At 45.4% G+C, this 125,152-nt stretch overlaps 1 protein-coding gene and 1 pseudogene across 1 annotated transcript; one reads left to right on the top strand and one right to left on the bottom strand.

The window, feature by feature from the left end:
• Positions 1 to 15,074: 15,074 nt before the first annotated feature.
• TRPM8 (transient receptor potential cation channel subfamily M member 8) lies at positions 15,075 to 110,236 on the bottom strand. Its single transcript, XM_049101286.1, is given in 29 exon segments — positions 15,075 to 18,291; positions 19,333 to 19,383; positions 21,106 to 21,198; positions 25,699 to 25,732; positions 26,775 to 26,874; positions 31,132 to 31,322; positions 41,084 to 41,261; positions 42,383 to 42,554; positions 43,594 to 43,735; positions 44,943 to 45,034; positions 51,295 to 51,511; positions 51,906 to 52,018; positions 55,019 to 55,164; positions 56,722 to 56,851; positions 57,697 to 57,792; positions 59,487 to 59,516; positions 59,518 to 59,778; positions 63,516 to 63,634; positions 64,756 to 64,858; positions 66,603 to 66,646; positions 72,127 to 72,325; positions 74,361 to 74,428; positions 75,925 to 76,099; positions 81,802 to 81,974; positions 84,145 to 84,322; positions 85,263 to 85,419; positions 93,006 to 93,079; positions 97,243 to 97,364; positions 110,124 to 110,236. Coding segments are annotated over 26 exon segments (3,360 nt in total). The 5' UTR covers positions 97,360 to 97,364; positions 110,124 to 110,236; the 3' UTR covers positions 15,075 to 18,291; positions 19,333 to 19,383; positions 21,106 to 21,147.
• On the top strand, positions 85,617 to 86,246 carry LOC112669934 (glutathione S-transferase P-like; annotated as a pseudogene).
• Positions 110,237 to 125,152: the final 14,916 nt, after the last annotated feature.

The following is a 125,152-nucleotide window of genomic DNA, read 5'->3' as shown; positions in this document are numbered from 1 at the left end:
GCTCAGGGAAGGTCAGTTTCTGTCTATTGATGCCTTCAACTTATTGTACAAGGCCCACCCACATTCTAGAGACTAATCTGCTTTACTCAAAGTCTGTTGACTTAAATGTTCATCTCATTTGAAAATACCTCCAGAGAAACAACCAGAAAAAATGTCCGACCTAGTATCTGGGCACCAAGTCCAAGCTGACTCATAAAATTAACCATCACATAAGGATTAAATCACTAACACTTGGAAGAGCCCTTGACCAATTAATTGCTCAATAAATGGCAACTGCTAGTAAGAATGCAAATCAATACATACGTTCTCGCATCTGTTTGTAGAAGGCAACAGGTCCAGTAAATATCTTAAATGAACGAATGATCTAGCTCACCCTACTTAAGGCAAGTATGAGTGCCAACAAGGGGGAGCTTATGTTGCTGCAAGAGTTCTTGGAGGTTCACTCATCCCTCCTGACCTCACTCCCAGGTGGGTGTGTGTCTGAACTGGGCCTGGATGGAAGCAGAAGGCCCCACAGGGGAGAAGGGAACTGGGGTCAGGAAGAAAGAGTAGAAAGGAGACCTCTGGGAAGGGGACTACTTCATGTATCAGGGACATAGTGTAGGGCAGGATGTTGGTCAGAGGCAGGCCAGCCGTTGTTACCCACAAGAAGGATGAGGAGGAGACACTGGGTAGATTTACCACCACCGCTGTGCTCTACCGGAAGTGCGGTATGCAAGTATTAAATTAATGCTACCACATGAGGCAACTCGATTAATCAAAATATTGCCTCTGTTTTGCCTGCCCTCTGCACAAAGGGTCAAAATCATGCTTCTGATGACTTCACATACTGGCTAGATCATGAATATTTATTTATTGCTCTGATCTCAGAGATAGTCTTTCTACAGGTCTTATTCATCAGCATGTTGCCCCAACGATGGATTATCCCTGGATAATCTCAGAGTCTGAATGTCCATTTGCCTCATGCAACATCTCTGGGTCCAGTGGCTTCTGGACTCATCTGAGGCCACCCTCCTTTCCTCTGCAGGTTCTAGTCATGGCGGTGTTCTTGCAGCCCCCTGGGGACACAAAACAACTTCCATTCCACAGCCGTTCCATGACTCCTTCTAACAAACAGTGATGACATGCCTCTTGCTTTCTCCAAGTCAGCCCCTTCCCATCATTCTGGTGTCAACTTCACTAGCACCTCCTCAGACAGCTTTCCTGAGCACCCCTCCACGTCATCTCCGCCTCCTGCCCTTCTCATCACTTATCCCAATGCCTGGTGGTCTTCCTTGCTTGCTTCTTATTGTCCTTCACCTCTAGGAGACTACAGGCTCCATGAGGCAGGGAACATGCCTGTCTTATTTCTGCTATAGCAGCACCCAAATAGGAGCACACGTAGTCTCTCTGAACCTTAATCCAAGTCTTCCCATTGGGAGCCTACACTAATTTCTGGGGTGCCAAAGGTACACAGAACAATAGGCTAGGAGATTTGTGATTCTCTTACCCTTAACCTGGTTTGAACTCAATTCCATTAGAGTCTTCCAGATTTAACTAACAACACCATCTGGCTCCGAACTCCAAGGTCTCATTAAATGAGCAATACTAATAAAAGTAATTGCAAAAGAACAGAGGAGATTAAGGAGACAACAGTAAAATAATGTTGCCAGCACAGGGCTATTGGTTTTGTTTGTAGCTTGCTGGCGCAAGACAGATCATTTCAGTGCTGGATTCACTTGGCTGTAATAAACAATGGCACAGGGCATGCAGAGGAGGTGCTGGTTGGTGCTCAAAAGTGATGATCTAAAAATGCATCATGTCTGGTAAACCTAGAAGATTATATATAAGCCATCTGTTGAAATTCACTCCATAATGATTTATTTCTTTTTTTTTTTTTTTTGGCCTATCTGCAGAAAAGTATACAGCATTAATTCCAGCAGTTTTTTGCTATTCCTACAAAAATTATTTAGGTAAAGTATTAAAAGTTATGTGGCAGTAAGCGAAGAAGGTTGCATAGCATTTTTACATAGTCTCTGGACATTTACATAAAATTTACCATAGGAAGTTTAACAAGAAATTGGAAGAAGTTTGACTAAAGATAGATAGTCATCCATATCACAGACTGATAAGAGTCATTGTTATCATCTTTATTATTTCTCTTGAGATTGTTTCTTTCATTTTGGTCATGTCTATAGTAATATTACTTAAGAAAAAGATCACTAAGTTTAGAGCAAATGTAAATCAAATCCTCATCTTGATCCATAAATCACAAATTTTGCCCTCTGTCTTGCAATATCTTATAAGAACATGGTTTCTCAACTCCTGAACTCCACCATCAAGATGTACCTTGAGGGCAGCCTGGGTGGCTCAGTGATTTAGCGCCACCTTCAGTCCAGGGCGTGATCCTGGAGACTCGGGATCGAGTCCCACGTCAGGCTCCCTGCAGTGGAGCCTGCTTCTCCCTCTGTCTGTGTCTCTGCCTCTCTCTCTCTCTCTCTGTGTGTTTCTCATGAATAAATAAATAAAATCTTCAAAAAAAAAAAAAGAGATGCACCTTGATTACCTATGATCACAACTTTTCCATGTTCTGAAAATGTCAATATTATTTTTACTTTCATATTTTAGGAGATGACATGTTTATTCGCAGGCATAAGATTACAGATCAGAAGTTCTCAAAGTGTGGTCCCCAGGCCAACATCCTATGATGTGCAGGACAGATCCTTACAACAAAGAATTATCCAGTCCAAAATGTCAATAAAGCCAGCATTGAGAAACTCTGGTCAAAGGAGAGAACCTTGATTAGCAGCCCTGAGTTTAATTATGGCTCCCTAAAATTTTCATTTATTTTGGTTTTCAGTACGATATGACCTATGAAAGAGTTTTTCTTTTTTTTTTTATTTTTTTCTTTTAAACCCTATTCAACTAGGTTTTGATTTCTACTAGTATCATCTTTAGAAAGCCTTCAGGTTAAAGTCGTAATTGCTTACCTATATTTATAATTTCCTGCTTTACATTTCAATTATTTAATCCATTTGGAATGAATTTTGATGAAAGCTGTGAAGTAAGGATTTAATAGTTTCTTTTTTTGTATAGGACCCCTTATACCTAGGATATATAGTCACATCTATTTCTTAACCAAACCACAAGAGATAAGAGGATGTGTTTCACCAAAACAAAGGAATTAGCTAAGCATAAGGAAGGTTCAGTTTGAAGCAGCTTCAACTTCATGTGATCAGAAATTTGAAACCAGAATAAATGATATATAAGTTTATTTTTCACATTAAAAAAAAAAGTGTGATGATAGGCAGCCCAGTGCTTGTTTGGAGGTGCCACAGTTATCAGGACCTGAACTCTTTCAGGATATCCTATCATTATGGTCCAAAATGGAAGCCAGAGCTCCAGCCATCACATTCTATTCCATGCAGTTTGAAGAAAGAGAGAGAAAGATGAGACTCCTCCAAAGGTCACACACAACTTTGCTGCTTACATCTCATTGGCCAAAAGTAAGTTACCAGGGGATTCATGTTCTGCAGCAGAGAGGTGAAGAGGCTCTCCAGGAAGACAGTTGGGCAGGAGGCTAGAAGGCAACCTGTGAAGAGAGAAAGGATAATATTAGTAGAGTCTCTGATAAAGAATACTAAGAAGAGATCCAGACCCTTAGTGTAAACTTTGGAGTTGAATTTCTGATTAACAGAGAAAATTAAGCCAACCTTCTTTAAATGACACACTGCTATTTCCAGGAAAAATAAACATTTGCTCAGGAAAGAATTCAGTTAGGAAAACTTTGGTTACAGGGTGGTGACCAACTTCATTCCCCCAAAACAAAGTAGCTCAAAACAATCAAATCTTATCTTTTGCTTCTGCTACATGCTCACTGCCTGTTGGAAAAAAAGAAAAAAAAAAAAGGACTCTCTTCATCATAGTCACAAAAAGGACCCGGACTGATGGAGCAATCATCTTCTGGAACGTGGGTAATTAGCAATGCCACATGCAAAGAGAGCCTTGGAGAATTTCATATCAGCAATTAAACGCTCTGGAGCTTGTTGGCCTGATCAGTCACACGACCCTGCCTAAATTCAGAAAAAAGTCCTGCTGAGTATATGCCCTGAAAGTAGACTCCCAGACACCTGACACAGAGCAACAGTGGCAAACCCAAAAGGACGGGAAGCATTGCTGTGGACAATACAGATAAAGTCGTGATCACCATGTGAGCCCTGAACAGTGATGCTTGGGAGGATGGCAGTTCTGGGAAGTGTAAGATGGGGGTAGGGACGGGGCATTAAAAAAAAGGAGTCCTCATCTTCCACAATAGGAAGTCGCAGGAATCAAAAAATCACCAAATAGCTGTATAAGCCTATTATTTAGAAATATGAACTTACAAAAAGCGGAAAAACAGGCAAAAGACTTTTAAGTGTGTGTCTTAGTTATTCGTTAGGCACAGGCTGTTATTTTTCACTATAAGCCTCGCGGTGATTTTTGGCTTTTTAAAATATGTCAACTATTATTTTGGAAAGGAAAAGAAATTAAATTTCAAGAGTGGGAGGAAATGCTTCAAGTATTTGATAGCAATCATCCCTTTATCTGTTGAATGCACAACACCACATGTCATCCTCCAATGGAAAAAAAAAAAAAAAAGCAAGGAGCACAATGAGATGCCTTATGGGTTGTCTTTGGCCCCTCGACTCCGGGTGCTCAGACCTGGGACAAATCCTGTGTCTGTTTCCATTTCCACAGGCAGCAAATAAGCACCATTTAGGAGCAAGGCAAACTACAGAAGTCAATAACCCCCAAAGGAAGGATAATTTGCAGACTTTTATACTTCCAGTAACCATGTCTAATCCTGTGCTAACCCCTTGGAAGCACAACAGCGTTTCTAAGAGACAGGAATCCAGAGAATTCTAAAACAACACACTTTCCTTTTAAAAATGTAAATCAGTCCGTGGATATGTTTGCAAGGCTCAACCACTGAATGCACTCCAAGGATTTATCGAAAAGCTTCTTTGATGCTTCCAAATTCTTGGGATTGCTTTGTGCCTTTCTGAAATTAATAAGAGATCGTGAATTTTTTTTTCTACCTGGTGAGATATGGATATTTTCAGACCGGTCATTTTCCAAGCATATGCTTGTTTGAAGAACACAGGGAGTGGGAGCTATTTGGGGGCCAGCATGGCTCTGTCCTCCTGCAGGCTTCTGGAAGGGCAGCCAGCCCCTGGGGACTGAGGGACTCAGCTCTTTTCATTGACTCACGTAGATGTAAATAACGACAAGAGTCTGGCATCTTCTCACCAGACACCCTGCACTGCTCTGATTCCCTCAGACAATTGTGATGAAGGTGATGAGGAGAAGACGACTCATGAGATAAGGAAATAAAGAATCTGTAAGTCTACCTCAAGGCAGTACCCTGCTTCTCAAGCCTAACCTCTTGCTGCCTAATCCTATTATGCCCCTTGGAAACCGAGAATTACCTCTACTTCCCTGCAGGATTCTCATTGCTGCTCCCTCCCCCCAGTCCAGGCAGATGGGGATCCTGGGCCAACTAGGGGGAAGGTCATGTTCTCAAAGAGACAAAAACAAAGTCATGAATCATTCCCAAAGTGTTCCCCTGGTTTTGATGCAGTTGCCTGGACGTTTGCCATGTGCCAGGGCCCTGCGGAGCGCTCACAATCCACAACCGCCCCCTGAGGGACACTGATGTGACCCCTTCAGCCAGAAAGGGCCCAGATTGTAGGGCTGGTGGTAGAGCCAACTGTGTTGTCTTGCTGCCCTCCACCAGGTACACTTTTCATGGCCCTAGGAGGTGATAAAGACTCTCCCCTAGGGACACCAGTGGAGGCTTGGTGCCATCTGTTGGAAGAGGTACAGCCTGGTAAGTAAAGGCTAAATGGGAATTGTTGGGACTTTCTCCTTGCTTTGACTCAAACCTCCTTCCTGGCCAAGCACTTACCCCACCGACTCAGCTCAGGCCCCAGCTGCCTTCGAGGTTCCCGGTGACTCCCTCTTGCTGCTCTGCACACCCGCATGGGCCCTGCATGGGTCCCCAGGACCTCTTCTGATATCATGCCTTTCACATCGTGTTAGGATCTTGAGTTCTCTCATCTGTCTCCTCATTAGAGTGTCAGTCCTTTGAAGGAAACAACGGCGTCATTTATTTCAAATAATTTAAAAAGGGATGCTTGAATGAATGCACACGGGAGTTCAGATGAGGAAGCCAGAATTTCATGACCTGCCCCATTTCACATAACTGGTTATGCAGGGACAGATCTAAAAGTTATGTCTTGGGGCGCCTGGGCGGCTCAGTGGTTGAGTGTCTGCCTTCGGCTCAGATCGTGATCCTGGGATTCTGAGATCGAGTCCCACGTCGGGCTCCCTGCATGGAGCCTGCTTTTCCCTCTGCCTGTGCCTCCGCCTCTCTCTGTGTTTTTCATGAATAAATAAATAAAATATTTAGAATAAATAAAAGTTATGTCTCCTAACTTCTGAGCCAGGGCTTTCCCAGCATCTTTTACCGAACCTGGGACGTTTGCCCTCTTCAAAGTCCCCTCTACAATTCAGCGAACACCGTGGAGGAAACTAGTTTAACCACTTGAAAAGGAACAGAGCAGAGATTAAATATGCTGGGTGGGGGGATGGGGGGCTACAAATCAGAAGAAGAAGAAAAAAGTGAATATACAAACACGAGAGGAAAGAAGAGAGACGGTCGCCAAAACCACCGCTTCCATCAGAGCATCCCGTAGCAGCGACCCCGGGATGCGGTCTGTCTCAAGGAAGCACTAACCCGGCCCGAGACTATTTTGTTCTCCACACCTCGACACCCAAGTCCAGGAACCATGCAGAATGAATAAAATAGAATTACTGTAATTCATGTCAAGATTTCAGGAAGGTCTGAGACTTCACCCAGCCGTGGATGGTCATGGAAGCTGGGAGAAGGCCCAACACTCCCGGGTCACAGGTGAAGGGCAGCTAATCCCTGAGAGTGGCAGTCAGAGGAGCCTCGTGGTTCGTGTCGGTTACTTGAGCCCCAGGTCCCCCAGATGACACGAGAAGAGCCAGATTCTACCCACAAATACAGTCAACTCTGCCTCATAAGATCCCTGCTCCTAGAGAACCCAGATCTTTCCTAGAGGGCAGTAGGGTGCCGACCCGTTCCTCCGGAGGGAAAAGTTACCTTCCTATCAGAAAGCTAGCACACTGCCCATGGTTTTGAAAAGAGACCCTCTCTCGATCTTCCAGGGCTGTTCATCATATGAAAACCCTTGAATAAAGAACCAAAAACCATGAGAAGCCAGGGATGATCGCCTCCCAGCAAGCATTGGTTCACCTACCGGACACTCACCACCTGTCATATGGCAGGCAACGTGCTGCTCACTGGATACACATTGGGAAGCAAACCTGACATAGTTCCTGACTTCGGGGAGCTTATACTTTAGGGGGTTGGAGGGGAGCTAAGTATTCATCCAAGATCCCATAAGTACTTGCAACATGACAGCAGTGACAGGGAACATCAGAGGAGGCTCAGGGGCACCATAGAGCCATACCGTGGGCTGCTATGGAACTATGTCACCGGAGAGTTGGAGGTAGGGAGTCCAAAAAGACACAGCTAGAAGGGTAAATAGGCCCGGACCATGTGACCTTTGCAATCTGTGCTAATAACCAAGATCATTATCCCCAGAGCATCAAGAGGTTACTTAAAGGTTTTATTTTATTATTTTTTAAGATTTTATTTATTTATTCATGAGAGACACACAGAGAGAGGCAGAGACATAGGCAGAGGGGGAAGCAGACTCCCTGCGGGGAGCCCCAGGTGGGACTCAATCCCGGGACTCCAGGATCATGACCTGAGCCAAACGCTCAACCGCTGAGCCCCCCAGGCACCCCTAATTAAGGGTTTTAGACAAGAGTGTCACATGATCAGGTTTTCACATTGAAGAGGGCACTTTGGCCCAAATGTGGAGTCTAGAGGAGGTGAATAGCAAACAGTGGGGAGCCGGGGGTCAGAGTCGAGGGCTGTTGTTGGGAAGAGGGGAGGAGCGGTGGGGAAGGAAAGAGCAGTTAGATTCCAGAGACACTTAGGGGTACAACTGCCAGGGTTCCAAGTGAGAGGAGAGAGGGCACCGAAAAGGACCCCAGGATGCCCACCTGGCACAGTTGGTGAAAACACTGGACAGTGTGAGCAGAGAGGCAGCTGAGCCCCTGGAGAAGCAGGCATGGAGCTCAGCTGGGACACTCGGGGTGGACATGATAAATCCAGAAGTGGACACTGTGCAGACAGTAACTGGAGGCCCCAGGGTAGCATGAGGAGAGCGCCCAGGACAGAGCCCTAAGAAAGCCATCATTAAGAGGCAAGTAGCATAGAAGGGGTTCTAGAGGCATTTGGGAAGGTCATCAAAGGCATGAAGACAACCCACAGGCCATGGCTTCCAGAAAGCCAAGAGAAGAGGAGAAGAAGGAAGATGGAAGCCATCACCAGGGTCGAATCTGCTGAGAAGTGAGGTGAGAGGACTAAGAAATGCCATTGAGTGTGAAGGTCCTGGACTCACTGGCGATTACAAGGAGGGGATGGAGGTGTGGAAGGAGGGTTGACGCATGAGGGGGAGGGAAAGAAATGGAGGCCATGAGCACGGGGACAACTGTGACAACCCAGGCCATGAAAGAAAGGGACAGAAAGGCCAATGGGAAGATGGGGAGTGGAGGCTTGGCATTTTGAGGCTAGGAAAGGAAATTCTTCCAAAGGGAACTAGTCACATGAGAAGGGAAGTGGTTAAATAAAAGTGAGGAGCAGCGGTCCACCCTCGGGTCCTGAGGTGCAGAGTGGAGCAGGTGGTGTCCGACGTGCAGGAGGAAGCACTGGCTGGAGAAGATGAAGGACAGGGCCTGAGGAGGAAGAGAAAACCCTGGGTCCGGGTGTAGGGAGGTCTCTAAATCCGGAGGAGAAAGGTTGAGTGAGCGCCCATGGGAGTAGGGAAGCAGGGTGCAAGGCTGTGAGGGGGAGCCAGAGCTTGGGAGGCTGGTGGAGGTCTGGTGTGGCCGCTGCAGAGAGAGGGGGGCAGAGGGAAACAAGGAGGGTCAGACAGAGTGTGTGTGCACGCACCTATGGACACACGTGTGTACACACCCGCAGGACACGACCTGGTCTCCACATGCCGTTGATTGTCTCTCAAATCCAGCCAGGCCTCCCTCCTGTCCACTTGCCAGCCTGGTGTCTGTTCCGGGAACTTCCCTCACCAGGATCGTCTCCACCACACAGTGGCCGGATGAACCGAGCAAGAATGTCTGCTTCTCCAAGGGCTGGGGGAGCCGGCAAGGGGGACGAAAACTGGCTGACACCCATCACTTCACATCTGTCCTTCATCCCTGCCATGTCTACGGACGTGAATTCAGGGACGCCTGGGTGGCTCAGCGGTTGAGCGCCTGCCTTTGGCTCAGAGCGTGATCCTGGGGACCTGGGATCGAGTCCCGCATAAGGCTCCCTGCATGGAGCCTGCTTCTCCCTCTGCCTGTGTCTCTGCCTCTCTCTGTTTGTCTCTCATGAATAAATAAATAAATAAAATTTTGTAAAAAAGAAAAAGAAATTAATTCAAAGCAACCCAAATGACCAAGAAGAGAGAAGGCCCATCAGTGTTCTGACCAAAGCAGTTTCTATTCTTGACTATCGTGAGAGTGGCAGGTCCTGAGTGTTTCAGAGAGTGGGGAGCCCAGGTTTGCCCATGGCAAACTGCCCATGGTTTGGCTCAGTCCCTCCATCTCTCCCATCTCAGCCATGGGCTGTCCATATTCTTCAAGAAAAGTGCGATACGAGAGAATCAATCCAGGCGCCTTGGATCCAGAGGCAGGCGGCATGTGCTCCATGAGAGTGAATTTATCTTCCCTTATCCGACCGCAAAAAAATAAAATAAAAAATAAATTTAAAAATGCTCCATCCAAGTCAGATGCACTTGGCGTCTGAAAATGAAAGTCTCCTCTCTTTTTAAACAGGGGGAGAAACTGTGTCACTCACTAGCAGAGGGATCTGAAGAGGAAAGCTCGCAAAGAAGGGACTTAAATCCAAGACCCTGGAGCTGGAACGCAGAGTGCTGTCAGCAGGGGGAGGAAATTGTTCTCCTGACCTGGAAACAACCCTCCCTTGGAATGAGTTTCCTACTTCCTGACATGCCAAGGACAGGAGGGCCTGGGGCTTCCAAGGGCTGGTGGGGCAGGTGGGTAGAGAGGTGGGGGTTCTGCAGGCCTTGGAGGATGCTGATGGGGTCAGCCCCGGGCAGTCCCTGGGGAGGGGGTGGGCAGGGAAACCTGCAGGGGTGGGGGGGTGCAGTGCTGAAGCCCCAGGGCAGGAACTCCGGGATGTCTTCAGTTCTGGGTCACTGAAGGCACACGGCTCAGAGCAAAGCATCCATAAGCCATCTAATCCGCCTAAAGAAAACTGACAGCTGGCCTTGAAAGGAAACCATTTCTGGAATAATCCAAGAGTGCTGCTGCTTCTGCTGAGCAGATTCAAGAAAAAGCAGAGACCCGCGGGCGGGGGTAGGCTGGGGGTGGAGGTGGGGACTTTATTTTGCAATGAGGTGCAGGGGAGGTTACCTAGAAGCCCTCTCCACCAACCTGGAAGAGCGGTTTCCCTTTAATCCGACCCTCATCTCAGATAAATTTAACCATCTGCCAGCACTGAAATGAGAGAAGAGAGAGGAAGCTTCAGTCCTGGAGAGTCAGGGCCCGGACACACCCTGGGGCTTCTGGACCTACTTAAAAGCAGTAAAAGGCAGGATGAGCACACGCAAGGTCATTTTTGTCCATGCGAAACTATCGCAAACACTATTCCCCTCACCGCATAACTCAAAAAAGAAAAAAAAAAAAAAGGCTACTAAAACTCTTAATTTGGGAGCTTTGTCTTTTTCTTTTCTTTTTTTTTTTGGCTTATTTTTTTTTTAAAAAGGAAGCCCTCCGCTGTGTGAAGAATGCACGTTGGGGTTGAGGTGAGAAGGAGCGGCTGAGGGTGTGTCTCAATGCCACCGCCCCCATGGGTCCCCCGCAACCCTGCAGGCAGCCCTGTCCTCTTTATTTATACAAATACGGTTCCCTGGAGGTGTTTGGTTTTTTTCATTTTCCCTGGCAAAATCTTTTATGAGCTGAATTTTCACAGGATAACCGAACGGTGAAACATTTGCCCAGAACCCAGAAGTTAGGCCGAGTTAATAAATGACCGACAGATGTCATTGCTAACACTGTGTGAGGACGCACCGCTTGCCTGCCAGGCACTGGGCTCAGCAACTTTCAGAGTCAGGATTTGGACCCAGGCAAGCCGGTTCAAGTTTATGCCCTACCCCACTCGCCTGCGTGTTTTTCCTCCACCTCAAACACTCCTCCCTGGATTCATCCTCTTTAGCCCTTCGCTGGTTCCAGGAGATGCCTTCCTGCTCCCGGGAGCTGGGTCTGGAGCCCTCTCCACCTGCTCCCGGGAGCCCTGTACTGACGATTCTTGCCACAGTCCAAGACTCCGGACCGAAATGTGATTGGACCTGCCCCTTCCTGCAGATGCTCCGGCCTCTGAGGACAGGGTTGGGATTGTGGCCGGCCTGCAAGGCACACAGTGTACGTGTCGCATGAATGCATGGGTTAACGAAATGATGGAAACGACCAGGTCTTTGTCCCACGAGAGCTGCGAATCCCGTGGGGAACAGATCGCCGCACCCTGCAGCCAGGCTGCGGCCAAGTTAAGGTTCCAAACCCACATGGGGACGGCCTGGTGACCTCTGCCTGGGGAAACAAGGAAAGAACTGGACAGTGTTTAATTAGGGATGAGTAATATTTTAACCAGCCAAGAAGGGAGAGGAAACAACATGAATGAAGAAACCGCAGGGCATGTTGGAGAACAGTGAAGAATAGACCGATTCAATCACATCCGTCCCTACCTGGGCTCCTGCAATAGACCAGATGCATCTACGTACAGGGAGTAAAACAAACCAGTAGGACAAAGTCCCTTCACCCCAGGACTTCACGGAGAGGGAGGAGGGAGACACGCAAACAGACTGCGATGAGAACCGGTCACTGCAACTTCCTGACCAGGACTCTGGACCAGGAAAGGAGTGACCAGTGCGCCCCGTGCTGATCCTCCAGCCTGAGTGGCTAGTGCGCGTTGGGCGCTGACGGTAGAGTAAGAGCTCGCTGGAAAGGCAGGTGGAAGAGACTTCGGACAAAGGAACAGCGGAGAGTGGTGACCATAGAGATGCTAAATTCACTGAGCAGTTACCCAGGGCCGGCCGGACCTGAGACCCTCCCAAGCTATGTCATTGAATCCTCTCAACTCTCTGAGGTCATTTTCCAGAGGAGCGAACCAGGGCACAGAGGGTTTGTGTGATCTTTGCAAAGTCACACAGCCAGCCGGCGGTGAAGTTGGGATTCACAGCCCCCGCACAGGTCCCGTGGCTCTGAGCTTCGGCTCCACCCGGCCGCCTGTTCGAGAATCTGCTGGGGCATGAAACCAAAGAGTGGGGGAAAGCCGCGGGGCAGGGAGGCCACCCCAAGCCACATGGTTTCCCGGGCCGAGGAGCGCTGCGCAGTCGGAAAGGAGCATCGCTGGGAGGAGGGCAGGGCTTCCAGGCCGGGCCAGGAATCTGGTGGCCGAGGATCTGGTGCGAGGCAGCTGTTGCTGCAGCTTGGGAACGAAGCGGGGAGGTCAAGTCAAGCGCCCGTGGAGGTGGGAAGGGGCCAGGCTGCTGAGGTCACAGGCTGCGCCCAGGGAGCTGAGCAGGACGTAAGAGTGAGCCCCGGAAGACTGGGGCGCAGGGGATCCAACGCGGCATCGTGATGTCAGGAAGACAACTCAGAGCGGCTTCGGGAGTCAAGAGCGGTGAGACTCCGGTGGCAACAGGCATTGGAAGGTTATTGCCGGAATCGGGGCGGCAGAGGTGTGGGGGTCACAGGCATGACGCGGCCCCTGTTGGGATGGCTTCATGCCTTCCATGTTCTTTTTTTGAAGATCTACACTGCGGCAGGGAGGGGGGGCCCAAACACTGCACCATGCACCACCCCCCCAGATCACAGCCCTTGGTCCTGTCTCCCCTACTTGGTGCGTCCTCCTCGGTTTCCCCCGGTGACTTCAATGCCTCCCTCCTGTCTGTGCACGGCAGTTTGTGGCCATCGTAAGCCACGTGGGGGGCACACCACCCCAGGGAGCTTCTCCGGGTGTTTGTGCAAATACAGGAGTGATCTCTGAGAGAAGAATTTGGGGGAAGCCAATTTCCTCCATCCTGAGCCCCAGCAGGTGCTTCTCAAATCCTTTGCACGATCCCTCCCTAGGCTGCCTCCCACGGCCCTTGCGTCTGTGCCTGCCCCAGGAGACCTGCTTTGCGGTGTTGCTTCTGCTTTCTTAAATCCATCCCCTCTCCCCCGGGAGACAGCAAGACAGGGGAGGGCAGGGGCGTCCAGTTGCTTCCATTCATTCTAAACCAGTTTTAGGACCCAGGAAATGCTCCCAGGGGACAGTGAATGACAGCACCTTGTACATATAAGGGAGCGGGGGGTGGGGGGGAGATTTCCCCTTGTCAAACAAGACTTCTGCAGGGGGAAGAAACTGATTAAAAAAAAAAAAACTGATGCTATAAATGTGTGGATCAGAGCAGAGGGCACATTTCCGAACCACAGATGTTTCAGATCAAGCTGGGACTTTGGGGGGGTGGGGGGGGCGCTCTGGTCTGATTGATAAACGGAGCAGGCCACCAAAGGTTGCTTTTCCCCTAAAGATTTCCATCTTCAGGAGAACAAAGGCCCAGGGCGGGGGAGCTGGTAGGCTGCTCATCTCTGCTATCAGCACCAGCTGGGCTGAGGGCCCAACTTCTGAGACTTTTATTTTTGAGACAGAGGCTGTGGGCAGAGGCCATCTCCATGGCGACCAGCAGCTCTGTCCCCACTAGACTCGAAGAAGCTGAGAGGGGTAGGGGGACACACACTCCTTCAATTCTCCCTGGCACCGATGTGACAGCTTTGGAGCAAGAGGGTCCCACCTTCAGCAAGGAAATCATGCCTCAGGCTGGGCCGGAGGCTCCATTATCCACGGGGTTGTGAACAACAGACATCCGTGTTGGCCCCAAGACAGATCCTGAGAACCTCTTGTGAGAGCACAAGGGGAATCTCTTTAACCTCAGAAAGAGTTAAATATGTCTGAGGGGAGGTGACATATGGGGGACTCCGGTTTAGAGAGGTCAGCCCATGTAACCTTGGGAACAAAATCCCTATGGAAACGAATCTGACTCAACTAAGGAATTTGAAGCCTTCTCCAGGGGAACTCATCATTGTCTGGGCCGCCAGAATGGCCAAAAACCCAGCAATCGTCAAGCCACCCAAGATGGGAAGACACAACCACCATAATCTCAAACCCTGTGACGTGAACACGCTTACACCCACTGACTTCCAGTGATCAGTGTACCCCAGGGGCTCTGGATAGAGGGCATCTGGTGCCTGGCTCCCCTTTTACCTCGGTTCTGACACGGGAAGTGTTGTTGTTTGTTTTTTGTAGACCTCGGAAACCAAGGCCAAAGCTGGACACATAATTGGTTTTTGAGAAATGTTAACACAAAGCTTGTCCTTGTGCGGAAGAAGCCATCTCTACTGGTTAGTTTACAGTGAAACTAAGTAATCCCTGCAGTGAAGTATGGGGACCTCATCACCCATCTTTGTGTTGTTTACCGTAGACAAGACCTTTGTCCATTGCTTACTGGGTAAATAGTGTTTGTGTTGTTCCAGAACTGGGGCCTCTTGGTTTCCTGACCACTACCAGTGGGAGCGTGGGCAAATCATGGAATAGAGTGTTCACAGGCTAGTTTCAACCCTGGCCCTCTTAATTGTGCTCTTCTGTGTCCTCAGGCCTTGTCAGTTGGGAGACCTGACATCTGTTTGAGACCTGGGTACAGTTAACAGCCAGACTTGGCAGGGACCCCCTCTTCCTGTGCTGAAACTGGAGCGTCCTCACGTTTTGGTCGGCCTAACAGACCACCCCATTCCTTAGCTATTTCTCACCAGGGCTGTTGTAGGAACGCTTCTCTTTTATGCGCCACAGAATGAACATGGTCTTGCATATCTTTTTTTGCACTTTTAAAAAACGATTTTATTTATTTGACACAAAGAGAGAACCAGAGAGCACACGTGGGCAGGAGAAGCAGACTCTGCACTGAGCAGGGAGCCTGATGTGGGGCTTGATCCCAGGACCCTGGGACCATAACTTGAGCTGAAGGTAGATGCTTATCCGACTGAGCCATCAGGCACCTCCTTTTTTGTGCTTTTTAAAGTGAGATTAATTTAACTTCGGTTTGGTTGAAAACTTCCTAAGGGAGAAAATTCAGTCTACTGTTTTGGTGCAGATAAATGGATGTTACTTTTTTTTTTTTTTTTTAAGTAAAGAAAGTGGTACCTACATTTAAATTATAGTCTTGAGTTTTGTGTGAAACTAGCATCACCCTATTTTGATTTTCTTGTTTGGGCCATGCTTGAAACTTTATTTTTTCTGGGAGGCGGAGAAATTTTAAATTTTTCTATCTGAAATCATTGCCTTCCACAAAGAGTCCCAAATATTTATAAATATATAACTTACTGAGAAATAGAACTAGGGAAGCCACCTTTTTATTTCTCCTCTCGCCATGTACATGTTGGTCATTGTCTTAAACACTGTCTCAAATTCTGTTTTCTTTTTGTTTTTTTGGTTGGTTTTGGTTTTGTTTTGATAGTATCATGTCTACATAAGGAGCTGAGCTGACCTTTCCATAGAAAGGCCCTGGAATCTAAAATGTTCATTAATCTATTTCTGCCTTCTGTTATGCTTACATCTCTTCTTTGTGTTGACAATAAAAATCCTTACTGCTTTCTCAAAAAAAAAAAGGTAATCTTATTTTATTTCCACTATCAATAAAATGACAAAAGCAACACCTGACAGTTCCTCTATGTCATTTAATTCATTAACACACTCAATCAAACCAAGTTGCAGGACCACCAGGGCTGGTGCTCAGGACACAGTGGGTACGCACAGGAAGGCATAGCGGCTTCGGTTAGAAGTATGATCGGTACCTGTGCTATTTCCGTGAGCTTCTCTTAAAGGAATGACTTTGCATCTGCAAACATCAGGTAGCATAGCCATGTGAAGACATCTACCAGACAAGCTGAGTTGAAAACACCGAGCTTTCTTGAAATCTCTAGGACCAGTGAATTCTGAATATTGCCCAGGCTCTCCATCATCAGCACCAATAGGAGAAATTTCCTGTGTTGCTGATACTAATGTGCGTGTAGGTCTCTTTCTTACACTAACAAAAACTCGGGCAGCAGAAATAGGAGTATATGGACAAACACATTGAAGGGGGGGTCAGCCCACAGTTATGCTAAATTTTGTCTTATGAGAGGTTTCCAGTTTGATTTTCTGATTTTATTCAGATTCACTGCTTGAACAAGGGTAAGAGGTTGAGACTGCTGTTTCTCCCTGAACAATCTCACAGACACAGTGCCACCTACTTTCTTTTTCCCAGGCAGCGCAGAGATGACCTAAGACTTTTCTTGGTGGCTTCAGAAAAGGCAGATATTCTAGTTGCCATAGTGAAACCACTAACAGAGAAGTTTTCAAAATTCCACTCATTGGCGATTTTTGCCATATAAATTTTATTCCATCTACTTTTAGCATCTGAAACCATGAACTCATCAACTCTACTGAAGAGGATTTCCCTTTTAAGCCATTAATAAGGTTTAAGTAAAAAACCATTCATTCCCATGTATTCATTCCCTGCCAACATTTTGAATATTGTGAGTAATCATTTTAACTAAAGCCCAGACAAAATGATAAAACACTTTTTTTTGGTCCGTACTTTTGTAGTTTTCTAATTAGATGATCTTTTAATAGCTTCCTTCTAAGATTTCCTTCTTCAGCTCCTGAGTTTATAGTCTATTCAAAGCTGGGAAAACTAATTATGGACACTTAAAATGCCTTATGTTCTTCTAGCACGTCTTTTGGGCAAAGATACCACCACCTCCAGAGGAAGCTGGCACTAGAAGTGTTCAACAAGATGATCTCCCCAATTCTACACAAATACCTTCACCATTTGCAATGTTTAAGTGTATTTCTGCCTAAACTAAGGATTAAATATAATACCTTATGTGAAGAGTTCTAAGTTCATGTATCTCATATCTTGGACTAAAATTAATCATTTCTATTTGCTACTTATGAAAAAGCCCTGTAAATGATTTGATGACCAATATACACTCCTAGGAGTCTAACTATGGGAAAATTTCCCAAATGCAGAAAAAAATTCATGCACCAAGATGCTCATCCCACCGACCAACTGGAAACAGCCTTCAATGACCAGCTGGAAATCACTGGAGGTTGAATCCTTAATATAACATTTAAGAAGACCATGAATATAACGAAAGAAGTCCTTGATAAAATGCTAAGTGAAAAAGCTTATAAAAAACTGTATATGTGGTATGATGACATCATGTAAAACTTTATAAGAGAAATAAAATATGCACAGAAAAAAATAGATTTGGTAACACACCCTAAAATGTTAGCAGTGATTATCTTTAACCACTAGTGGGACTATTTATATTCTTTTTACTTTTCTATGTAGTCTGAATTTTCTATAATATCCATGAATTATTTTTACTAGGAAAAAGAATGAATAAGAGAAGTGGGGAGCACCCATTGAAAACAAAATCAAGGGTGCCTCTCAAGGTCCCATTTTGGGGTGATTCTTCACATCTTTAAGAACGGGGACCTCCTGGTGAAGTGTGAGAGGGTAAGTTGTCACCTCCTGCGATAGTTAAAAAGCCTAATGAGAAAGAAGTGAGAATAGTCTTTCCTGAGAAGAGCAGGGTCCTCTTGCTCCACCATGTTTTAGAATCTGCCCTGACTGGGGAGACATTTAACAACATGCCCACTAATGAGTCACACACTCCAAAAAGGGAGGCAGCCAAGAATTGATGGAACAACAAAGGTTTGGGAGGGAAGGCATGACCCCCTCGCAGGAGAGATGTAATATGCACAGAGTTAGAAGTAGGAAAAGTGAAGAAAGAAGAAGAGTGCAGGAACACACTCTAAGATGACCCGCAGTGGGTATGAGTGGTGGAGACTCAGGAAGTAACAGGGTGGCCTTCAGGGGAAGCTCTTCCTGTGTGTCTATCTTCTCGTGTGAAACCAATCACACGTCTGTTTCCCAGATTTGAGCACACTGGGGTGATGAAAGCCATCTGCTAGATACCCACGGCCTGAACAGTTCTTACTGAGCAGTCAGTAACAAAACTGTTCATCAGCTTTTCTTGACTGGTTCCCACTTCGATTTCTGGTGTCACCTGTGAAACAGAGAAAGAACACGGTTTTAAGAACGAACTCCCCACATCCGCTCTCAGGAGATGATTTGCTTCTAAATATATTGGTAATATACTGGGCATGAGTCCAAATACACTTCCAAAAATTGATTTTCTTTTGCTATTGAAGTGGCTATGAGACAATTTTTTTCTCTTAAAGATGTGAGTTCTGACCAGTTAGCCATGAGAACACAATGATAACAGGTGAGAGACAGAGGCTCGGCTCAGCCCAGGTGAAGACCCAGAAAGTTTCCAAGTGCTTGATTTGCTGAGTAGTGTTCCATTAATAAAAGGGTGAGTTGAAAATAAAGTTAAGAATTGCAATGATTGGGATCCCTGGGTGGCGCAGCGGTTTGGCGCCTGCCTTCGGCCCAGGGCGCGATCCTGGAGACCTGGGATCGAATCCCACATCGGGCTCCAGGTGCATGGAGCCTGCTTCTCCCTCTGCCTGTGTCTCTGCCCCTCTCTCTCTCTGTGTGACTATCATAAATAAATAAAAATTAAAAAAAAAACAAAAAAAGAATTGCAATGATTTCTTGAAATCAGTTTTATTATGACACCCAAAAGAACTTCAAATTCTTTCACTAAGCCAGAATTTCAGTGTAGCAAAGGCAAGGTGCAATGGATTATTATGTAGAGATCAAACCATTTCCAGTGACTGTCTATCCCCTATGTTTCCTAGGTCCTTGGGTCCACTCTAAGTATAAAGGTATGAGAAAACAAATGGCTTTGTTCTATATTCAGTTCTTAATTCCTTTCAACCTTAGTGTGGGAGAAGGGAAAATATATATACAGCAATCTGTTTATTTTATCCCAAACTACTAGATTAAAGGCTGATTTAGGGATGGAGAGCCCCAATGAGCAAATTGGTGAAGACCTGCCCCTACCAACACCAGTTCACTCCCACCTACAGCTGGCATTCTCTTTCCTTGCCCCATCCCCAAAAAGATTACTTTCACCCTCTAGAGACAGAAGTATCAGAGAGACACTACAAGAATAATGTTTTAGCTGCATGTAGACGGTTACCTATAAAATTACATTGTGCATGAACTTCTCAAGGATATGCCAGGCAGACAACTGAAAAAAAAAAAAAGAAAAGAAAAAGAAAAAGAAAATGGTCTTATATTGAGAAGAAATAAATATACAAAAAAACTGGGCATGTCAAATTCATTGTTTCTAAAGATATCAGTGGTTATGAATTTATGGAGTATCCCTTTTCTCAGACATTCCTCTTCTCATCCTCTTTTTTTATGGGTGGCCCACAAAGAAATGGAGGAATGTTCTTTTCCCAATTCACTTTCATTCACCAATTCATTAATTCTCCATATATTAATAAAAAATAAAGTTTTAGCAAAAGGCAAGTCGATAAGAAGCCAGCGTGTTTGCTCATTTTACTTACAGTCAACACATCTGAAGAGAAGAATTGAGGACACTGGGGCTGTAAGAGGTGGATGCATATCTCATTTTGGATCTTTTCTGATCTTTTCTATCTTTCATGGTTCTTTTAAAATCATGTTTAATTTGTTCTTATCTCTTCCTGGTTTTTTTAAAACACATTTTAGCTCATAAATTAAACAAAATGACAAATGCTTCAAGCTCAAATTATAATTTATTTTAAGGTCTAATATTATTTTCACTAAACTGCATTATTAAAGAGTTGAAATACATTCCTCCTAATATGTAAGGCCTGTTGTTACCTGCCTTTCAGATTATATAAAACATGCATCAGTCTTGCTCTAACAAAGTCCCCCATATATGATCCATAATTGTCAGAACCCAAGGAAAAGTATGGAGTGACCAGAAATATCAAAAGGAACCTAATGCAACACAATTCCTCCCGTGACACAATCAATCTGAGAAGAGAAATTCTGCAGTGTGTTTAGTGCATGGCCTGTGATCAGGGTCTTAGCCCCAGCACAGGTCCTGACACAAGACTTGTCTGAGAAGTTAGTGAGCACTCAGCAAATATTAAGGGAAGGAAGGAAGGAAAAGGAAGGAAGGAGGGAAGGAAGGAAGGAAGGAAGGAAGGAAGGAAGGAAGGAAGGAAGGGAGGGAGGGAGGGAGGGAGGGAGGGAGGGAGGGAGGATGGGAGGGAGGGAGGGAGGGAAGATGGTAAAAGTCTTAATTGTGCTTCCATTCCTTGCAATTCACTTTCTTAAAAAAATTCTAGTCAAATGGAATCCCCAATGCTGTGTTCCCCTAAATCTACCTGTTAATATTTTAACGTTTAGGTTCAGAATTTGGACAGGTAATGAAAAAACATCATTAAGGCAAATGGTAAGACCATGGAGCAAAGTCTCGGGCTCAACTGCCGTTAATTGAATTACATTTCTACTGTGCAAATGAACTATTGCTGAAAGGCCTTGAATGTCTCACTAAAACATTTTTGGTAGGAAAAAGATGATCAATATACATTTAGATATCCCATAGCAGTAAATATACGTAGTGTATAGTGTATCATGAGAATGATGTACACATTTTACCTCAATTCAGTTAATGGTAAAATAACTATATAGTTTGTGAGTGCCTTTAAAATATTCAAAAGGATACTTGTTCCCTATTGCTGGCAGTGCTGACCTCTACTAGGGAGCGAAATTGGTGGGAAAGAAAGATGACGAGAGGCTTCTACTTGTTCCTTCCTATATCCCTATATTGTTCGAATTTTTTAAACAATGCATTATTTTCAAACCTGATAATACAGGAAAATAAAATAACCGAGACAAAAATACCATGCTTTTAAATTAGTCTTGAAATATGTAAATTTTCATAACAAAAATATAGCCCATTAAAATGACTTACCTTGCTATAATTAGGTTTTTCTCCAGTACAGTCCATGAAGTTCTATTTGATTTTATTAGCGATCTCTTTCAGAAGGCCCTTGAGATCATTAATCTTGGAAAGGGGGGGAAAAATAGAACTGGTCTTAAGATGAATTTTTCAACTTTCAGTGATTTGAATGATTACTCTATGGTTTTTCCATGAAACAGATGTAGATACAAAACAGCAAGTATGGCACATCCGGGAACAGGGCAGAATGAGTGGCAGGTGACATGGGTCCTGTCCAATGCTTACTTTCTGAAATCATGTCACTAGCAAATATCAACACCAAGGAGTGTGAGCTTTCCTCAAAGGCAAATCAATAATGGTTCTTAAATAGCAATGACAGGTTTTAACCACACAGAGAAATAATACATAGAAATAATGATATCATATGTAATTAACATTAATAAAATTATAAGATACCAAAAAAGTTTCACCTTGATAAAAGCATAATACTAATAAAAATAATATGAGACAGGGGTATCTGGGTAGCTTAGTCAATTAAGAATCTGCCTTCATCTCAGGTCATGATCCTGGGGTCCTGGGATCTAGCCCTGCTTTGGGCTCCCTGCTCAGTGGGGGAGTCTGCTTCTCCCTCCCCTCCGCCCTTCCTCCTGCTTGTGCTCTCTCTCTCTCTCTCTCAAATAAATAAATAAAATCTTTAATAATAATATGATACACTATAAATAAATCAAATGTTTGCAAAGTGTCTACTCCCACAAAAAAAGGATAGTCAAACAATTTAAGTAAAAAGCATAATAAAATTATTTTCAATACGTGGGTCTTTCACAAGCTCATGACACAAGATGAATGAAGCTCGTTTTAAATTACATGCCTTATCAGTATACTTGGTAAAAGCTCATGGACATAGTGTAACTTCTGTACAGTCAGCTTCTCACTTGCCATATCTCTTGCTCAAGGAAAAAAAAATCTGTGTTTATCTTGGACTTATGTCCAGTAATAATCTTTTCATTTAACTTCTTCTTTTTTTCCAGGAACAAAAAGAATCCATAAGGGCTAATAGCTGCCTAAAATAAAGAAGGTCTAGTAAGATCCCTACTTACAGACCTAAGGTCAATTGCAAATGACTTTGTTTTGGGGTATAATGAGATGGAGAAATTTTTATTCGCTAGAGGGGCTTGGGGAGAGCCCTGTATTTGTTGATGGTAGAATGACTTTAATAAACTGTTTAAAGCAGATGTAAGATTCTGAGAGCTTGCTCAAGAAACAGGTGATGATTCCTGAAGTTCTCTGTAGATGGAAAGGGGTGACTTTTTTGTTGCTCAGAAGAGAAGGGGTAACAGGATGGAGGAGGGAATAAAAAGGAGAGGGGGCAGGGGGGCAGGATGAGAAGCAGGGAAAGAGGTAGTGAAATCCTGCGCAGTTTGAGGCTTCCCTGAGACCCACCTAAACCTACAAAAGCACAGCGTCAGTGCATTTGCTGGTAGGAACCAGCAAAGGGGCTGAGCTCCACAGCCAAGCACATGCAAAGGGGAGGGAAACTGCAAGCTCTTTTCTGAGGCCCAGGGGATTCCTGGCCCACACATGTGTGTGGACAGCCTCCAATTGTGCTCTAAGTGACAAATGAATTGCTCAGCCCCCACCTCCCACAGCCCCCACAGCTCAGGCCCACTGTCACCACCAGACCCTCAGTGGTCAGGAGGTCTCAGCCCACATCAACCTGGTCCCTGGGAATCAAGTCAGCTTGTCCAGTGCCCTAGTTCACCCAGTGACCTCTGACCCAAGCCTGGTAGTGTCCAGGAGGACCGAGGCTCCTGCTCTCTCTCTCTCCCCGCAAAGCTGCCCCAAGTGAGACCATGAGTAAAAACAACACAACAACCAAAAATGGCCTGTTTTCTCCACAAACACAACACCCAGATGAGTCCAGATCCTTCTATTCCCAAACCACACTGTTTAACCTGCTCTTGTGTGGCCATCCTGATGGCTCGGGGTTGTCTTTGAAAGAAGAGTCCACCAGATGTGTCCCTCTTGGCCTAAAACTCTGCAGAGCCTTCCCCTGCATGGGGATAAAATCAACTCGACAGAGGCAAGTTTCCACACAGGATGGCCCAGCCGCCCCCACTTCCTCCCACCCGGAGCTCCACTGGTTCACGCTGCCCCTCGTTTGCTGCCCGGAACACTCCATGCTTCTCTGGACTCAGGCCCTTCACAGCTGCTGACCCTGCTCCCTGCTGACGCAGACACAGGCAATCTGTGGAATGTGTGCCAGATACTGCATTGAAAATCATTGTTGCCCTCGAATCCTACACAATTCAGCTCCTATAACCACAAGACTTCACAAAGGGTCCATTCATGACATTTGAAGGCCACCTCTGCTTTGATGGCACTTAGCCCCATGCCTGGCACATCGCAGGTGCTCAGGAAATATTATGCACTACGTGGTCTAGCCACAGAAACAGTGGACAATATATTTAAATATAAATATAAGAGGTAGAAAAGTGAATATATCATACAAGGATATATATTATTCGTTATAAGTTATATATATCTAACGTACTCAACCTTAAAATTCTAACCCCTATTGCTCCTTTCATACATTCTCTTCATATTCTCTAAATTTTCTATAATCTTTAAAAAATACCTAGCACTTTTCTTTTCCCTCTCCATTGATTATAATCATGATACGCATCCTAGCATGATCATTTACATACAGCACTCAACGCCAATAAAATGGGCACCTTCCCAGTCCCTTCATTAATGATCAAAACACAACATCAGAATGAGAGTAGCTGCAACAAGATACACCTATTGTGTGATAGCGTGTGGTCAAAGCTGCCTCCAGTTCTTTTTTTGCCTGTCCCCACGTGCCACTCTCACCTCAAGAGGTGGATTACTGAATCTGGGCTGGTCTGTGGCCGCTCTGATCAATAGACTCTGATGGAAGTGACATCACAGGAGGCCCAGGCCTAGCCTTCAAGAGAATGGCAGTCTCTGCTTCCTCACTCTTGGAAGCCAGCTGCTATGTGAGAAGGGGGCCTGCCTCAAGATGGCCATGTGGTGACAAGTCCAAGAGCCACAAGAATCAGATGTCACGGGTGAGAGACAAGCCACACAAGGAGCACTGGGATGCCAGATCCCGGCCTTGCCACCAGCTAAATCCAGCCCAATAAACCCAGTTGAGTCCACAAGATGCAGAACGGCCCAGCTGAGTTCTTCCCAAACTCCTGACCCACAGAAAAAAGCAAGAGCAAAATAAAACGATTGTTTGAAGCCACTGAGGTGTAGGGGTTGTTTTTTATATAGCAAAGCATTTGATTGTCAACACAAAATACACCAGTGTATTGGTTCACTCCAATGTGTAATTTCCAGAGAAAGGAAAGGAGAAGAAGGCGCAGAAGGAAGAGAAGAGCTACTCTGGGGGGACTTGGAAGAAACTAGGTAAGACATAGTGTCCTGTCAGGACCAGACTTCAGGAGGTGAGCACTGCTGAAAACACAGCCTTGGTTTCTAAGAATGCTAGTGGCAAATAACCCATAAATAACCAAGAATCTTTGAAGTGGGTAAATTCTCATGTAAGAGCTCCACGAGGGGCACTTTTTGGTCATTTATTCACTCAGCAAATGTTCATTGAGACCCTACTGGTCCAGACAAGGCACGGGGTGCTGGAGCTTCTGCTGTACCAGATGGGGGACTGCCCAGCCACCAAACAGCACAGCGCTGGGAGGGAAAGTGAATGTCATCATCCAGGAGGCTATTCTCAAAATACCATGATAAAATACCAGGTTATCATCTCCTCCACAGAGCCTAACAAGGATCCAGTATTTATGAATCGATTGTAATTTCTGCTACAGATAAGCATAATTGCCGGCCACCCAGCTCAGGATGGATGTGGGCACACTATTCCTACGCCTCACGTTCACATGTGTATTCGTGCATCTGCAGTGCCCTTCAAATTAAATAGTTAGCAAATTAGAGCAGCATCGAAGACAAGCACAGAGGCTCCTAGACTCCCAAATCGCTCTTCTGAGCCTTGCTGGTGCTTCTGTAACTACAAGCATCTTACACCTGCTTTCACAGCTGAGAAAAAGAGAAGAGGCCCTGGGCCAGACAGAGACATCAAAGGGTTCAGAGACCATGGACGTGGGACTCCAGCTCTGTTGTCCACAGGGGCCAGGAACATCCGAGAAACAGCTCCATTCCAGCATCCAGACCTCACACAGTGAATGAAGAAAGATGAATATGGAATAGGGTCACTACTATCTTTTGTTGTTGTTGTTGTTTTCATAATTAACTTCTTTTGTTTTCAGACCACAATCACTGGCCTTGAGCTGAAAGCTCCAAGATAATACAGATTATTTTTTTTTTTTAGAGAGAGATAGAGTGCCCAAGAGCATGGGTGGGGGGAGGAGCAGAGGGAGAGGGAGAGAGACTCTCAAGCAGAGTCCAGTCCACCTTGAACGCAGAGTCAGATGCAGGGCTCGATCTCAGGACCCTGAGATCATGACCTGAGCCAAACTAAGAGCTGGACACTTACCTGACTGAGCCACCCTGGTGCCCCGGATAACACAGACTTTAAAAAAAGTGTTTCCCAAACTATTATCAGAACTATACCTTTGTATCCAGCTGTCTAAACCGATGCCTCATTCTTCAAAGAAGTTAAAGAAGAGAGAGAGAACAAGAGAAGAGGGTTGGGGCGTGGGGAGAAAAAGGTATTAGAGTCCATTTTATAGTCTTTTAAAGAACAAAACACAGATCAGTTTTATTTTCCACTAAATTCATGTCAGCTGCGGTTTTCTCCTCAGCTCCCGCCAGAACCCCACCCTCACCCCAGTTAGAAGCAAATACATGCTACCTCTGCTGAGAGGGGGATAAGGTCCATCCTACCTTTCCAAAATCAAGATCTTGGAGTCCAGGAATGGAGAAGTGCTTAGGGGGTCCCCCTCTTACTCAAAGAGAAAGAGCGCGCCATCTATGCCGTGTGTCCCAGTGGCTGTGTTGAACTTAGCAAAGGAATTGGTTGTGTTTATATTTACTCTTTCTTTGTTAGAGCAAATTTTTGAGGTATGTTTGGAGCTCTCAGTAAGAGCAACATCAGATTGTTCGCCACATTAATCTGCTTAATAAGAAGGGCACACTCGAGAGGCTCAGCATGACGCATTACATGGGGACCATCTATGGATTTAGCTGTGGCTTATCTAGTTCTATGGGATGTTGATAATAACTCCACGTGATACATAAATGATGTCCAGGACTTCTCGAGGACAGTCTGTAACACATCTACCAAATCGTTTTTGAATCTATTTCTTCGTCACAGAGACATGCATGTGGCACCTGCAAGATCATGCCAACTGCCCATGATCTGTGGGTCTTCCCTGAATTCACCTCTGCGGCCATGGCAGAGAGATCCATGCTCTTGTTACCTGATCCCAAGGCCCCGCTCTGCAGTCCCCAACTACCTCTTTCTTCCCCAGGGCCTTAGAAAACAATCAGGACGGCAGGTGGGTGGTTCTGCCCTTCTCGAAGGGCCAAGGCCGGCACACACTTAGGCGTTTGTCATCTTCAATTGCCTAGGCCATATCTTTTGGGTGCTATTTCTTTCTGCTATAAGTTCTCTTTGACTTTACACAAATGAGCAACTTATGTATACAAGGGGAGCCTCACAAAGCAGAAGTGAACTACTGACATACTCCTGTGAGGTGTCATTGGCCTTCGTGTTGATCTTGACAAGGTAATTTTCTTTCATGACACCCTCCCATGCCAGAGTCTCGTTGTCTTCATTTCTGAAACCTTGAATAATGAGACAAAAAAAAAAAAAAAAACACATTCAAATTGTTTCATTTGCCCCTTACCTCTTAAATCAACACCTGCTAGTCATTTTGTGATACCCTGGAGTCAGAAGAATTAGATTCGTCCCACACAGGCTGATCTGAGTAATGTTACTTACTAGTGACAGCAGCAGAGCAATGGAATGCTAATGAATTTCTTGGTAACAATGAGGAATTGGAGCTGCCTGAATGAAATAGGAATGCAATCTTTATTCTAAATAGAGATCAATCTAAAGCCTGTCTGTGTGTTTTGTGACTTAGCAAAATCATTTCACTAATGAATTTTGTCCTCGCATTTTATATGTGCTCCTCTTTCATTTTGATGACATACAAATGCTAAATCAACCCCTCTGCTGGATAATTATGGATGGATTGCTACTCTAAACCTAAAACTGGCATAGAAACTCTGGAGGAGAGGAAAATAAGCCCTGGACATCATTCCTTCCCTTGTGAAATATGCAGTCTGGGTGTGGACCTCAAGGAAAATTCTTAGGTCTAGTCTTTTCCTTTCATCTAAGACAAAGCTTGCTATAGAATCGGCCCTGGGGGCATGTTCCAACAAGATTCTTAGTTCAGTTTCTTACAGTACTTGGGCCTTTCAGAAGGCAAGCAAAGTAACAGATCAACATGGCACCTGTGTTTTAGCTACTGGTGCAATGGACAGCAATCCTCCATGTGAATTCATGGAGAAAGAAAAGAACATATGGTCATGCAGGTGTCCAGTTGGAAAAAGATCTATCTAGTTCTGTTTTTCAATTGCCTTTAAATTATAAGATCTTCCTGGATTAAAAAAGAATTAGTTGGGGATCAAAGACAGCCAATCATGCAAGTGACAGGATTTAAGCAAATCCTATATAGTAAATAGAGATTTACAGAAAATGATTTCTAATTGAATTTATTTTCATTGTATTTTTCCCAGCAAAGTGATTTCCAGTGTCTTTTCCTCAAACTTAAATGTATGCAGAAGCCCAGCAGGAGTACTTAAAAATCAACATGGAAAGGATCAACATGCTCCTGAACACAGATGGCCAAAGAGCAACAATGACTAATGACCAAGAAAAAATGGCCAATTTTTCTAGCAGTCAAAACAATGCTGTTGAGATGATGACATGGCATTTTCACCAACCAAAGTGGAAATTAGCAGAGTCTACAGTAATAACTATAGCCTGTGTGGGCAAAGATGTGGATAAACAGGCTTCTCATATACTGGGAAAAATGTGCAAATTGTTACAGCCCTCAAGCATGATGGATGAGAAGGTGGAGGAGGAGTGTGGCAGACGATATCAAAAGACTTAAACCTGTATATATCTTTATCTAGAAGTTTCTCTCCTATAAATAACACCAAGGCAAAAAAATCATTGATGTGCTAAAAAATGAAGGCATGTAACTGTTTATCATAGTGTTGTATGATGTTGAAAGAATCAAAACAATTGACATATTTAACAGCAAGGGATTGGTTACATCAAATCTGGTGCATCCATAGGCCGGGATACTCTACCGTTCAAAACTGTCATATAGATTTATATTTAGGGATATGGAAAATGTTCATGATATATCATTAGCCAAATGAACAGATTAGATTATAAATGTGTCTTCGCAGAACAACCGCATTATTACACGCCCACACAAAAATAATAGAATCTACCAAAAATAATGGTATCTACCACTGTGTCGGCAATATTTATCTCTGGGTGGCGGGTTACATGTGTCCTTGCTCTTTCTTATTTGTGTTTTTCTGTACTTTTCAAGTGTTCTGTAATGAACATGGGTTACTTTTTAATCACAGAAAGCAATATATTTTATAAAAGTGTGATTACTGGGTAGCAAGCATACCTTTTCATGATTACTTGAGGAGGTCACCAGAACATACCCAATATGGAAGTCTGGATTCTCCTTTTTCCAAAAAGTTATTTGAAAAATCTTGCTCTTTTCTCCAAAGAGGGACAATTTTGAGCTTAAATCCCATGACGGCCCCCTCACGTGCAGGCAAATACAAAGTGAATTTGGGGGCATCCCCGGTGGCTCAGCGGTTTAGCGCCGCCTTCAGCCCAGGGCCTCCTGGAGTCCCGGGATCGAGTCCCACGTCAGGCTCCGTGCATGGAGTCTGCTTCTCCCTCTGCCTGTGTCTCTGCCTCTCTCTGTCTCCTTCTCTATGTCTCTCATGAATAAATAAATAAAATCTTTAAAAAAAAAAAACAAAAAAAAAACAAAGTGAATTTGGGAAATCAATGACCACGAGAGGCTCTGGCAACCACAGAGCGCTGCGGTTTCTGGAATTAGTTATCTCCAGGAAGAAACAAATGAATGCATGATGAGGAGGCACCTCCAGAAGTGTCCCCAGTGAGGAAATGGGGCTCTGGGCTCCCCCTCTCCTGTCATCACTGCACGCTGGAGCGAGAAGGATCTGCCCTCCTGTGCTCGCCCATTCCCTCTAGTTCTTTACTCCTTCCTGAGACTAAGAACTTTTCAAAGAGAGAGAATGTCAACAACTTACACTATCTTCTTCTCAAATGGGTGTAAGATCCTCATTCTCCTGGGGGCCCATCAGGGAAACAGATTCACATAGTTCATTTCTGACCTATTTGCCTCTCGAAGCTAAAGCTTCTGTCCGCTTGATGGCCAAGCTGGGAACTGATTCTCATTTTTATATTCTAATTCTGCTTATTCACTAAATAAGTTTGGGAGGGGAAGGTAATGCATTTTGTCCTGCCTTCGCAACCCCATCCCAAATTCAGAAGACTCATTTGTCCTTAATGACACGCTGACTGGTCTGGTTCCACTGATCCTACACTGAGCACAGTGTACCTTTGGAGAGTGGATCTTCATCCCTATAGCCTTTCCATCCACTCAGCCCCAGACAGAATCCAACCAGTGGTAGGGACTCATGACCTCACAGAGCCATTCATTGCGTTTTCTGACAGCACATGTTGTCGGACACTGCTTTCAACATACCAAGTCAAAATCTTTCTCCCTGCAACTTTTATCCATTGTTTGTCTTTTTCTCTGTGTCCAAACATCCAAATGAACAAAAAAAAGGACTCTCCCTCCATTCCTGCTTAATGTGGTTGAAACACGTCTGTGAGCTACGAAGATGTGTCTGGCTCAGTGGCTCCAGGATTGAGTGTTAGGAAAACCTAGCCTGGCGCAGGGAACACAGCTGTCCCCGAGGAGGGTGTACCCGAGTGTGACTGAGAATCCCACAGGGACAGATTCTGGATCCTACAGCGGGGGTCTGGAGAGGGAGCTGGGTGGGGCCCTCCTGCCCCTTCTTCCTTGCCAGAGCTAAGGAAGTGGATGGCCACAGGAGAGGGACAACCAACCGAGCTATGGGCATTCCTGACTTCCGGAAGGAAGTGGGTCTCCATCGGGGAGAGGAGCCCTGGCACTCAGAGGCTCAGGGGAAGCAGCCACCAGAGAAAGTCTTGCCAAGTCCTGGTTGTTGAGGGGCCAGCCAAGGAACAGCTGGAGGGCCCACCAAGTGTTCACACAATAAGGGATGGATTTTACACACATGCCAGGTCAAAGAGCATGGAGCCGGCCTGGAACAGTAGCCCTGTTTCTAGAAAAGACTTTCTGCTTCTTTCCACCCCTTCTTCCCCATGCTCCAACCCACGGAGGGTCAGTGTTGGCCGCTGGTGGGTGGGACAGAACGGAGGAGGAGAGGAAAGAGCTAACAGCCCACACTTCCTGACAACCCTGCCAGCTGAGAGGGGGTACAGCAAAAAGGGAAGTCCTCCCCACCCCAACTCCGAATGGCAGTTAAGGGGCTGGTTAATAGGTCGATTGTCTACGTAGTGAACTAATTGTAAGACTTTCTATTTCTCCAGCAGCGACCAGAAAGCCATGAGCTCTGCTGGAGTGGGGCTAACACCTCGCAGAGAATACATCTCCCAGAAGCAAACACAAAGTCATGTTTTGACACCGTCCCATGAATCATGCTTGGTCGATGTACTGTGTAGTTATTATGATGCTCGCCTGCAAGGCCTTCTCCCAGCAGGAGAGCATCCTGGCAGACCGGCCACACTCCCTTAATCTACTCTTTCCCTCAAGTCATCCAGGGGCTGGCCTGGCGCTGGATCTTTACACACATACAGATGTGAGCGGTGACGTCACCGTGAATAATTCCTCCCCGTTGCCCCGTGGAACCGGCACACGGGCATCGCTTCCCCTCGATTAATCACTGCTTTTGATCCCGACCACAGACGGCTAAGCCACTCACAGCAGGCAGAAGGCTCGGCGTGTTTCTCCCTGCAGCAGCATCCGAAGCACTTCTTGACCACCATGTAGAAGTAGGCGAAGACCACAAAGGGGAAGGGGATGTTCAGGCGGTTGCAGTACTCCTGCACCAAGAAGTACCTCTGGAACTTCCAGACCTGATCGTTGTTCTCCTGGACCGTTCCCACTGTGTAGCTGGAAGGAAGAAGAGAAGGGCAAGCCTCAGCCTTCCACAGGCCTCCTCATTTCATTGGCAAGCACAGTAATATCGATGGCAAGGTGTTACTGTGACAGCTTCCGTCCAGAACAGGATTGCCAAAGCCACAGTGAGACCAGAGCCAGGACAACCCAGCCCCGGACACTCCCACACTCATGCTGGGCCAGAATTGTGTCTGACTTTTGGGGTTTGGGGCTTTTGCTTTTATCACCCAGTGAACTGTTAAAAACATTGTATTTCAAGACCTTTCAAGGATTCCCTTTTGTCCTTAGTCTGTTACTAGGTTAGCCACAGAGAGGCCAAAGATGTTGACCCTCTTAGGAACAACTTGCCCCTCATGATTGCTAATGGAGGCTTAACTGTAAACAATCTGGGAAGTTTGTTAACATTTATCAAGGGCCTTAAAAATGTTCATCTCTTTGCTCCCATGACTTTACTTCTGGAAATCTAACCTAAGATCAAGGAGCCACTGAGAAAAAATATATAGAGAGATGGATATACATACAGTCCTGAAAATAACCCAACCTCCTGCTTCAATAGAATGGGACAACGGAAATGTTCAACACTAAGAAAATGTATCTCCCATTATGGTTAATCAATAGGATTGCATTACAAAGTCGTTAGAAATAATGATTATGAATAATTTTTATACTTTGGGGAAATGCTTTTAATACATGTCAAGTGAAATGATTAGGCTCAAACTCATACTTAAGACTTCATCTCAATACATAACTCGTAACTCACGGGGAGAAATATATCCATCATTAGCAGTGGTCATCCCTGGCACACGTCATGAATGCTCTTTATCCTCTGTTGTTTGCTTTCCAAGCATTGCGCAATGGGCATGAATTACTTACATAATAGGAAAAATGTCCACTGATCAGCGAAATGTATGATTGTGCCACTGATTTATCAGTTACAAATCAAACCAACTACAACATGGCTAACACTGTCCTAATCTGCCAACAACTCTCTATAGGATGTCAGTCCCATTATCATCTACAATGAACAGATGAGGACACTGAGGCACAGCAAGTAGCAGAGTATTGTCTGAGTCTCCCAACTCAGAAGTGATGAAGCCAGGACCTGGACCCTGCAATCCAGCCCAGCGTCTGTTGGCCTCACTGCCGCACAATGCCACCTTACGGAGTGGGCTATGAAATGTGTTGAGCTATGCTTTATTTCCAAGGGATGTGGTTGGACTACTCAATTAAAGAAAATGAAGCATTTCACCATATGTGAAGTTCAATCATCTGCAATACTTGTATTGCTGATATCAAATCACCCCTCCAGAGTCAAAGAAGGAGCAATCAGCATTTGAAATCTCTTATAAGCAAAGCCTGACTGGGGATGCATTCAATTCTCCCAGTTCTGGGTAAAAACCTTCACAAGCCAAACCTGAATGAGGTGAACAAGCAGAGAGCCCAGATCTGTTTGTTATGAGACCTCATTCTTGCTCCGTGGCACATTATGGTCTAAGACTTCAGTATTACTCAGCTTTCAGAAAGGACGAACACCCACCATTTGTTTTGATGTGGGTGGAACTGGAGGGCATTACGCTGAGTGAGGTAAGTCAATCGGAGGACAATCACCATATGGTTTCACTCATACGTAGAAGAATATAAGAAATAATGAAATGGATTATAAAAGAAAGGAGGGGAACTGAGTGGGAAAAATTAGAGAGGAAGACAAACCATGAGAGACTTCTAACTCTGGGAAACACAAAGGGTTGCAGAAGGGGAGGTGGATGGGGGGTTGGGGTAACTGGGTGATGGGCACTGAGGAGGGCACATGTTAAGATGAGTACTGAGGGTTATACTATATGTTGGCAAATTGAACTTCAATAAAAACAAATGAAAAAAAAAGACTTCAGTACCTTTAGCTAAGAAAAGATCTTACACACGAGCAAAACACTCACCTACACACATCAAAATTTTGGCTTTGCTTACAAGCTTGGGTTTGTTCTTGTTGGAGTTTACTGATGAGTGAGATACCTCAGGTCTTAAATTCTGTGCAGGACAGGTGTTAGCAGCCCATGGCCCTTCAACACCTAAAACTCAAGCCCAGGGTGCATGCATTCTTTGCAGGGAAAAAATGAATGTTTATTGAACATCTGTTGCACAGAAGCTTCTACATGAGGCAGGCAAAATGGTTACTTGACTGATTCTCATGTCAGTTCTATGTGGTAGATTTTTTTTTTTTAGGTGAAAAACAGGGCTGTGATATACGAGAGTGAAGCAGAGTGAATCCTGCAGTTAGCCTGCAGTGTCTTCCAAATGTAGGTCAGGTGGCTTTGAGGCTAATTCAAACATCTTTGTTCTCACTAGTCCCTGCTGGCTCCGTCTGCAAGGCCCCTCACTGCAATGGGGAGGACAGTGGACACACCTCAGATGAATGAAGTTCATTCATTCATCTAAGAACTTGCCAGAAATCAGCCTATTACTTCATGACAGAACAAGTGTCACCATTCAAATTATTGTCCCCAGGAGTATCTTAAACTACCATGGTACCTAGTCAGAAATGAAATCTACTGACTGCCCCTTCCACAACCAAGACTTAATAGGCCAACACAAAAAAGCAACAGCATCCACTTTAGTCCATCAATATTGCTTCTCTGAGGCTCTACCTGGAAGGAATTAACAGCTCCTACTGAAGGGGGGATTTTTAGCATGTCAAGAGTAGGGGAAGCTGGCCTCTCCCTCAGGTGGGCCTCCCTCCCTTCCTCAGGATGGCACCATGGCTGAGAAGAGTTCCAGTGGGAAGAGATTTGCATCTTGGCTTAACTGGTCACTCAGAGGCAGTGGAAACCTGTCTTCCAGGTCATCTAGCAAAGGGACTGGCAAACTGGCCCAACTCCAGCCCACCTCCACGGTTTTGCAGGGATCGCCAACTTAGAATGACCTTTACAAAGCAAAGAGGTGGGCGTGGATGCTTGGCATCTAGCCACAGCAAAGACTCTAGCTGGCCTTCCTAGAAAAAGTCACCAATCCCCAGTCTAGAATGGATTTGGGTCAATGCCCATAAACTAAGGCCTTCATTTGTATCATTCTCTAATAGGAAAAGCTCTGCCTCCTATCATTGCTTCATGTGTTCCTCAGGACAGCCCAGTGGCCTTCTGTTGAAACTCCACTGGCTCTGCTTCTTGGGGCACAGGTGGATCCAACGAGCTGCCTTCCTTTCCTAAACAAACAGTAAAAACTGTTATCCACATCCCAGGGGGTGAGCTAGCTGATTACTGGGCATTAATACCCCAAAGCCGCTTTGCATAAATAACACATTTCTAGGGCTGGCCATGCTGAGGTTTATTTATACCGAGGCCCACCTTCCCCATATGAAAGCAGCTTCCAAACTGCTTTATCCCCCGCAAAATTAGTTCTGGATTCAGCCAAAAAGACATGAAGATTCCCCAGAGAAGGCTGACAATGGAGCACTGCCTTAACTGCTTTGTTAAAATATAAAATTTTTATATTCTTTAGACACTGTCTTTCATTTCTGTAGAGGATAGGCCACATTCTGGTGCCAATACTAGTGCACCCCTCACCCCTCCTCGGCAAACCCAAATGTCCAGAGCAGCTCAGATATCATCTCTCCCAACCAGGCTCTGAGAATCTATCTCCCTGCCAGCCCCTGACCATCCAGAGTCTTCCCCGAGGGGAATTCCACAACGTTGCTTCTAACCCTACTACTCCAATGATATCCTGTGCCCTCTGCTACCCAGCTGGCAGGACATGTACTGTGATAACTGAGCTCATTCCCCTAAAGACCACCTGAGCACCCTCTGCTGAGCAGGACAGGAGGAAGCAGGAGCCCCCCACAGGGAGACAAAGTTTCAGAAATCTGCCGACACTGAAAATGTTACCAAGAGATAACAAATGTTCGGGACTCAGATAGCCTTGAACATAAATGAAATCCAGCAGTACGTTCAAAGAATAATATGCCATGACCAAAGAACAGAGAATGACTAACTATTAAGATCATTTATATAATTCATCATTTTCATAATACATCATAGATCAAAAGGAAAAATGTCATTTCGTTAGTTGCTAGAGGTCTTTTGGCAAATTCAACATCCATTTCTCATTAGAAAAAAAAAAAGAAGTAGGAGAAAAAGAAAAGAGCTTAATAAATAAGAAATATGAGAAACTTTCCATGACAGGATTTTGAAAAAAAAAAAGAGGAAAAAAATAATTAAGTAAAGAGACTTGTTCCAAAATAAATAAGCAAAACTTTAATACTACATATCAAAAATTACTTGTTAAAAAATAATAGAAAAATATCTCTCACACAATCACAAATGGCTAGGGAAAAAAGTGACCAAAAATATTCCAGATCTATAGGAAAAAAACCATTAAACATCACCACCAAACTGTATATTTGAATAAATGGAGAATTACACCATTTTTTTTCTGTATGGTAAGATATCAACTTTTAAAGATGCCAGCTTCCCCTGAATGAGTCTGCAAAGTTCACAACATCACAATAAAATTCAGAAGACTTTTTTTTTTTGAAGGGGAAAGAAGAAAGGATTTCAGGCGCCTCATGCCTTAGGCGCCTCCATATTATTAAATATACAAGAAAAGCCAAAAAAAAAAAGGGGGGGGTTTTGCATCAGAATAATGAGAGGAACTTGTACAACAGATGCGAAAATAATTTTTTTTAAAGTCAGTAATTAAAGCCATTTGGTAGTAAAAACCAAAACAGACTAATCAACAGAACAGAATGTCAAGTCTGCAAAAAAAATCACAAAGGAAAAGTAGTTGCTAAAACAATGGCAGAATTTTAGAATAAATTGAAAGACAAGAAACTTGCCAGCTAGATTTCAATCAGGAAACACCTCCTGTAAGCTTTTCACAGATTTCATACATTTTCCATCTGTTACTCCTTCCCCAACACGCCAGCAATATCCGGCCAGAACTGCCCTGTGACTCTGGGGACCCTGACTTCTGTGGCCTCCCAGTGTCCCATCCTGTGCATTCTGGTTCCCCTCTTGTTCCATAGCATTAAAAAAAAAAAAAAAAAAGGAAAAAAAGGCACAAAGTCAACAGTAAGAGACAGCCAAACAATTTCACCGCACTGAATTTTGAAGTGCTAACTTGGTTTAGTATTCTGCTATCAGAGTAACCCAGTCAAGACTGCCACGTCCCTGACTAAAGACCCACAAGATCTCCTTCCGCCTGCAAGAAAACGTCCAACTTCTTTAACATGGCGTAAAAGATACCCCACAACTGGCCTCTGCCGACCATTACACCTTCCTCAGTGGCTAATTCTCCCAGCTAGCTTTATCTCCCCCGCTTCGCCCTCCCAGGCCAGGCTCTGAGCTCTGGGCTCCCAGCTAGGGGTCCTCTGAGCAAATGTCCCCGCTGCTCAGCCCTGCTGATCCACCCCCAGTGTTCCATCACACTTCTTACCCTGCCCCCCGCGCCGTGCTCCTCAGTCCCTGAAACAGAGTTTTCAGAGCTGTTTATATGATATTGTCTTCTATTATATTGTTATACTACATTATATTATTTATTGTATTATATTGTATGTATCTTGTATGTGGACTTATTATACTGTATGCATATTGTATGTAGACTTCTCTCTGCTTCCAACTCCTCATTTGCGAAATGATAAGAAAGCCGCACCTACACAAAAATGATCAATAATTAAGTAAGGTAGCCCACGACGGGCACTTGGATGGCGGGGCTCAGAAGAGTATCAGTAAACATGAGCTCTTCTCATGACCACATTATCTTTTTTCTTTTCTTTTCTTTTCTTTTCTTTTCTTTTCTTTTCTTTTCTTTTCTTTTCTTTCTTTCTTTCTTTCTCTTTCTTTCTTTCTTTCTTCTTTCTTTCTTCTTTCTTTCTTCTTTCTTTCTTTCTTTCTTTCTTTCTTTCCTTCCTTCCTTCCTTCCTTCCTTCCTTCCTTCCTTCCTTCCTTCCTTCTTTTATCCATTTCAAGAGCCCTCCTTAGCCAGGTGAAGTGGCACCAAACCTTTAGTTGGTATCAGGTGATTGTTTCCTTTTTTCTATTTTCTGCATATTCATAACGAGCATATATTACTCCTAAGGTTAAAACGTATTTGGGCTATAGAAATTATCCTGGATCGAGATAGCCCTCTTGGGAAGGAACGCATAGGGTGGATTTATCTCCAGGACATGGTGCCCACCCGCAAGCATCACAGCTGCGTGTTGAGATGACCCAGAGTCATCTGCTGACTTTACGTTCACTTCATGCTCTGATAAGCCACATAGGGCCTGTGATCGATAATTTTAATGCAGAATAATCACATCCATTACATCTCCCCATTGAGTAGCATCTGGAGAGCACATCAATACTGCTTTAAAATTCCCAAGTGCACATTTAGGTTACAGTTCATAAGGTTGCCATTGTGTATGGCCAAGCATTTACATGAATATTTGGATATGGTGCCAGACAGGGGTCACAGCCCAGGGCTGTTGGCTCACAAAGCTCAGAAGAACAACCACAACCATCCAGAAAACAGTGTTCTGATTATTTAGCCCAAGGATGGTAAGGGGAAGGCTCTTGCTGCTCACAAGTTCCCAGACAGGTCTTAATGAAGAGAAGGCCTCTTGTTGAACCCAGGTCTATTCTAGAAAGCCCACCAAGAGAAGGGATGCTCCCAAACTGACACACCTCACCACTGAATGGGCAATGGGAAGGTTCTGTGCCATGGCTGAGGTCTCTTGAGGAGGAGAACTGCATTAAGTCTTGAATGGACACTGGTAAGCTGACAGAGGTGTGGCCAGAGCCGTGGTCATGGAGCTGCCGGGCATTCACTTCCTCAACCTGAAAATTTACAGGCTGGGTCCCAGTCCTTGCAGGCTCCAAGCTGTACCAGTTCATGGTTGTAATGCAGATAATGGATTACCAATGTGGCATGGTCCTCGAGAAGGGCTCCTGTGACTATCTCACTGCACACAGACTCAAGACAGCTCTAAGTAATACTCTACTCCGTGCCTCTCTGAGATTTACCAAGTTAGTGGAGCTTAATTGTCATGGCATTGGGAGCTGTCGGCCCTTTTTCTCTAATTTCTGCAGAAATTAGATTGGTGGTCAGATTCCACAGGGCCTAGCCAGTGTTCTGTGTAAAAGTCACAAAGTTATGTCCTCACTGTAAATTACGACCCCAAACCATCCCATTTCTTCTCTGCCCTAGCTTCACGTTTGGGAGTTGTCCTCGCTTCCTGCTCTCATGTGGCCACCTAATCACCCAGTATCTCCCACCTCTCTCTGCAGCTTTGACCCAGACACTGCCTAGCTTCCTGACTCCTGACCACCAGTTGGTGGTGGTGGCGGAGATGGCAGCCCATTCCCTCTTTAAGCCCACATGGAAACAACAGCCGCATGGTCTCTGGGGCCCAAGCACCTGCCACAGAATGGGCATTATACATCTATGTGATGAAGCCCTTGCTGGTCTGTTATTCACCGCTGATGCTTCTCAGGGAGTATGACCCCCAGAAGCCAGGCTCCTAAATGATAACTGAATAATGAACTAAACACAGGAGAAGCTCCATTCTTTTCATTCATCCAACCCACAAGGTACCAGGTGCTAAGCCAGGCCCAATCTCCATACTCTAGAACTTACCATCCAGAAGGAGAAAAGGTTGTCATTGCCCAAGGGGTGCAAGGAGTCTCTACACAAAGTGGGGAGGGCATCAGGGACCACTTGGACAAAGGATGATGCATAGCTCCTGAAAAGGCCAGCAGGATTGGGGCAAGAGACCGTCAAGATGGAGCAAGTAATCCCAGCAGAGGGACCAGCATTTGCGGGATGTGACAGATCACCCTGTTTTGGGATGGACTCCAGGGGGTCCCCCAGGGACAGTGAGGTAGGTGCCTGGGTGTGTTCAAAAGCCAGGTCATGGACAGCCTTGGGAAAAAGCTGAGGAGCCTGAAATTTATCCTAAAAGCTATGGGGAAACACTCAAATCCTTCCAGAATTTTAAGTAGAGCAGTGACATTTTAGAAACATGACTGTGGCCGCAGTATAGAGGCTGGACCAGGGGAGAACTTCTTTGTACACAGAAGACCAGATGGCCACTCACTGCTCAGCCCGATAGGTGAGTGACATCCCCAAAGGCACGTGCTCCCACCCAGCCCTGTGCAAAGAGAGTCCACTGACCCTCATCCGAAATCCTTGGTCTCCCAGAGGCCCAGGGCTCTATGTGACAACTGTCTTTTTCTTATTTTCTTCTAAATTCTGAAAGCAATACGTGATCAGTATAACAAGTGAAATACATGCTTGATTCTTTTTCATTCCTTATTTGTTACTGAAAGAAAATGAGGCTATAGCATAAAAATTAGTCTGCGATTTGCTTTTTATATTTAACAAAATTATCCTTTCAAGTCAGTAAATAGAGATCTACCTTTTGTAAGACCTGCACAAAACTTGGCCATCTGTAACAAGCTCTACTTGACCATCCTCCTATCAACAGGCATCAAACCATGATCCAACAAGCATCCTTGTATCTATGTCTTAGGATAGAGTCCCAGATACAAAAGATTTGAGCCAAAGATTTGTGTGTGTGTTTCCTCTTAATAATTTTTTCACATCACTGTCCATGGACTTAGAGGCATTTCACGTTGCCAGCAACAGTGCCCATTTCCCAGCCTCATCCCCAACACAAGTGGCTTTTTTGAAGTTTCTGTTCATCTGATGAGTCCAAAGCCAGCATCTCATTGGCTTCATCTGGCTCTTCCCATCCACAGGATGGAGCCCCCTGGCATGTGGTTTTCTGCCCTTTGAATTTTCCTTCTCTGGCCCACACTTCCTCCACCAATTTTCTACTGGGTCCTCATTCTGCTATCAATCTGCAGAAGCTCTTTCTACATTAGGAATCAAAAGTCTTTGGCCACACACATTTCCCCATTCTATCCCGTATCACAGGACTTCATTTGAGATTAAACCTTTACCTTCAACACCTGCTTTACAAGATCAAAAGTGTTTATCTTGTCTTTCAGAGTTTCTCGGTTTCTGACAGTGCTTCTCTTCCACCCCAAAGTTTAACAAGGAGATTTTGTTGCTACCTTGTCCATCTGTGCCGGGGTCACGGACTCAAAATGACTACCTACTTTAAAGTAATCGCATATTACGGTGCTCCCCCTAAAAGAGCCACTGGAACCCCTGGAAATCCTCCAAAGAAAGATGAAGGGAAGCAAAAATCATGATTTTCTCAAAGTAGTAAGGAGAACTGCCAAAGGCAACAAAGATTTCTTATAGTCACCATCATACTCTCCCTCAACCTCATGAGACATGAGCCCACCCAAAAGAAAGTCATTCTTCTGACTCTGCTCTCATGATCGTATTTAAACTAAAAAATGTTAAAGCAGCAAATAACTAGAGGCTGAGTCCTTTCAACTCTAGAATCCACGCCACAGAGCCCACAGAAAACATGGAGGTTGGAGAGGAGCTGCACTGCCCCAGCATCACACCCACATCGTGGCACTCGACATGGAGATGGCTGAAAGCATGCTAGACATACAGAGCGTGGACTTGCTGGACGGTGTCACAGGTACCTGGCTGTGGTGTCACATAAACTTACAGCATAGCTAATAGGGACATATTGTATTTTTAATATAGTCCCTTTAAGACCTCACCCCATCTGGACCACCAGTGTCCTAAGCTCTAACACAAGGGCGGACCTTCACACGCTTGCTCCTGGTGCCTCCAGCCCCACCTGGCACATGGCCTGCCACACCATGACCACCCGGGGCAACTCGTGACTGAGCACGTACCCAAACATGGCAACGAGCAGATTGACCAGCAGGATGTTGGTGGAGAGCATGTAGATGCACACCAGAGGGATGGTGATCCACTCGGGGAACCGGGGGAGGTTGTGCTCATCCAGCTCCACACACAGCGGCTTGGACTCATTCCCAGTGAAAGTGCAGTGGGTAAAGTCATATGTGGTACCTGAGGATGTAGAAAGTGAAAGGTAAAGTGAGGGCCCTCTGGAGGGAGCAGTACTATGGCACCTCAGGGTGGGGAGGGGGGAGCACAAGACGATGATCGCATAATGAGGATGGCTTAGGCTGGTGGGGATGGTAAGAGGCATTCAGGTTCCATAGACATTGAGGAGATTAAAATCAACACAATGAACTAATGGATTAGAGGTGAGGGATGAAATCACAGGAGATGTCAAAGATGTAGCAACAGACCCTAGAATAGGGGCCTTGGTGAAAGTCCAAGTCCTCACATAAGATAAAAGCCATTGGGGTGTATGGTTGTCCTGGGGACGAGATATGCTCCCTTAGGGAAAATGGTGAGCACAGTGTGCGGAAGGGAAATAATGCCAACAGGGTGCCTTTCCACCAGGGCATAGGAAAAGGGCTAAGGTCTCAGAAGAGGCTGCAGCAGAAGAAGCCAGGAGTCTCAAGGCCACAAGGACAATCAAGGAAACATCAGGGAGCTGAGAAATGCGACCAGTAGGGCAGGGGATACATTGGGATCGTCGTGTCGTGGCAGGACAGAGCATGACAAGTCCAGGCTACTGTCAGCATCATAAAGATGCTTTCGACAGCTCATTCAAAGCATGTGCTGGTCTGCACATGCCCCATACTTTCCTTAAGTAGACTGGGTGTGTGCGCGTTAACGCCATCTGTGCCACCGCTATCCTGCCCCTAAGAGAGAGTTGGCAGTGGCTAAGGCCGGAAGTTTACGTTTCAGGTTCCAGTGCAAAATTTTCAATATTGCTCTTTTTGAAATAAACGGGGCACCCAGTTATATATAAGAGAGTACAACTCACTCATTTCTACACCAGTGAGGTTTGTTGCTGTCAATTGCCACATCGCTATTGAAAACACAAGCAACGCTATTTTTAAGAAGTTTAAAAATTGCAGACTGACATGTTGTACCCATCTGCAGGGCGGACATAAAATCCCACTCAGACACCAAGACGAGGCTGGGAGGGTCAATGTCACTCCCTGGTATTGGCCCAACTCCAGCTGTGGGTCAGAGCAGGGAGCCCTGGAGGTAGGTCCTGGAAGCAACCACCTGTCCCCAGGAGGTCCCCTCCCAGGTCAAGTCAGGCTCACCATCCACGTCGCTGGGCACTTGGCCGAACATGGCCAGGTAGGGCTCGTAGATAACCGAGCGGAATATCCACCTCCAGCGATGCTCATTTTGCCTGAGGATCCCTTGCCTGGCCACGCCGAAGGCCACCATCCACACGGCAAACAGAAACAGGAAGAAAAACACGTCGATCAGCTGTCAAGGGACGACAAGAAAAGGGAGTCAGGTCTGTGCCCTGGGGCGGCTCGTCTACTCAGTTGACCACAGGGAGGGGTGAAGGTTCTAGATACCCAGGGTTCTCCATAATTTTTTAAAAATGGCCATTGCCACCTTAGGATCTTGGGACCTCTGTCTTCTAGAATTAAAAAACTGATGCATTTTTGCTTGTAGGTCTCCAAACCAGCTCAGCAACAGAAACTTTCTGGATGAGAGATCTAACTCTGGAATACCTGTCCTGCTCTCCTTCTCATCACACTCACATTCTTGAAATCCCTACATGGTGTCCTCGGGTTTTTTTGTTTTCTTTTCTTTAGGAAAATAAAAGCTATCTTTATTAGACAAGAATGTGCAGTTTCATTTTTTTTACTTTTTTGCACACACAGCATGACTTCATGGTGACTTGATGCCTCAGATATGCTTTGAGTTAAAACCACAAACTCAAAGAACCTCAGTGTTGGAAAGCAACCTCCAGATGAGCTAATCCAAATGCCCATCTGATTTAAAGACTGAAGTGCGGGAGGTTTGGGTCATCTGGAAAACAAGCTTAGGAAGCCAACATCATCAGTGTGCAATTAGCTTTCTCTTGGACATCCTTATGAAACAGGGCCGGGGGTGCTCATCCCACACCTATACAACGTGGCTATAGAATTGCAGCTCTGACCCACTGCACACCTCCAGACAAACATATTAACCTCCATGACCCACATCTATAAAGTGGGTATAAACATCCCTATCCTACCTATGCTCTTACTGAGCTGTGACTCAGTTTGACTCACGTGACTCAAATGAAAGCACCTGGTAAAGAGTCCAATGCGCTTAACTAGCTGGTTGCTCCTACTAGTCATCTCCTGTTAAATTTCAATCTCCACCAGGAGAGGTCCCTGATGAAAACACACCAAGGAAAGCAAACCTCACCGACTGTGACACATCTATGGACAAAACCCTTCTACCGACAATGGGAGGAAGTCTGGGTCTAGCGAGCAGAATGGCAACCACAAATATTCTCCGTTCTTACCATCCTCTGCAACATTATAATCTTCGGTCCCAAATTTCTGCTTACGGTGAAAATGTGGATCAACCTTAGGGTGAATATAATGTAATCCAGGCAAAAGATGACTCGTCCGGAATACAAAGAGGTTTTATTAGAAGGGTGGAGCCTATGGAAGGAAGGGGAGCAGAACATGTGAGTTATTGACAAAACAGTTCAAAATTTTGTTTTTAAAAATAATCAAACACGAAGAAACAGAGTCAGGGCCACCAAGCGTGAGTAGGAACAGGCCAAGGACACCACCGGTCCATCACTGGTCTTCTGTTCACTGGCCTCCAGGAAAGCAACGACGTTGCATAAGACAGAGCTTTCAGAGTTCTTGTCCCTTGAATCCTTCATCCCAAACCACAACTACTCCAAGGACCCATTCACATTGTTGCTAACTTCCAGGCTCCCTTGGTCCCTATAACGATCCCAATCCCCATCCCTGCCCAACCACTTGGGACTTGGCTTCACCAGGTTCCCCCTAATGAGACTTAGTTCATTCGCACCAGATCATTTGATTCGCTGACCACCTGCTAATGTGTTCATGGAAAGCCATATATGCTTTCTCCCTGGAATTCTCTAGAGATCATGTGGTTCAAAGGCTGAACCCACGCAGGGAAGGAAAATTACTGGAGGAAGATATTGAGTTTTTACTCACTTCAAATTGCAGAGTGGGCATGGGTAGGTGTAAATAGGAAGAGTCAGGCTTCTCTGCAGAGGGAACACCATGTGGAGAGCTCACATATGACCATGAGCTTTACTTTGAAGCTACCTGGGCAGGCCGACCCGGAGGGATGCAGGCGTGGGCAATATGAGCCATGGTCTGGGCGTGCCTCAATTTCTCTATCACATGGAGTACACATTGCTTTTCAACAGTGATTGCAGATTGGTTTTTCTCATCATATACTCTGGCTTGGGGAGGACGGGCTCCATGGCCAGCGTTCAAGCAGAAGCCAAGCGTATTTTCAAAGATTATCTGGTGCAAAATGAATATGCCACATGACACCGACCATCTTCATCACAGTCTGCACTCCTCAATTACTAATCATCTGCCTCAAATTCTGCACGCTCAGAGGGGAACATTGTGGACAACATTTCAAGGATAGATCACCACGAGGAAGAAGAGTGGAGATGCTACTTTATGCCCACCGAGCCGTGTCCCTAAGAGGCGGAGACCGTGGCGTTTGCAATCATCTCGAATTCGGGGGTGGGGTTGGGGGGGGGACAGGTTCATCTTGGGCTTGAAATATCGAAGATCCTTCCTTCACCTCTCCACCCAAGAAAATCCCAAAGGAACCTGAAACCAGGAAGAGTGGTGAGGCCCTACTTACCGAAACACAATGCCTGCTATGAAGTAAAAAAGCCCAAGTGTGTCCATGACATTCCACAGGTCGGTAAAATAATTCACCCCATTCATGTACCACTGCAGCACACAAAAGGACAGAGAGAGAACATCAACTGCATCCAAGTGTTTTTTTTTTTAAATGTTCACACATTTTTTTCCCCAGATCCCTTCAGAGCCAACAGTGTGTCCTACCACATGCCCTGTGATATTCCAGAGGGATTGGAAAGTAGGTTGCACGCTTGCTGTTCCATGATGCATGTGTTGCTGACGAAGTCAGAAAAAGAACTCATGCTCCTTATGGTTCTTTAAAGATGAACCCACAGACAATGGGCACAACCTGTGTAGGCAAATGTGGAAGCCAGGCCCCCAATACCGCAGTGTACGCTGTGCACTGCACAATTCTAGAGGGTATTATCCATACTGTCGTCATCACAGATTTGTGTATTCATTGTAAATACTTTTTTGCACAAGGCAATAAAACATCTTGATAAAGGGATTTTTTTTTTTAATTCGCCCACATGTATTCTATGTGGCACCTGGGAGGGCAGATGTGGTCGCCAAAATGACTGATGGGAAAAGTGTGTCTCAGGAGATCCTTTCCTCATTTGTGCATATTAGCATGATTTCTCCAAAGAAAGCATGTCAGGAGATAAAGAGGGATGATCCAGTAGAAGACTGCATCTGGACGGCCTCTTGGTCACCTGTCTGTGGGGTCTGGGGGCTTCCAGGGTGGTCACCCACCCTTTCGTCTGTCCCTCCATTTCAAACATGTGTTCTGAGAGCTCACAGGACTCTCCTGGCACAGGAGAAGGTCAGATTAGGTGCGACACTAATTCTCAAGGAATCTGCTGGCCCCGGGGCCAAGGCAGTCATTAGACATCCTTAAAATGACGCATGGTCAGGCCTGGAGGGAAGGTGAGGCAAAGCCCAAGTGAGCGCAGGTAAGGACACCAGCGCACCTCCTCGTGGGAGGCAGGAAAGCAGGGGCAAGGAGGCGTCATCAACTTGAACCTTTCGATTTCACTAAATGAACTCCCCGATATGGGTCCCTCTGACACTCAGGTATCACGTTCCCTATTTTGCACCCGAAAATAAAGCCTAAGGAAACGAAGTGAAGGGACTTGCCCGAGGCAGGTGGCCAGCAAGTGGGGGTTCTGAGGTTCAGAGATTTTCATCCTCAGCACCATCACGCTGCTTCACTACATCCCCCAGAGATCGTGCAACTGCAGACTTGGAAGGGATTCAAGAAACATCATCAGTTTCTCAAGAAGTATTTCCTTGTATTCATTTATAAATGTGAACGGCAGCTTTAGTGGACGAAGGTGGTGAAGGGCCTTACGAAATCAAGCACCAAGGAAATAAAATCCCCAGCCCCCGGGGTGACCACACTCCTCTGTGGGATGGCTGAGCTGGTGGGTCCAGAAACCAAGTCAGCATCCCTCACTATCCTCTCACTGATTACCTGCCAAGAAGCGTCTGCAAAATGAGAGCGGATGGGACGGGCCCTACCTGCCACCTGCTACCCCTGTGAAACCCTGGTCTGGGAGCCAGATAGATGCAGGGCAAGCAGCAGCCCCAGCCCCAGAATCGTGGCCTGAGTGATGGGAAAAACCCTAAATAGATTGATTCTGGGGCTTGGAGGCACCACATCATTGAGAAAGCCTTTTTTTTTTTTTTTTTTTTTTGTATGAACAGAGTCCTCTTTTCTGAATGGAAGGAATGACAGAGATGGGCTAAATTCATAAAGTATCAGAACCACACTTCACCATATGTTTCAGGATTTGGGGATTCAATGAGCCTTAAGGCTGAACAGTGCTTGCCACGAAGCGGGGTGTGGAACTCATCTCGTGTTACATAAACATCCACAATTTGACTCCGGGACATTTGTACTTACAGACTGCCCTGGTTGAAAATTTCAATTTAGCATATTACATCTGTCCCCGGGGAAGGAGACCGCAGGAGAGTGCACTTGGTGATGCACAGACACAACCTAAAACAGGTAACATCCTGTTTGGTTCTCTCTCTCTCTCGCTCTCTCTCTTTTTTTTTTTTTTTTCTAACAAGTGTGAATTAGGTTAATTAAGACGGAGCCAGGTGAGCCGAGCAGGTTCTGGGAGGAAAGCGAACTGAGGATTCCGGCAGGAGTGTGCAGCCGGAAGAGAAACAGCGACCTCGTGCGTCGGATTCCTTGACGAGGAGGCTGTTGGAGGCCCTGTCCTGCAGCCCGGCGCGCAGACTGCAGGAGCAGCAGCATCCGACCTGAATCCCTGCTCCCAGCCCTCAGCCCGAGGCGCCCCCCTACCATTGCCTTAACACACAGGATTGCTGGGCCAAACTGGTCCGTTCAAAAGTGACGCTTGAGAAACTTAGCCTTTAACATGGCATCGCTCTACTAGCTGAGACCAGAAAGAAACTACGGAAACTCAAAAAACAAAACCCAGTTGGCAGACCTATGTATCTAAGCCCCTTCATTAAACTCTTCAAGTAACAACAACAACAACAACAAAAAGTGATGCTTAAAAGGAAGGAGAAGAGGGATGCCAGGGTGGCTCAGTGGTTGAGCATCTGCCTTTGGCTCAGGGCATGATCTCAGGGTCCCAGGATCGAGTCCCACATGGGACTCCCCGCAGGGAGCCTGCTTTTCCCTCTGCCTCTGTCTCTGCCTCTGTGTCTGTGTCTCTCATGAATAAATACATACAATTTTTTAAAATAATAAAACAATAAATAAAAGCAAAGAGAAGAAACATTTGTCCAAAGCTATATGCCTGCATCATCCCCCACCTCCATCAAACATCATCCATTAGAAATGTAGACAGAACAGGGGTCAGCCAGAACCTGTGGGCATCACCTCCTCCCGGCAGGCCCGGGGAATGACTGGGAAGTGCATTACCTTACCCAGGCACCTCTGCAGCCCACTTCCCTCCCCAAGGTTCCTGCCCACCTGCCCGTCATTCCTTCTACTCAGTGTCCCTGATATATGCAACACCTCACACTCCTGGGCAACACCTCACACTGCTGGGCAATACTTCACACGGCACCTGCCCAGGGTCCTTCTCCAAACAAAATGCACGTGTCCTGAGACTCCTTCAAATAAATGACTTAATAGTTAAATGCACATACAACATTGTATGGAGATGTTTGTGACCCAAGGACTTCAAATTTCAATATTTCGAGTCCTCTAGGCCAACCCCCCAGTAAATATAAGATTCATCATGCAGCGCTGTTCTTTCCTTGGAAGCTCCTAGAAATGACCCTGCTGAGCCTCTGTAACTGGCTCCATAAGGACAAGCTCCATAAGGACAAAGATATCTGTGTGTTTTGTTCATTGCTGTATCCTCAATGTCTAGAACAGTGCCTGGCACCTAGTAGGTGCTCAGTAAATACTTATCAAAAGGAAGAATGTGTGAATGAAGTGTTTGGCTTATGCCAAGACATATCTTCCCACCCCATCCCTTCATGCCAAACCCTGTCCTCTACAGCAACTCAGAATAAGCCCTGTCTCTTGTCTTCCTAAAGAAGGCCCCATGCCTTCTTTAGATGCCTGGAGGAACCAAGCAATGTCTGGACTTTCACAGCAGCTTCTGTGCCTAAATGCTGTGAAGGAGGCAGGGTCAGGCCCGAGACTCGTGGAAAAGTAACTGGGAGCATGAATGAGGAGTGGGAAAAGCAAGAAAAGAACTTTTTACTTTTTAGCAACCATTCCAAGAAGCAGCTACCAACAGCACCCTCCGCTCCCAAAGACACCTCCAAGCCCCTTCAGGCCGGCTTCCAGCATCTCCCTCGCTCTGGCCTCACAAGCCACCATCGTGGCTCCCTGCCTGCTCCCGGTCACAGCACAGCTCTGGGCCTGAATGAGGAAGACCCTGGCTCATCAGCTCATTTCTTAAAACACATACACACCTGCCAGAAATGGGCCGACGCCATCCCTGTGCTAACCGCTAGAGGTCAAATACGAATAAGAAACAAACATCTGCATTGGGCCATTTCCACGCCACTCGCTTCTGGGCAACAGCAGCATATGCAGGAGGAGCTGGGGAAACGCAAAAGACCTCGCAGCAGAGCTGGTGCTGGTTGAGATCCACAGGCTACCACGGAGGGCACCGGGGCTTCCTGCCCCCAATAATCTTGTACAGTAGGGAAGATGCCCATTTAGGGATGAAGAATCAAATGATCAAAGAAATTAAGTAATTTATTACCATACCAAATTGTCTATTTCCAATTTCTGTTGACTTTTTGTGCTCACCCCTATTCTCTCTCTCTCTCTCTCCCTCTCTCTCTCTCTCTCTCTCTCTCCCTGCTTACTTTGGGCTCATGACCTCTTTCCTCACTGGGCTGTGAATTCACTATCATGCCATCTACTCAGTGACTGTATTTAAGGTGTTGGGATGGTCACCTGATGTGAAGAAACCAGAACCATGAAGTATGTTGCCCAAGTCTTCACACAACCCGTGCCTTTCCTGGCACCCTACACTGCTCCCCCAAATACATGCCAAAGCCCACAGAGCTCCAGTTCACACGTGGGACTCAAGCCACCAGGGGCCCCTTGGAGTCCTGCATGACCTCCTGGGTGGGCCCTCCAGCTCCACCTGCTTCCATAGGCCTCACTACAGGGTGGACACTGAAGGAGCCCCCACCTTCCCAGTCCATGGAGTCCAGTGCGACAAAGCCTTCCAGCCACACCTTTTGCCCTCTTCTGCAATAGCTACACTGGGGATGCCACCTTTTGCTCCTTGATGTGCCTTTGAAAGGCAGTCAACTACACCTGGCAGTGGAGAACAAGGAGGAAGGCAGGACCCCAGAACCCAGTCACACCAGATTAGGACAAGGGAACATGTGTGCCCTCGTGCAGAGCCAGCTCCAACAATGGTGTTCAAGAGATTCCCAGTGAAAAGGGTGCTGTCCCCTCATTTCCTTACATTGACATGTGCCCATTTCTGCTTTAAATGTTGAATCTCTTCCATCTCTGCTTCTCTCCAGCAGGATATTTTCACCCCCTCGCTACTGACACACAGTAAGTCAAAGGAGAACTAGCAAAAGATGACAGCCAGGAGAAAGAGCCCATATGGGAGGGTTATGGGGTGGACTGAATCCCCCAAATTCATACATTGAAGTCCCAGCCCCCATGTGCCTAGATGGAACTGCAACCTCTCAAGTCAGTACGTGGGGTCCATCTGAGGCTGACGTGAGGTCACAGCATCCTCCGCACATGCACAGGGCCGTCCTGGAGGATAGTGGCTGGTAGATGGAAAGCCTGTATCTGTCCTTGCTCAGCACTGACTTGGGTCATTTGTCCTGTTCTTCCTTCATCTCTACCCCATCTCTATCCCCCACATGCACCTACTCAGCAGGGAAAGGCAGGTGCAAGCACTGGTGCCAGGACTCCTCCCTACCCTCCCACTCACAGTACATGTTGATTATCGATCAAGACACCCTTCTGCTGAGAACAGAAAAATTCTCAGAATCATCCTCAACCCAGGGCCCCTGGAAGCCACAAAAAAAAGTCTATCAGACTTGACATGATAGTTGAAACCGATTTAGGATTCCTACACTAGTCAGCAACTCTGCGAGGTCAGGACCAGCATGCTGTGTCCCTCCAAATCTCTCATAGCACCTGTCATAGTGTCGTGAAAACATCAATATGTAAACCATTCTTATTGAAATGGGTAAAATGTTGGGTTTTGGCTCAAAAGGGACAAGAGAAGTGATAGGAACAGCGGTGTCCAAATAATCACTAAGTCTGAATAGATTTTCTGGGATGACTTTTCATAATGGTTTAGGGACAGCATCCCCCTTCACCACCAACATTTATCCATTGAACAATTACTAACTGAGCACCTGTTACGTGCCAGGCCTGGCCTAAAGTTTTGGGTTCAGTGGTGGGGAGAGGCTGCCAAAAAATGCAGATCCCATAGCAATTGCAGAAAAGCACCATGAATAATTCACATCATGCACTCCATGAAATCCACAGAGACTTTCCAACACTGTGACTCTGACACACTGGGCATTAAGATGCTCTTAGCTTAAAAGTACCCCCCCCCCAACTTCTCTGCCTCCCCTGGTGACAGTAATGGCAGGAATGGGTTTACAGTCCAAGGTCAATCTTCCCTTTGAACACATTCCCAATTCTGAGTAATTCATTTCCATCAATTAACATTAATCAGCAAGGAGCAAGCTTGGTGCTAAGAAACCTCACTGCAGTGCTATGATGTCGAAAACGCATCCTTCAGAAAAAAAAATATGATTTGGGAGCTTCAGAAGCAACTTCAGCTCCTCGTTGGCTCTAGGCAGATGCCACCTGCCAAGGAAAGAGGAAGTGCCTCACGTGGGGACCATCCTACCTGTCTCACTTCATCACAGAACAGGACAAAGACCAGTGCGTAGAGGACCAGCTCGGGGGAGTGTGGCACTGAGTGAAAATCCATGAGCAGCACGTAGGCAAAGAGCAGGAGGAAGGCGATGTAGAAGACCACGTTCCAGGCGAAGACCACAAAGGGGGAGGTGAAGAACGCCACGTAGTACCACAGGATCTTCTTGTGCTTGTCGATGGGCTTCTTCCTGGACCGAGAGGTGAGAGCACCGTCACTCCCTTCTGGAGCATCACTGCTTGTGGAGGCTGCGGCCTTCCTCCTGACCACAGATGAAGCCAGGCCCAAGGCGGCGGTGGGGAGCGGGGACAGGGGAACCAGAACCGCCTTCTAGGACCGACCCAATAAAAACTCAGCCCCTGGCCTTGCAGGATCAATACATCCGACCTCTGCCTTGGGTATTGAAGATACACTATTATCTATTTGAAATCAAACCCAAGAAGATCCCCAGCTGTGTAGGCACTACCTTGATCATCATAAATCCCGGGCTTTATAACCCTCTACACAGAGCACACGTGCATGCGCGCACACATACACACACACACACAGAGTCACTCACATGATCACGTGATTCGTGTTCATACCTAAAGGATACAAAGCCACAGCCCACCAAGGGTATAATAAACAAACACAGGATAATCTTCCAGTTCTTGGTGTCTCGGGAAATCTCTCCATACCATTGCTTGGAAAGAAAATTCTACAGGGAGAGAGAGACAAAGGACACGGGTCCTTATTAATGCAATGAAATGCAGGAAGGGATGCAACCTCTTTTCCCAGCCCTCCCACCCCCTCAAAATAAATAACCCCCCAAATTAAGGTCCTATCCTTTAATATTAGTTACCTGGACTCTGAGGGGCTCTGACAAAGCCATTCATAAGTCTGTTTGATTTTCAATCCTTTCCTAACTTGGGTTCTGTGAACTTTAAAATAGAGGTGGTGTGAGTCCAAATTCCCTAAAGCTATGAATTTTAACCACCTCTAATTCTTCTTATGTAAGTTTGAACAAGTGTCTCTCTAGCTCCTTCCTCCTGTTCAATTGCAAATTCACGCACCCGTCCAGCGCGACCCGCAGGACCCCCAGGATTCATTGCTGGAGGCAGACAGGTGACAGGAACGGGGTGACGGCTGGCGTCCAACATCAATTGGAGCTGAAATGCGTGAAAAAGCTCTTCCAAGCCCTGAGAGGGGGACTGAAGCCTCCCACGAAGGTGGGAATTAGAAAACCCAGGTTGCCTCTGAGAGCCGCACTTCATGTCAACACGAACGGGTGAGCATAGACTGGTCCACATCAAAGGAGGACACAGCTCCCAGTAACGGCCCTGTTAGTCGGAAGGGGACTGGCTGGCTGGAGAGCGAGGACTGGCGTGCCCACCAGACCTTCCACCTCGCAGAAGCCACTTCTCCCGGGAAGCCTGCCAGGCTCTGCGAAGGGCATATGCTTGGCCCACGAGAGGCAGCCCCCACAAAGGACAAACTGCACGTGGTGGGTAAATGCAGCTTGCTTGCCACACCAGGGTGGGTTCCATGCGGTCCCCAGAAGTCCCCACGGGGTGGAGCCCCATTGAGCACAGTGGTAACTTGCTTCTTAGCACAACCGTGTCTACTTCCTTCCCTGGCCCCTGGCCCCAGCACCTGCATGCCCTTCCCAGGCTCACCTCCGGAACACACCACCTGCATTTAAATCCTTGCTTTCTAATTTTTCCCACTCAGTTCGCCTCCTTTCCCTTATAATCCCTTTCACTATTTCTTATAGTCCACCTATGAGTGAGACCATATGATGGTTGTCCTCCAATTAACTTATTTTACAGAGGGAGACAAACCATGAGAGACTCCTAACTCTGGGAAACACACAAAGGGTTGCAGAAGGGGAGGTGGGTGGGGACATGGGGTAACTGGGTGACGGGCACTGAGAAGGGCACTGGATGGGGTGAGCACTGGGTGTCATACTATATGTTATGTTAGCAAATTGAATTTAAATTTTAAAAAATGTAAAAATGGGGATGCCTGGGTGGCTCAGTGGTTGAGCATCTGCCTTTGGCTCAGGTCGTGATCCCGGGGTCCTGAGATCGAGTCCCATATCAGGCTTCCCACAGGGAGCTTGCTTCTCCCTCTGCCCATCTCTCTCTCTCTCTCTCTCTCTCAGTCTCTCTGTCTCTGTCTCTGTCTCTCATGGACGAATAAATAAAATCTTTTTTAAAAATGTAAAAATAATAAATAAATAAATAAATAAATAAATAAATAAATAAATAAATAAAATCCTTGCTTTGAGGCCTGCTTCTCAGGGAGCCAACAAAGAAGGTAACATCCAGCCCTCCTCACGCTTACAATCCCGCCGAGGTGACGAGCACTTTGAGTGGCATCACTAGGCCCCCAATCATAGAAAGTTCTCCCCTAGCTCAGGTTCCACGGCCACCAGCAAGAGCTGACCCCAGGCAGCAGCCGGCACACAGGAAGCCAGCTCCCTGGTCCTGCGTGTCTGGCAGGGAGAGTTCTCATGCATATTAATGAATTGGCATCAGCCTGAAAACCCTTGGGACCCGTACATTTGGGCAAGAGCAAGAGTCAGCCTCCCCCAGGCCCTAAGCTCTGTGGCACCAGCAAGATGAGGCTCAGGGCCAGAGGAGGTATGAGCAGAGTGGGGTCTGTTTTGGCCTCCAGCTCAGCCTCTCAGGCACCCCTGACCCCAATGCCAGCCTCACTCCAGTGCATTATGGTGCAGAGGCTAAAACAGCAAAAGCAAGACTCTTTCTTTGTGTGTCCCTTCTCACTGATGACTGTTGCCGTGTAGCCTAATATAGCTGTGGTAGCGAATGGATATTTTTTTTTCCACAAACGCTTTGCTAATTTTGCTAAAATATTGGCTGCCTGGTGTAAGGGAAAGCCCACAAGATGGCCAATCGACGTGGAATCAAATCTTGGCTCTCAATTCCTAGCAGTGCAACCTGAAGATTGTTCCAGAACCTATCTGAGCAGCTAAGTCCTTATCAGTAAAACGGGATGACCTCCTCCTCCACATGCGCTGTGAGGATGAAACGTGATCGCCCACATCGTGGGTGTGACAGATAAGTGTCAGTCCCCCGACCTCTCCCTACCCCCCAACTCTGCACCCAGACCCCTCCAACTGGGATTACGAGTAGAAAAATCTCCCCTCTGCAAGCTAAGACACCGAATGCAAACTGCCATTAGTTTAACTCAGTGCAGAGAACCTCTGGGCTGGCTTTACCCATTTCATACCCATTTCCTCTACTGCTGTCAGTGCCCACAGTAATGACAACGACACGCTCTGGAGTCCAGGGCTGGCGTCTCTCACATGCCATCCCACGAACCCCTCCTTTACAGACAAGGGAACTAAGGCTGTCTTGCGTGCCTTGGCCCATCACCACACACAGTTAGGGCTACAGTGCACTGAGACCCACAGCTGGGATCCAGAGACCCAGCCCATAATTACGGTGCAGTACTGGGTGCTTTGTGGAAACTCCAAGAATCTTCTTTCTCCTGCACCTGCTCTTGACACAGGGGTCTCTAACAACGCCCATGTGCTGCCATCTCCTGGACTGTCCCTCAATTTTCCCTGCTAGGGCTTTTCTATCAGAGGAGAAGGCTTGCTTTGAATGCTCTCTCGTTCCGTGCCGCGAACAGCATCTGATGGGCAAGGCCCATTTCTGCACGTGACGTTGGGTGAGTCCACGCTGCGCACCTGGACCCCGGGCTGGGCGATGAAGTGCTGGTCCGTGGCCTCCACCGCCAGCTCCAAGCAGTTGCTCCCGCCCCAGGCTTCGCAGGAGTACACCAGCAGCTGCTCGGCCAGGTCCTCGTCGCTGCTGTAGCACTCCGTGAACAGCTCTGCGGTGACATTATCATCAGAGGGAGGGAAGCCAGGGGAGGCAGGGGGGGCAAATACACAAAACTGGCCTGCCCGGCCCCCCTCAACCAAGCCCTGACTTCGGGAAAAGCCTGGTTTCTAAGAGGCATAGAGACCGCCAGCACCCTGTAACCCTTCGCTGAACAAAGGGGCTCTGGAGGCACACCACGCCCAACACAGCTCCTGATGGTAGCAGGTGTCCATAAAGGCCCACTGAATTGAGCTGCATGGGACCCTGGGAGCCCCCCTCTTTGGTGGGGCTCAACCCTGGGGAGGCATGCAGACCCTCTGCTTCCTCTCTCAGAGCAGCTCCACCTCCATTCATTTATATTCTCTGTGTTCCTGGAGGGGGACTCTTTGCCAATAAGGCACCACGCAAAAAAAAAAAAAAAAAAAAGTATAAGAGACACCGACCTATGGCATTAAAGATGTGCTTACATCCTGAGACCTAATGATAGAAATTGGAGTATAAAGCCTCACAGGAAATTTTTTAAAAGTCAAAATACTGGGATCAATTTTTGAAGTCAATCAGAAATTAATAAAATATCTTTGAAACTTTAATATGGTAAAAGAAATCATTGGATGCCCGTTTTGCCAATGCAGAGAAGCCAACCGCATGAGCATTGTTTTTATTACGTAAGACGATAATGGACCAGCGTGCGTGCATTTTGCAACGTGCCCCGTTGCAAACCGAAAACTCTCCCAAGCAAAATAAAAAGGAAAAACTGGAGCAGGCCCAAACTCTCTGTTGTTGGGAGGCAATTGCTCTGGGTTTCTCATGCTCCTGCACGGTCCAGACCTTTTGAGCAAAAAGCACCGACAAGCTTTGTTCAAGGATGACTGAACAGCAAACAGAAGACAGACATTCCAGAAGGGTAATGCTTAGCAATGCCTCTCCCCCATTGCATTCCAGGTAACGAGCAACCGCACTCCGAAGGGGGCATGGGCAGGTCATCTGCAGCCCCTATAGATGCCCCTAATCTCCTAAACTTTGGGGGAGCTGCAGGGGCAGGAACAGCTGCTCTTAGTTATGTCACTCCAAGGGAATGAAGGCACGGGGAACCAACCCAAGATGCTGCTCTGGCTGCTGCTTCGGTCATCAGTAATAAGCCATCCATGTCCCTGACCCAGGGACTCGGGGCCTTCTCTATATGAAAAGGACAGGCTAACTTGATAACTTGCAAGTCAGGTAAAAATCTCAGATCCATTGCAGTTTCTCAATAGCATCCAAAAACCCTCTTCCCCTGCCCCCAGACCGTGGTACAGAGTTTCTTAGACTAGCCTGGGGATGGCCCTGGCAGTTGCAGGATGAGACAGCCTACATTTTCCTGCATCCATTCTGGAAAACATCAGTAAGGGCCAGGGCCAACGGGCCTGTGGCTTCTGCTACAGCATACACACGTCTGAACATGCAGTCTGCAGCCCCTAATTCAGGCCAGAAAGGGGAGCCTGGACATGCCACCGATCTCTGCCACCTGGCCTGTGATTGCCACAGGCTCGTGTGCACCCACCGTGCTGTCCCATTCCTGGAGACTCACCAACTGCACGGGTCTCATACTCATTTGCCAGCTCCTCGGACTCCCCTGCAGCATTGATGTCATTCTTCACCTTGGCCAGAGTCTTCAGAAGCTTGCTGGCTCCCAGGGCTGCCAACGTGCAGCCCCTGGTCTTTTAGAGGGGTGGATAATGTCCATTAATTCATAATCCTTTGGAGTGGTCAAGTGAACATTAATGTCAGACAAGGACAAATTCATGGCAAAGGCAGGAAGTGATAAAATCTGAATCGTTCTTAACGATACAGAGTGAAACTTTGCAATGTACACTGAACAGTCTTAACTCTGAAGATGCTCACAGTCTTTAATGTGAAATTAGCATATAAAAAGAAAATATCAAGACAAACTGCCACAAGAAACTGACTGCGTGAGGCCTGACTGCCCAGCACCATACTGCAGCAGCTCAAAGAGGAGAAGTGTGGATAGGACACGGGAGAGCTGAAAATGTAGGCAATAAGACTGTGTGGATGGACTCTACTCAATATCCAACTTTACGTTCTAAAAATGGAGAAGGTAGCTTCTCCACAACTGAACATAAACTGTTACGCGCTAAATCATGAGGAAAAATCTCAGTAAGTTCCCCAAAGCAGAATTTATATATAAATCCTGCTTCCTACCTCTAATGCAATAAAGCTAGACATTGTTTTTTTTAATTAAACTTAAAAACTGCATCCACTCGGAAAACAATCCCACACCTACACACACCTGAGAAGCAAGTGCCTTCAGGGTTGCCCACCAAGTGCAGCTACCTTCTAGGTAGCTTCTAGGGGCCTTCTAGGGGCCTCCCCTCCCAATCACACCTCTGCTGACATGGAAACAGAGGCACAACCATATTCACCTGACATGAGACATTCCATTTCATTGATGATGTCTTAGATCAGACATGTGAGTTTTGAGGTGACAAAAAAACACAAGAAAGCATGTATTTAGGGTAAATCTGGCACAGGCCTAGACACCGACCTGCTCCCAAATGACCTTGGACAGTTCCTTCTTGTTCTGAAGAATGGCCCAGATGAAGAGTGCTTGCAGCGGGTGCCGAGTGATAGGAGACACATCCTGGGAGGAGTTAGAGCGTGTGGTCAGCATGTGAATGGAACATTCCTTTAGTAGATGCACTGGCATAAGAGCAAAGTGGTATCAGGATGCCCCAGGGGAGCATCCCATGTGTAGAGGGCTCTGTTACCTACAGCAACAACTTGCTGATAACACACCATTTTCATTGGTTCCTTCTTTTCCAAAACCTCTGTTAGTACCTCTGTTAGTATATGAATCCATTCCAGCAGCACAGTGATGTGATTTTCATCACTGCAACTCACCAGGTAGGATTATTTGACACAAAATCACTCACCTGTCATAAAAGATGATATATGACTAGATAGGAAGGAGCAAAGGATAGCAACATGTGCCAACAGCAGTTTAAGAACTAAACAATTTCTAGCAGGTTAAAGAATTCCTCTCATCACATAAATCTGTTTCTCTTCTAGAAAAGTCACTCAAGCTCAATTCTAACTTTCCTATAGTTTAAGTTCAATTATTACAACCTGAAACCTTGCTTCTTTCTTGGGACCATTATTCAAACTTTCAATTCCTAATTCACTTGCCAACTCCTATTCAGAATTCCCTGTCTTCCAATGGAAGTTTTTCAGATAGGAAACAATGAAACACCTCTATTCCTTTTAAACTTCCATATGGGTTTTACCAGGATCCAAAATGCTTCGGGCAGAATTATGGATACTGCAAAGAGCTTTAACATAAATAGCATCAAATAGAAGCTCGTTAAACACTTCCAATTCCTTCAAATACCTAGCTCATTTAGATTTTTGCAATGCACACCCATACACCTTTAGATTTTTTTGCAATGCACACACATACACCTATTAAAATCCTAGAATTACAGGAGATAATGACCTCGTTTGAGTTTTCACAGGAGCAACCAAGAATTTGAGACAAGTAGTCAATTTGAGGGGTGACCCCAGTGAAACCCACAGGGAGAGTGAGGAAATAAGATCGGAAAAGAAAGAACCAATGAAAATGGTGTGTTATTAACAAGTTGTTGCTGTAGGTAACTGGAGATTTACTACCACTAGGGAATTCTGGGAACCAGTGTAGAATACATGCCTCAGCATTAGCTCCTCCAAGTGGGGAGGGAGCTGGGGTATTTATACACCAACTGCTGGCAGTCACAGGGCTATAACCAGAGCAAACCTTCAGCAAAGAGCTGCAGCTGTGGGCTCGCAAACTGGGCCTGCGTGTGGTTGAAACACGAAGGCCTGAGAGAATTCAGGTGGTACCTCTACAGCAGCCTCCTGCATGGGAACCTGGATTATCCATTTGGAAATAGTCACTGCCCCTTTTATCTACAAAGGGAAACTTGGCAGTCCTTTACCCAAGCTATTGATCACACCTGAAAGGCTGAGACATGAACAGGGAGCCATTCATTTGTCCCTCTTCCTTGTTAGATGCCTTCAGAAAGTGTGTGTGCCCCCACGGAGCTTTGCAATTAAGAAAAATTGTGACAATAATTTGAAGTATAGCACAGAGCTTAGAGCAAGATGTCAGACAACTCACCCAGCAGACTCATTATCTTACTGTATCTCATTACGCCACAGTAAAGGCAGTCGCAAAAATGAACAATGCCAACATGCTAGCTACTTTATCGCATTTAGAGAAGAAGTGGGAACGATGGAAGTCAAGATATTTTTTTTGCAGGAAGACTCAAAAGCAGACCACCGCACCGCCCCAGTACATACGTGAAGTTCTTCATCTATGTCATCCCTGCTTATTTCTGTCTTCCTTTCGGAAGCCTCTCCGGAAGTTGGCCACCAGTTTCCAGACGAATGTGAGGAGGGCATCGTTATAGGAATTCTTGGCAATCTGCAGGTTCCGGTAGACAAGGGTGCTGAAGTGGTTGGAGAAGAGTTCAGTGAGGACGTCATTGGTGAGAAACTTGCGCAGGTTCAACCCATTCTCCAGGAAGAGGCGGACAAACTTGGGTCTGTCCTTTATGAGAGCTGTAAACATGACCTCTTGCAGATCAGCAGACTATGGAGAAAGCAGAGAGGGGACTCAGACCCCACAGCCAACAAAAGAAACACAACATGTTTTCTTTCTCCTTTACGTCATATTCCCAGCCACAAAGTAAGAGTGACCTCAACATCTCTTTTAATCCTGTTTTGGGAATAAATTTAGTCTTTTCAGCTCTAATGCCACTTTAGATCATAGTTCAAACAGACAGGGAGGTGGCAAGGTGGAAACTTTGAAGGCAGCCAGGTGTGGGCTTGGAGGTGACCTGGCCTCTTGCTATCGCAGAAGAGAGATAATTACATGGGGACGACATCGGTCAGGAATTTATCCCGGCGCCCAGCATGCCAGAAGCACCCAGGGGCAGTGTGGCTCGCACCATCTCTCTGAAGTCTACAGTAGACGCTGTGAACCGACCACCGGCCTGTCTTCACTCCACACCCTGGAAGCTGCCCTTCGAGCCACACACCACCAGGCAAAGGGCCCGTCGTGTTACATCGCAGGAAGTCACTGGGACACTTGACAATGACACCTGGGTCTTATTATCTTTACCTCCACTTTCTGGGCTTCCTGATAAACCTGTCCCATAGGAGCTTACTGAGAATCTTATTAAAGATGATTAATGTTTACCTCAGACACAAACCAGTGGGCATCAGGCCACATCAGCTTTCAGCTGTGTTCCGCTTGTCCTCCAGAACATTGTTCACAGCTCCGTACAGTTGCCAACATTACCACTTAGAGGGTTCATAAACATCTACACATTTCCAGCATTAAAATCCAGATTTAGAAGGGGAAACCAGAAACTGACAACACAGAGAATCACCAGCTGGAGTCAAGGGACCGAGAATCTCTAGTCCCCAAAGCCCCCGCCCTGCCCCAACTCCTCATTCTGTCCACACGGCCCACTTCACTCACAATGTGTGCCTGACCCCCGCTTCTGGTGAATATCCTCTGCCAAGGGCAGCATTAACTGTTTCTGCTTCTGCCTCATGCCGGACTCCTGGGGATCACACATTGCCTAGAGAGGGACCTGGCAAGTGTCCCGTAGGTCTCCAAGCTGTGGCTCTACCCTCCTAAATCATCTGCCTTTCCTTGTTCACACACTTGATAGGGCGATGGTCCCCACACTTCGATCAGGGTCATCAGGGGGGCTTATTAAAATACAGGTTGCCAGAGACCATCTTAGAATTTCTGCTTTAGCAGGTTGAGGTAAGGTCTGACAATTTGTGCTGCTAACAAGCTCCCAGGTTACGCCCATGCTGCCACCGGTCTGAGGACCATACTTTGAGAACCGCTGGCATACAGAGAAAGAGAAAACTTTGCAGTCCGACACATCTTTGTTTCCAAATCCTCATTCTACCATTACCTACATGTGTGACCTAGAACAAGGCTGTGTCTCCCAGCCTCAGTTTGCTCTTCTGTAAAATAGGTGCTTGCCGGGTGAAATGAGCTAACGCAGGCCAAGTTCTTTTCAGAGATTTGAGGTCAGAGAAGGCCCTCAAAACAATATCAGTAACTCCCGATCCTGTGGTACCTTGGAACCCTGGATTATTAACTGGAAAAACGAGACCATCCCTGCTGTGGATTGGTGTGGATGCCAAATAAACTAACACCGTGGAACTGCTTTGTGCAGTATAAAAGGTGACACAGATATTGTCATCATTCCAAAAGCTTTTACTTATTTTGAAAGGCACACTTATACAGGGTTCGATACGTGCCAATGTTCTAAGTGCTTCAGAAACACCATCTGATTTAGCCATCATCACAATCCAATGAGGTAGGTACCGCTCTGATTCTATGATCATCACCTACATTGTCAGGTGAGCCTGGTGTGCAGGTAGATGTTTAACAACCACATCTCTGAAAGAAAATAATAAGCTCTGATTCATGGTACTTGCCAGTGCCTGTGGTGCAAAGGCTCCCACTGTGCCCAATTTTCAGCCACCAGTGTGACCTCACTGAAGGCTGAATTGGGAGCAAATGTGGAGAAGCACTCCCACTGCCTAGTATTTCCAGCATGAAGATGCAACAGGCCAAAACAACTTCCAGAGCACCGATAGTAGCAAATGTGGTAAAACAATTAGAAAGTGATGAGTTTTGATTATTTATTGCCTTTATTTTTAATAAAAAAATTTAATGGGTGGCTCAGCGGTTTAGCGCCTGCCTTTGGCCTAGGGCGTGATCCTGGAGTCCAGGGATCGAGTCCCACATCAGGCTCCCTGCATGAAGCCTGCTTCTATTTCTGCCATTCTCTCTCTCTCTCTCCCTCTCTCATAAATAAATAAAATATTTTTAAAAATTTAATTCTGAAGGTATATAATTTAATTCCTAATAACAACTGTATTAACGACAGACTTGCAAAATGTCTGAAATCTTAGCAGTCAACCTTTGCAAGCCAGCATGAGCTGACTCCAACACACCACCTATGGAGAAACTGAGGCACAGAGCAGTTAAGTGACTCGTGGAGGCTAAGTCATGCAGATGGGCTGGCTCTAGAGTCCATTCTCTTAACCGTTATGCCTTTCACCCTGAACTATCTTTAGCAGAGTTAATAAAATTAAATGTACCATTCAATATATGCCTAAGTTTATGTTTATTTCCACCATCTGACCTTACTTAAATAGAACATTTCGCACACAGGGATTAATTTATGAATCAATTAACTAGATCTCCTTATAATTCTACCTACTTTCAACTTCCTAAAGCCTTGCAGCGTGCAATAGGGTTCACCCTACTGCAAAGACCAAACACAAGATAATGTTTGCTAAGGGAATAAATAATTTAAAACCCATAAGCCGTTACTTTATTTGCATTACATTATTAAAATTGATAATGTATTAATATAAATCAAGTCTTCATCTGATTTTACAACAATGAGCCTAGAAGTGTTTTCTGAACCTGACAACACAGGATGAATGTCATGAGATACACGAGCCTTCTGATCTACAAGAACTCTCATAAAACTAAATAGATTCTCACTACCCACTTATGACTTAGATTGATCCAAGAGAGCAGAAAACAAAGCAGCACACAGCCTCGCAGATCCAAGAATGATGGGCTATAATTGTTCCTCTGAACAAAGCTCCTAGAACTATTTAACATGAGCTGTACACAAGTGGACACTGCTAAAGTAGGCAGTCCTACAGCTCTTCTGAGAAGAATCAGCCTACTGGAAAAAAATTACAGTTTTTATTGGACATACAACTTCCGTATTCAAGATGTTTGTTTGGCCAAGAATCCAGAGTCTCTAACTCTAAGACATTCATTGTGTGTCTTCAATCAAGTTTCTATTTTTCCCTTATGCATCTCACGGCTGACAACCCTCTTATCAGACCTTAGCTGGGCAGAGGGGGCAGGGTGCAAAAAATGAGCAGTGCTGTCTTGATTTTTAGTCAAGCTACTTCTGATAAACCCCTTTTAGCCATCTTGCACAGATTATCTCCATACATCGCCCCATCTGCTCCCAGGAGGGGGTCTGCACCTCTGCACCCAGATGGAGAAGCACCTCTCAGGTTGTGACTGCGGGCTGGAAACTTTGGCTGGCATTAGTGGATTGATACGTTCTTGCATGAGTGCTTCTGTTTTTATTATCTCTTAACAACAAACCTACTAAGTCCATGTGATCATCCTACACTATGGATAAGGAAAGTGACAGCTGACACCAGAGGGGACAGTCCTCTACAAGATCTGATATTGAAGATCTCTCAATACGTGGACCAGACCTGACACTGGACTAGCCCAGGAGAGCTTCTTTTTACCTCCCATCGGCGGTCGTTGGTGAATATCTCCTCATTGGCTAGGTCCAGCTGGTTCCATTCCAGCAGAAGCTTCAGCTGCCCATTCCAGTTATCCTTATCTTGTTCATTGGTGCTAAAGGCTGTAGGAGGACAGGGGGTGGAAAAATCAACTCACTAGAAAAAAGAGAGTCAGAACCATTCCACAGCCAATTATCAGAGCTTTTTATAAAGTAGATTCTAAGCACGTTCTCTTAGAATCTGACACTCAGAGCAGTCATTTCGCCTGTTCTTATGCCTAAATAATGAATTTATTCATATTGTCCATATTCTGTATGTCCTAGAAGTATATAATTAGGATCAATTCAAACCATAATAATATCTTTCCATTTCATATCCTAACAGATAATTATGCTATATTGATATTTTCCATAGGTTCAGATTCCATGAATATTATATTTCAAGGACCATATCTGACTTATACTATATATCTAAATCTACAAAATAATGAGCCATATTATAACAATGTCTAATGTCTTTTCCAGAGCTAATATATTCTGCATTCACAAATCTCTATAAATATAATCCCATTTTAATAAATACACTTACAACCAAATTTCTAGCAAACATAATACGAATAATTCTAATAAATAGTTAATGCTTAAATCACCCTTCCTAGGTACCTCACCCTACTCTCTCTGCATACCTTACATATATTAATCAGGTGGCTCAACTCTACATGGTCTTTGCCAAGGATCGATTTACTCCAGGTAACATCCACCTTGATGGAATTCTAAGACAGCAAAGACCACAGGTGAGAATTTTAAAATAGGTTCATTCATAAGCTTCAGGAGATTTGTAGATTCCTGAAACTGAATGCAAAATTATTTACATGTACAAAGTACATGTGCATGTGTGTACATATATAAGCAGAACCCTAGGACAGAGCCCAAAGCTTTCACCACCTCCTGAGACTCAGCTGAAAATTTAAACGATTGTTACAGACAGCTCTTTGGAGAGTGCTGGGATCGTATTTGGTCAGTACCTTAATGACATAAAAATTCTTGTTCTATTAAATACATCCAACCAAGAAGATTTAACTCAGCAGGTCAATAGTAGTTATTCTAGCTTCCAATCTATGATAGCGAAAATTAAGTACAAGATTATATTTCCATAAAGCTGTTTTAAGAAATACATGCAGGCCATTAGAAGCCACAGAAAGCAACACAAAGCCCAAACTTCTAGAGGAGCTATTTTTACTCACCTTTGTACAAAGCATAAGAAATAGCATTGCTCACAATTTCATCTCCAGCTTCTTCCATTTTAATAACTGTTAATAGGTGAGAACTTTCGAGAATTTCTTTGAGCTGGCAAGATTTAAAGGGCACAGTTGTCAGGCAACTGATTTCAGTCATAAGGAGCATAAACGTCTCTCTTTTGGTAAAGAATCTTTTATTCCATTCTTTCTTGAAGACAGTCTACAGGGTGTTCCAGAGCCCCTTCCCTCACCTACAGCACCTGTCCCCGTAGCACCTGACCTCTGAGTTGAAATAATGAGTCCTTAGCCACAATGAGAACAAAGTACTGCTTGTACGAGGGCGACACATGTGAAAAAGTTCCTATTGAAGAGCTGAGACTCAGGGACTGGGGGTGAATGCGAGTGTGTGTGTGCATGTGTGTGTGAGTGAGCATGCGTGAGTGTGTGCATGGGTCTTTATGAGTGTGTGGGCATATATAAGTGTGGACATGTGTGAGTGAGTGTGTGCAGGTGTGAGTGAGCATTGTGAGTGTGTGTATATGTATGTGAGTGTGTGAGTGGGCTGTGTGGGTGTGTGTGAGTGTGCATGGGTATGTGAGTGTGTGCAGGTGTGAGTATGCATGTGCATGACTGTGTGAGTATGCATGACTGTGTGAGTATGCATGACTGTGTGAGTATGCATGTGCATGCACCCATGTCATCAGGCTTGGCACATGGTAGGCCATTGTTGAATGAGCGAACAAAAGTGAAAAGAGGAAGAGAAAGTCATAGAAAACACCCAGTGTGGTCATCAGGGCTTAACCCATGGGAAGGAAAAGTGCAATATAAACAATAGCCAAGAGGACTTGACTGGATAAAGAGAAAAGGAATTTGCTATTATCCTTCATGATTTTTCTGTAATACTTAATTTTAAAACCTGATCTCAAGGCACCTGGGTGGCTCAGTCAGTTAAGTGACTGCCTTCAGCTCAGATTGTGATCTCGGGGTCCTGGGATCAAGCCACACGTTGGGCTCCCTACTCAGCAAGGAGTCTGCTTTTCCCTTTCCTGCTGCCCCTCCCCCACACTCATGCTTGCTCTCTCTCTCTCTTTCTATCTCAAATAACTAAATAAAATCTTTCAAAAATAAATAAATGAATAAAACCCAATCCCAAGGCTTCCAGGGTCATTGAGCTTGGCCAAAGCTCAACAAGGTAGAGCGCCTGTAGAAGAGGAAGCCAGCCTGGTTTTGGTTTACTGGGCTCCAGGTTGGAGACAGGGGCCCAGCAACATTTGGAAACAAGGATCTGGAACTGCAGAGTCTTGCCTGGCCAGGGGGAGGGAGATCTCAGGCCAGGGTGGAAGGGTGAAAGCCGTGCAGCAGGCAGGGCCTTGGATTTGGACATTAGGAGTGACAGTTTGGGCTGCAGTCTCCTGGGAAGGCAGTACTGGAGGCCTTAGTTCAGAGCATGCAGTGATTGGGGGTGACCAGGAAATATAGGAAAACCACAGGGACACACACACTGTAGGCAGTGGGAGGGTGAGCGTGAAGGATGGGGTCCTGTCTCCAAGTGGGCAGTCCTAGCCCAGGCAAGAGGAAGGGAGTACAACTAGAAATGACAGGGGGAAGGGGTCCAGGTCCCAAGATTCCAGGCACACGTGGGGGTGGGTAGCACTGAGGGGCTGAGACATCTTTCCCTTCCAAACAAAAAGGAAAAAGGAGAAGGTGAATATGGGTAGAGGGCACACTGATGGGGCCCAGGGACACCTTTGGGGAATCCTACATGGTCTCCCTCCTCAACACCTCCTTCTTGCGTCCTCTAGCCCTGCCCCCTCCCACTGCAGCCAGTGTGAGCTTCCCTGAACACAACTCACCACATGCTCACCCTGATTCAACCTTGCAGTGACTTCCTCTTCCACTTGAACATGATCCAGACCTCAAAACAGTGATCGAGAAGCTGCCTGGCCTGGCCCTTCATAAGCTCTCCAGCTTCCCCTGGGAACTCCGACCCTCACTGCCATATTCCAGGTCCTTGGGTGGGCCATGCTTGCTTTGTGCCTCAGGGCATTTGCACATGCTATCCTCATCATTACAATCCCAGTCTTCACCCCCACTGACTACCTGCCATTCAGATCACAGCTTTCACCTACTCTGAGAAGTCTCCTGAGAGACCTTTCTTACCAGGCCAGGCTCCCTTGGCTCATACCGTTCCAAATCCATGTTACCTTTCTTTAGCACACTCATTTCAGTTTGAAATTATACAACGCTATGTATCATAATCACTCAACACAAACTTTATTCCAATTTCTGTTTTCTCTATGGGGACATGGACTCTTCCCATTGTGTACACTGCTCTTTCTGAAATGCCTATTCCAGAACCTGACATATGGTATATGCTCAATAAATATCAACTGAATAAATGAGTAGATGAAAGAGTTTGAAATAAATGAATGCTATCTAGGCGGACTGATGGATTGGGATACTATGAAGGGTTAAGTTCTCCAGAAGGTGAGGAGCAGGCAGAGGAGAACAATTCTGGTTGAACTGGTAGAAAAAGAAAGCATGATCCCAGTGGAGATATATTGGGTTCCCTGGAAAGGTCAGGAAACCATGAGTTCAGATTTGAGGGTTGGTCATCCACAAGATCAGTGAGGTCACCTCTAATTAGCCTGGAGGGTTGTTCAATTAATATCTGACTGGATGTATACATTCATTAATTAACAATTCCACTCTTGAGCTTGGTCTTTTGGGAAATCTGTACTGATTGCAAAACTTCATATAAGTGCATAACTAAAATGCCAGACCAATTTTTATTATTGATGGATGTCTTCTGACCTGATTATAATTATGAAGGATCATTAGCATATTAGATATGAATATGAATGAGGTATGAATTCCAGGAAGGATAAGTGAGATGTGTCTGATTTTTAGCCTGTTTCAGATTTCCTGTAACAGTTTTCTGAAAGCAGAAATCAAATTCCCTCACTGAGGGTGGAGGACTCATTAGACGGCCTCCGTTCTTTGGACATGACCTGGCTCAGACTCTTCAAGCCAACTTGCATGAGGAGTAAAGGGAAAGCCACTGACAAGGATCCAGAGCCATCTTTGGTGGGTAAGCTAAGAGTTGCCTATTCCTTCCTCTGTGGGTATCCTTGAACCAACTACTGAATTTCTTCCATGCACCCAAGAAAGCACCTTGAGTTTAGTGCTCAACAGTCAGTGTCTCTGGGATTGCTCTGTTGCTGTGTTTGGAATTGACTCAGACCATTTAGGTCTCCACATGTGGAGAATGAAAACTGTATAACCACTTTGGGAAGGGAGGACTCCTTTTCCTCACCGACATATTTCCATGCAAAGTGAGCTCCATCCAAATCAAGCCCCTTGACATTCTCCACCCCTTCACTTACTCCCATTTAGGGTCAGGGAGTGACATGTCTGATTGATGACTCTCACTCTGCCCAGCCAGCCCTTTCCTGCTTTTCTGTTGGGATCTACTCCTTGCAGAGTGCTAGTGTTCTGCTCTGCCATGGGCCACACACTTGGCCGGGGTGGGGAGGCAGCTCCATCTAGATGGGCTCATCTATCTCATTCTGGGGCTCAGCACAAGGAAGCCCATTACGACTGCACCCCTAAGCCACCTCTGCCAATTTTGCTTTTATCATCAACGAAGCTGATAAAATTTGATCTCTGTTCACCTTGCACCTATTTCTCAACTGGGCTTGGCCAAGATACAAGGAAATCCCAGCATGAACTTTTGTATAAAACCATCAGCTTTATATTTTTAGTAAAACCTGAAAAACACTATAATTCATATAGGAATATCATACAAGTCTACGTGGGGCAGGACATCATTCAGCACCAATATTGACACTGGAAGAAGATACATCTGTGTTTTTAAATTCGAAATTTTAGGTAATAAGACTTAATTATCCAGAAAGGACTTGCTTCTTCACCACTTCAGCCATCGCATCTCACCAGGATTACAAGCTAATCATCCATGCATCTGAAATTAAATAAGACCAGTAGGGTCCCACTGTGTGTTAATTTACCAGAGAACCCAGCAGCCTAGAAGGCTGAGTTCATTTTTCTCATGATTAACAAGTATTTGGTTTATTTAGACTTGCCTTAAACAATGGCAGAGACTACCCATGAACAAGACTATCTTCATGATACCAGAGTTTCAGTTTGCTGCATTGGATATTTTGAAATGCTTTCACAACTAAATAGTGTTAAAATGCCAGTCTAGTTAAATAATATTTCTTATACTAAATCCAACCTTGAACTCTAATGACAAAATGGGTTCTATGATTAAAAATAACTCTCAGGACGCCTCGGTGGTTCAGTGGTTGAACATCTGCTTCTGGCTCAGGGCATGATTCCAGAGTTCCGGGATCAAGTCCCGCATGGGGCTCCCCATATGGAACCTGCTTATTCCTCTGACTATGTCTCTGTCTCTCTGTGTGTGTCTCTCATGAATAAATAAATAAAATATTTAAAAAATAACTCCCTCATTGTCCATAGCCTGTTATTTCCTTTATGATTCCCAAGTGGCAGCATATATTCCAAAAAATATCCAAGCATCAAAGTCCATTCTGGAATGAGCTGACTTGAATGTACCCACTGATATTAACGTGGGCTTTCTAAGAACTGAGAAGTCAAGGAAATGGAAGTTGGTTCAACTCAACAGCAATCATTATGTATGGTGCAAGAGAGTGGTCTAGTTTCATTCTTCTGCATGTGGATGTCCAATTTTCCCAGCACCATTTATTGAAGAGACTGTCTTTCTTCCAGTGGATAGTCTTTCCTCCTTTGTCCAATATTAGTTGACCATAAAGCAGAGGGTCCACTTCTGGATTCTCTATTCTGTTCCATTTATCTATGTGTCTGTTTTTGTACCAGTACCACACTGTCTTGATGACCACAGCTTTCTAGTACAACCTGAAATCTGGCATTGTGATGCCCCCAGCTATGGTTTTCTTTTTTAAAATTCCCCTGGCTATTTGGGGTCTTTTCTGATTCCACAAAATCTTAAAATAATTTGTTCTAACTCTCTGAAGAAAGTCCATGGTATTTTGATAGGGATTGCATTAAACGTGTAAATTGCCCTGGGTAACATTGACATTTTCACAATATTAATTCTGCCAATCCATGAGCATGGAATATTTTTCCATCTCTTTGTGTCTTCCTCAATTTCTTTCAGAAGTGTTCTATAGTTTTTAGGGTATAGATCCTTTACCTCTTTGGTTAGGTTTATTCCTAGGTATCTTATGCTTTGGGTGCAATTGTAAATGGGATTGACTCCTTAATTTCTCTTTCTTCAGTCTCATTATTAGTATATAGAAATGCCACTGACTTCTGGGCATTGATTTTGTATCCTGCCACACTGCCAAATTGCTGTATGAGTTCTAGCAATCTTGGGGTGGAGGCTTTTGGGTTTTCTATGTAGAGTATCATGTCATCGGCCAAGAGGGAGAGTTTGACTTCTTCTTTCCCAATTTGAATGCCTTTAATGTCTTTTTGTTGTCTGATTGCTGAGGCTAGGACTTCTAGTACTATGTTGAATAGCAGTGGTGAGAGTGGACATCCCTGTCTTTTTCCTGATCTTAGGGGAAAGGCTCCCAGTGCTTCCCCATTGAGAAAGATCTAAATGTGAGACAAGATTCCATCAAAATCCTAGAGGAGAACACAGGCAACACCCTTTTTGAACTCAGCCACAGTAACTTCTTGCAAGATACATACATGAAGGCAAAAGAAACAAAAGCAAAAATGGACTATTGGGACTTCATCAAGATAAGAAGATTTGCACAGCAAAGGATACAGTCAACAAAACTAAAAGACAACCTACAGAATGGGAGAAGATATTTGCAAATGACGTATCAGATAAAGGGCTAGTTTCCAAGATCTATAAAGAACTTATTAAACTCAACAGCAAAGAAACAAACAATCCAATCATGAAATGGGCAAAAGACATGAACAGAAATCTCACAGAGGAAGACATAGACATGGCCAACATGCACATGAGAAAATGCTCTGCATCACTTGCCATCAGGGAAATACAAATCAAAACCACAATGAGACGCCACCTCACACCAGTGAGAATGGGGAAAATTAACAAGGCAGGAAACAACAAATGTTGGAGAGGATGCGGAGAAAAGGGAACCCTCTTACACTGTTGATGGGAATGTGAACTGGTGCAGCCACTCTGGAAAACTGTGTGGAGGTTCCTCAAAGAGTTAAAAATAGATCTGCCCTACGACCCAGCAATTGTACTGCTGGGGATTTACCCCAAAGATACAGATGCAATGAAACGCTGGGACACCTGCACCCCGATGTTTCTAGCAGCAATGTCCACAATAGCCAAACTGTGGAAGGAGCCTCGGTGTCCATCGAAAGATGAATGGATAAAGAAGATGTGGTTTATGTATACAATGGAATATTACCCAGCCATTAGAAATGACAAATACCCACCATTTGCTTCGACGTGGATGGAACTGTGGGGTATTATGCTGAGTGAAATAAGTCAATCGGAGAAGGACAAACATTATATGGTCTCATTCATTTGGGGAATATAAATAATAGTGAAAGGGAATAGAGGGGAAGGGAGAAGAAATGGGTAGGAAATATCAGAAAGGAAGACAGAACATGGAAGACTCCTAACTCTGGGAAACGAACTAGGGGTAGTGGAAGGGGAGGAGGGCGGGGAGTGGGGGTGATTGGGTGGTGAGCACTGAGGGGGGCACTTGAAGGGATGAGCACTGGGTGTTATTCTGTATGTTGGCAAATTGAACACCAATAAAAAATAAGTTTATTATTAAAAAAAGACAAAACAAAAAAAAAGTCAACAGCAATCATAAAACAGAATGGCATGGCACTATGTTGAAATACTTCCATAGGCTAAGCTATAAGACATGTAATAGATATCCTGATAAGTACATGTTTAGAAAGGTGAGAGATTCTGAATTGTATCACAGGCCAGTTAATTTAGAAAGGCGATTATTCTGTTACAACAACTTCTCCGATGGATGTAGACTCTGTTTAGAATCTGGAATTCTAAAACTCATTACCAGGGATTTCTTTCCTCTGCTCCACTGATACACACAGAACTGGGAAGCTAAACATTTGTTGAAGTCATGGCGTTAAAGGATTACCAGTTTTGCAAGCAGGGTTGAGTCTGAACCCTGAATGCTATCCCCCAGGTCTGGAGACTTGATGAGTTATTTAATTTATGTGAGCTTCAATGACCAGCAAGAAACCTAGTTTGGGCCAGAGTATCGCTTCAGTGCCACCAAGAATGGATAAAATAGCCAGCTCTAGTGGAGTTGGACACTTCAGGCTTCCTCCCTCCCCATGAACTTGGCTGCCTTCTTCTCAGCTCCCAGAAGCTCCCCTACAGCTTACCCAGTTTGATCCAACTCTCGGTCTCCTCCTCAGGCAGCCGGGACACTGTGCGGGGTAAGAAGCGCACCAACTTCTCCTTGACCACAGATGACGTCAGGACGTCCTCCACCTCCACCAGGCTCGCGATCACGTCTGCAATCTGCCCTGAGCCTTCCACCACCACACAGGGGATTTTGCTTTTGATGGAGGTGTTGATGGCCTGGGAGAGGGGAGACAGAGTCAGCTAGATGGAAGACACACTGATGACCAACAGAACGTGCTCAGGACTGAGCTGGTCAACCAGACACCTTGATGCATCTCTGCACATTTTCCTTTGGGGTTTTGTGTCAGTCAGAAGCAAACCAAATGTCTGCAACTACTTATGAGTGAGCAACCTAAGCCACCTGTATTATATACTGTGCTACTACCAATTCCCATAAAAAGGACCTGTGTGATGGGCTTAAGTTCTCCATAAATAAGTGCTTGAAACATCTCTATATACAAAATTGATTATTTCAAATACTGACATCATAGATATGCATGACAACTGCCAAGACAGTATTCAATATTATCGGTGATAGCTTATCTGACAGAGGTTAACAATATTCATACTTGTAAGGTATGAAAATACCTTCAAAGCAGCAACCATGTGTTTTGTATTACATGGACACATATTTCCCTTATAATTCCCAAATAATTTTCCTTGCCCCCTTTTATGAAAAGAGAATAAAATTAAATTTGTTTCCCAGATAAATATGCAACACACTTTTATTATTTGCTTTATAAAAACTACAGAGGCTAAAATAGGTCTTAAGAATTTTAAATCACTTGACAGCAAGACAAAGTAATCTATAGGCACAGAAGAAACTGCCTTTAGCAGAAACTGAATGCCTTTCTGGAGAATACACTGTCCATAAAGTGTGTAGTGCCTCATCAGGGCAGAAAGAGGGGTGTTCCCAGCTCTGCACCCCACTGCCTGCCCTACGGACAAATGTCCACATGCTGGGGCCAAAGTGGGGTGATCAGATAGGGAGCTTCCCTCCTATGTCCTGTCCCCTGTCCTGGGCATAGTTACCAGCTGCACAGGCATTTGGGGAAAATGCCATAGAACTACAGTGCCTGGGCCCGCAGTGTTCTCTGGAAATCAGAATTCCAAATCTAAAATTTGAGAGAGAGCTTGTAAACATAACCATCTTTCAATTCCTTTCTCCCCTTCTCTCTTTCTCTCTTCTCTCCTGTTCTTCAACCATTCACATACTGACAATTTCCAAAAAATTCTTTAATTTTTTTCCTGAAAATCTTTCCCTGAAAAACTTTCATTTAATCATGGTCTCAGCAGATCTCACAGCAGGTGTGAATGAATGAATGAATGAATGAATGAGGCCATTGTTGTATAAAAGAATAAACAAAGTGCTAGATCATGATTCCAAATAACTTCACCAGGAATTACTTGTAATTCCAGGAGGAGAATCTGAGAGGAAGGGAGAGGATCAAGAACCATGGTATCTACAGAGGATAGAGGACACAAGGAGGTAGGCAAACCAACATGGAAATTAATTAAAAGGAGGACTTAAAAATCACTTTCTTGTGAAGTCCTATTGCTAAAATAGTGAGATCTTCAACGTGATGCACATGCCTTCAAATATTGACAAAAATGCAATTACACTGATACTTTCTAAAAAAGCCAGGCAGAAGCCTGGCTGCAGGTTAAGAGGAATTCAGAAACATCAGAGTAACACGGATGGGGTGAGAAGCAGAATTCTTGCTCCACTGTTCAATGCTGCAGGTATAGAATCATCCAGGAAACTTTCTGTGACCCTGGAATCACTTTGGGCTCAGGGTTCCTTCTTATAGGTAGAGTCCTTGCAGGCCCAGGAAGCATGTGGATGGGCCTTCAGTGGTTTAGGAACCCCACTAGCCTGTTTGCGTATGTTCACAGCTTATCTCCATGCAGATGGGGTGGCCATGGTTTTCCAATATATATGCTGATTATGATCTTTAAGTCTTATGAGTTAAGACTCACTCCTTGGTGGGGCTGATGGCCAAAGCCAACATTAGGTATACAAGCCACTCATGTTCTTCCAAAACCTCCTCTGGACTGTTAGAGAATGTTGTATGGTGAAGAAAATACTGCCTACTTGTTGTAGTAAAATAAATTAGTCAGGTTAGATTACATGAGCTCCAAAGCCCTGAAAACATAAATTTGCTGAGTTAGCTTGTTGATCAGTTTTCTAGAAAACCAAACCAAGACTCACTTTCAAAGTTTCTCTGCCACCTCCTTGGGCAAAACACACAATGGGGATCTTGCCACCATAGTTGGAATCTGTAAGGCATAAAATGTAAAACTTATACTGGGCTCATTAGAAATACTCACCTATGTCAAGAAGAGGCAGACCAGGAGCTTCTGCTCCATGAGCCCAGGGTGTGGGGTGATGACTGCAGATCTCAGACTTGACTATCTCCCCATTGATCGTGGCAGATGTTTCTCTGTACCCCAACCCAGTAATAGTATGACACGGGTCATGTTGCAATTTGTTAGTGATATTTATTTATTTTTTTAAAGATTTTATTTATTTATTCATGAAAGACACAGAGATGGAGAGGCAGAGACACAGGCAGAGGGGGAAGCAGGCTCCATGCAGGGAGCCCGATGTGGGACTCAATCCAGGGTCTCCCGGATCATGCCCTGGGCTGAAGGCGGCACTAAACCTCTGAGCCACCTGGGCTGCCCTGTTAGTGATATTTAAAACACTAAAGGCAGTGAATTATTTACTTTTGCTAATGTATATTAGGCCAGGTTCCAGTTTATCCTTATAATAGTTACACCCTCATTAATTTGCATAATCCTATGTTTTCCTGAGTGGGTGAAAAAATCCCATAACCACGTGTTCTCTAAAGAAAGAGTATTACAGGGATCCCTGGGTGGCGCAGCGGTTTGGCGCCTGCCTTTGGCCCAGGGCGCGATCCTGGAGACCCGGGATCGAATCCCACGTCGGGCTCCCGGTGCATGGAGCCTGCTTCTCCCTCTGCCTGTGTCTCTGCCTCTCTCTCTGTCTCTCTGTGACTATGACTATCATAAATAAATAAAAAAATATTTAAAAAAAAAAAAAAAAGAAAGAGTATTACATATATAAATGTCTTCCTTTATGTATGTCCCAGTGAAAAGGGAAAAAGGTTGAGAACATCTCCAATATGTCCCTGTTACGGAGTCTGTCACTACATCATGAGGTACTCTAGTTCCATAATAGGTCACATCTCAGCACCAATATCTCAGTAGCGGTGAGAGAGAGAGAATTTGTCACTTCCCATGACAAATAAAGGCTTTCACTCAACTGCTGCATTCTTCCCTTGAAGAATGGTTTAAGTGGTTAAGAATGGTTTTAAGTGGTTCTATTGTATAAAAATAGCCAAGATCCAAACCACTAACCCATCCAACTGTTAAGCTAACAGGTTGGTTTTTATGGTTTTTACCCTAGCTAACTACATTGCTTTATAATCTCAGACTTAGTAAGATGGATTTTATTTGTTCTTAAATGTTGTCTAGCAGAAGAGATAGCAGGTTTTCTATACTGCTATCAGTAGTGTGACAGAGTGTGATAAGGCAACATTTATGCTCCAGCACGTGGAAGGTACATGCACAGAAACCTTGGCAGAAACACTTCTAGGATGTCAAAGAAAGAGAAATAACAGCTCCTCTTTGGCAATAGGACATCTAATTGGGTGGGTTCACCATGCTTCACTCAATGATTGGCGGGTACTGTTGGTGCTGCAGCTACTGCTCTTGATACTATGTCTAAGGCCCATTTCCTAAACCCTGACCTTGAATAGTGCGCTCGGAGATGTACTTCTCCAGCTGATTCCGGAGTTTTGCTTCAACTGTAGGATGTCCATGGCAGCCGTTGTCCACAAGCAGCAGATGGGTGTGGTTGTTGTCCAAGATATACAGAGGGTCTCTCTTGAAGTCATCCATTATGTACTGAGCTGAAAAATATCCCTGAAAAGTACAGAGAATCTTGTCTTTGAGATTTATTTGTCGGTCAAGACACATGATAATATTTTTATATGTTAATGTTAAGGCTAACTGTTCAGGCTCACCTATATTGATACATCCTCCCAGGGTCCTAAGTTCAGAAGGATCTTTGAGATCTTACAGTACAGGACTTCATTTTAAATATGAAGAAATGAGGCTTCAAAATGGTTAGGTGACTTCCCCATTGTCACATAAATGGCCGGTGACAGAATAAGGATCAGATTCCCAGGCCAGTTCTTGTTTCATTGCCCTATGCTCGTTTATATCAATTCATTGAAATTGATAGCACTCAAGGAAGTGTGGGTGTTTATGTGTGTATGTGTGTATGTGTGTATCCAGACACACACACAGATATGTGAGTGTGCATGTAGTTATGTACACATACACACACACACATACACTTATATTTATGAGTGTGTGTGTCTGGATACATTGATAGAGACACATATATATATGTATCTGGAATCTATCATATGCCAAGACCTTGCCAGGATCTATAATATGAATTAAAAATGAACAAGATGGGGTCTTTACTCTTTAGAAGCCCATAGTTATAGGACCACAAAAAGAAGCAATTAAACAGATACTTTTTCCTAATACTTAATACCATAGAATAAACAAAAGCTGGAGGAGCATGAAGAAAGGAGTTCCTGACCCCTCCATCCCATTCAAAAGTGTTTAGTTCTTAAATCTCATTAAAAGATGGGTCACATTAAAAGGGTCACATTAAAAGATGTTCAATCTGAACTTCAAGAAAACAAACGAAGTTGAAATTTTAATGAGGAGAGGAATGTTACTGACTCTACTGATGGCATATATATTCAATCAGAACAAAGGAGGAATGAAAACAAAATTTCAAATGTTACAGTTCTCTTCTCAAAGTGCTCCTTGCCCAGCCAGGAGCGCCAATCAGAAGAGTCCTGGAAATGCCAAATGGAATAATATTAGCAAGACAGGCATTCAGGCAATTGATGCAGGAGACCTCCAAACTTTCCTGGAAGAAATCATTCCTATTCCATTCACACCCTTCCAGAACACAACACTAGTTCCAAAAACTTACAAGGAAAGAATCAGAAAAGGAAAAGCCAAAGACCATAGTCTCTAATGAATGTGGATATAAATCATTGACTAATTAAACCCAGTAGGATTATTAAAGGATAATTAGCATTGTTTCCAGAACTCCATTCATTAGATTATACTTTAAAGGGAAAAAATAGCAACCCAACAGACATTTTTGTACTCAATATTCATTCTTAATTTTAAAAATTATAAACTAGAAATAAAAGGATGATGCCTTATGGTACTTTCTTAAAATATACGTTTTTTGACGTTTTTGAAAATCCTATTTACTGGTGAAAATAATAGTCTCATTCCCACCACTATGATACCAAGTATTTGGAATGCCTGTTGGGATACCTGTTATCATCACTGTTATTTAACATTACTCTGGACATTTTAGCCCAGGCATCAAGATAAGCAAAAAAATTCAAAGTATAATTAAATGGAAAGTTATGTTTAAAAACAACACTATTTATCAGAGATATGGTTGCAAACATAGAATAACCAAAAAACTGTTAAAACAGAAAGAGAATTCATAAAATGTTTGATTCAAAACAACAAATAAATCCTTTTCCATAAAAATCACTTCCAAAATTACATTGAATAAAGACCCTATGTGCAATAATAACAAAAATACATCACCTCTAGAAATAACACTCAGAAGAAATATGTAGGTCCTAATGAGGAAAACTGTAAAATTTTCCTCAAAGACAAAGACTTGAGTAAATTCCATATCCTATCACTGGAAGAAGACTTGATAATGCAACAATTTCAATTTTCCTGCATCAATTTATAGGTTTTAACATGATCCCACTCAGTGTGTGTGAATTTTATTATGTTGTTTTGCCTTGTGTTTTGTCTTTGTAGTTGTACTTTGACAAGGGGATTTTAACACTGAAATAACCAATAAGGAGATGTATGAGCTCTTTTTTTGTGTGCATATGTAATGCAACAACACTTTTGACAGTGTAGCCTTGATCCAGATGAATAAAATCTCAGTGTTTGTGAAACCTGGTATTGTTTCAGGCCAGCTAAATCTGGGTCCTTGTAGAGCCCATCTACTAGTAGTGGGGTTTGTAATGAAGCCATGAATAGAAACCATATGGGAAGATATGGTTGACAAAGTTATTATGAACAATTACTGGGTTCAACTTATGCAAAAGACCAAGCACTATTTTTCAGGGAAGACCGAAAAGGAACAGAGGTTGACCACAAGATCATATGGGTTTGCTATGAAACTACTCTAAGTCACTGGAGATTTTCATTAACAGACACATAAAAGGAATGAAAACCAGAGCTATGATTTGAATATCTAAAAATAATACATACTCATTGTAGCAACATGGAAAATGCAGAAGAGTACAAGAAAATTTAAAATCATGCTTAATTCCACAACTCAGTGGTAGTCGTCAAGATTTTAGTGTTCTTGTATCTTTCCTAGGCATATAGATTAATTTATGTAGTTTTCATAATTTTCTATTTAAAACTTCAAATATTGGGATCCCTGGGTGGCGCAGCAGTTTGGCGCCTGCCTTTGGCCCAGGGCGCGATCCTGGAGACCCGGGATTGAATCCCACGTCGGGCTCCCGGTGCATGGAGCCTGCTTCTCCCTCTGCCTTTGTCTCTGCCTCTCTCTCTCTCTGTGTGTGTGACTATCATAAATAAATAAAAAATTAAAAAAAAATAAAAATAAAACTTCAAATATTTCCCATATTACCAGAAAATCTTTGGAAATATTATTTTGCACAATTTTCTTAATGTTTATATAGTAATCTAGTTGAAGATCCTCCTACTCTTGATATTACTAGATATTTAGGCTTCTGTCAATTCTTGATATTATCAGAAATATTTTAATAATGTTTGTCTAAATATTAAATTCTCAAGTGATATAAGTATGGTATGAACAGTCTTCATGCACTTGGTACAAATTCTGAAATGGTTTTCCAGAAAGGGCATAGATTTGTTCTTTCTGCAGCAATTTATAAGGATCTCATGGTTCTCTGTGTGTTGGAGACTACAGACATTTTTTTAAATTAACTCTTAATAGACTTTTTAAAATTTTTCTGAGTGAAATCACCTAAGCCCAGAGCAATTTTCAAAATTTTTATTTCCCTTTAAGCTCATTCACTGATAATTCATGCAGTCATATTTTCTAGCTCTTCTTGTTGAATCAGCTTTTGGAAATTATTGTTTTATGGAAAAATATAAAATATAAAAAACAAAAACTTCCTGAGATTTTCAAATGTATTGACATACAATTGCATGTGACGTCTGTACAATTTTTCTCAATATTTATTACCACAGTGGATTTCTCAGTTCTATTTATTCTTTAATTAAATTGTCAAAATGGTTTCAGAAAATAAAGAATATTTCTACTCTTCCTCTTTTTTTCTTTTCTAATTAATTTATTTCTGATGGAATATTATTTTTTCTCCTCTTCTTAAGTGTTATTGTGATGTTATTTTTCAAACCTATTAATTTGAAACTGTGGTGGCTAAAAGACCATGAACCATAGCTCTACTACTTACTAGCCATGTGACTAAAGAAAGCTTCTTACTTTCTCATCTGTAATGAGAAAGGTAATAGTACCACTTAATTCATTGTTAGCCTTATTGTTGTGAATATTAAAGAGTGTTAGATATTATTATTGAATTATTTTCTTGATTTTTGCTAATAAAGGTATAGGGCTATGCATTTCACTATGAGTGCAGCTTTGGACATATATTGTCAGTCTTAACAAATAATACTTTCATTTCCATTGCTTTCTAAGTGATCTGCAATTAAATTTTGAAAGTTCATTTTTGAACTTGAGTTATTTAGCAGATGTCATTCGTTTGTTTCTTTCTTAACTTCCAAGTGATTGGAACTATTTAATCCTTACATATTCATTTCATGTTTTACTTGTTGATAGAGGATGCCACCAGGGAAATACTAAGTTGCTGTTCCAATCCAGGGGGGAAACATACCTACCTTACAGGGTTGTTCTTGTGATTTTATGAATTTATCTATGGAATGTATCCACCAGACAGCAATGATGATTAGCCAATACCCCAGACAAACATGGCTAAAGACAAAGACTGAGTTCTTTCCCACTCAGCCTGTCACTGTCCTCAGAATCCTACCCCAGGCCACTCTCCCCCCTGAAGTTGGCATTTGATGTAAGATGATTTTACCATTCTTGGCTGAACATCTAGAAATAACAATAAAAGCTACCATTCACTCTATACAGTTAATCCATCCCATGATAATACAAGGTTATTATCATAAAAACTCAAAGAAGAGAACTCACTCAAGACCACGTAGCTAGAAAAAGTTCCTCACCCCTAGTTACTCTATCTGCAAAGCCCTTCTCCTCCCACTCCATCACTCCTGAGAGATGCTCAGAAATGGCTCCCCACTCTCCTCTGTCCCTTATACACCTGAGAAATGTTGATAAAAATAATATCATTTTTAAAAGCAAAAAGAATCAGGGGCGTCTGTGTGGCTCAGTCAAGTTAAACATCTGACTCTTGATTTCAGCTCAGGGTCATGAGATCAATCCCTTCATGCTCAGGGTGGAGTCTGCCTGAGATTCTCTCTCTCCACTCTGTCACCACCCATCACCCCCCCATTGCCCCACTCACGCATGCTCACTTTCTATAAATAAATAAAATCTTTTCAAATTAAAATATCAAAACCAGAGTAATTCTAAACATCTTGAACATTTACTGCCTAAACTTCCAAGGATTCCCAGGTAGAAGGTGGCATAGGCTAAATTGGGTTTTCTGAACCTCTGGTCTAAAGCTTCTAGTAGACATCACCTATTGTTTAAGGAGGTTTTCAACTCACTAGAAATGTTTTTTCCAAAATTCTACACTTGATACAAAATCTCATACATCTACCTTGCACATAGAACATGAAATTTGTGTTGATTACTCTCTAAATATGCTCACAGGAAACTTTAAGGGGAGAGCTGTTCATAACTTTCTTAATATCAAATTAACCTGGGTTCACAGCAATTCCTGTGAGTGTGGTCAGGGCTTGAGCCCTCCTGGGACAGACTTGGGTCACGGTTATAAAGAACAAAGAACCTGACTTTAACACGATATTACCAGGAAGAAAGTTTAAAAAATAAAACATATCCTTTGGTAACTCCTCAGGACTGTTTTGATTGTGTCATCCTTGTTTGTTTGTCCTAATTTTTTTGTTGTTTTTGTGTGTTTGTTTTTTTTTTTTTTTCATGGGGGGGAAGAGAAGAAGGCATGGGAGAGAGAGAGAATCCTGAGCAGGCTCCATGCCCAGCGCAGAGCTGGACACAGGGCTCCATCTCATGACCATGAGATCATGACCTGAGCTGAAATCAAGAGTCAGACACTTAACAGACTGAGCCACCAAGGCACTCATGTCATTCTTGTTTTTAATTGTTGGTCCCAAAGGCACTCCTTGTAAGGCCGACTTCCCCATGAGCTGGCTCTATCATAGAGCCACAATATTCAGGCCAGATCCCCAAGCCATGGTCTTCTTCCCACGTGACCTCGCAGACCTCCTCCTGTCCCATCTCTCCTCCTATCCCATCCCTCCTCCTGCCCCATCTCTCCTCTTATCCCATCCCTCCTTTTGCCCCATACCTCAGCATCGCAATTCCTGAGGAGAGTGTCCCTGTTGGAGACCATGCCCCAAGCCGCTATGCCAATGGCCACAATGTTCTCCTCTGAATTCCTGCTGATGGTGTTGTCTCTCACCACCTCCCCGATGTACTTCATCAGGCCATAATGGGTTCCTCCAGTGAGAATCCAAGCACCTGTCAATGAAGGAGGAGAGCAAATGCTCAGTTGGCTCTGAGTAAGTCTCCCATCCTGTGCTCACAGACCCCTGAAGAAGCCCCCACCATGCAAGTACCAGGACAACACTGCCAGCCACACCTTGCAGTGGGCCTTGCCAAGGACCATATGAAGAGGAAGGAGAAGAGGATGTTTGGAGGAATTTCTAAGAGATAATTGGTTTTAAAAAGACACAGATTCTGGGCCCCGCTCTTGATCTAAATCATCAGACTCTCCAGAGGGTTGGACCAGAGAATCTGCATCTTTATCCAGCCTTTCAGGTAAATCTCATGATAAATAATAAATGCTGGGCCCGAGCCTGTGAGCATTGCTGCCATGGAAAGCGGAGCACTCTGCTCCCAGACTCCTACTCTCGTGCCATGACCCTGGTGCCTACAATTTAGCTTTACCTTGTAATTACACAACTTTGCACACCGGCATTTTAAGGTTTATATTTGATGATCTTCACAATGTCAAGGGTTTTGCTCATTTTTTTCCAGAAATGAAGTAAAGAAAATACTTATAAAATATAACTTAGCCTAATAATTGAACGTAAAATTGGAAGTGACCCTGATCTAATGCACTACCCATGTAGGAACCCAGCCTGACGGTGGTCACTGGTGTCTCTTGATTAGTTCTGGTGATAGAAAGCTCAAGAGGCTCTGGGTAGCCCTCTCCCCCAGTTATTAGAAAGTCCCTTTGTTCATTATTTGTCTCCATTCTGCAATTGTATTACTATCCTCAGCAGTAACGAACAAGCTTAGTTATCTCCCCATAAAACCCTTCCAATATTTTAAGGTAAACGCAGCGTGGTCCTTAGGATTGTCACACCTGATTCCTGCAACCATTTCTCACAGAATATGAACTGCAACCCCTCGGCACCCAGTCTCCTTCCTCTAGACAGATTTTAGTTGTCAACGTCCCTCTTGCAAACCAGGCAAGGGAAACTGAAGCAGCACTCCGAGCAGCCAACGCAGAGGACGCCAAGACTGCTAACATCAGAGCCAGCCCCTCCCTTCCTCTGACTGGATGTACTCAGGCCAGGCTCTTTTGTCTGTTTTGTTCTGTTATATTCCCAGCACTTAAAACACTTCCTGAAAAAAAAAAAAAAAAAAAAAAAAAAAAAAAAAAAAACACTTCCTGACACACAGTAGGCATTTAATAAGTGTCCTGCATGAATGATGTGTGTTCAGGATTTAGCAGTAAGGAAGCGGAGCTGCTCAGTTTCATAACAAAATAACCATCTACTGTAGCTTCCTCTGGTGGGTCAGGAAATTGAGGATGAATGAGAATAATATCCAGGTTTCTTCTTGACATTCAAAGAAAACTCTTATCTAAGAGAGGACACCCCTGTTCTTGAGAGATTCATGCTGAAATACTTTGGGGCCAAGGGTCATGATGCCTGCAACAGACTCTCTAATGAGTCTTTAAAAATCCTAACAGGGGCCTGTTTCTGGAAAGCAATATGACACATGTGGAAAAATGCTAATAATTTGGGGCTCGAGGTGAAGAGCGTACAGATGTGCATTACATGATTCAATTCTGCTGCAGGTTTGAATTTTTCAAAACAAAAAAATTACAAAGAAAGGCAGTACTAAGCTGAATATTTCAAGTAACAAAGCCACAGTTACTCGTCTTGATCTCAATCCCACACTTTTACCTGGTGCTTACAACCTGCCAAACACCATTGCTATTTCCAAAAGCCCATCATCGATCTCAAAATTAAAGAGCAAAGAAATGAAATTTTCCTCTTCCATTGGCCAGACTATTCTGGGTAGAATTTTATATGTAGAAACAACACAATGAAAACCTTGGATGATTCAAGATTCAAGGACACAAAGGTGCCCACAAGGAAGCATCATGATGCAGATTTTACCTTATGACACCCCCATGACCACCACCACCTGCCAGAGCTTCTTGCCTGTCCATTCATCTGAGGACCTTGCTTTTAAATAAATCATGATTAATTGTATACTTCTGGAGTGTCTAGATTCTGCACATGAACTGCATCTGGGGACTTGGCTCTGTCCGAAGATGACGGGGCTCAGCCTCTAGGGACTAAGGGATGGCGCAGCATCCCCCCCTCACAGCATCCCTGCCCTGCAGCATCCCTGCCCCGCAGCATCCCCACCCCACAAGGACCACCCGCACCTTTGGACTGCGCGATGTAGATGAGGCGGCTGAAGATCTTGCGCATCCTCGGCTTCAGGGCGAAGTTCTTGGCGCCGCCGGTGACAGATATGACCAGGTTGGGCGTTTTCAGGTGCCAGTGCTGGGTCAGCAGCTCATAGAGGGTCTCCGCATCTGTGTCACAGGACAGGCGGATATACTGCGGAGAAGAGGGAAAGTGTCGGGGTCGGGGTCGGCACCTGTCCTCCCAGCCACCTGCTCCTGTGGAATGGGAGAGGCGCACGGACCAGCAGCCAACGGGGGTCCCCGCGGGGAAGGGGAGGAAAACAGTAGGCTGGGACAGAGGGGTTACAATGTGGGTGCCACTGATGGGCCTCCTGGGCCAGCTGGAGAATTTATCCTAGCCTCAGGAATGTGTCCTAAAGGCTGTAGGGCACCTGTGAGGTGTTTGAAGCAGAGTCGATGAGTCCTCCAGCACTAGCGTTGACTGTGGACCAGGGGACAAAACGAGGTAGGGGAAGCTGTGGGCAGGCAAGAGATGGTGATGGTGTATCCTGGGGCAGGGGCCCTGGGAAGGGACAGCAGTGAGCCAGGTTCCAGGGCTGCAAACACAGGCCCTGGGGTTGTGAGAAGTGAAGGCCCAGGCTTCCTGCTGCCTATGGATGGGCTGCCATGGAGACAGAGACCCAGGAACATTTGAGGATACCACCTGCCAGTCCTTAGACCTTGTTGTAATACCCGGTGGACAAGCCTGAAATGTGAGTGTCCCCTTATTCAGAGCCATATGCATTCCCAAGAGTGCCATACACTAAACTAAATGGGACAACGCACCAAAATGGTCATGGGCCTTGTGTAGCAGCAGGGGGGGGGGGGGGTCAACGCAGATGCAGCATGAACGCCCACAGCGTGCTCAGGGAAAGGCCTCTGAGTAGCAGCTGGGCATGAGCTAAGTCTTCCAGCTGCACAGAATCTAATCACAGCTTTTTGACTATTTTATCATTTTCTGCAATAGTGTTTGGATTGACTACCCATCTCTCTTGCCTCTGTATTATTAGACAATTCAAGGTAGCTCAGGATTAGCATATGAGTCCAGGTTGTGTTAGTATATGAATCAGCTAAAGTAGAAAACCATTGCTTACCTTCCCTTTCTTCCCCAGAGTCTCAAACTGAATATCCCCAAAGGCGTCAGTCGGAAATTCCTTGGTGTGTTTCTTGTAATTCCATTTCTCGTTTGAGTTGATCTGGGTGCCTTCTATGTGCTGGCTCTGGGCATAGCCACACTTGCACACATTTTCCCTGAGCCGGATGATATTGACAGGAGGGAACGGATTTCATTAAGCCTCCTTAAATGTTTCATCACATTTTTAGAATAAACTATGCATTATTAGCTTCGAGAAACACAAAAAGTGATCAAGCCTTATCTTCAGAGCACTGCTGCTGTCACCACCGCTGCCACAGCTACTGCTACCGCCACCGCCACCCTCACTGCAACCATGCCACCCTACACCATCATCTATTTCCCTGTTTGAGGGTGCTGTGAGGCCATGAGCATGCTGCTGGCTGACCAGGGCCAGAGCTGGAAGGAGGAGGTGGTGACCATGGAGACCTGGATGAAGGTTTCACTCAAGGCCTCCTGTCTGTACGGGCAGCTCCCCAAATTCTGGGACGGAGACCTCACCCTGTACCAGTTCAATGCCATCCTATGACACCTGGGCCACTCCCTCGGGCTCTATAGGAAGGACCAGCAGGAGGTGGCCTTGCTGGATGTAGTGAACGATGGTGTGGAGGATCTCCGCTGCAAATACGTCCTCCTCATCTACACTAACTACAAGGCAGGAAAGGAGGAGTATGTGAAGGCACACACATACCTGAAGCCTTTTGAAACGCTGCTATCCCAGAAGGAGGGGGGCCAGGCCTTCACCGTGGGCAACCAGATCTCCTTCACAGACTACAACCTGCTGGACTTGCTGCTGATTCACCAGGTCCTGGCCCCCAGCTGCCTGGACTCCCTCCCCCTGCTCTCAGCCTATGTGGCGCGCCTCAGGCCCAGACCCAAGCTCAAGGCATTCCTGGCATCCCCCGAGCACGTGAACTGCCCCATCAATGACAACAGGAAGCAGTGAGAGCTTGTGGAACCCTGGGCGGGAAGCTGGGGGGCTGGCTGACTTCCTTTCTCCCTGACCAATAAAATTTTCAAGTGAGAAAAAAAAAAAAGTCTTATTTTCAGACTATCTTCATCATCTCAGTTGATTATTTGGAAACTATCTTGGAGTTTTCTCCCTATTGTCTATGGTCCATCCACCAACAGGCTGGCTCTGTACTGAGAGCTGGGATATAGGAGTAGCTTCATGGAGTCTGTCTCTGCGGACGTAGCCTTGAGGTTATTAGGAGATGAAGGCTTAGAGACCTGGAGACCATTTATGTAGCTTCCTGCATGGTTCATAACACACAGGAGCCCTGGATGCCAGCCCTGTCTGTGTGCCCAGCCAGTAAAGCTTTTTGGAGGTGAGTTGAGCCCTTATTCCTGGGGATGGTACTCACTGGAGACACTGGGTCCCCTGGCAGGGCCCCTAAGTGATCCAGAGATTAGAGAGACCCTCCTGTCCATACTAAACGTGAGCTGCTTGGGATACTTTCAATCATTTGGGCTGGACAAGAACAAACTGCGTTAAGTGAACGCTATTTCTTCCCATGAAAAGTGCAACAGAACTAAAATGTACGTGTTTGTTAAATGACACGTGTGCATATGTGAAGTCAGAAGAGGATGGAAGGATAGGCAGTAAGAGGTAAAGGATAGAAAATCTGCTCTGAGGCAGGCCTGGCCTGAGCTCACCGCACCCAGGGATTAACTGGGTGGGTGGCCTGGTCTCCAGCTTGGGGGACGTCTTGGGAACAGTCAGTAGGATGCCTGGCAGGGCGGTGCAGTGCAGAACAAGCAAACCCTTCCTTTACCCCAGCAGAGTCCCACTCCCCTGGGGGCTCCTGAGAGGTTGGAAACTGTGGCACAGCCTCCATGGGGTGACTTTCAGGCTGTGCCATCTGTGCAAATCAAAGACTAGTAGAGGCGGTGGCAACAGAAAAGAAGAAAAATGCAGTTTCAAAAAAAAAAATCTAAAAATACCTGCTGTGGCTCCCTGGCTCGTCTATCCAGAGCTGTGTTGCCTCCTGACCATCACGGTCTCCAAATAAATGAACAAGAACCACAACAAAAATGTGAATGTGGCCAAAGCAACTCTCCCCAGTGGGGCCCTGTTCACCCTTCTCCTGGTTTCTTTCTGCCTGCCCCACCCACTTGGCCCCCTGGGTTCTCTCTCCCATCAGGCTTCAGACAAGAGTCAGAAGGTGCTGAGAATTCAGGGAGCCATGGGCAGTGGAGAAGCAGAACAGAGTTCTGTCCCAAGAGGCCAGAGAGCAGCAAAGCAAGAAACCTGTTTAGCCACTGAAATAAGACAGAAGGGTAGAGCTCTCCCTCTTCTGCAAGAGCAAAGGGATAATGGAGCAAGACAGAGCCACCACCAGGGAATAACCAAACGCCCTGATCTGCCCAGGACAATCCCAGTTTATATCTGCTGCCCACGCTCTAGTAGAGTCAGAGCCTCTATCATGTTCATCAGTGTTCCCTCAAAATAAAGTACGTAGTCACCCTAACCACCAATGTGTTAGAAAAGATGCCCCCTCTGGCAGACATAAGCCTGTGGCCCCTAGCACACTTGTGCAGTGCACACCCTGGGCAACTATATGTGGTGACTCTGAAGCAAGGATTCCCTGGGTAGGCTGGGTCAAATAAAGGTATACAAGCTGAGAAATGCTGTTAGGGTTTGCTTCTAGCTGGACTCTATTTATCTTATATTCTCTGTTCCCGGCATATAAGGACATTCAGCTAATATCCTCCAGATGATGAAGGCATAAATGAGTGAATGAACACATTGATTAGTCTTCCTGTAAATAGTTTGGCTCCTCATCACTCCTCAGTGATTTTTACAAGGTAAGTACTTTTTTTTTTTTTTTTTTTTTTTTTTTTACCTTCTGGAAGGTGAGCCTAAGCATACATAGCTATTATATAGCTGTCACAGGAAAGGCTGTATTCCCAAGGATCCTCGTCACTGATGAGCTTATTTGACAAATGGCAAAATGTAGGATTAATTCCAAAAATACTCTGTGGTAGTAGATCACATTTTCATTTTACAAAATGATAATAGCAGTATATGCTTTTCTGTGACAGCTTCTAAAAATATAATGGAGCAAAACTATTTGAGGAGGAGGTTTTATGATTGCTCCAGAAGCAGACAGATTCTAATTATGACCAAGATCCTACTACCTGGAAGCAACTGGCCTCAATTGTGTTACATGAAATGAGTTACTCTGCTAACAAAGATTTTTTTTTTAGATTGATTGATTGATTGGAGAGTGCACATGGACAGGGGGCAGAGGGAGAAGCAGACTCCCCACTGAGCAGGGAACCTGATGCAGGGCTCTATCCCAGGACCCCAGGATCATAACCTGAGCCAAAAGCAGACACCCAAACAACTGAGCCACCCAGGCACCCCCAGAGATCTTTTTGAAGTGCTGGAAGCCCAGAGTAACCACCAAAGCCATGCAATGAAGACCATATGTAATGAGGAACAAACACATCATGGCAGGAATCCTCATATGCAGCACACCCTCCTAAGGATGAGGCTGTGAATGACACATCAGTGTGGGTTTCTGCTGGAGAGTACACGCATGATGCGGACCCCAGTGAGGCTGTCCCTGCTCCCCAATCCCCTCTATGCGGCTGGACTGAGACCAAGCCTTTTCCTGGGTTCTGTGTGGCATTACTGTTTCCTTAGAGTAAACCAACCCTTTTAAGTTAAGCTAGCTTAGGTCCTTATAACTCAAAGTCTTAATTACTATAGAGTATGGAAATTATCTGTGTTCAAAATGCATGTCAGACTTTCAGTATTTTCCAGGACTATAAACATCAAGGTAAAACCTGGATGCAAAATCTCACCATCAGCAGCAATCTTGCCTCCTTTCTGAACAGTTCTCAGGGCATCACACAGTCTGGCCAAGAAAAGCAAGTCAACTAGAATTGATTTCAACCTCCTCAGTCCTTTCTCTTACCAAGTCCCAGGGCACTTCCTGAGCCAAGGCTGCTCCTCAGTGGTCTCAGAGTCCATCCCACGAGGGTCCTCATTGGCTTCCTCTCCTCTCTTTAGCTGTTAGCATCTTGCTACCCATTGGGGTCTATCCACACCCACCGAAGCTCATAGCAAGACGGGGGAGAGAAAAGCCGTGCCCCACCTGTCCTTGCCACAGCTGAAAACAGACTCTTAAGTCCTGTTCCCTTCTCAGGATAGGGATGTTCTTTAGGGGACCTTGGCTGAGAGAGTTGTTTGGCTCCATTTTGGTTTGCAGGCTGGTAGCCTTCTAACCACCAATTTGCATTAATTGATTTACAAATGGAGAGGAGGCCAGGAAGGAAGTGCAGATGCCTACAGGAGGGATGAGGGTGACAGAAAAGAGAGATGGAACAGACAGGAGAACATCAGGACCCTAATTCTTCCTCTCAGATCAAGTGCAAACCCTATAGAGCTACACTGTCAATAAGGTAGCCTTTAGCCACATGTGGCAATATAATCTTATGTTTAAATTAGTTAAAATTACATAAATTCAACTGCTTGGGGATCCCTGGGTGGCTCAGTGGTTTAGCACCTACCTTTGGCCCAGGGCACGATCCTGGAGTCCCAGGATCGAGTCCCACATCAGGCTCCTGACATGGAGCCTGCTCCATGTGTCTCTGCCTCTCTCTCTCTCTCTCTCTCTCTCTCTCTCTCATAAATAAATAAATAAATAAATAAATAAATAAATAAATAAATAAATCTTTTTAAAAAATTTCAACTCCTTGATTGTACCTGCCACATTTCAAATGCTCGATACCTATCTGTGGCTAGTGACTATCATATTAGACAGTGCAGATATAGAATATTTCCATCCTGGCAGAAAGTCCCACTGCACAGAGTAGCTATAGAGAAAGTAGAATCCTCCCTATTTCTACCTACAATGCAGCATGGCCAAGGCAGTAAAAACTGAAGAGAGCAAAACCAGATCAGGGGCTTATAGCCTCAGAATTGCCAGGATGCAGCCCCTAAGCTGGGTAGCAATGTTTCAGAGGGCCCCCACCAGTAGGAGCAATGATTGGGCATCAGCCCCAAGTGACCACTCAAGAAATAGACATCCACAAGGGGTAGAGCAGAGAGACTTGAGCAATCTGGGTGTAGCACACACGAGCAATCCCAGGGATTCTCTAGGGAGACTTTGACTGCCTATGTCAGCTCGTGTGGTAAGCAAGCAAATTCGGGGTATCAATATTAATAGTCACTTCATTTGATTTCCTTGTCCAGTGGGTAATTTGGAAGACACAGAGTATTCCTACCACTTATGGAGAGATGATAGTAATAAATATGGGGAATTTCAAAGAGTATAGAGTCTCGACCCTGGTCTACAATCTTGTGCCTTTCTGAGAGAGGAACCAGAAGACCCTGAGGTGTTCCCATCCTTTGCTTGTGCTGTGAAGATGGGGGCTGCCCACATCTCCCTTTGTTTTGAGCCAGACTCAAGCTGTAATCAAGCACTTTAAGGTAGATAGCTATAGGTTTCCCTACCTTGTATCCTATTTCCTGTTCTGTTAGAAGGAGCACCTTGATTTTCCTTTGAGGAGTCCTCTCTTTCCACATGGGATTCATGTGGATACAATGCCCAAACCTGGTCAATCAACATATCATATCCCATTGCCCAGCCTCAGGGACAAGTTTAGAGGTGGACATATGGCCAAGCCAGGCCAAGAACTATGAATATCAGTCCAGAATTTTTGGTGGATTTGCTGAATGAGGCCCTCTTTCCCCCACTGGTAAAATGGTAAGCTGATAACATATCCAATACGGAGACCACTTTGCCACCATTTGTGAAGAGCTTTCTCACCCAGAGGACAACAAAAATAACAGGTGGAAAGAGACAATCTTGGTGTCATTGAGTCCTGGCTCTGGTTGTGCTTTTCAGCCAAAAGCTCCCATTACTACCCATTTCACTTAAACCAACTAGACTAGACTTCTGCACCTAAGAAATTGCTTAGGTGCCTGAGGCAATGTCATTCTTAGAAAGGGTGGGGCAGCGAATAAACAGAACACCCAAGCTAAGAATCAGAAAACCTGGGTGCAGTCCCTCATCCATCTCCCACTGGCCATGTGACCTTGGGTAAATACTGAACTCTTGGGACCCATGTGCTTTGTCTGTCAAATGATAAGAGCAGCTACCTTGGGTGCCTGGGTGGCTCAGTCAGTTAAGCGTCTGCCTTCAGTTCAGGTCATGATCTTGGGGTCGTAGGACTGGGTCTGCTTCTCCCTCTCCTTCTGCCCCTCCTCCCATTCATGCTTTCTCTCTCTCTTTCTCTCAAATAAATAAAATCTTAAAAAAAAAAAAGAAGAAAGAAAGAAGAAAGGAAGGAAGGAAGGAAGGAAGGAAGGAAGGAAGGAAGAAAGAAAGAAAGAAAGAAAGAAAGAAAGAAAGAAAGAAAGAAAGAAAGAAAAAGAAAAAGGAAAAAAAGAAAAAGAAAGAGCACTGCCTTGAAGAGGGGGATTATAGAATTAGTACTCAAGTATATAAGTCCCCATGACATAGTAGATGCCCAATAAATATTTATTGAGTGAATGAATGAATCCAAACTGTATTTTCTACTGGTCAAACAAATAGACTAACTGCAAAGTCTTTCATTGAAACCATTCAGGTAATAAAGAGCTGACTCATGACGTTTATACTGTCAAAATAACTCATGATGAGTAAGTTTACACCAATGACAAAATAGAGATTCTTAGTTTTTCTGATGTTCATTTTCTAATTCACACGAAGCATGAAAACACATTTATTAAGACCCTTTTATGCTCTGAGGCACGATGGTAGGTATTTTATGTGTTACTGCATTGAATCCTTACCACAACCCATGAGGTACACTTTGCTAGCACTTTAGCATCAGAGAATTTGGTTCAGAAAAGAGAATATGGCTCAAGGTCATGTAGTAAGCAGGCAGCCGGGCCAAGGTTGGATCCAGGGCTCATTCTAAAGCACCTGCTCTTGCCTATTCTTACATCCTTCCTCTGTTGGCTGCCTCCACTCAGTAGAAGATCAGTGCTTTAATTATAAACTACAGCAGCAACTATCCAACCAATTAATAGCTAGATTCTTTCTTCTCCCAGCCCCAGGCAACAGAGGGGACAGGATGAGAGGGGGGTAGCACTAAAATTATCTCGTTGGGTCCAGAAGCATCATCTATGGGAAAGAGCAGCAGTTGGTCACTCACTTGCTCATTAGCTAACATTCATCGAACACCTCCTGCATTTACAGCTGCTGGTGGCTGCTCCCCATGGCTTTTGAAACCCAGCCTTGATTCTCCAAAACATTTGTGACTCAGAGTAGATGAACATCTGATTGAATGGGAAGGCCCCAAGTCAACAGCCTAATGGAGGAGCCAGTCAGATTGCCACATGCGCTCATGCTTGGGGTCCTCTGCCGACCACTGTAACACAACAACGTTCAACACCATGGCTGCTCAGGTGGGCTCCCAGGCTCATGGGAGCAAACACCAAAGGGGGTGACAGCTTCTCTTAGAGCCTCTACCAACTATTGCCAAAGCTAAAAATATAAGACAAAATGGTATCGCTCTAGGGAATAGCTCTAGGGACCGAGTCCAAGCTACATGCCAAATTCTTCCTCACACACCATTTCTGAGAATTGCAAGAAGAAAACAACTTTAATAATGAACTAGTGAACATTTGTTTGTTTGTTGTAATGGTTGTTAATAATGTATTTTCCAACATGGAAGCAAAAACAGAGGGAAAATAGTTGCTTACGTGGCCTTGGAATCTTTGGTGAAGAAGACACATTCTCGTTTCTTAAAATTTGCTTGAATAAAATTCACCAAGTCCTTTGGAGAAAGAACATTGGACAGCATATGACTAATTTATTCTCACCCATTGCTGTTATTAACGAATACTAAATATGATCTACACTTACTTCAAAGGTTTCCAGAATTTACCGCATAGTCATAGCACCAAGCATCCGTTCATGCTTTTAGAATACCACAACAGTTTTTAAAAGAGACATACATTTAAATGTTTATAACTAAATGCAAATTTTTCTGAAAGTTAACTTGGCATTATCTTGTAATAAATGTCATGACACACATACAAATTATGTTTTTCCATCTCTAGGACGACCAGACCAAGGGAATGTAAGCATTTGTTGGTAGTTTAGCATAAATAATGGATCAAAGCAGATTCTTTCCCCTTACACTTGCTTTTCAAAAGAAAACATATTCCAAAGACTCCTTCAAGGATTGTGTTTGCTCCCCCATGGACAAGGTGGTAAGGCATATCCGGGACCTCATTCTGATAAACAACCACAAGTTTCTATACACCAAAGGCTTCCCTTTAGATGGAAAAGCAAACTATTTGGAAAGAGATGAAGAATACGTTGAAAAAAAAAAAAAAACTACACTCCTCCAGGACTGGTAGATAGACTATATAAAGGACTGGAGGGATCCCTGGGTGGCGCAGCGGTTTGGCGCCTGCCTTTGGCCCAGGGCGCGATCCTGGAGACCCGGGATTGAATCCCACGTCGGGCTCCCGGTGCATGGAGCCTGCTTCTCCCTCTGCCTGTGTCTCTGCCTCTCTCTCTCTCTCTCTCTGTGTGACTATAATTAATAAAAAATAAAAAAAATCTTTAAAAAAAATAAATAAAAATAAAATAAAATAAAAATAAAAAAAAAAGGACTGGAAATCATTAACAATAGCCCAGATGATCTAAGGGGGAAATGACAAAAGGCATGAGCATGCATCAAATAAAAGAAGACACAAAAAAAAAAAAAAAAGAAGAAGACACAAAAATAACCCATAAATGTGTGCAGAGAGGCTCACCCTCACCGGTAATGAAGCAAGTGTGAAGGAAAACCAGTGTGACTTCCCATCACACACCCACCAGGTTGGAAAAATCAAAAAGGCACCTGATGCCAAATGTGGATGAAGGGTGAGGTAGTGGGGCCGCACACCCACGCGGGGTGGATGAGTAAACTGGTATGACCACTCTGGAAAACTGTCTACTGTGGCCAGTGAAGTCATCCCTCTAAAAATTGTCCCCTGTGGAGAGAGAAGTCGGTTTGTCCCATGAACAGCGCACAAGCTCAGAGTGCCTGGCAATGGGTTGTCAGCCGTACAGGGATTGTTGCCCCGGCGAGGTGGGGTTGGCACTCCAAACCCCCTTCCCTCAGGTCGTTGAGTTCTCAAACAACTTCATGCAAGTTTAGCCTCCCAAGTTAGGCCACTGGCATCAAAGTTAGCCTTGACTCCTTATCCCCGACAGCGAAGCTGCCACCAGCTGCCCCTAAACTGGGCAAGCAGTCTCAAAGAATAAAATCCACAGTGCATTTCGCGGTCTGCCTCCTGCTACCCGCACCCCTTCATTCTGAGACATCAGAGAAACAGTGATGCCTCCTCTTCCTGGCTCTTTGGACAAAAGTTATCCCATAATCCTGTGTCTTAAACCCAGGCCCCCTGAGGGAGACGTGTCTACCTTCATCCACCTGGCTTCCTCCTAAAAATGTTTCCCAGAGAACCCCCAGCTCACATATCCAAAAATGTCCGCATGGCTCCTAACAGCAAAGCCCAAAAACCCAAATGTTCCCTTTAGGCTGGACAGATGTGCGCCTGACCTAGTGCTAAACAGCAGTGAAGCAGACCAGCAGTTGCTACAGCAATCAGTGTGGACCAATCTCAAAAACATAATGATGAACAATAACACCAAAAAAAATCCACAAAAAAACAAACTCCCAAAAGAATACTTGTAGAATTCCATACATATCAAAACCAGATAAAAGTAAAGAATATATTGTTTAGGGATATATATATATATATATATATATATATATATATATGTACACATATTCGTATCTGAATATTCAAATATATTCAAATAATAAACTTATAACTAAAAGCAAGGAATGGGTAATACAAAATGCAGGCTCGCGGTCACCTTGGGAGGGGCAGGAGGAAGGGGATGACACCTGGGGCAAGACGGGCCGTCTGGAGTCCTGGTAATATTCTGTTCCTAAGCTGGTGGTGGGTACCAGAGTGTCCGTTTTATTCCTCTTCCTGAGGCTGGAAATTTGCACTTGTACATTCTCTTCCACAGACAAGAAAAGTGTGGGATGCAACAGTAATTCTTACACTTACCTGAACACAGGAATTTTAAAAGCCTATGATGCTCCTTGTCCCTCGTAATATTTTCTAACCTCTTAGCTGACGTTAAATCTATTTCACCAAATGAAGAAAACTCAACAGGTGTATAAGCCTGTGAAATCAGTGATCAGTGGGTGAGCGGTGGTGTCAACACTGCTTTGTTGCTAAAAATTCCCTCTGGAAATGCACTTTGCAGGGGCGTGTGTCCTAGGGAGGAGGGATGCAAACAGGGCCCCGCCCCCAGAAACTGGGGCATCCTTGGGTGGTCTCCGAAGCCCTACCCAGAGGCCTGCCAGCACTTCAGAGGGCATGAGTGGGAAATCCATCCAGAAATCCTTTGGGAGCTGCGGAGTGTGGCACAAGAAAGAGTCGGGCTTTGTCTGTCTCCCAGAGGCACCAAAGCCCAAGTCCAAGAACGAGGTGGGAAATTGCCTTTCCTGCCTTCCCTGAGGTCTCTCACTGCCTGAGGCTGGAGGAGAGACCCCCACTGTCTTTGCCCATCATTTGTTTCTTGCAGGACCAGGGCTAAGGTGAGACCAGGTGTCAAATCTAAGGAGGTGGGATCCCTGGGTGGCTCAGTGGTTGAGCATCTGCCTTCGGCCCAGGGCGTGATCCTGGAGACCCAGGATCAAGTCCCTCGTCGGGCTCCCCTTTGAAGAGCCTGCTTCTCCCTCTGCCTGTGTCTCTGCCTCTCTCTGTGTGTCTCTCATGAATAAATAAATAAAATATATATATATATATATATATAGGCGCTCTGTGTGGATGGGTGAGGGCAGGAGCAGCACCTGAGAGCAGCGCTGCCTTAAATAGGCAATGTGGGAGGCCGTGTTTGGCCCCCTTGTTTGTTTTCTTAGAGTTCACTGGTAGATGACAAAGCCAGCCCCATGTAACCTCCAGCCCGACCTAAACACGGCTGTGCCCAGCACCCCAGAAGCACCCCTCCCAATCCCCTCTCTGTCCTCGTGCCCACGGCGGGCCACCATCCTGACTTCCGACACCGCAGCCCGGAGGCCCTCGGTAGCAGGCTGGAATCTGGCTTCATTTCCTGACAAGCGAGCATATTGGGTCTGCCCGCAGGGTGGGCACGAAGCCAGTGGGACCTGCCCGAGCGGCCCGGCAGGGACAGGGATGGGGAAGCGGTGCCATGGAAGGCAGAGGCCCTGCCGGCACCCAGGAAGGAAAAGGCCCCTGCCAGCACCCAGGAAGGAAGAGGCCCCTGCCAGCACCCAGGAAGGAAGAGGCCCCTGCCAGCACCCAGCAAGGAAAAGGCTCTGCCGGCACCCAGGAAGGAAAAGGCTCTGCTGGCACCCAGGAAGGAAGAGGCCCCTGCCAGCACCCAGGAAGGAAAAGGCCCTGCCGGCACCCAGGAAGGAAGAGGCCCCTGCTGGCACCCAGGAAGCACGACGGGCATGTCCCCACATCCACTGGGCAGTGTGGGTGCTGGCTTGGAACCGGAGACAGGGACGCCCAGGAGAAGGAGCTGTGGCTGCAGGGACATGTGAGGACCCGAACCGAGACCCAGCCGCAGAGTCAGGGAGCAGGGTGCTGAGTCCACGGGACCCACAGCGACACACCAGGCACCGAGCCGTAGAATGAGCGTTGATGGGGCGATACCGTGAATTTCAGGAGGGCCAGCCAACCAGTGCATCATGTCACCATGTGTTAAATAAAACCGTTTAAAATAAGGCGGCTGGAAGAACACAGAGGAGAGGAAGCTTCCACCCTTGCCCAGGACAACCGCAGGACACACCACCACACGGTGAGGTACGATCTCTTTCAAGAAGCAGCGTGGGTTCCCCCAAGTGACATAAGGGCCAGAGCGATGGCTCTCTGGCAGTCGCCGCCCCAGACTCACGCTTTCGCTGTAGGACACGTCGGTGCTCCGAGACGTGCTGGAGTACAGGGTCCGGGTGCTGTCCAGCGTGCCGTTCCTTCTGTTCCTCATGCTGAGCCTGGCCCCCTCGAAGGACATCTCTCCTGTGGAGAACGCGGAGGGGTGGGGTGGGGGGGCTGGTGGTTAGTTTGAGTCGCAAAGAGTTAGAGGGCTTGTCTCGTCCTATGGTCTCACTCATACGGGGAATATAAGAAGTAGTGAAAAGGATTATAGGGGAAAGGAGGGGAACTGAGTGGGAAAAATTAGAGAGGGAGACAAACCATGAGAGATTACTAACTCTGGGAAACTCAAAGGGTTGTGGAAGGGGAGGTGGATGGGGGCCTGGGGTGACTGGGTGATGGGCACTGAGGAGGGCATTTGATAGGATGAGCACTGGGGGGTTAGACTGTATGTTGGCAAATCGAACTTCAATAAAAACAAATTTTTTTAAAAAAATTTTTTAAAAGCCTTGTCTCCTGCTCCACCCCAGAGCCCCCACCCCCACCAGTAACTGCACCCCTGCCCTGCTCTTCTGGCCTCATCCCCTCTCATCCTCCAGGACCTCCCTGAGCCAACAGCACCGGCACCGGGCCCTCCAGGTGTCCCCCTCCCAGGCGGGTTCCTGCCTCTCAGACCACCATGCTTGGGAGGTTCCCAATAGCTCCTTCCAGTTTAAGGGATCTGGAGTAAAGGGAACGTAAAGAACAAACCCTAACAATGGCTTTTGTCACCTAGAGGAAGGGACAGACTCTGAGAAGAATCCTGGCTCTGGTCCACCCCATGGTGACAGGGCTCCAGAGCCTGGGTGTCCAGGTCACCATGAAACTCAGAGCCAACATTTGGGCCCCAGGGACACCCAGCAATTCCCTCTCAGGCCTAGCAGGAGGCTGTTAACCCTGGGTGTGGACGATGCAGAAGCGTCGGCCCCCACGGGGAGACTTCCAGGGCTGGCCCTGCTCTCCCCACGCTCAGACCCTCCATCCCAACCTGCAGGGGCACCCTCAGACCCATAGCCCAGGCGTCAGACGAAAAGCACCAGTGGCTACTCGGTCCCCATCCCTGCATCGACCGGCAGACACAGTAAACACGACGTTTCTAGAACAAAAACATCATCTTTCCCGGTCTCCCTGGGTCTCCTCTTCTGGTGCCAAGCTCCGCCAGCTACCTGTGACAGTGCTGCAGTACGCCACATCCAAGAGCCCGTCTCTCCAGTGGCCCCCAGCTGTCCCCAGGGTCCCACCCTCTGTTTGGAACTCTCTTCCCCAGATGCCCACCCTCTGGACCTCATGTTTTCACCACTTCTCTATGGAGCAGGGGGTGCTCTGTGACACCCCAGGCGGGGGTCACGTCCCGGTGACTGGTCCTGTGGACCTCCACTCTCCACCCAGCCGCCAGAGCCCTGTTTGTTTAATGATCTGTTTGGCTTCTGGACCAGCTCTATCTTGTTCAGCACCATCTTCCCAGGCCTGGCGAGGTGCACAGAGTAGATCTATACAACTACTTACTGAGTGAGTAATTTTAAAAAATAAATAGCACCCCCTCCCAAACCCTAAATCCTCCTCCAGCTTTCAAATTGCTTCCGCATAGCATGTGGAAAGGCCCAGACCTTGCTCACCGACACGTTCCTGACCCCCAGCCCAGGAGCTCTGATTTATCCGTCTACACTGCCCGCCCCGCCTCGGGCAGCCTCAAAACTCTCCCACCCCCACAGAGACTGGACGCTTCTTTGAAACCCACTCAGAACAGCTGGTACAGGCTGTTTAAAACAATGAGTGCTTCTTTACTTCTCTCCCCAGACATTTCACAGAGAGGCTCAGAGTATTAATTGGTACTTTACATACATTATTGTAAAACCACAGATCAATCCTGCAAGGTATCTTACTCTGATCCCCATACAGCAAATTGCTTCTAAGTAGGGCCCCAACGGTCAGGAAGGGATTTCATTTGCCTCACAATGAGAAACTGCTTTGTTTCATTGCAATGGGAACAGGTGTATTTTTGCTTTTTAATCATATAAACGGGCAAGTCACGTGAGATGTGCAGTCAGCTGCCCTGTTCTGACATGTCAAGCGCCTAGATGAGGTATTCGTTTCCAACTGCTTTTCTGAGGCCAGTTGATATTCAGGTTGACTGATTAGGAGTTTGGGCCTTCTGTAGGACGTCTTACCTAACAGGTGCTCCAGGTGAGCATCCGCCATCTGAACACCACCAGGAGTTAACAGCATGTATGACAGAGGAGATGGGGCATTGGGAGAAGGTATATAGGAATGAAGGCCATGGGCAAAGGTCAGAAGAGGCCACAGGGGAGGGCCTGGAGAGTGAAAAGAGAAGATCCACAGCCTACCTCCCCCAGGAACCTCGGGAAACAATGGGTGAATTGGATAGGACCATAGCCAGGAGGGGAGGACGGAGTGAAAGCCACATCAGGTAGGGGCTTCTGGGTGGCTCAGTCAGTTGGGTGTCAGACTCGGTTTCAGCTCAAGTCATGATCCCTGGGTCCTGGGATCGAGCCCTGCATCAGGCTCCGCACTCAGCAGGAAGTCTGCTTAAAATTCCCTCTGCCCCTTCCCCTACCCTCCTCTCTCTCTCTCTCTCTCTCTCTCTCAATGAATGAATAAATCTTTAAAGAAAAAAAAAAAAAGAACATCACAGCAAGGAGAAACCAGTCAATGCATTCAGTGCTAAGGAAAGATAATGAAGTCATATTACCAGGCCAAACAATACAAAACCCAGAAGAAAAAAATAGGCTAAGGGCTAAAATCCAAATCCACCTCAGAGGGAACACAGATTGCTAATGAACGTGAAAACAGACAAGCGACCCTTGTCATAAAAGCCCAACAACAATGAGAGACCGAGAGGAGGTGTTTTCAGACAATATTGTTTGATGTTGGGAAGAAGGTGATGAAGCAGACACTTCCAGACAACTGAGTGGGGGTGGAAACCATTTTACAGCCTGCAAAGCAACTGGGCAATGATGTAGCAAGGCACTTAAATATTGACGACCAAGTGAACTGGCTTTGGAAACCCTAGATAAAAGAAATAGAAACACAAAAAAAGTTGTATTGAAAAGCTGTTCATTGCTGAGTTCTTTCTAATAGGAACACTTGGAAACAACCTAAATTTCCATTAATAGACCATTCCACCCAAAAGAAGTGAAAGGGTGGTGCCATTAAGGGGAGAAATCATTACAGCATGGAGAAATCATTATGATTCGTTGCAAGTAGAAAAAGAAAAAGCAAGAGGCGAGGAATCCTGGTGGTTAGGAGCTCAGGCTTCACAGACAGGGGTTTGGGTGAAGCAGTAGAGCTACAAAACTTGAGTGTGTCTTTCCCCCCTTGGCTCCTTATAAAGGTGGCTCAGCCGCCCACAGGAGGGGCAGCTCCAGCTGTAGGGAAGATAACTGCCTCATGGATAATGTGTAGAAGGCACCCAGGACAATACACCAGGAGTAAATACACCAAAATGCTAACCAGTATATGCTAACGTGGGGGGGGGGGGGGGATGGTGAGTAATTCTTTTTTTTTTTCAATTCTTTTTTTTTTTTTTTTTTACTTTGTTACATTTAACAAAATTAAATGCATCGCTTGTGTAATCTGGAAAGTATACTTGATAAATAAGATGAGCATCTAGAGGCTGGGCAAGGGGAAGATAACTAGTGACGATGGCAACGGTATTTCAGCAATGGGGGCTGTGTAGACAACCAGTGTAGACAACTCGTGTGGACCTTCCCTCCACAGAGGCACATGGGAGGAAGGTCCGACAGCTGATTTGTTGGGTCTTATTTCAATCTTGTGAGAAGAAAACTAGAGGACAGAGAGCGATAAAAGCACAGGGCAAAAAAAAAAAAAAAAAGAAAAAAGAAAAAAAAAGCACAGGGCAGATGTGTCCCTTATAAGAATAACAAAGCGTGGGGCAGAAGGGCTTCATGGGGCAGGGAGGAGTGCAGAAGTGATCCCCCCTACAGTCACTGATCAAAGACAGATAACCAATTGAAGATCAAAGGAAAAGAGAGCCAACAATAACATAACAAATACTGATGAGAAACTTGGATTGTCTTTCCCTCTCACATCATATGATCCAAAATCCTTCCTGGACAAGGAACTGGTTGATTGATGTTCCTACCCCAGCACCTTGGTCCTACCTGGCGTGCCTGACTGACTCCAGAGAAGAAACGGGGACAGCACACAGGTGGTTGGGGCTTCACACAACAGCCAAGTCTAGAGTGTGGTTTTAAAAGGGGGCCTTTGAGGGCACCTGGGTGGCTCAGTTGGTTGAGCACCTGATTCTTGGTTTTGCCTCAGGTCCTGATCTCAGGGTCATGACATGGAGCCCTGTATTGGGCCCCAGGCTGTGTGCGGAGCCTGCTTGGAATTCTCTCTCTCTCTCTCTCTCTCTAAAAATAAATAAATAAATATTTTTTTAAAGTTAAAAATTTTAAAATAAAATAAAATAAAAGGGGGTCTTCGAGGGACACCTGGGTGGCTTAGTCAGTTAAGCGTACAATTCTTAGTTTCAGCTCAGGTCACAATCTCAGGATCGTGGGGAGATTGCTAAAGTCTTACTATCCTCTCCCTCTGCTCCTCCCCTCCACGTTCTCTCTCTCTCTCTCTTTCTCTGTCTCGTTCTCTCTCTCTCTTTATTTCTCTCTCCCTCTCAAATAAAAAAAGAAACCCTAAAACATAATAAAAAAATTTTTAAAGAGGGTCCTTAGGGCCTCCCTGCTGAGAGGGGCTCAGGGACCCCTTCCCACATCAGTGGGAGCAGTCCTGCCTTCATCATATTCATGCATCCAAGATCCTAGAAGGTGGCCTCTGAGGAAGTTTCTGCTGCCAAAGAGCAGCCTGAAACATCTACTCTACTCTGCTCTGCACACCTGCTCCCATCTCCTACCTGCACAGGCAGATGGGGGACGTCTGGATCCTTAGTCTCTTGGATTGGATAAGAGCGCCACTATTGTCATTGAAGAAAAATAGGTTTATAGATGGCTTACCAAGCTCCTAAGGTGATGGATTTATTCATGACAACCCCAACAGAGTTGGAGTTTCACACACAACTTGGGAAATAAGATTGCATGACTCCAAAACAACAACACAATGTAACATGATACAGCATTCGATAACCACCATCTATGGTCTTGAAGCCTCTCCAGAGTTACTACTGGGATACTAATTCTCTCTGTGGATCAGATTTGCAGTATTTGGCATTCACATGAAAGAGGCACCGGCATTCCACCCATTTGGAGGTCACTGGAGTAATGATGCTTAAAAGTATGTGTTTCAAGTCTAGGACCATCCCCTTATTTTCTCTTTAACTCTGAGTGTATTTCTCTAAATGAATGGAACTCTCAACTAGAAGTTGGAAAAGCCGGTCAAGAAAATGAGAGCCTGTAGCATGGATGGACCTCCCCTGATAGACTCCACCAGTAAGCTGGAGGGAATGCAAACTGGTGCAGCCGCTCTGAAAAACGGAGGCTCCTCAAAAAGTTGAAAATAGAGCTACTCTATGACCCAGCAATTGCACTACTAAGATTTAACCAAAGGATACAAACATAGTGATTCAAAGGGGCCCATGCACCCTAATGTCCACAATGGCCAAACTATGGAAAGAGCCCAGATGTCCATCAGCAAGTGAATAGGTAAAGAAGATCTAGTATACACACACACACACACCCACATATATATATAAGAATATTACTCAGCCATCAAAAAGAATGAAATCTTGCCATTTGCGATGATGTAGTTGGAGCTAGAGAGTATCATGCTAAGTGAAATAAGCTAGTCAGAGAAAGACAAAATGATATAATTTCACTTATATGTGGAATTTAAGAAACAAACAGATGAACATAGGGGAAGGGAAGTAAAACAAAATAAAATAAAAACAGAGAGGGAGGCAAACCATAAGAGACTCTTAACTCTAGGAAACAAACTGAGGTCGCTAGAGAGGAGGTGGGGGATGGGGTAATTGGGTGACAGGCATTAGAGAGGTCATGTGATGTGATGAGCACTGTTATATGCAACTGATGAACCACTGACTTCTACCTCTGAAACTAATAATATACTATATGTTAACGAAATTGAATTTAAATTTAAAACATTTTTTAAAAAAATAATCCACCAGTAAAATGACAGCAAGGGCATCTCACAATGTTTAATATCCTATTTGAAGAGGATGATTTCTTGTAGTGCACACACTCAATTCACTGTGCTGTTCTTCTCAAAAATCACGGGGTTGGTGAACACATCAGGAAGGTTCAGGAAACATCACACCACTGGCCAGAGAGTCCAAAGTTCAGGCAAAATCAAAAGACTTGTCAAAATACTCATTTTAATGATGAACAATTCAATGTCAAGAGGAACTTGGATCAGCACACAGAGAAATATCTATTTATATAATCTAGCTTCGAGGGAAAGAAGACTGAAAAAAATAGGTAGAAAAAAACAAAACAACAGCAAGGGCTTGGATTCAGGAAAGGCCAAGCTTGAGGCTGCCCCACAGTGTCGCCCGGTAGATGGTGAGCATCATATAGGACGAACCCACAGCAGCTCAGCACAGTGCCAGGGTGACATGAGCGTCCGTGCTCCTGTCCTTACTAGCAATAGTAGTGTGGGGACTTCATAAGAAGAGTGAATAAGGCTGTCGCCGAGAAAGCAAAGTGGCCGAAAAGACTAGTGACTCGTGAGCATCGCCACCTTCTCCCTTGCCTCCCCCGCCAGGGAAACGTGTTTCATCTGCTCACTCCTGGGGCCCATGTGGAGTGAAAATGGGGAGTAGCCTAGAGAAGCTGAATAGATTTACTTTCAAAGGGACCCAGAGAAACAGGAGGAAGAGGGGAGAGATGGTAGGGGTGTGTGAGGAGAGCCGGGCGCGCAGGCTGCCCAGGGCAAAGGGCATGGTACGGCCATGGCAAGATAGGTGGATGTCATCTTCTGGATGTTTTCCTGAGTTCAACCATCCCTATGAGTTCTCTCTCTCCATCTCAGAAGGTGACTACAAAAACAACACGTCCTTGGACCTCAGAGTTTCCACGGGTCAGGAACCTGGGCACAGTCGAGGGGGGATCTCTGCCGTCCAGGTACTGGCCGGAGCTGAGGTCTCATCTTCAAAGTTGGACTAGACAAGGCCCTGCTTCTCAAGCTCACCTGGTTGTCAGCAGGGTCGAGTTCCACGGGTCCTGAGGACCTCGCTGGCTGGTGGCGGGAGGCCCCCCGTGGTTTCTGGCTCCGTGGGCCTCCAGTGTGGCACCTGGTTTGTCAAAGCCTGCCAGCGGATAGGGCAACAGAGAGAATCTGCCACGAGGCAGTCATGGGCTGTGTAACCTAATCATACAAGTGATGTCCCAAGTCACCTTTGCCTTATTCTATTGGTAGAAGCAAGTCGCTAGGTCCCACCCGTCATTCCAGGGGAGGGGACCACACAGGGGCAGGAGCACCAGGAGGACAAGAGAGGGATCAGGGGGGTTCGGGCCTTCTCAGAAGTCCACCTACCACTGGGCCCTTGCATTCATATTCATTTCCAGCGCTCTTGCTCTGACCTGAGTATCTTTTGAATAAAACATTGCACCGAGAGCGGCCTTAAGATTTTTCGATTTTCTCTGGGTCCCACACATGTAAGAATCAAAGCAGGACCCCTAAGGTATCTGATTCAGCAGCAACGCTAAGGAGGCGATCTGAGTAGCTGGAGGAAGCAATGACGGAGCCCACAGCAAACCTGACTCTAACGGCACAAAGTCGGCGCTGGGGCAAGTTTGCTCATCTGCCCGCTGCCTTTGGGTCACTCTCTGAGCTACTGTTACCCAACCCCCCCCCACACACACACACACCCATGACAGTCATTGTAATCTGGGATTTTGACCTACCTTGTTATTATCAAGCTATTTTTTTTAGATTGTATTTCATGTATGAGAATAATTTTCATTTTCATATTAATTTTATGTCTATGATTTCGACCCTCTTCATGTGTCCCTGGTGTCCCTGCCCAGTGGGAGTCTATTCACACCTGCCTTGTCTACCCTGGACTCATCTGCCTGCATTAGGAGGAAGACCCTGGGGATGATTTCAGTGGAGTGACTCATAAGACATGTGTGTGAGGAGCTTTTTATTCATGTGAATGTCTTTTTCTGCACGTGGACAACTTGACAACACTTTCCCCCCACGTAGGACCTGTTCCACTCTTCTTAGACTTTTGATCTTATAAAGGAAAACCCGGAGAGCAGCCTCATTGTTATCCTTTCTGTCCAACATTTCTTTGGTTTTCCCCCTTATTCTTATATGCTAATATTTTTTTTGACTCTTACCAGATAATGACCTAAATTTTCACTTTGACCATGGGCTCTTTTTACACAGACTCAAGTTTGGTTGTTTTGTTTCGTTGCAGCCCTGGAAAGCTTGCTGTTGTCCTATTACTGTGCTCTGATTACAGCCCATGCTGGGTACGGATGACTCAGGGGAGAGCGTTGTGTCCCCAGTCCTATAATGCGGCGTTGTGACCAAGAGAGAAGGGCGATGCTCAGAAAAGAAGTCTCATGGCCCACCAGTGAAGTGCCTTCCAGAATTGACTCCAGTCCTATTTCTGCAGGAAACTGGCACCCTACTCAGGCACCATCAAGTGACCCAATGTCAAACCAGAGAACATGCTCAGGTGTTCAGTGGACACCAGCCCATGGCACAAGCACCCGCCCAGTATGTCATGAGGCTTTGCCCCCGACAAATGCAGCTACTCGGAGCAGCAGTGCCACTCCCTGCTGCAGCCATCACCTGTGGGGCCACGGGGAGCACCCAGAGATGCGTCATGTAAGTGGCAGGCCTTTCAGAAGAAGACAATGGTCCACACAGAGCAGGCCTGAGAGTCAAAAAGTCAACAGAATACATCTTCTTCGCTGGGCCAACGAAAAACATCAGATGTTCCATTCAAAAAAACAAAACAAAACAAAAAACACACACACTGGGTCTCCCGCAGGGCAAAATTAATAGGCTTAGAGATGTTCTGGTGAAATTATTCAAGGTAAGAATAAACACACCATTATACAAACAGCACAGCAGGAAAAAAAAAATGAGGTACAAGAGGGAGGGGAGTAAGGCTGGCATCAAACTCCTGCAAGCTAGAGGATGGAGCATATTTGCATTTCTCCGAGGGAAAAGACTGGATCTAGGAATTGTATCTTCAGCTGCGTGGGGGGCAGAGAGGAACACGTGGGATCTGGGGTGGGGAAGGGGGCCACCCGCATCCACCAAGCGGCTGTGGAAAAAGGGGGCAGGGTCGGGGAGGGTATACGTGGGGAACACGTGGTACTACTTCTTAGCAGTTTAAATTTCTACTTTTTCCTTGGTGGGCGCCCAAAGTTTTGAAGAGACTGACTACAACATTGCTGAGTAGCAAGAGGAGCGCAGAGGGTCCAAGGAGAGGGTAACGCTGGTGACATGAGGAGCTTATAGAAGCTAACTGCACCCGACCCTGGCTGGGCCCCACGCGAAGGCATGAACCGGTCAGGGTCAGGTGCAAGCAGGACCAAACCCAGGCGTCCCCGCTCCCGGCAGCCGCCAGGGCACCTGCATCAGGGGACGGGGTGAGGCGAGATGCGCGGCTCTAAAGGAGCATCTTCCCAGTGATGGAAGCGTTCCAAAGCTTGATGGTGGTGGCGGTTACACAATGTACCCCTGCTAAAAGTGTGTGTGTAAAACCATACACTCACAAATGAGTACATGTGAAACCGGTGAGGAATCCCGGTAAGGTCTGTGGATCACGCCAAAGTCAGTTTTCTGGTTCGGGTGTTAGGCTAGAGCTCCGTGTGGTGTCACCATTGGGGGAAATGGGCAAAGCGTATGTGGGACCTCTCGGTGTTCGTTTTCCAACTTCCTCTGAACATACCATCGTGTCCAAATAATAATTTAAAAGGAAAATAATTCCCGTGTAAAAAGAACCCTGGGCCCCATGGTGGGGGGTCATCCTAGGTGGAACCTGGTGACACCTACACCTACAACCTATGCCTGTTCCCTCTAAAGTCCTGAAGGCAAGTGGAGGGTGCATCCCGAACATAAAGCTCCAGGGAAGGGATTCCAGGGTAGGCCAAGGGATGGGCCCCAGGGTACAGATACCCGAGAGTCTGGTCAGACTTAGGACTTATTTGTTTAACTGTGTATGATCTTTGCTTTCATAGTTTTATCAATATCTCAATTATTTTTATTTATGGTCCTTGCTCTTAAAGATTGCTGATGGATCTGATGAAATTAATGGAGCCCTAGTACCCGCTATGGAGATGGCCTCAGTAAAAATCAAAACCAAAATGGACTTGAATTGCTCTTCACGTTTTCACAAGTTCATAATAAGATCTCAAAGATACTGACTCCTACACACATCAGAAGGTACGGCGTCTCGGATTTCCTACCCAGAGAGACACGTGTTCTCTGCACAGACTGAATTTGCTGGGCCCCCAAAAAGTGCTCATCGGCTCTGAGGTGGCCCACAGACTCTGCATCTCTAACAAGTTCTCAGGTTTAGGCTGGTGCTTCTGGTCAGGGAGAACCACTGGGCCATTTAGAGAACCACTGGGCTCCCCCGGGACCCCACCAACAGTACCCATGACCCTCTTGTCTCTGGCTGCAATCCCAGGCTCTTCAGAACTTGTAATTGGATCTTTTTAAAACACAGAGCATGTAACTGGGATGCTTTAGAGACCCTATCATATCAGTTTGGCCTTAGTGTGCTTCTGTGGTCACAGCTTGAATTTATGGCCAATGCAGCTCATCCTGCAAGCCCATGAAACACATGTCATCGTGCCGTGAATGGCACCCTAATCCCAGGAATGAATAATGGTCATGTCTTATGTAATGTCCCTTATGTCCCAGGCGCTATGCTCAGCTCTTCGCATGTATGAACCCTCAGTCTTCCTTATTATTTCCCCACTTAAATAGATGAAGAAACCGAGTCACAGAAAGGTTAGACAACTTCCCCAAAGTCACACAGCAGATCAGTAGAGGATACAAGACTCAAACTCACACAGGCTGGTCTGAGAGCCTAGTCCTTAAACATTAAGCTCTTGTGTGCTACTTTAATACCTCTTTGGGAAGAGATAGATTGTCATTTATATTGTATTAGTACACTATTAAAATTTAAATCAAGGAATCAAAACCTGGTTTTGTTGGCCAGGGGAGAGGTTGGCCTAATATTATTTTTTATTGCTGATGCTCATCAGCAATTTTAAATAATCTAGATATCACCCATTCCCAACGGAATACTCTTACACCCTGTGAGCCTGTTGCAAAAACAAAACCAAAACCAAAAACCAATCTGCTCTGTTACTGTCCGAATATAAGAATGGCATGGGGCACATTTTCGAGAGTACGGCTTACCTGCCTCTCACCACAGTCAAACCAGTCCTGAGATGTCCTTTCCAAGCAGGACGTTTATCTAAGTCTCCATATGGTAAAGGAGACGGGAGAAGTTTTCCTCACCAAACACTGAAGGAGAGGAATTGTGTGGTTCACGCTCTGAAAGAACGTTCCAAGGGGCCCTACCAAACCACGGCCATCTCCACTCTTTGCTCCCATCAATTATTCATTATAATGGTGAGTATGACACTTGCAGAAGCTCCAAATAGAAATGACACCATCCAGAGAAATCTTCTCAATTCCCATTCTGGCCTGAGCCTGCCAGGGTGCACACAGGAGCGACAATGGACCCTTGAGGGTCCATGTACTCCTAGCCTCCCCTGCCTCATTCACCCTGGAGAATTTGTTTCATTACAGGAATTATCCTGCTTTTCTAATTGCCATATTTTTGTCAGCCACATTTTTGAAGTTTGCATTGATAGGTAAAACCCCAATGGTGAAAGCCCCAGGGGAGCCCCCAAAGTCATTTGATCCCAGTGTCTCTCGCCCCAAGAGGACAGGTGAGAGACAGGAAGTGAGTCCCTGCAGCAAATGAGCTGGAAGGTGCTGTTTGCTGTGAGCCCTCCCCACCCCCACCCCCCCAGGATAAGAGGAAAGGCAGGGAGTCCCTAAGTGCCTGGATCCTGTTGTCTTCACAGATACCAATAACATCAATTCTTAGGCAAGACAAGATGAATAATGGGCGACACCAACTTTGTTCCAAATTTTAAAGAATTACAAATCAAAAGTCACAACCTTGAAAGAAAGCTCCTCACACTCTCGAAACAGCCGAGGAGCTGAAACCCCAACCGTAAGTGTATTTGTATTCTGCTTAAGAATCTTAACTCTGAAGAAGTCAGCATTGGCTATCGCGGCCTCAAAATTAAATAGAAATAAAACCTCTAATTATCCAACCCCCAGTAGTTCCCTTTTGCTTCTAAAGAATACAAGCAGTGAGCGTGTGTCAGAAGCTAAATGTAAAAGTAAGTCAAATATGCTTTTCTTCTTTATCAAAGACTTTTGACTGTCTGAATACATCTTTCTTGATGCTAATTTAGGTTCCATTGTAGTCTTGATTTAAAAAAACAAAAAACAAAAACCTGTTTTGTGATGTCCTCGATAGGTCTGAGAACATAGGATCGCTTTTAGATAGTTGCAGAGTTAAGATGCCAGTGAATCTTTTAATAAGGCTCATTTGAGGACATTTCTGACTCCGTCAATCAGAAAATAAAAGCTGTAATCGTATTTTAAAATCATTCAAAAACCTAGCACAGGCTCCACTTCTAAATAAATCCGAAACAGTACCCTAAAGATCTGTGAACTAGTATTTTGCTTAACCCCACGGCTCCTTGAGAAATTTCACCTTTTGTCTCGGTTTCAAATCTTCCTAGAAAAGCTAAATGATGTCCTTGCCAACCACACTCTATTCACCCTCTATTCTACAAGTTACAACAACGGCAACGTTTATAGAGACGCGAAAAGCAAAAGTCGATAACATACCGGTTGAGGTTTGTGAGGCAGGATTTGCTTTCCCTGGAAAGATCCTGCCGGCCTTCCCTTCTTGCCAGGGAAGAAGGCTTTTATACCGGGAGCTGCCTCAGCCCCGCCCTCCTCCCCGAGGAGGAACAAAAAAATGTAGGCCGAAGACTCTTACAGCCCGGGCTTACGGTAGCAACTTAGGCATCTAAGCTGAGCCACCAATGCCTAACTATGGAACGTGGTATTTTAAACGCTGATAAGGTAAACACAAACTTCCTCCTCTTGCCCGGCCAATCCTCTAGTATTAAGTCATACTAAAATTTAATTTCTACAATTTGCGGCACATCTTAAAAACCACAAGTGAAATAGGAAATGCGCACTATGGAAGGTAATGACAAGATTAATTAATAGATTAAAAGCTTTTAATTGATTAGGAAAAAATCATAAACAGAGGACATTTAATAAATTTTTTTTTCTTCAGATTCTGGTAGCTTTCTCTACACCGACGTGTATTCAGCACTGGGCTAACTGGGCAGGGGTCGGCAGGGGTGGCAGGAAGCCTAATTTATAGTAATTTCCATGATTTCCTTACACTTTGTCTTTATGAATACTCCACTAGCAGAGATGAAGTACTAATCGCCAGGAGGCAACCTTCATTCATTTTCTTTAAATGATGTAGCACAAATACGATTTCAATAGTTTTGTCATAATCAATGCTCCTGGAGTATTGGCTATTCTTTTTTTTTTTTTTAAGATTTTATTTTTAGGTAATCTCTATACCCAACGTGGAGCTCGAACTCACAACCCTGAGATCGAGAGTGACACACTCTCCCAATGGAGCCAGCCAGGCACCCTGCCTTCTCTTTCTATTATGTATTTATATATGAAGTGTATGCTATCGGCAAGAAGAAAGAGGATAGTGCCATTTAAAAATCGATTATATAGGGACACGTGGGTGGCTCAGTGGGTTAAGCGTCTGACGTCGGCTCAGGTCATGATGTCAGGGTCCTGGGATCCAGCACCTTGTGGGGCTCTGTGCTCCGCAGGGGAGTCTGCTTCTCCCTCTCCCTCTGCTCCTCCCCCTGCTCATGCTCATTTTCTCTCTCAAATAAATAAATAAAATCTTTTTAAAAAATAATTGATAAAACATAAAATTTGACTACACAGTACAAACAAATGCAAAAGGGTTAGAGGTTAAACATAAGGAAAGTCAAGGGGCAATTTCTTAAAGGCAGAAGGATCTGAAGAAGATCTGAAAGGAGAGACAAGATGCAATTCGTGAGAGTGGCCGCACCTATGGAGAGCATATTCAGTTCAAAGGGAGAAAATCCCTTTGACAAAGAAAGACAAAAATGTTAAGATAGGCCACAAACCCAAATAGTCCAAGGCTCAGGAAAGTCATGGAAATGAATGGAGTGACCAAGTGCAAGGCAATGGTGAAGAGGCGGGGCTGTGGAAAATTGAGAATGACAGGTGCTATGTGTGAAAAGGACCCATGTGAGAAGAGATCTAGCAGGGAATGAGGACAGAATCAGAGAAATCTCAAAATTACTCTTAAAGTGGATCCTAGGACTAAAATTCCGGCACACCTACCATCTCCTTCCCCGTCCCCCACACACATACCCAGAGCCCCTGGATTCCGTCCTCTCTTTCATGAGCCTGCAGCCCACACAGCATCCCTCCAGGTATTCTCAGAGATAAAGGCATCAGAAGGTGGGACGAGAAATCTAGTTTGAAAACCAGAAAATGAACTGGAAAGGACTAGAAAGCTAGAAAATTATAGACAAAGTGGACCACGATACGCTATGCAGGGATACTGGTGTGAGGGGTGAGGCCACCATCCCAGGCTGACAGAGAGGAAGCTGATAGCAGAGGGGAAGAGCATGACGGGGGTGAAGCATGGCCTTTCATCAGATGAAACCCTACAGAGCCAGAGAGCACCTTGACTTAGAGCATATTTATAGGGAAAGACTCAAAATTCATTCTGTCAACTGATCGGTGTAGGTTGCAAAACTGAGTGTATGGTTTCATCTTGGGTTTAAGATATGCTTTGAGGGAAGGACCAAAGGATAAGGAGGCTGGGGTAGAGATGGAAGGGGACGGGTGGTGTTTGGGAGAATCCATGCAAAGGTGTCATGACACCGAGGAATAAAGAAAGGTGAGGCTTTGAGTACACAGCTGGGGGCTCAGCTTTGATCTGATGGACAGTCTCTTGTAGGTGAGTTCATAGTGACAGCAAGAGTCACAGCCATGCTGAAGGTCACACGCAGCCTAAACTTGAGGGTTTGCAAGGAGGAGAGTCCCTAGGTGGACACAGTCCCTGTGAGGTCCAGGGAAAGCAGATGCCTCCTGAGAATGATGCGGACAGGTCCAAACTCCAGGCCTGGAAGCTGCGCCTACTGCATGCTTCAGTGTCCCAGAATGCTGGATTGAGCCCCTGTTCTGGGCTGAATTGTGTGCCTCACCCCCATCCCTCAGAATGTGACCATATTTAGAGACAGGGTTCTTCTTACAGAGGTGACCAAGCACAATGAGGTCTTCAGGGTGGGCCCTGGTTCCATATGCCTGGTGTCCTTATAAGGAGATGAGACCAGGACGCAGACACACACAGGGAAGACCACATGAGGACACAAGAAGCCAGCCATCTGCAAGGCAAGGGAGGCCTCTGAAGAAACCAAACCTGCCAACTCGATCTTGAAATTCAGACTCCAGGACGGTGAGGATGAAAGGTTTGATTACTTAAATCACCCAGTCTGTATTTTGTTACAGCAGCCCTTGCAGACGAATAGAGCCCCCGAGGTCAGGTGCGGAGGGAGTTGTCAGCCGGTCCCCCTAGGAACAGCCAGGAGCACCCTGGGACCACCATGGATGCCCCAGGAAGAACAGAGAGTTCCCATGGGAGCCTGTGGTGCTCCCATTCCCACCTGGCTCCCATCTTCAGCACTGCCCAGCCCAGCACGTTCCCCTGAGGGGTGACAGATGGGCTTTTCCTGTAATGTCGGGAGCCAACTGGGCCTGTCCTGCCCTCAGAGTGAGATGAATTAAGTTAGTGTGGACTTTCCTCCTTCGTTTCCTGATTCCTAAACCAACGGATTCTTTGTGTCCCAATTTTCACCCTAATTGCAAACTTGTATCCATAACAAAGTACCATCCAGCCTAAACAAGTTCTAGTCAAATGTCTTCTTTATATCTTGAATGTCCTTTTTTTTTTTTAATCTTGAATGTCTTAAGTGAATGGATCCGTGCTGTTAGTCAATGCCGTCATGTACGGGAGGGATGGAGATAGACGCACAGGTAGAGATATATAGGTATGGACATCCAGGTGTAGTATAGATGTGTGGTTATAGGTATAGGACAGGTACAGACATAAAACCCGCAGATTCGCCATTTTATCCAAGACTTAACAAAATGCCCAAATTCCTCTACCAAGGCAAGTGTGAGGGATTTTTTTAATGACTTTTTAAATGCTAGGTGGTTGCATTATCTTTCAAGTGCCAGAAGGTGGCTTCTCTGAGCAAAATCGGCGGCTGCCTCAGGGATGTGCTCATGCACGTGGATCTTCAAAGCGGGTTTCACAGGTGAATAATGACACGGGCCAGGCATGTTGCCCCAGACCTTTCTTGGCCCCATCAGAGAAGCAAAGCCTGTAAGCACAATCCCCGCCAAATCTGGAGGCTGGATAGTCAGCTTTGCTTTCCTATTTTCTGCACTGTGAGAAAACACGTCGAAACAGAATGAACCAGAGATGTGGGCGGGGCGGGGGGGGGGCGGTGGGAGGGGTGCTGGGTCCATCACAGTGGAAACATACCTAATGCCACCAAACTGAACAATTAGAAATGGGTGGGATGGCAAATGCCACATTACGTATGCTTTGCCACAATGATAAATAACTTTCGGGGCACCTGAGTGGTTCAGTCGGTTAAGCATCTGCCTTCAGCTCAGGTCATGATCCCGGGGTCCTGGGATCGAGTCCCCCATGGGGCTCTCTATTCAGTAGTGAGTCTGCTTCTCCCTCTGCCTCTGCTGCTCCCCCTGCTTGTGCGCTCTCTTTCGCTCTCTCTCTCTCGCGCTCTCTCTCTCTCTCTGTTAAATCAATCAATCAATCAAACTTTAAAAAAAAATAATAAAAGAATAAGGCAGACAACCAACGGCCCTGAGCACTCCATCCCTGGAAGATAGGTCTGGAAGACAGGTCTGGACTAGGGTCAGGCTCCAGGGCAACCTTGGGCCAGGTCCCTGACCTCTCTGAGCCCGGCGTCCTCACGTCTCAGGACACCACCTGTAAAGCTCTCGGCTCGGCTCGGTCGGCAGGACGGGAGTGTAGCACCGGGGAGTATGCATGCGGCTGTGTACCCTGTGGCACAGATGTGACATTTCCCGACAGACAAGCTTGCCCCCAACACCGGTGAGCAAGGAATTAGAGGATTTGAGACGTAAAGCAGATCATCTCAAAGAGCCTCAGAGGAAATCGCATTGAAACAAAATCTGCGATTCAAGCAGATAAAGCAAGCGGGGTGATGAGGAGGGGAGGTGGGAGGTTGAGTCTTTTGAGGAACTACTTTTGCCTCGACTCCTGCCCAAGAAGTGCTTCAGCCTCCGAGTGCCAGAGAAAATGAGACCACTCTGCATATTGAAAATTCACATGGTAGTCACTGTGGCCTATCTGACCTCGCTCTTGCCCATTTTAGAGCTCAAGGCAATAAGAACCCATTTCTTCCCTTTTATCCAAATTACCGAAACTTTGCTTAAGGAGACAAAATAAGTTCTGAGTGATTTCTGACCACTTTTATGTGGTCACGGATGGCATGAGAAGGGCAGCAGACCCACTGGGGTTAGAAGAACCATTCCACCTTCCTTCTGCACCAGGGGATGAGAAACCCATCCCAAGACAGGAAGGACGCTTGGACCTACTTAAAAGCACGGTGGCTACGGCCGATGGGGGATAATGGAAAAGACAGCGTGAAAAGTGGTGGACACTTCGGATTATTAGAAGTACTGCCATCCCCCCAGAGTGGACCCTGAGTAGAAGAGGGTTCAAATGTCAGAAACAAAAATAGCCAAGAGACCCCAGATGATAACTGAGCAGTTACCCTGAAAGTAACGTGACTGGAAAGATGTTTTCCTGGGCTGGAGCTGCAGATTCAAACACCCTGAAGGCAAAGCCCAGCACTCGAGGCATCCAGTCCAGGAAAAATCGTGGTAGATAATGAAATGGGAGTCTATCGTGGGTTCTGGTCTGTTTCATGAGGCTTCCCAGCCAGAGACCAAGGATGGGCTTTCTGTTAAGCTCCTTTCCTTATATCCATCCTATAACGACGGTGTCTCAAAGAGGAAAGTACTAGACCATTCACCCGATAAACTAGTCCTATTTTTAACAAGTGTGCAATCAGAAATTTCCTCCTGTCGTGGGAATGTGTCCACAACCACCTGCGACAGTAGCTGCCATTTGTTGAGCGCCTGTTGTATGCCAAGCACGGTTCCAAGGGCTTTCCATGTGCTGACTCATGGAACCCCCCAACAAATGTGCAGGCAGATGCCGCTAGTATCATCAGCCCTGTTTTACAGGTAGTATAACTGAGGCACAGACAGGGTAAGTAACTTGCTCGAAGTATATAACTAGCAAGTGGAAGAGCCAGGTTTGAGATCCAGGCTGGGTGTGTGACTGTCATAAATAAATAAAAATTTAAAAAAAAAAAAAAGATCCAGGCTGGTGATTTCCAGCGTCCTTTTGTGTAACTTCTGTGTGACAGGCTCACACCATACACATACACACACACACACACACACACACACACAGATGCACACAGACACGCACATACCTACATATACACACAATCAGAGAGGACGCACAGGGGAGCAGGTCGGCCCTAATAAAACTCAAAGAAAGGCAAGGCTGTTCAACTGCCCTCTTCAGCCACACTTTTGTGGGACACATTATGTTTTCAGGAATTTCCAAGGATTCTTGCTTAATGTCTTACCTCTGTGTTTCGGAGGTGTCTCAGACTTACCAGTGCCAATCAGATCACTTGCATCCACACCACACCCCAGCCCTAATCTGCACCTCCCCATGGCAGCTGGTGACTGTCACCATCCCAGAGTCGTTCTTGGGTGTCTCCCTCCATGACCCAACCCATCAGTAGCTCCTGGGGGCTCTGCTGCCAGTCCCAGTTTGGTGTACCCCAAATCCAACCATTCCAGGGGTCGCCACTGCCACCTCCTCCATCCAAGGCACCACTGTCTCTTTCCTGGAAGCCTATATGGCATCTAGCTGCTCTGTCCCCTTCCACTCATGCTCCCACTGACCCATTCTCTACCCCTCTTCCAAAGCCATCTCCTCAAAGCCCCTATCAGATCACATCAGTCCCTATTATGGAGTCTTCAGGTGGCTTCCCATAATAGGCAGGATAAAATAATGGCCAAACAGTGGCCCACAGTGGTTAGCAATCTGCTGACCTCAGCATCCTCCCTATTGTCCCTCCCTAGGCTGTTGGCGTGTTCCATTTGCCATGTCTAGAACTCTCTTCCCCCAGGTCTCCTAGCACATGGCTGCTTTGAGGATGCCTAGAGCAGAGGTTAAGAGCTCAGGCTTCAGAAGGGGACTGCCCAGGTGAAAACCCCAACTCTACCATTTCACCTGTGTGAACCTGGGCAAGTTACTGGACCTCTCAGTGGCCACTTTTCCCATTTGTAAGAAGGAGGTAATAATTACAACATCCTTGTAGATATTTTGTGAGGATTTCATTAGTTAATACATGTAAGGTGTTCAAAGTAGTACTTGGCACACAGTAAGCATTCACAAACCATCCCCTCATTCAAGAAGCCCACCCTGATCTCCTACCCCCAACACTCGTCACACCGCCTGTCTTGTTTGTCATCTTCGTGTTGACCACTACTTACATTAGCTTTTTCACCATGAAACACAGTAGAAGAAAGCCTTGAACCTCCTTTTGAACACGTCACCTTTAATCAATTGCAAGTTGTGGATGGAGGATCAGCACCAACGTATACATCATTAGTCTTTACACAAAGAAGATTACAACTCCGACGACAACCAAGACTGGACACACATTAACATGGAGCCCTGAGAGCTATAGGTGCATTGGTGGGTGTTTCTACCTTTTTTGTCTCCTAACTTTTTCCTAATCCTAGAACAAGATAAAATATTTAACATTCAAATACGTCCAGTGCTTTCTTGTTCATTTTCTTGTAGACTACAAACAAATGGAAAATTAGTTGCTGTGTGATGCTATAGCTCAGGTTTAGAGAGGGTGACAACAGCATAATAACTCTGCCTCCCATGGCTCCCGGTACGGCCAGTTCCCAATAAATATTGGTTCTTTGAGTCATCTGCACGTCACCAGAGCTCCTCCAAATGGCATTTCTCTAAAGAGAAACTAAAGCCCAATAGGCTCCCTGCCTGTACTCCCACCTCCCCAGAAGATGGGCTCCTTTTCTACTTTGTTTGAAGATAAGAAGTCTCAGGACACCTGGGTGGCTCAGTTAGTTTAGCAGCCGACTCGTAATTTCTGCTCAGACTGTGATCCCAGGCCACACTGAGATCAAGCCCAATGCCAGGCTCTGCGCTCAGGTCACAGTCTCTGCTTAAGACTTTCTCTCCTTCTGCCCCTCTCCCCCATTCTCTCTCTCTCTCTTCTCTCTCTCAAATAAAGAAATATTTTTTTTAAGTCTCCATCGTGAGACTCGTTTGCAAACAACTCTACTTCTGGGCTCAAGTCATATAAAGCCATCAGTTGTGGACTAAGAACAAGTGCACCCTATATAGGCTGCAAAACAGAACGGAAACACATACCAGGACTTTTCTACCCACCATGATTCTTTTTCTGTGAAGGACATTTCCTTCTGTCTGTCTGTCTGTCTGTCTCTCTATCTCTGCCTTTTTCACTCCTCATGTTGTACCCTCTCTTTCACCAGTGCATCAGGACTCTTGGCAATTCCAGTATCACTCTGAGCCCAACCACTGATACTCACACTTGAAAGTTGCTAGATCTTTCTCTAGCCCCTTTCTCTATCCTCTGTGGCATATCTATTATATTAGAGACTTGGAGAAATTTTATTCATCAGATCTTTTAAAGAGATCAGCCTATCAGTTTGACTCTCTGCTGCAAGTAAATGAAAATCCAACCCAAACTCAAGTTAGGTCAAGTATGGGACTTATCAGCTCAGGACCTGAATGTGACAGGGTCATACCATCTTAAGGATCAGCTTGGTCATGGGCTCAGGGAACATCACCAGGATCTGGCCTTTGTCTGTGTATTTCTCTATCCACGCTTTATTCTCAGATATGTTTTTCTACTCATGATTCTAGGATGGCCACACAGCTGGGTCTACATCATCTCTTGTGCAAAGAACATGGGGGAAAGAGTGCCCACTTCCCAGACCACATAAACAGAAGTCTTAAAGTTGAATCAAATTGAATCAAAATTGAATGTAAATGAAGGGTCTCATTCACTTGGATCATAGTCTTCACATCCTTATCCCTACAGCCTCAAGATGACACTTTAAAAAAAAAAAAAAGCTTTTATTTATTTATTTGTTTATTTATTTATTTGAGAGAGAGCGTGAGTGGGAAGGGGAGGAATATAGAATCTTGAGCAGACTTCCTGCTAAGCATGGAGCCCAATGCAGGGCTCGATCCCACAACCCTGAGATCACGACCTGAGGCGAAACCAAGTCGAGCCACCCAGACATCCCTCGAGATGACACGTAATGCTTTACCTGCACACTTCGGAGACAAGTCTTCTCCGAATGAGTGATTTCAATTGTCCTGATCGGTTGTCAAATACCAGCTTTTAGTCCTTGTTCCAAAAACTTTGGCTACCTCAGCTCATTCGGTCTCTGAATCACCCCATGGAGTGGGCGGCATTATTCCATTTCACAGATGAGGAGATTGAGGCTGAAAAATATGAAGTAATTCACCCACGTTCAGCTACAAGTGTCAGAGCCAGAAATCGAACCGCAGTCTGTCTAGCTCCAGAGACCGTGCCCTTAATAACAAAAGTCAATTTCCACATCAGGCCCCGGGTGTTGGTTGTTATTATTTTATCTGAATGATTGTTTTGGCGCAGTTAATTTAGAACACTAGCTGAAATCTCCATCACTGCGTAAAAGGTTCATTTCACTGTGAAATCATATGTCTGCGCTGGACCCAATGGAACCGACAGTCGGGCTATGAACTTGCTCTCATGCCAACCCCAGACTCGGCTCCTGCTCCCACAAATTTCTGAAGCAACGACATTCCCCCCCAAGGCTCAGTGGGATCTGGATTCAGAGCGACAGGAGGCTGAAGCGTGCCACAGGTGTGCCTGCGCATCCCAAGTTCCTTCTTTGGCACCACTGCTCCAGGTGAGAGTCAGGCAGGATCAGAAGATAAGAAAGGAACATCCAAATCACAGGCTTCTCTGATCCCCATTTTGACAGAGACAGTCAGCCATTTGAAAGCGGTTGAAAGCAATTATTGAAAACAATTTAAATTCTAAATACACTGAATTTTAGAAAAAAAAACTGCAATGAAACGACACTTTTATGAAAAATAGATGAGGTTGCTTCCAGTAATTATAGATCAGTACGGATATGTTTCTTTCATTGGCCATTAATTTATATCAATTATTTATCAAGTCCTGTGATGCTGTGTGCTTAAAACCACTTAGGACTGGGTGCTTTAATGTGTTCTTTAAAGGGACAGACTATAGATTCCACTTCACGATGTGCTTTCTCTCCTGCGACTGGCATGGAAAGAAAGAATAAGCTGTTGGGATCAGAAACAACCTCATCCTTAAAAGGAAGTTACTTCTCCTACCTTCTGCCTCCTAAAGTTATGGTGAGAATTTCTACAACGATTTTTTTTTTTTTTGACGGGGGAGGAAAGGGGACCAATAGTTTCCTTGATTATAAAGATGATGCTCTTCTTAAGAACATTCTTGGTGACCCAACACAATGGGCATCTTAGGCATTATCCTGGCTCAGATATGATCCTGATTAGACGTCCCATTGGATGTCCTGGCCACACCCACAAGTATGAGATCAGACTTGTCCCAAGTTACTTTATGACATCTGGTCAACCCCCCACTGCACCCAGGGAACATGAACTCAGAATTCAAGTCCAGGGATGGTGTTTAACAGATGGCTGTTCTAGCCTTTTTCTATCTTTGTGCTGTTTCCTCTTCTTGGATCTCTAGTAGTAACAACAGTGCCTGCTAATACAGAACAGAAACTCCTGGAGTGTCAGAGAAGAAGTAGGAAAAGTGGTGAAGATGACTCAAGATAGAAGTAGTAGCAGTGGTGGGGAAGACTCTTTCACTCCAAGACGAGCTCAACTGCAGGTGCCCACTCATTGGGAAAACCATATGCCAGCCTGGATCAACCACTAAAGTCCAACTCACCTTCTGGTGGTATTTAAATACCAGCAAGCTGGCTGGCCATTGCATCCCTTCTCTATTTTCATGACTGACTTTGATCTCATGCCTCCATCCGGCTGAACAACCATGCCTGACACTCTCTCTCCTCCATGCTTTGCATGTTGGCTTGCTCCCTCACTGGGATATTTTCTCTCCCACCTTCTCTGCCTGGCTTAACGCCTTTGCTCAGCCTTGAAGGGCCCAATTCGAGCATTTCCATTTCAAGAACCCTGTTCTCCGTTTCTGCCCTTTTTTTCCCTGAGTCATACCTCATGTGACCATCACTGCTGCTACGTTGGTCCCTCACTGTGTTGTGACTTCTGTGAGGACAGGGCTAATGTCTCCTGGAGTTCTCAAGGCACCCTGGGATGTCCAGAACAGTCAGAGAGAGAGAGAGAGTGCTTGGAATACATTGTGTAATTAATGAACCATGCCAAAAATGAGCGAACAAACCAGTTCTGGATGTACGGGGGGGGGGGGGGTGGAAATGATTTTGTTGACAAATCTTGAAGGGCCTCATCAGTTTCAAATCTTTAGGATTTGGATTCTTTCTTCTCTATAATTCACACGCTAGATTCCATCCCCAAACATTCTCACCATTGTGGTTTCATCTTAAATTTAGAAAGTTGATAAAAGTAATCTACTAAAAAAGAGTAGCTTTGAAGGCCTTATTCCTGAAGAAAGGATGAAGAACCTGAAATTGGTCAAATCAGAGATCTCATTCAGTAAAAGAATAAGGTTTCAAATGGGAAATTATATGACCTGAAACAATAATTTGTCATATTTAAATAGTTCCTTATCAGCTATGAAGAATTTCTGAATATGCTGTGCCTTTTTGTTTACCCATATTTCAGCTAAGCATAGCCTGGATGAAATGAAACCCAGGTATCTGGCATTTCAACATAGCACATGGGCCATATACATTATTTGCTTAAGAGGGTCACTTTAGAGCCAGGCTGCCTATGTTCCAATCACATTCATCACAGACAAGCTGTGTGACCTCGGGCAAGTTGCATAATCTCTCTGAGCCCTAGCTTCTTCACCTGTAAAGTGAAGGTAATGGTTGAACCTTCTTTTGAGGGTTGTTGTGCGATATAAAATAGTTAATGCTATGCTTCTCAACCTGGGCTGCATATTAGAGCTATCAGGAGGGCTTTTTTTTTTTTTTAAGATTTGTTTAATTGTTTGAAATAGAAATAGCATGTGGGCGAGGAGTGGAGGGAGAGGGAGAGAGGCTCTCAAACAGACTCCCCACTAAGCATGAAGGCCAGTGCAGGGCCCAATCCCATGACCCTAAGAACATGACCTGAGCCGAAATCAGAGGCAGCTGCTTACCTGACTCAGCCACCCACATGCCCCCATCAGGAGGGTTTTTATAAAATACTGATGCCCAAGCCACATTGGACCAATGAGAGCAGAATATCTGGAGTGAAGCCTGGCCATCCAGACATCAGTATTTTAAAAGTTCCTCAAGGTAATTCTAATACACAAACTTCATTGAGACACCCCTTCCCTACAAGTTAAATGTTGGGAATCACCTAGCACCATGCCTGGCAAACATTACGTAATGTTTAGTATGCGTGCCCTTTCTTTCTTTTGTTTTTAAAGAGTTTATTTATTCATGAGAGACACAGAGAGAGGCAGAGACATAGGCAGAGGGAGAAGCAGGCTCCATGCAGGGAGCCCAACGTGGGACTTGATCCTAGGACCCCAGGATCATGACCTGAGCCAAAGGCAGGTGCTCAACCACTGAGCCCCCCAGGTGCCCCAACACGTGGCCATTCTTGATGCATGCAATCACCAGCGGGTTTACCTGTATCATTGTGGCATGGGGCTATGGATGACTTTTGATTTCCACTTTACTGATTTTCCTTGCCTTTTAGTTATTCTTGCAGGAAAGCTCTTTAAAATGTGCTGCATACTTTCCCTTATTCTTTTTTCTGTTAATAACTTTTTAAAATTCACATAGGTAATTAGAAATTGGAAAAAAGCAGTACATAAAAACGCATTTAAATCTCCTATAATTCCACACCAGAGAGAACTACTATTCACAGGTTGTATAATGCTTCTCCAGATTTTAGTAACCAGGTATATGTTCCAAAACTAGATCACTCAAGGAGCACCTGGATGGCTCAGTCAGTTGAGCAGCTGGCTCTTGGTTTCAGCTCAGGTCATGATCTCAGGGTCCTGGGATGGCCCTGCAGCGGCGGGCAGGGGCGGGGATCCCCCACTCAGCAGGGAGTCTGCTTCAGGATTCTCTCCCTCTGCCCCTTCCCCATTCTCTCTTGTAGGCACTCGCGTGCATTCTCTCTCTCTCTCTCTCTCTCTCTCTCTCTCTCTCTGTGTGTGTGTGTGTGTGTGTCTCCCTCAAATTTTAAAAAAAGTAGATTATTTGAGGTATACTGCTTTAAAATGTGCATTTTCACATTTTAGGAATATTTTCATGTTGATAAATATATTTCTAAGACTTATTCTAATCTAGAAATGACCATAATATTTTTAGCCATGCCCCTTCTTCTTTTTTTAAAACAAATAAGCTGTTTCCAGTTTCTATAAAACATTCATTCATGTATTTCTTCATTCTTTCATGTAAGAAATATTAGTAAGCATCTGCCTTATGCCAAGCATTGTTCAAAGCAGTAAGGACACAGCAAGAGGGTAAGAAAAATTCCCTTCCAACCCTTCCAAAGGGGGAAGAATGACGGTAAACAAACAAATGAACATATGATCTGTGGACAGTGTGACAAGGGCTATATGTAAAATCGAATGAGAGCAAGGGGGAGGTTGGTAGGTTAACTCGGTGACCAGATGAGGAACTTACATTGAGCAGAGAAGCACATGAGATGAAGGAGTGAGCCAAGCAGATACCCAGGGAAAGTGCATCCAGACAAATGAGGTGCCCAAATTACACCAAGAGAGCCCCTGAGCCTGGGGAAGGCAAGGCCCAGAGGGAAGGGAGAAGTAGATGACACAGGACATTGGAGAACATGGGTCAGTCCTTGGGATTTTACCCCAAGTAAGAGGGGAGCCACCGAGGGTTCCTAACAGAAGAGGAGGGACAGGACTTGTGTTCCTCCCAACTGCTGCTTGTGGAGAATGAGCCATAGGAAGGCAGAGATTAAAAACATAATCATCAGTGGGAAGGCGATTGCAAAAATCCAAACGAGAATGGTGGTGGCTTAGCCAAGGTTAGGAAAGTGGACATGGAGAGAAGTCTACTTACAACCAAATCTTTGTTCACATCTTTACCTTCTGTTATGGGCTGAATTGTGCCCTGCCCCCACTAGATTCATATGCTGAAGTCCTGGTTTCCCAGACCTTAAAATGTGACCTTATTTGGAAATAGGGTCAGTGCAGATATAATTAGTTAAGATGAGGTCATCCTGGAGTAAGGTAGGTCCCTAAATCAGTATGACTGATGTCCCATAAAAGGGGAAAACCTAGGGACAGACGTGCACAAGGAAGGACACCATGCAAGGATGAAGACACAGAGCAGGTGATGCTTCTATAAGCCAAGAAAAAGACTGCTAGCAAATCCCTGGATGCTAGGTGAGAGGTGTGGAACAGGTTTTTCCTTCAGAGCCTCCGGAAGGAACCAACCTTGCTGACACCTTGATCTTGGACTTTCTTTCTTTCTTTTTTTTTTTTTTTTTAAGATTTATTTATTTATTCATGAGAGACACAGAGAGAGAAGCAGAGACACAGGTAGAGGGAGAAGCAGGCTCCCTGCAGGGAGCCTGATGGACTCGAACCTGGGACTCCATGATCACGCCCTGGGCGGAAGGCAGGAGCTCAAGCACTGAGCCACCCAGGTGTCCCGACCTTGGACTTTCTGACCTCCAGAACTGTGAGACAACACATTTCTGCTGTTCCAGGCACCTCATTTGTGGAACAGCAGCCCTAGCCGACTAATAAAGACTAATAACGCCTCCCTAGGATAGATTCCTACAACAGAATTGCTACTTCATAGGAAACCCAATATTAAGGTTTTTGATACATATTTCTATTGCAAAGGGTTGTATCTATTTACATTTCCAACTGCAGCATCTACAGGGGTCCATGTTATCATATTCTTACTAACCCAGGAAATTAGAATTTGTTTTGTGACACGTCACAGTACAGTAGGTAAAACTACCTTATTCTACTTTAATCTGCGTTCTTTGATAACTAGTACTTGGACATTCTTCTACGTTCACTGATTCTTTTGTGAATTACTCGTTCCCATCCTTCGCCTGTTTTTCTATGGATCTACTTGCCCATCCTTACTGACTCATACACACACAAAGAAAGCATCTTTTCAAGTTTTCATTTGGCTTTTACTTTTTAACAGTTTATACTTGTGCTGTCTTTTTGTTAAGATTTTTTTTTTAAGATTTTATTTATTTATTCACGAGAGACACATAGAGAGACAGAGACATAGGCACAGGGAGAAGCAGACTCCTTGCGGGGAGCCTGATGTGGGACTCCATCCCAGGATCCCAGGGTTACTACCTGAGCCAAAGGCTCAACCACTGAGCCACCCAGGTGCCCTAAGATTTTATTTTTAAGTAATCTCTACACTCAATGTGGGGCTCGAACTCACAACCCCAAGATCAAGAGTAGCACACTCTACCAACTGAACTAGCCAGGTGCCCC

Source organism: Canis lupus, chromosome 25 (genome assembly GCF_003254725.2).
Source record: "Canis lupus dingo isolate Sandy chromosome 25, ASM325472v2, whole genome shotgun sequence".
Classification (NCBI taxonomy): domain Eukaryota; kingdom Metazoa; phylum Chordata; class Mammalia; order Carnivora; family Canidae; genus Canis; species Canis lupus.
This window is presented reverse-complemented; position numbering and strand designations above follow the sequence as displayed.